Source organism: Helianthus annuus, chromosome 14 (genome assembly GCF_002127325.2).
Source record: "Helianthus annuus cultivar XRQ/B chromosome 14, HanXRQr2.0-SUNRISE, whole genome shotgun sequence".
NCBI lineage: Eukaryota > Viridiplantae > Streptophyta > Magnoliopsida > Asterales > Asteraceae > Helianthus > Helianthus annuus.
In genome coordinates this window covers 2,001,567-2,145,745 of record NC_035446.2, presented here as the reverse complement: position 1 = coordinate 2,145,745, position 144,179 = coordinate 2,001,567, and the positions used below count along the sequence as shown (strand labels likewise).

The window sequence follows — 144,179 nt, the reverse complement described above, 5'->3', positions numbered from 1 at the left end:
TCAGGCACTGAGATCTAGGGTTTATCTACGCTGCGTATTGGTCAATACGTAGCGTATAGGGTTAACCCAATACGCTGCGTATTGACCAATACGCAGCGTAGATAAACCCTAAATTTTGCTAGGGTTTGGTGTGCCAATAGGCACTTTAGTGTGCCAATAGGCACACTCTATAATTATGAATTGCTTCAAACACGTCAAATGTTTCACAACTGCTGCTACAAGTTTGTTTCTTGATTCTGGATTCAAAGTATTCGGATTGCTTATTGATTCCGGCTTGCTTGAATGCCTGTTGATGTTAAGGGGGATGGGGCAGCCTGGCGGGTACCTCCCCCTGTGTCGAAGCCACACGGTAACACTGCCACCACCCTTGCGGGTAGGCAGGTGGGTTACCCAGCATGGGTAGAGGAAGTCGCGCTAGAAGGTGTAAAAGTCTGAGAGTTAGGGTGTTTAAGGTGTGTTTGATTGGTAGCTGGAGTAAAAGAGTGGGGTCCATGGTTCTAGGATACCCCTCTTAATCGAGTTCACCCGCACTCAAAATAAATGAACTATTTACGAAATTGAATATTATACACCAGGTTCGTGTAACAGCCTAAATCGGGATTGAGTTTTTCGCTTGGATCGGCTTAGGTGGCATCGGGCGGGTGTTCAGATTTTGGGTTTTTGATAAAAGTAATACCCCTACCTGTTTATCATAAAGTTAACCAAAATCTTTAAGCAATTTTTATTTTCGAAAGTCAAATGTTACATATTTACTCTTGCCCATATGGTATCTGCTATAGTATAAACATGGAAGTCATCCCAAAAGATTGGTCAGCGAGCCCATTTGGTTTATAAACTATATATTTGTTACATATACAACTAATGTAGGACAAGTCTCATGCTTTGTAATGGTTTCACTCAGTTACATTCTGTTTGAAAAGAAAGTATCCTCTAGAGAAAATCATGGATCAGTTTTACATCATCTCCATATTTATCAAAGGCCTACAGTCATTGCCAGCTCACGATCCAAAATTCCAGCCATCGAGTTTATTTGTTTCCATCTAAAGTTCTCTTGTAAAGCCTATTTATTCAGTTCTTTTTTCTTGTAAAGAAATTCACAACAATAGATCAATACAAAAAACCAATTCCCTCTGAATATCATTGACAACATGGTATCAGAGCGGGTTCCTGATTCTTGAAACAATTGGCTCATCTACACTCTATCCCAAATAAAATCCCCAAAACCCAACTAAAACCAAAACCAAAATCAAAACCCAAAAGGTCAAAATCATCTCCATATCTATCAAAAGCCAACCTGTCGGAATCATCTGTCAAAAACCAACACACCACAAACCACCACCGCTGCAAGTTCTCTCGGTTCCCTCTCCACTACCGACAACTGTAGTTTTTTTTCCGGCACCGGCTAACCTCTGTTGTCGTATAAACCCAGAAATCCAGCCAACAATGACCGGCTCAGAACCAGTCCTCGCCGAAATCCAGGCCTCACCGGATCAACCAGCTCCGAAACAACCACCTTCCCTTGAACCCCGCGTGAACTCTTCAACCGGTCCGACGTAAACCTAATGCAACATTTCTGATAACAAGAATCCATCGAACAACCACCCGATAGATTGCATCTGGAAATTGGAATTCTTTGTTGGTTTGGTAGATAAAGAAGAAAGAAGGAATACCTTTTTCTTTTGCAGCAGAAAGAAGAAAAGAAAGATGGAAGACCCAAAGTTTTTCGATATATCAAAAAATGAACCCTAACCTGTTCTCATATATCAACCAGAACCCTATTTTTTCAAACACCAAACCACAACACCCCGTGAGTATTGGAAAAGCTAATATGGCAACAAATCATAGGAAAAATAATGAATCATGGATATTTGATTCTGGTGCCACTAACACCATGACATATGATCCTTTGGACATGTGTTCAATGACTAAACCTCAAAAATTCAAATTCATACCGCGAACAAAGGAACAATGCAAGTGAAAGGATGAGGAATTACCTTTATGTTCCATCTTTATCACACAAATTGCTCTCAATTAGCCATGTGACCAAAGAATTAAACTGCACGGTACTAATGCATCCTACCTTTTGCATCTTATAGGATATCAGGACGGTTGTGATTATTGGACATGGTACTGAGCGCCAAGGATTATACAACATGGATGAAGTAGCTCAACATGGTACTCTGATGTTGGCACATGGAACTGAAAACCGAGAAGCCTTGTTATGGCATAGACGGTTGGGACATCAATCCAATGGTTATTCACATTTTTTGCTTCCAAAACTCTTTCCTTTAAATGGTAACACAGACAGTGAAACTTGTTTTCTTGCCAAAAGCCATTGACAATCTTTCAAACCTTGCAATACAAAAGTTGACTTACCTTTTTCACTAATCCATTTTGATGTGTGGGGTCCTGCTCCTATTATAGGAGGGCAGGGTTTTCGTTTTTTCCTAATATTCGTGGATGATTGCACTTGCATGACATGGGTATATTTTTTGAAAACCAAAGCCGAAGTTTATAAGAAATTTACCACGTTTTATGCAATCATTCACACTCAATTCAAAAAGGGAATTCAAATCCTTCGATCTGATAATGTGGGGAATTTCTCAATACATCCATGAAACAATTCTTTAAAACTAAAGGATTAGTTCATCAAACCACTTGTTCTCATACCCCAGAACAAAATGGTGTTTCCGAAAGGAAAAACCGCATTCTTCTTGAGATGACTCGGGCTCTTCTAATTGAATCCCAGGTACCCACGTCATTCTGTCCGGAGGCAGTTGCAACCTCTGTGTATCTCTTAAATCGGCTCCCCAACAAAGCTCTTAAGTTTAAGACTCCATTAGATTGGCTGACCAAGTTTGCCAATGTTCCTCATTCTCTTACACTTGAATCACGAATCTTCGGATGCACAACAATTGTCCACATACCAAAAATCAATAGAAACAAACTCGGCCCGTGTGCTGAGAAATATGTATTTGTAGGCTACGGGATTGATCAAATGGGTTATCTGTGTTGTAATCCAAAAACTCGTCACATGTTCACTACAATGAACTGTGACTTTCTTGAAACACAATATTTTTGTAACACCCAACCTAGTGGTCAGGGTGAGAATGAATGTATAGACACTCTGAGTGGGCTAACTCATTTTCCATCATCCGAAGAAGTAACAACAGAAGACCATCACAGTACTTTGAATCAGTCACCTTCAAAAACAACAACACAATCTGCTGAGCACAGTACCACTGAAGAAACTTCATCCAACTTGATACCTGAGGTTAGAAGTACTGAGAACCCTGAATTCCTTATATCTTTTAACCATGAGATAATAGGGGAACACATAGAAACAACAACATAACATACAGAGCATGTTGAACATGTTGAATCAGTTGCAGCAACAGAACATACAGAGCATGTTGAGCATGTTGAACCAGTTGTAGCAAAGACAACTGGAAGATATGTTCTCCATCCAAGGGCAAATAGGGGAGTTCCTCCCAAGAGATACTCACCAGAAAAGGAGGATCCAAGGTCTAGATACCCCATGGCAAACATTGCCACTAGGAATTTGTCCAAGAAAGCTAAAGCATTCACCACTGCCTTGTGCTCTGAACAAACACCATCTACAACACAAGAAGCCTTGGAATCAAAAGAATGGAAAAAGGCCATGGAGACAGAAATGGAAGCACTCAAGAAAAATGACACATGGGAGAAATGTACTTTTCCACATGGAAAAAACCAGTGGGGTATCGTTGGGTCTTCTCTATCAAACACAAGCCTGGTGGAACTATTGAACGATATAAAGCATGGCTGGTAGCCAAGGGCTACACCCAAACATATGGGATTGATTATTCTAAAACATTCTCCCTGGTGGCCAAAATTGACACAATTAGGGTACTCTTATCGATTGCAACAAAGGATGGCTACTTCATCAGCTTGAAGTGAAGAATGTGTTCCTACATGGGGAACTTAAAGAAGAAGTCTATATGGAGGCACTGCTAGGATTCACCAAAAATTTCAAGGAACAAGAAGTTTGTCATCTTAAGAAGTCTCTCTATGCACACAATCAACCCCCTCGAACATGGTTTGGCAGGTTTACTCTGGCAATAAAGAAATATGGCTACAAATAAAGCAATTCTGATCACACTTTGTTTCTCAAACAAAAAAAATAGGATTGTGACTTGTTTAATCATATATGTTGATGATATGATTATTACAGGATATGACGTAGAAGAAATGGAGCAACTAAAACAAAATCTGTTTGCAGACTTTGAGAAGAAAGACTTAGGGAACTTGAAGTACTTTCTTGGGATTGAAGTTCTTAGATCAAAACAAGGAATATTTATCTGCCAGAGGAAGTACATCCTTGATCTCATTGCAGAGACCGGAATGATGGATTGTAAACCAATAGAAACCCCAATGATGGTAAACCATGGACTCTACATGGAGCCTGATGCAGAGTTAGCAAATAAAGAAAGATACTAACAATTAGTGGGGAAGTTAATCTATCTAACACATACTCGGCCAGACATAGCTTATGTTGTTGGGTCCTCAGCCAGTTCATGCACCAACCATAGGTTACAAACATGGAAGGAGTTCTTAGAATTATAAGATATCTCAAGAGCTCACCAAGTCATGGAGTGTTATTTAAATCGAACAGACACTTGGAGATCCAAGCCTATACTGATGCCGATTGGGCAAGGGATAGAGGAAATCGAAGATCAACATTAGGCTACTTCACCTTGGTTGGTGGAAACCTTGTTACATGGAGAAGAAAGAAACAGAAGGTGGTTTCTCTGTCGAGTGCTAAAGCTGAATTCAGGGGTATAGCTTGAGGAGTGGCTGAGATTCTATGGATTAAGAAGCTCTTAACTAAAATCGGGTTTCCTCCACAAAAGTCTAGCAGGGTGATGTGTGATAATAAAGCTGTAATCCAAATCTCCGAGAATCTGGTTCAACACGATCAAAAAAAAAAAAAAAACATGTGGAGGTGGATAGACACTTCATTAAAAAGAAGCTGGAAGAAGGGATTATTGAACTCCCATTTGTCAGATCAGAAGACTAGTTGGCAGATATTCTTACAAAAGCAGTTAATAAAAGAATCTTTAGTCACTGTCTTGACAAGTTGAGTTTTTGGAGATCTCACTACTCAACTCGAGGGGGAGTGTTAGAAAAGAAAGTATCCCCTAGAGAAAATCATGGATCAGTTTTACATCATCTCCATATTTAACAAAGGCCTACAGTCATTGCCAGCTCACAATCCAATCTGAGTTTTTTTCTCTATACCACCGCTTCAAGGACCACCAATCTGAATTTTTTTCTCTATACCTTTGTTATAGTCCAAAAAAGAAAGCTCATCTGAAAAGACTAGTATGGTGGGTGAGGGAACTCTTTTGGTCTGTAAACCCCACTTGTGTTGTCCATACAACCGACGTGGGACAGGTCAATACCATGCAAATGGAGTAAATAAGGATGAGAACGTCAAAATCACCATCGATGGTCAAGTAGTTTTGTAGTCAACCAAGTTCAGGTACTTAGGTTCATTTGTACATAGTGAAGGGGACATAGATAGTGATGTGGCCCACCGCATCCAGGTAGGAGATAGGCTGGTTGTGACAACTGTGATATATAATCATCGTATTATGTAAAACAATGTCCGTTATCAATAAAACAATATGCTTTGGTGTTATTATGTGTTTTTTTGGTGTTACTATATGTGCAATTGTGTTTATTAATTTTACAATTTGATTCGATACCAATTTCAAGCTTTAAATTACTTTCTGGAAGGTTATACGCAAACTGGTGCTTAAACGCAATCAGTTTAAAGCAACATACACTCCGGAACTGTGACGTAAGCCAAACATACCCTAAATATCCCTTACATAACTTAGAAATAAGTTTCGAAGGATTCAGTATGGCGAAAACATGTTTATTTGAACTAAAGAACTAATTACGACAAAACTGCGAAACGAACGTTGGTGACCGCCCGGATAATATTTAAATCCCACAAATATTCTATTATGATTAAAATCTTATTTTAATCAGGTTCGTGTTGAAAAATAAATTAAAACGCTTAAAAACGTTATTTTTCAAGTTTAAGCGCGTACCGTGTGTTCCTACGCGACACGGTGCTTATACTGCAAAACACAGGCAACGCAGCAAACCCAGGAATATGCTAGGAATATACCAGGAATATGCCAGGAATATACCAGGAATATGCCAGGAATATGCCAGGAATATACCAGGAATATGCAAGGAATATGCTAGGAATATACCAAGAATATGCCAGGAATATACCAGGAATATGCCAGGAATATGCCAGGAATATGCCAGGAATATACCAGGAATATGCCAGGAATATGCTAGGAATATACCAGGAATATGCCAGGAATATACCAGAAATATGCCAGGAATATGCTAGGAATATACCAGGAATATGTCAGGAATATGCCAGGAATATGCCAGGAATATGCTAGGAATATACCAGGAATATGCCAGGAATATGCTAGGAATATGCTATATGGAAGGTCTATAAATACCACCATACCATAACTCCATCATTCCACACTCAACACTACACTCCATCTCCTCCCTCCTTCCCCAAATCGGCAGCCATCAACCACCACCCTACCACCATCATTCGACCTTGTTCCATCCATTCTATTACCATACAAGGGTGCAAGGAGACACACAACGAAGCTTGGTGCGTTCGGAAGTCGAAGGACCGCTCTTGTTTTCTTTTATCCACCACTTTTCTACACTCGAACACCCCTAGCCTTGTGCTAGTAGTAAGTTCCTTAGATCTTCATCTTGTTCATGTTTTTATGTAGTTAATGATGTTAAAGATCAAAAAGAATGGAAATCCTAATGAACATAAACAAGTCTTGAAGTGTAACTAACTAAAGATAGAGTATGGTTAAAGTAGTTAAAATGATGAATGAAATATGATATTGCTTGATAAATCTGATGTAAATAAGTAATAATCTGTTGTAATTATTGTTTTGATCGCTAAACATGTTAACGAAATCAATCGAACGCACTTTATGATGATAAAAGACTGAAAACAACATGCTGATCTGCTTTTCCAGCCACCTTTAACTCGCTGTAACTCCATCGTAACTTAACAAAAACTTTATTTTCTTAAGTCTATAATGTGCTATTATAAAATACGGTTCTAATGACACCGGAATCGTAATTTTTGGACCCCGTTTACTATTTTTAAAGTGTTTTTCCGTAACAGCAGCTTAAGCTGAATTTTTTTGCTGAAAATGTGCGTCCTATTTTCAGTCATAACCTGGAATCTGTGTAGGATTAGATCATGAAACTTATACTGTAGATGGTCACTGTTGTCGCCGTGATCCTCCAACTGGAATTACGTCAATCGGACTTACGATTAATTTTTAGTAAATTATTTCGTAGACTGCAATCAGAAAGTAACAAATCTGATTGCAGTCCAGAAAATGAATTTTTATAAAATATTGGAAATGAACTAAACCCCGATATTTTCGCAAAATAATATTTGGTTCATGTAGGAGGTTCTGTAAAAATTTGGGAATTTTTGGAATAAGTTAACCATTTTATTTAAATGTCCGAAAACAGTCCAGTTTCATGTATATTAAAACAAAAGTGACATAAGTAGTAATTGCATGCCAAAGTGTGGGTTTTTGATTTTTAAAATCATTCTTATTTAATCTAGGGCGGATAAACAATTTGAGGGATTGTGTTAACATTTAAAAATGCACCCGAAGGTGAGTACATAGTTCCCCTATTTTACTGTTTTCAATTGTTTTGGGGTGATTCATATGTATCAAAACGATTTCGATGTTTTAACGATAGTTTCACAACGAGTAAGATGGTTTATATCAAACTAATAACGATTTCGATAATGTGAACGAGATTGTTGGTTGTAATTACATAACAAATGACATTCATTAATTTCGGCCAAACCGACCAGTATTAGGTTATGGTACCATAGGATCTGACAAATCCCGTTATCAGACCGGACCCATGGTTATGTGTGGGTTAGGTGGGTAACGACCGAATCTGATGATTGTTAACTTACCCATTGGTGGTTTGTTAATACGAGAACAAGTGGAACGATGAACGAGTCACAAAGGTTTGAATGTTGTTAACGAGACGACCAAAAGTAGTTTCACGATCTAAAACGAGAATGATTTAAATGACTAAAGCAGTGTTTAACGAATTAAACAATTTGGGAAAAACAATTGGAAGCGATGTCACACAAACGAGGTTTTCGGAACGATATAAACAATACGAGTTTTATTACGAGAATGATTTACGATTTGGTTTGCGAAAAACAAATGTTTTGGGTAAAGATCCATGGCTCGAGGTTTATAAATTATAGCCAAACTATTTTAATTCGGTTATTCATTTTACGATACAAACATTTTATAAAACAAGGTTTTCTAATGACAATTAATGAGGTTGCACAATTTATTCCAACGTATAAACGAGCCATGAATCTGACACTCTCATAAAACCTATGTACTCGCCAGCATTTCTTTGCTGACTTTGTTTTTACATATGTTTCAGGTGAAGTTGCTTAGTCTTGATTGCGAATAGGAAGCATGCTCACTTAGGACCGGACGAGGCCTTAGTGGTTTAATAATGATATTAGTCTATGTTTGATTTGCTTGTTTAACTTTAAAACCATGTTTAATATTTAATGAAATGAAACTCTTCGTATCCATGGTTTGAAACAATAATTCTGTTACAACACTCCCCGGCGTTTCCGCCACGATTTGTCGTTTTACGTGGTCGGGGTGTGACAGAAGAGTTGGTATCAGAGCCAATGGTTATAGAGAATTAGGTTATTAGTAAAAATTTCGACTTAGACTATAACTTTCTAGGACCCCAACGCAAGTTGAATTGCGTTTAGAATTTTAAAAACGAAATCGGAATCTGCTTCAAAAATTAATCGCCCGTTCTAGGATGATTGATTACTAGGTTTTGAACCCTCCCATTTTGATTCATTTTTGGCTTAGTGCCTTCTGAGTTTTCAAAATCTCGTCAAAGTTTGGGTCTAAATAATGTGAACACGTGCAAACTGGAAGAGTGAATGCCTGTACCCTGAGTTTTCTGTCTAAGGCTAGAGTGTTCGTACAAATCCACATAATCGGACCAGTCACTCTTACCTGGGAACTCTTGGGGTGAGTGTTCACTTATAGGCGAGCATGTCTTCGCGATACATTATTTCGATTCATTACTTTGATTAGTCACTGCGTGTTATTTGTTTGTTCGAGGTAACGAACAAATGATCGCCTTCCTTATATTTCGTCGATATTTTCAAAACCTCTTTTGTTTTTCCTAATCGTCGACCTCACACGTTTCCCATATTTCCTTGTTAGACGATGCCTCCTCGACGTGATGCACAACCTTTTACCGCTGAATAAATCGCAGCCCTTGTCTCTCAGCAAATGGCTGCTGTGCTCCCAGGCATTGTGACCCAAATCCACGAGCTGTACAACAACAATAACGATAACAATGCACAATGCACTTTCAAGAGTTTCAACTCTGCTAGGCCGCTAAAGTTTTCTGGGACACAAGGTGCGACTGCACTCCTCCAATGGTTCGAAAGTATCGAGAACACATTCAGACATGTGCAATGTCCGAATGGGCGTAAGGTTGAATTTGCATCAAGTGTGTTCGAGAAGCGTGCCCTTACTTGGTGGAACGGAGTGATGCGCGATAGGGGTGCCGAAGTAGCGTTGGCACAAACCTGGGAAGAGCTTCGAGCTCTCATGATGAGAGAGTTTTGTCCCCGTCACGAAATTCGAACTTTGGAACGAGAGTTTGACGATCTAAAACAAGATGGGGGAGAACACCGTGCGTATACGGATCGATTTGAGGAGCTCAGTCTTTTGTGTCCTACTATGGTTACCCCGTTGGAGAAAGCGATAGAGAGGTATATCGATGGGTTAACCGATTCCATACAAGACATTGTGACTGGTGTTAATCCTACTACTGTTCGCCAAGCGATCGAGTTAGCTGCTACCCTGACTGAGTCGCAAGTCAGGAAGCATAAACTTACCTGCAAAGGTGATAAGAAGAAGTCAACTGATTCTGCTAAAGACAAGGAAAAGGGTAAGGGTAAGAAGGGTGAGTCATCGAAGAAGTCGAGGAAGCGAAAGGGTGCTCAGAACTTTGCAGTAACTGCACAAACTGCTCAGAACCCTCAGAACCCAGCAGCTCAACCTCCTGCTAAGAAAGCATATGCTTGTACCGCACCCCATTGTGCTCGCTGCAACGGTCATCACGTTGCACAACAAGCTTGTAGGCAATGCACAACGTGTGGTAAGCTTGGGCATCTGGCCAACGTCTGTCGTTTTGGTCAGAATCAGATTGTTCAAAATCAAGCTCCAGTACAGGGGAATGCTGTTAGATTCCCACCGGGTTCGTGCTTCAATTGTGGAGAGTATGGTCATTTCCGCAACAACTGTCCGAGGTTGGCAAATACGAATGCAAATCCGAACGTGAATGTCAATGTCAATGCAAATGCGAATCCCGCTCGTGGACGAGTATTCAATCTGAATGCAAACGAGGCACGAGCTGACAACCTCGTCGTCAATGGTACGTTTCTTGTTAACAATCGACCTGCATCTATTCTTTTTGATTCTGGTGCCGATAGAAGTTTTGTTTCATTATCTTTTGAGCCTTTGCTTGCGATACCTAGAACTAAACTAAGGAAACCCTTAACTGTCGAAGTTGCTACTGGTAAACCTCTTGTTCTCGATTCTGTTATCCGTGATTTTCAGTTAAACCTTGATAACCATCTTTTTTCCATCGACCTCACACCGATGCAACTTGGTAGTTTCGATATTATCATGGGGATGGATTGGTTAACCAAACATCATGCTGAGGTGGTTTGTTTCGATAAGATAGTTCGTATTCCTCTTCCATCTGGTGATGTTCTGGAAGTTCGTGGCGAGAAACCATCAGGTGGTTTGAAGCTTATGTCGTGTACGAAGGCTCAAAGTTATTTGCGAAAAGGATATATCGCTTTCCTGGCACATATCACCGAGGAGAAAGGCAAGAGCAAGAGTATTCAGGATATTCCGATTGTTCGGGATTATCCAGAGGTGTTTCCTGATGAACTGCCTGGGTTGCCTCCAGTTCGTCAAGTCGAGTTTCATATTGACCTTGTACCCAATGCCAACCCGGTTGCGAAGGCGCCTTATCGTCTTGCACCATCGGAAATGCAAGAGTTATCAAAACAACTTCAAGAGTTGTCTGATAAAGGATTCATCCGTCCGAGCTTTTCACCTTGGGGAGCTCCTGTCCTCTTTGTGAGAAAGAAAGATGGATCTTTTCGAATGTGTATCAATTATCGTGAGCTTAATAAGCTTACCATCAAGAATCGATATCCCCTACCTAGAATTGATGATCTCTTCGACCAGCTGCAAGGTGCTTCATGTTTTTCCAAGATCGACTTACGTTCTGGGTATCATCAACTTCGTATTTTCGAAGAAGATATTCCCAAAACTGCTTTCCGTACAAGATATGGGCATTACGAGTTCACTGTCATGCCTTTTGGTTTGACGAATGCCCCAGCTATCTTCATGGACTTAATGAATAGGGTTTGTAAACCTTATTTAGATAAGTTCATCATTGTGTTCATCGACGATATTCTCATTTATTCAAAGTCTCGAGCCGATCATGAACGACACCTTCGTTTGACATTGGAACTCCTAAGGAAGGAACAACTTTTTGCTAAATTCTCCAAGTGTGAATTCTGGCTTAAGGAAGTTCAGTTCTTGGGTCATATTATCAATGAGAAGGGTATTCATGTAGATCCATCCAAGATTGCTGCAATTAAGGATTGGAATACACCAACGACACCAACAGAAGTTCGTTCTTTTCTTGGTCTTGCTGGTTATTATCGTGGATTCATTTCTAATTTCTCGAAGATCGCGGTTCCGCTCACTGCTTTGACTCAGAAAAATAAGCCTTTTGAGTGGGGACCTAAGCAAGAAGAAGCGTTCCAAACACTGAAACGAAAGCTCTGTGATGCTCCTGTTCTATCTCTGCCTGAGGGAAACGATGATTTTGTTGTCTATTGTGACGCGTCGAATCTAGGACTTGGTTGCGTTCTTATGCAACGTGGTAAAGTCATAGCTTATGCGTCTAGACAACTAAAAATTCACGAGAAGAACTATACGACTCATGATCTTGAGTTAGGAGCTGTAGTTTTTGCACTTAAAATCTGGAGACACTACCTCTATGGAACGAAGTGTGTGGTTTTCACAGACCACAAAAGTCTCCAGCATATTCTCAATCGGAAGGAGCTGAACATGAGGCAACGACGTTGGGTTGAACTCTTAAACGATTATGATTGCGAGATCCGCTACCACCCTGGTAAGGAGAATGTCGTAGCTGATGCGCTTAGTCGAAAGGAACGAGTCAAGCTTCATTCTGTTCAAACCCTATCTGATATTCGATCTCGCGTCCTTCAAACTCAACGATCTTGTGTGATCAAAGACTTATTGAAGTATGAGCTACCGCTCCAACTTGAGCTTAAACTCGAAAGGAAAGACGATGGTTTACTCTATTTTGAGAATCGTTTGTGGATTCCGAATCAGGACGATCTTCGCACCTTTGTAATGGATGAATCTCACAAGTCTCGATATTCTATCCATCCTGGTGCTGATAAAATGTACAAGGATCTTCGTACCCAGTATTGGTGGCCTGGTATGAAGAAAGATGTTGCCTTGTATGTATCGAAATGCCTAACTTGTCTCAAAGTCAAGGCGGAACATCAACGACCTTCTGGTTTGCTTGTACAACCAAAGATACCGGTTTGGAAATGGGAGAACATTGCAATGGATTTCATCACCAAGTTACCGCGTACGTCTAAAGGTCACGATGCTATTTGGGTCGTAGTTGATCGTTTGACAAAATCTGCTCACTTCTTACCAATCCGTGAGGATTTCTCTGCTGAAAAGCTTGCCAAGATCTATGTAGACGAGATTGTATCACGACATGGTGTTCCCTTGGATATCATTTCTGATCGTGATGCTCAATTTTCATCTCATTTTTGGAAGACCATGCAATCTGCTTTGGGAACCCAACTGAATCTAAGCACTGCTTATCATCCCCAAACAGATGGCCAATCTGAGAGGACGATTCAAACCTTGGAGGATATGCTTAGAGCATGCGTGATAGACTTTGGTGGTAATTGGGATTCTCAGTTACCATTGATCGAGTTCTCATACAATAATAGTTATCATGCTAGCATTAAGATGGCACCATTCGAAGCTCTCTACGGTCGAAAATGTCGTTCACCTGTCTGTTGGGATGAGACCGGTGAAGCTCAGCTTACTGGACCTGAGATCATTCTGGAAGCAACAGACAAAATCAAGAAAATTCGCGATAATCTTGTGACAGCTAGAAGCCGTCAAAAGAGTTTTGCGGATATGAAACGCAAGCCCGTAGAATTTCAAGTCGGAGACCGTGTCCTACTCAAGGTGTCACCTTGGAAGGGAGTGGTGAGATTTGGAAAGAAAGGAAAACTTGCACCACGATATGTTGGACCATTTAAGATTGTTGAAAGAATTGGAAAGGTTGCCTATCGACTAGAACTACCTCCAGAGCTTGGAAATGTTCATCCGACTTTTCACGTGTCCAATTTGCGAAAGTGTTTAGCTGATGCTGATCTTCACGTCCCTCTCGACGAGATTCAAATCGATGAAACGATGCACTTTGTCGAGAAACCTGTGGAGATAGTGGACCGTACATACAAACAGTTGAAAGGCAAACGGATTCATTTGGTCAAGGTTCGCTGGGAATCCAAACGTGGCCCCGAGTTTACTTGGGAACATAAGGACCAGATGAAGGAGAAATATCCGCATTTGTTTTCACAAGATTCCTCTAAGTAAAATTTCGGGACGAAATTTCCTAAAGTAGGGGAGACTGTGACAACTGTGATATATAATCATCGTATTATGTAAAACAATGTCCGTTATCAATAAAACAATATGCTTTGGTGTTATTATGTGTTTTTTTGGTGTTACTATATGTGCAATTGTGTTTATTAATTTTACAATTTGATTCGATACCAATTTCAAGCTTTAAATTACTTTCTGGAAGGTTATACGCAAACTGGTGCTTAAACGCAATCAGTTTAAAGCAACATACACTCCGGAACTGTGACGTAAGCCAAACATACCCTAAATATCCCTTACATAACTTAGAAATAAGTTTCGAAGGATTCGGTATGGCGAAAACATGTTTATTTGAACTAAAGAACTAATTACGACAAAACTGCGAAACGAACGTTGGTGACCGCCCGGATAATATTTAAATCCCACAAATATTCTATTATGATTAAAATCTTATTTTAATCAGGTTCGTGTTGAAAAATAAATTAAAACGCTTAAAAACGTTATTTTTCAAGTTTAAGCGCGTACCGTGTGTTCCTACGCGACACGGTGCTTATACTGCAAAACACAGGCAACGCAGCAAACCCAGGAATATGCTAGGAATATACCAGGAATATGCCAGGAATATACCAGGAATATGCCAGGAATATGCCAGGAATATACCAGGAATATGCCAGGAATATGCTAGGAATATACCAAGAATATGCCAGGAATATACCAGGAATATGCCAGGAATATACCAGGAATATGCCAGGAATATGCCAGGAATATACCAGGAATATGCCAGGAATATGCTAGGAATATACCAGGAATATGCCAGGAATATACCAGGAATATGCCAGGAATATGCTAGGAATATACCAGGAATATGTCAGGAATATGCCAGGAATATGACAGGAATATGCTAGGAATATACCAGGAATATGCCAGGAATATGCTAGGAATATGCTATATGGAAGGTCTATAATGTCACACCCCAACCGATGGCGGAATCATCGGGGCGCGGCACTGAGCGAAACAGATTGTTCAGAAGTTTCCACAACAACTATCATACAATTCAGTTATTTAACACGTCCCATACCGTGTCCCAAATAATAACAAGTTATCATAGAAATCAACTAAACAATATGGGAACTGTTCCGACAACTCAAATTCTTAATTATTACAAACCGGATTAAATGTTGTTTTAAGACTTCTAGACGACTAACTGTAAATCTTACTGACTACAGGTGCCAGTACAAGATCTACAGATAATTATGGCCCTGGAACAGGTACGTGGACACTGTCCTAAGGTCACAGGCTCCTAGAAGCTTATTATTGCCTCGCTTCCCTAGCACGCTAGTAGCTTAAACACCTGTCACATACGTTAAAATAAAAGTCAATACATATAATGTAAAGGTGAGTACACAAGTTTGATATAGCATATAGAGTTCGAATAGTTTACGCATAACCAAGCACGTACACAAGGGCAAACGATGCATGTAAATTATCGACATGGGACCATCGATACCAATGACTTCAAGTTGACTGTCCGAGACAGTTCGCAATACATGATTACCACCGTAATCCATGCAAGTAATTGTCCTTAGCAACCCCCGTGTGAACGGGCGCTGAGTCCAAACTATAGTACTACGTTGCTAAAGCAGGTAGATAGCACTCCACGTGTAAACATAATAAACAGCAATCATTTAGACAAGTAATACATGCAAGTAGGTTAGCGTTCAAATAGTTTGTGTTGTTTGTGAATTTGATAGATTACGTATGTAACACCCAAAAGTGCTGAAAGCAAAAAGGGATCGAGTATACTCACAGTGGTTGATTGTGGATTGAAGGGAGCACTGAGAATAGGTTAGCCTGAATAGTTCGATAACACAACGATGAGTAACGCGGAAAAGTAAACAATGTACTTGGATCGAGTAGGCCATTCGATCGGACAGCAGTTCGATCGAGTGGGCTGTTCGATTGGTTTGAAAGTCCGTTCGAACATCCATTCGATCGGCTGGCTGGCTCGATCGGCTGGTTCCTTCAAGTGGATTGTTTCTTCCTTTGATGTGAAGGATGTGTTTGTGTATGATGGTTTGTACTACCATTCAGGTTGGCCGATCGAACAGCTGTTCGATCGGTTAGCCCAACCGATCGGTTAGCACTTCAATGTTTTCAAATATGTCACTCGATCGGTTGGCATGCTCGATCGGATGACATTCCAATGTTTCGACAAGTCTAAGTGTTTTGAAAGTATAGTATCTCATGATTCGAGCAGTAATGATTACAATCGAGTGGCATAGTCGATCGAACAGTACCTCGTCAATACTATACCTTGTGAGTTTGGGGGACTAAGTGCTAGTCGATCGGTTAGCCTAGCCGATCGGCTGGCATAGTCGTTCGGTTGGGCTGTTCGATCGAACAGCCTAGCCGTTCGGCCAGCTTCTCGATTCGGTTAATCCTATCACCTAACACTTGGTTATTCCCGTTACATGTTGATGTTTTAGAGATATTTTGACTACGAGTTGAACCACAAAACTGAAGTCCCCATTTAGCCTACTGACTCGAGCAGGAATCACCCAAACTCGGTCAGAGACGGTTTGGAACCCAAGTTTAACGTTTAACCCGAAATCGGTATATCTCTCGGTAGAACCCGAATCTTGAACCATGTGTTTGTTTAGATTGATTTGTAAATCGGTTCAAGTCTCGTTTTCACCTTTTTGAGTGTAAAAGAGTTGAAAGATAGATGAAAACCCGTCTTTCAATCCTTTTCCACCGTGAAATGTTAAGATCTTTGGTAGATTTTAGGTTATTTATGTGGAAATCGGTTAGATCTAGCTTATCCATGGTTGAATGAAGTCAAGAACATGAAGTTCTTGATGAACACCAAGAACACCATGATGACATCACTCAAGAACACCTAGATCTTGGTGATTTCATGGATGAAATTCAGATTTTGAAAGATAGAAAGATGGAGAATCGATTAATGAACAAAAACGTACAAGGATTAGGGCGAAATACTTACCGGTTTGAGAGAAATCTGAGATTTAGTGAGAAGAAGAGGCTGGTCGGTCAGAGCTTTTCCAAAAGTGGAAAGCTTGACAAGGACAGCCCTATTTATAGGCTTCCAAAAGAGGAAAGGGCCAGCTGATCGAACAGCATCCCTGATCGAACAGCATCCCTGATCGAACAGCCTGTTCGATCGGCTAGCCTGTTCGATCAGGTTGCCCTGTTCGATCGGCTAGCCTGTTCGATCAGGTTGCCCTGTTCGATCGGCTAGCCTGTTCGATCAGGTTGCCCTGTTCGATCGGCTTGCCTGGTTTTGAGTGTTTCGCGACGATTTTTGATATTTCGACTTCGATGAACGATGATTTGAGAATGATAGAATTCCTAATCAAATTACTTTTAGTAGTAGTCGAGACTATATCTAACATACAAGCATCCTTACAACTATTTCGGGTTCGATTTCCTTTGAGTTTGATTCACCTTTGAGTCTTGATTGATTTGATTGATTCACCACACACTTTAACATAAAAGTAAACATGCACAAGTAACACATAAGGCACACACACACGTATAAAAAGTACTAAAATCCCCACACTTGAGTTTGATGATTGATTTGATTAGCTTGATTATTGATTGACTAGCTTTATTGCATTGTTACTTCCTATCATTCACAGTCGGTCGTTGATTCACAGTTCGACTATCGGTCGATTAGTTTGATTATACAACACTTACTCCAAATAATACGAAAATCAAAATAAAACTAAAATGAAATTAATCTTTATTAATCTTTAATTCCAATAACAGTCAACACTTGACTTTGACTTTGACTTTTGGGAAAACACGAGGTGTTACAGTCTCCCCTCCTTTAGGGAATTTCGTCCCGAAATTAGGCCGAGAACCGTACATCGCCGTGTGATTTTACCTATTTGATGCTTCAGATCTATCTGAATAACTGCGGGTACTTGGCCTTCATGTCACTTTCGAGTTCCCAAGTGAACTCCGCGCCTCGTTTGCCTTCCCATCGTACTTTTACAATAGGAATGCGAGAGCGTCTGAGTTGCTTGGTCTGTCGGTCCATGATTTCGACAGGCTTTTCCACGAAGTGTAGAGTCTCATTGACCTGAAGATCGTCAAGTGGTATTATTGCGTCGTGGTCGGCTACGCATTTCCGAAGGTTTGAAATATGGAAAGTCGGGTGGACATTGCTGAGTTCCTCCGGTAATTCGAGTTTGTAGGCAACTTTACCGATCCTTTCCAGAATCTTAAAAGGTCCAACAAATCGAGGCGCAAGTTTCCCTCTTTTGCCGAATCGGACTACTCCCTTCCAAGGTGATACCTTTAGGAGCGCGTAGTCGCCAACTGCAAATTCGCGGGGCCTGCGTCGTTTATCGGCGTACATCTTTTGTCTGTCCCGGGCCTTTACCAAGTTTTCCCTTATCTGGTGGATCTTGTCAGTCGTTTCTTGCAGAATCTCGGGCCCAGTCAATTGTGAATGACCGACCTCGTGCCATACAATAGGCGAGCGACATCTCCTACCATACAAGGCTTCGAAAGGTGCCATTTTGATGCTGGAGTGATAGCTATTATTGTACGAAAATTCGACCAATGGTAGGTGTTTGCTCCAACTACCACCAAAATCGATAACACACGCACGGAGCATGTCTTCAATAGTACGAATCGTTCTTTCCGTCTGCCCGTCGGTTTGCGGGTGGAATGCGGTACTCAAATTCAGCGTCGTACCAAGAGCTGCTTGAAAAGTTTCCCACAATCTCGATGTAAACCGAGCATCGCGATCAGAAATGATGTCTCGAGGCGTACCATGATTCTTAATGATCTCGTCGGTGTAGATTTGGGCTAGCTTGGCCACCTTATAGTCTTCTCGTATTGGCAGAAAGTGGGCTGATTTGGTTAGACGGTCGACTATAACCCAAATACTGTCGTGACCTGATGGCGTGGTCGGAAGCTTAGTTATGAAATCCATAGCTATGCTTTCCCACTTCCATACGGGTATCGGCGGTTGTTCGAGTAAGCCTGACGGTCTTTGGTGTTCAGCCTTGACTCTTGCACAAGTTAAACAGCTACCAACATATAGAGCAATATCCCTTTTCATCCCAGGCCACCAGTATTTGTAGCGAAGGTCCTGGTACATTTTGTCCGCACCGGGATGAATGGAATATCGGGATTTGTGGGCTTCGTTCATGATGATCTTTCTCAAATCTGTCCTCCTCGGAACCCAGATTCGGTCCAGATAATAGAATATCCCGTTGGCTTTGCTCACTAGCTGAGTTCCATCGTGATAGATTCGTTCTTTCTTCAACGTACGCTCGTTAAAGCAAGCGTGTTGTGCTTCGCGGATGAGAGCTTCGAGGTTATACTGAGCCTGGATGTTTCGAACACCTATCACGTAATTCTTTCTGCTGAGGGCGTCTGCAACTACATTCGCCTTGCCTGGGTGATAACGGATCTCACAGTCGTAATCGTTGAGAAGTTCTACCCATCGGCGTTGACGCATATTGAGTTCTCTCTGGTTAAAGATATGTTGTAGGCTCTTGTGATCGGTGAAGATCGTACACTTTGTACCGTAAAGGTAGTGTCGCCAAATCTTTAAGGCAAAGACAACTGCGCCTAGCTCGAGGTCATGGGTTGTATAGTTCTTCTCGTGGATTTTGAGCTGTCGAGATGCGTAAGCTATAACCTTGTCTCGTTGCATGAGAACACAGCCAAGTCCAAGGTTTGAAGCATCACAATAGACAACGAAGTCATCGCTTCCGTCCGGCAGTGTAAGAACTGGTGCATGGCACAGCATGTGTTTGAGGGTTTGGAAAGCAGTCTCCTGCGCGGTTCCCCACACAAAAGGCTTGTCTTTATGAGTAAGGGAGGTAAGCGGCACAGCAATCTTTGAGAATCCTTCGATGAATCGTCGGTAATAACCAGCTAATCCGAGAAAAGAGCGAACTTCTGACGGATTCTTTGGCGTAACCCATCCCTTGACTGCCTCAATCTTTGCAGGATCAACGTGTATACCCCGACTATTCACAATATGACCCAGAAATTGAACCTCCTCCAACCAGAACTCACACTTGGAGAATTTGGCGTAGAGTTGGTTTCCCTGAAGCAACTCGAGAACCAATCGCAAATGCTGCGCATGTTCGGCCCTCGATCTGGAATAGATCAGGACATCGTCGATAAATACAATGACGAAACGGTCTAAGAACGGTTTACACACGCGATTCATCAGATCCATAAAGACCGCGGGTGCGTTGGTCAAACCAAAAGGCATGACAACAAATTCGTAGTGGCCGTATCGGGTTCGAAAAGCGGTTTTGGGTATGTCTTCCTCTTGTATCCGCAACTGATGGTAGCCTGAACGTAGATCGATCTTGGAGAAGCACTGAACACCTTGTAATTGGTCAAACAGATCATCGATTCTAGGTAAGGGGTATCGGTTCTTGATGGTCAGCTTGTTCAATTCCCGGTAATCGATGCACATTCGGAACGACCCGTCCTTCTTTTTGACGAAAAGGACTGGTGCGCCCCATGGAGAAGTGCTCGGGCGAATGAAGCCTTTTTCAAGTAACTCTTGGAGTTGGTTTGAGAGTTCTCGCATCTCAGATGGAGCGAGTCTATACGGAGCTTTGGCTACTGGGTTGGCTCCTGGAATAAGGTCGATTCGAAAGTCGATATCACGACTTGGAGGTAATCCAGGAAGATCATCAGGGAACACCTGAGGAAATTCTCGGACAACAGGAACATCATTGACTTCAACTTTCTTTTTCTTGTCCGTCTCTGCTACAACAATGTTGGCCAAGAAGGCTCGATATTCCTTGCGGAGATATTTGCGAGCTTGAAGACAGGACATGAGCTTGAGATCTTTTGCAGTAGTTTCACCATAAACACATAGAATATCACCACTAGCTAGCACAAAACGAATCATCTTATCGGCACACACAACTTCAGCATGGTTTTCACGAAGAAAGTCCATGCCTACTATGACATCGAAACTTCCGAGCTGCATTGGAATGAGATTAATCGGGAATATGTGATTGTTGAGCTCGAGAGTACAATCACGGAGCACAGAATTGACAGCAATGGTTCTTCCGGTAGCGACTTCTACTTCGAAGGGTGACGAAAGATAAGAGCGCTTACGTCTAAGAAGTCTCTCAAATTCAAATGACACAAAGCAGTTATCGGCTCCAGTATCAAACAAACATGATGCATATATACCATTCACGAGGAACGTACCATTGACCACGTTGTTATCAGCTTGAGCCTGGCGTGCATTGATGTTGAAAGTTCTGGCGTGAGCGGCTTGTTGTTGAGGCTGTTGTTGTTGTTGCTGGGGTTGTTGAGCTTCTTGTTTCACCACCCTGTTCGGGCACCGGTTTGCGAAATGGTTAGGGTCACCACATGCAAAGCAGGTCCGAACATTGTTTGCCGGGGCCTGTGCAGCTTGAGGAGCTTGAGGAGCAGGTAGCAGGGCTTGGTTAACAGCAGCCTGGGCTTGCGTCTGACGAGGACCATAGCGGCAATTCGCAGTGAAATGCCCGTAAACGTTGCAGTGGACACAGAAACGGCAGGCCACACCCACCGGGTGATGATAAGAACATGTAGCACAGAGTGGGTGGGGGCCGGTGTATGCACGCTTCGCCGGCGGCGCATTTATCACTGGCGCAGTGCGCTGTGGTTGTTGCTGTTGTGGCGGTACTGACTGAAGAGGAGCAGCATTGGTTGCGGCGGCACAACCCTTGTTCTTCTTTCTTCTTCTCGAGGACTTGGAGGCTTGAGCAGTAGGGTTGTCGGTTGATGCGGTAGTAACTTGATGCAACGACTTGGATGGCTTATCCCAAACACCAGCCTTAACTCGCTTGTCGTTAATCTCGGCAGCGAGTAGGTAGGTTTCCTCGATTGATGCGGGTTTGGCGGCGAACACATAATCTGCAACACAATCCGGAAGAGCACGGATGTATTTCTTGATGGTCATCTCGGGAGTCTTGACCTGGTCTGGACAAATAATGCTCAGTTGTTTGAAACGGGCGGTGAGACCAGCGTTGTCGCCCTCCTTCTGCTTGATAGTCCAGAACTCATCCTCCAACTTTTGGCGTTCGTGGGGAGGACAGAACTCGTCCATCATGATCGCTTTCAATTCTTTCCACGTCAGCTCGTATGCAGCGTCGTTCCCGCGCTTGTTCCTTTCTGCGGTCCACCAGTCCAAAGCTCGCGACTGGAAGACACCGGTAGCATTGAGAGTACGGAGGTGATCTGGGCATCCGCTTTGACGAAGGGTGACTTCTACCGAGTCAAACCAATGAAACAGAGCCGTAGGGCCATCTTCACCGGTAAACTCTTTTGGCCCACAAGCCTTGAATTGTTTGAAGCTAAAAGTAGCTTTGTTGGAGTCTTTGGGCGTGAGGGTTCGGGATTCCTCAGATGACTTGCTTGCGTTCTCGAACACATCACTGACGGCTTTTGCCACAGACCTTGAGATGATCGCGGCGAGACGTCGATCTCTCTTTTCCTGACGGGTAAGAGGTTGACGAGGCCTTGATGACGACGACATGGTCTGCAATAGACATCGTCATAGGACTCAACACAACGAATTCTAATCTCGCACGTCTTAGTTTACTAAAGCTTAGAATCACGTCGCATCTCACGTCACGTAACACATATAATCACATACGCACATAATCATAGAAGCACATAAGCACAGAAGCAATTAAAGCACATAAGCAATTAAGCAAATAGAGCACTTAATTTCCTAAACACGTACGAAATTTTATCACAGAGGTAGTCAGAAAACAGAAACCTATAACCACAAGTCGAGTGTCGTTCATTTTGCGTATCGGATAGCATCACATTGTATCGTCTAACTTAGTCGTATAGCGTAGCATAGCACACTGGTTTCGTTTAGATCACATCAACAGGGATTTGAATCGAGATAGAATAGCAACAAAGGTGACGCAGATTGATAACAAATGGAGTAACCAACGAATCTTAAAACACGTAAACAGGTAAATCACATAAAATCAACGAAGCAACACTCAAAATCGGAAAATGGATTGTCTGCGGCTACTAGACTTTGACTAACCATGGCAATTTAACTATTCACAGTTGACTTGTCGTCACTTTCGACTCTAGGGGACATGTTTCTGCCTCGATTCTTGGGCATTATGCATGCGCATTCTAGGCCATACTCGTGAGTTCAGGTCATTGGAGTCCGTCAATTGCCTCGGCGAGATAAAATAAAGTCGGAATAACTGCCAAGGTTAGGGTTTCACCCCTAGCTTAGCAATTTCTTCCTTGTTTTAAGAAAATTTAGAGGAAAGTTTTCATCAAATTGCGGGTTTCAGCCCTGATTTGGTATAATTCTCCCCCGTTTGTTGTTTAGAAAATTGCACAAAATAATTGACAAAAATTTGTAATTTAGGCAGGAATTTGCGGGTTTCACTCCTAATCCCGTCCAATTACAAAATTCGGCTCGGAGTTCGGATGTAATGATAGAATAGAAGGAAACAACATAAAATAAGCACATAAACTTGGTCTCTTGGTTCCTTAGCTATAGTCTAGGTCTCTAAGACAGCGATCCGGACTAGATCGTGTCTAACCTAATTCCCTATAGTTATGGCTCTGATACCAATCTGTCACACCCCAACCGATGGCGGAATCATCGGGGCGCGGCACTGAGCGAAACAGATTGTTCAGAAGTTTCCACAACAACTATCATACAATTCAGTTATTTAACACGTCCCATACCGTGTCCCAAATAATAACAAGTTATCATAGAAATCAACTAAACAATATGGGAACTGTTCCGACAACTCAAATTCTTAATTATTACAAACCGGATTAAATGTTGTTTTAAGACTTCTAGACGACTAACTGTAAATCTTACTGACTACAGGTGCCAGTACAAGATCTACAGATAATTATGGCCCTGGAACAGGTACGTGGACACTGTCCTAAGGTCACAGGCTCCTAGAAGCTTATTATTGCCTCGCTTCCCTAGCACGCTAGTAGCTTAAACACCTGTCACATACGTTAAAATAAAAGTCAATACATATAATGTAAAGGTGAGTACACAAGTTTGATATAGCATATAGAGTTCGAATAGTTTACGCATAACCAAGCACGTACACAAGGGCAAACGATGCATGTAAATTATCGACATGGGACCATCGATACCAATGACTTCAAGTTGACTGTCCGAGACAGTTCGCAATACATGATTACCACCGTAATCCATGCAAGTAATTGTCCTTAGCAACCCCCGTGTGAACGGGCGCTGAGTCCAAACTATAGTACTACGTTGCTAAAGCAGGTAGATAGCACTCCACGTGTAAACATAATAAACAGCAATCATTTAGACAAGTAATACATGCAAGTAGGTTAGCGTTCAAATAGTTTGTGTTGTTTGTGAATTTGATAGATTACGTATGTAACACCCAAAAGTGCTGAAAGCAAAAAGGGATCGAGTATACTCACAGTGGTTGATTGTGGATTGAAGGGAGCACTGAGAATAGGTTAGCCTGAATAGTTCGATAACACAACGATGAGTAACGCGGAAAAGTAAACAATGTACTTGGATCGAGTAGGCCATTCGATCGGACAGCAGTTCGATCGAGTGGGCTGTTCGATTGGTTTGAAAGTCCGTTCGAACATCCATTCGATCGGCTGGCTGGCTCGATCGGCTGGTTCCTTCAAGTGGATTGTTTCTTCCTTTGATGTGAAGGATGTGTTTGTGTATGATGGTTTGTACTACCGTTCAGGTTGGCCGATCGAACAGCTGTTCGATCGGTTAGCCCAACCGATCGGTTAGCACTTCAATGTTTTCAAATATGTCACTCGATCGGTTGGCATGCTCGATCGGATGACATTCCAATGTTTCGACAAGTCTAAGTGTTTTGAAAGTATAGTATCTCATGATTCGAGCAGTAATGATTACAATCGAGTGGCATAGTCGATCGAACAGTACCTCGTCAATACTATACCTTGTGAGTTTGGGGGACTAAGTGCTAGTCGATCGGTTAGCCTAGCCGATCGGCTGGCATAGTCGTTCGGTTGGGCTGTTCGATCGAACAGCCTAGCCGTTCGGCCAGCTTCTCGATTCGGTTAATCCTATCACCTAACACTTGGTTATTCCCGTTACATGTTGATGTTTTAGAGATATTTTGACTACGAGTTGAACCACAAAACTGAAGTCCCCATTTAGCCTACTGACTCGAGCAGGAATCACCCAAACTCGGTCAGAGACGGTTTGGAACCCAAGTTTAACGTTTAACCCGAAATCGGTATATCTCTCGGTAGAACCCGAATCTTGAACCATGTGTTTGTTTAGATTGATTTGTAAATCGGTTCAAGTCTCGTTTTCACCTTTTTGAGTGTAAAAGAGTTGAAAGATAGATGAAAACCCGTCTTTCAATCCTTTTCCACCGTGAAATGTTAAGATCTTTGGTAGATTTTAGGTTATTTATGTGGAAATCGGTTAGATCTAGCTTATCCATGGTTGAATGAAGTCAAGAACATGAAGTTCTTGATGAACACCAAGAACACCATGATGACATCACTCAAGAACACCTAGATCTTGGTGATTTCATGGATGAAATTCAGATTTTGAAAGATAGAAAGATGGAGAATCGATTAATGAACAAAAACGTACAAGGATTAGGGCGAAATACTTACCGGTTTGAGAGAAATCTGAGATTTAGTGAGAAGAAGAGGCTGGTCGGTCAGAGCTTTTCCAAAAGTGGAAAGCTTGACAAGGACAGCCCTATTTATAGGCTTCCAAAAGAGGAAAGGGTCAGCTGATCGAACAGCATCCCTGATCGAACAGCATCCCTGATCGAACAGCCTGTTCGATCGGCTAGCCTGTTCGATCAGGTTGCCTGTTCGATCGGCTAGCCTGTTCGATCAGGTTGCCCTGTTCGATCGGCTAGCCTGTTCGATCAGGTTGCCCTGTTCGATCGGCTTGCCTGGTTTTGAGTGTTTCGCGACGATTTTTGATATTTCGACTTCGATGAACGATGATTTGAGAATGATAGAATTCCTAATCAAATTACTTTTAGTAGTAGTCGAGACTATATCTAACATACAAGCATCCTTACAACTATTTCGGGTTCGATTTCCTTTGAGTTTGATTCACCTTTGAGTCTTGATTGATTTGATTGATTCACCACACACTTTAACATAAAAGTAAACATGCACAAGTAACACATAAGGCACACACACACGTATAAAAAGTACTAAAATCCCCACACTTGAGTTTGATGATTGATTTGATTAGCTTGATTATTGATTGACTAGCTTTATTGCATTGTTACTTCCTATCATTCACAGTCGGTCGTTGATTCACAGTTCGACTATCGGTCGATTAGTTTGATTATACAACACTTACTCCAAATAATACGAAAATCAAAATAAAACTAAAATGAAATTAATCTTTATTAATCTTTAATTCCAATAACAGTCAACACTTGACTTTGACTTTGACTTTTGGGAAAACACGAGGTGTTACATATAAATACCACCATACCATAACTCCATCATTCCACACTCAACACTACACTCCATCTCCTCCCTCCTTCCCCAAATCGGCAGCCATCAACCACCACCCTACCACCATCATTCGACCTTGTTCCATCCATTCTATTACCATACAAGGGTGCAAGGAGACACACAACGAAGCTTGGTGCGTTCGGAAGTCGAAGGACCGCTCTTGTTTTCTTTTATCCACCACTTTTCTACACTCGAACACCCCTAGCCTTGTGCTAGTAGTAAGTTCCTTAGATCTTCATCTTGTTCATGTTTTTATGTAGTTAATGATGTTAAAGATCAAAAAGAATGGAAATCCTAATGAACATAAACAAGTCTTGAAGTGTAACTAACTAAAGATAGAGTATGGTTAAAGTAGTTAAAATGATGAATGAAATATGATATTGCTTGATAAATCTGATGTAAATAAGTAATAATCTGTTGTAATTATTGTTTTGATCGCTAAACATGTTAACGAAATCAATCGAACGCACTTTATGATGATAAAAGACTGAAAACAACATGCTGATCTGCTTTTCCAGCCACCTTTAACTCGCTGTAACTCCATCGTAACTTAACAAAAACTTTATTTTCTTAAGTCTATAATGTGCTATTATAAAATACGGTTCTAATGACACCGGAATCGTAATTTTTGGACCCCGTTTACTATTTTTAAAGTGTTTTTCCGTAACAGCAGCTTAAGCTGAATTTTTTTTGCTGAAAATGTGCGTCCTATTTTCAGTCATAACCTGGAATCTGTGTAGGATTAGATCATGAAACTTATACTGTAGATGGTCACTATTGTCGCCGTGATCCTCCAACTGGAATTACGTCAATCGGACTTACGATTAATTTTTAGTAAATTATTTCGTAGACTGCAATCAGAAAGTAACAAATCTGATTGCAGTCCAGAAAATGAATTTTTATAAAATATTGGAAATGAACTAAACCCCGATATTTTCGCAAAATAATATTTGGTTCATGTAGGAGGTTCTGTAAAAATTTGGGAATTTTTGGAATAAGTTAACCATTTTATTTAAATGTCCGAAAACAGTCCAGTTTCATGTATATTAAAACAGAAGTGACATAAGTAGTAATTGCATGCCAAAGTGTGGGTTTTTGATTTTTAAAATCATTCTTATTTAATCTAGGGCGGATAAACAATTTGAGGGATTGTGTTAACATTTAAAAACGCACCCGAAGGTGAGTACATAGTTCCCCTATTTTACTGTTTTCAATTGTTTTGGGGTGATTCATATGTATCAAAACGATTTCAATGTTTTAACGATAGTTTCACAACGAGTAAGATGGTTTATATCAAACTAATAACGATTTCGATAATGTGAACGAGATTGTTGGTTGTAATTACATAACAAATGACATTCATTAATTTCGGCCAAACCGACCAGTATTAGGTTATGGTACCATAGGATCCGACAAATCCCGTTATCAGACCGGACCCATGGTTATGTGTGGGTTAGGTGGGTAACGACCGAATCTGATGATTGTTAACTTACCCATTGGTGGTTTGTTAATACGAGAACAAGTGGAACGATGAACGAGTCACAAAGGTTTGAATGTTGTTAACGAGACGACCAAAAGTAGTTTCACGATCTAAAACGAGAATGATTTAAATGACTAAAGCAGTGTTTAACGAATTAAACAATTTGGGAAAAACAATTGGAAGCGATGTCACACAAACGAGGTTTTCGGAACGATATAAACAATACGAGTTTTATTACGAGAATGATTTACGATTTGGTTTGCGAAAAACAAATGTTTTGGGTAAAGATCCATGGCTCGAGGTTTATAAATTATAGCCAAACTATTTTAATTCGGTTATTCATTTTACGATACAAACATTTTATAAAACAAGGTTTTCTAATGACAATTAATGAGGTTGCACAATTTATTCCAACGTATAAACGAGCCATGAATCTGACACTCTCATAAAACCTATGTACTCGCCAGCATTTCTTTGCTGACTTTGTTTTTACATATGTTTCAGGTGAAGTTGCTTAGTCTTGATTGCGAATAGGAAGCATGCTCACTTAGGACCGGACGAGGCCTTAGTGGTTTAATAATGATATTAGTCTATGTTTGATTTGCTTGTTTAACTTTAAAACCATGTTTAATATTTAATGAAATGAAACTCTTCGTATCCATGGTTTGAAACAATAATTCTGTTACAACACTCCCCGGCGTTTCCGCCACGATTTGTCGTTTTACGTGGTCGGGGTGTGACACTGGTGTAGGTAGCCGGAGAGCAGTTTCAGGGATTTTATACCATAGGAGGTTCCAAGTAAATTAAAAGGTGAATTTCAGAGGGTTGCAATTAGACCAACTATGTTATACGAAATAGATTGTTAGGGACCTTAAGAAGACACACGCATGTAAGCTGGAGGTAGAAGAATTGAGGATGTTGAGGTGGATTTGCGGGCACATAATGTTGGACCAGATAAGAAATGAGGATTTTCAAGAGAGATTAGGGGTAGTTAGTATTTCAAATAAAATAAGGGAGGGTAAACTAAGATTGTTTGAACATGTGAAGAGGAGATAGTCTTACCGTCGAGGGGAGGAGGCGTAGAATGAGACCCAAATTGACTTAGGATGAGCGAATTAGGCATGATTTCCTCGAATTGCACCTCTTTAAGGAAATGGTGGATGATGAGACCTCGTGGAGGCATAAAATTAAGGTTAATGACTTTTAGGTGATGGTTCAGAGTTAACTTAGTTTTGGCTTAGACACTTTACTTTAACTATTATTTTTGTGGCATTTGCACAGTACCTTCATCTTGTCTTCGTGTCTTTATGATGCTTTATTAGCTCTATTATATTGTTCCACCGTATTCTTTTATTGTTACCTTGCTAATACTATATTTTAAGTTTAGCTATTTCATGTTTTCTACTGTTTGTAGATATGTTTCTAATATTCTTTTTCATGACAACGTAGCTTTGGTTTTGAAGCTGAGGATCTCTCTTAAAGCAACTTATCTATTCCTAGGGAAAGAGGTATGTCTTGTCTACATTTAATTCTCCACAGAACCTTCTAATAACTTTGCTATTGATGGAATTTACCGGGAATAATAGATTGGTTTACTATGCTTAAAACATGTTTCCTTACATCAAGTTTATATACTACTACACAAAACTACAAAAGAGCACATAAACTACATAGTAACTACCCAATAATACATATTGAATAGAATATAAATCGATGTATAAATAGCTGTAATATACCGCAACTAGTTATACGTTTAGAACAACGTGGCAAAGAATTGTTAATCGAGAGTATGATAACCCTATAGTCATAAGATTAACAATATTTAAAATAATTTAGAATGGTGAAATTAGGTTAGTCATATGAACTTTTAGAACATGGTTAAATTCAAGCAAACCACATACAAACAATGTACTAAATTAACTAAATGCTAATACAACCACAATTTACAATGTAGTAAGCTGACTAAGTTCATGCAAACCACATACCTGTCTCTACAATATACACATACCAGTCTATGATAATGTTTATCTAACATAATCCAACTCTTTCACGTATAGCAATCCAAGTCATAACCATTGTGGACAAAGTACACAAATTCTACAAAACACTCATTGATGGATGGTTAGTTCTAATACAATATGATCATATTCAACATACATACCAACATTTTGCGCAACTTCAAAAAAAAATAATAAAATAAAAAAATAAACCCTAATTTCATACAATCCACCAATCAACTCATAGTGGTGGTGGCGGGGGGGGGGGGGGAGGGTGGTTCCGTGCGCCGATGTGTATGACTATCTTGAGTGTCAAGACGAGAGTTGGTGGTTTTGGCTAGTGCTCAAGCGTTCAGAGGAAATCCAGTGGTGGTGCAATCTGTAGGTCCGTTTTTCTCGGAGGATCGATTACGAAACCTAATCCTTGTTTATCACAAACACAATCACCAGTGTGGAATCCCCGTGACGTTGCAAACTAAACAAAGTATAGCAAACACAAAGTAACCAAAAGATTCACAGTCTATTGATTAACAGGATGAGAACAGATTACAAAAACATACACACAATGTTTGACAATACTCTCAGTAGGTTATGCTCTCATGCTTCAAACAGAAGACAAGGTGTGGTATTTATACTGCAGCCCACCCACTACACTACGAAGAATGTAAAGGGCCAACGAAGAACCTAAGCCCACGAACAACCAGGTTCTTCCTCACTGTTGCCACGAAACACTATGTGACGAAGAAGGGGTTCTTCGTCACACACCATTAATGAAGAAGTATGTTCTTCGTGACAGATGACATCCCACGAAGAATAGGTTCTTCGTGGGGAGGCTGCAAATCAGTAAAGCTGCAAACTGTTAGACAGTTTGCAGCAACACATAAATACACACACACAAACACAACAGATAGACTAAATGCAACATGCATTAGTTCAAACTTACAACACAAAGAGACAAATGTCGTACCAAAGTTAGATAGGAGGATATCCGACTTGGTCGACTAGACGGAAATATACAGACTCAATAAACAAAAGACCGTACAAATACAATGTTAAATAAGAACAAGTTACAGACACAAAAATATGCACCAACAAACTCCCCTTTCTCTGTTACTTGGTCTTCGATCTTCGTTCTTCAACCTTCAGTGTTTCTCCAACCATGAACTGCCGGCGTGAATCTCGCGATAAAAACAAAAGCAAGCGATGCGCTGAAACCGTAACGCTTGATGCGCGTCCTTGTCCTCGTAAAAGATATCATGTCGGAATAACTTATTGATGTCAGTCGCAGACATATTCACTATCCACATTGGTTCTAGCATACGGAAATTCTCTTGATCGTCTTTGAACACAACAACGGCCTCGTGCGTATTAGAGTCGTAACACCACAACGCCATGTTTTCCAATAAATTCTGCTTCATCGGTATCAGAGGGATCTTGTCCATAACCTTCGCCGGCTGATAAACGAGCTTGTATCTTGCCGTGTTGGTTGACGGATCTAAGGTGAACTTTATCTGCTGATAAATTGGAAATTGAGGCTTGTACAACTTGTCTTTCTAGCCTGCCCTCCGATTCATCTTAATCTTGCGAGCAAACAACGTTGCTCCTTCAAAATTTGAACGATTAATCAGCTCCAGCTTTGTTAAGGCTGCAACATCATAAAATGGTAAGGATAGAATGCTCAGCAACGAACTAAAATACTGAATGTCGTGTTCACGTTTGATGGCCATGCAATGGATTTCTTTGACAAACATCCAGTAAAGTATCCTCCCGTGCAAATTTTCTTTCTCGTATTTCAAGTAATCGACTTGAGCTTCAGCTGGTGTAGGCTTTGTAACCTTGGACATGAACTGTTTTCTCCATTCTGTAAACGCATCAGGTGCGTTATCTGAAGCATCACAATTTTTCAAATGTTCGTCAATGTCGTCCACATTTTCCTTCAACCAATCTTCATTAAAGGGAATGAACTCTGTTCCGTCTTCTCGCACGTAAGTAGACTTGTTATGATCACCTTTAAAGACAATCTCTTTAATATTTTCTAAGTATGCTATTTCAGGTTCACTCGGAATATTATCAATAGCAGCATCATCAACTGTTTTCATTTCATTCAATGCTAGCAACTGCTCATTCGAGAGATCAGCAACAAAATCTCATTCATCCAGAACTTCTCCAGTTACAGGATGTACAGCCTGTAGAGCAAGGTCATCAGAGCTAGGAATAGAGGATGTACCAGCAAAGGAGCTTTCAACATAAGAACTGCTCTCTAGCTGTTGTATTTCTTCTACATTTCCACCGGAGGTTCCTTGTGTAGATTCAATCTGTGGAGGCTCGAAAACAACAATTTGAGTAGATGTAGTGGCTGGTGGTTGTTCAGATGTTGAAGAAGTGTCTGGGTTACCCGGATCTTCAGAATCATGATCACGTTTCTTCAAGGCTCCCTGTTGTTTGCATCGGTCAACCCACATAATGTTAACACGCTTTCTGACATTCTCGAAACCATCATTGATTCTCTTGACCCCATCTGTTATCTTGGTATTGCGAGAGTTGTACCACTCTTTCATATCATCATGCTTTGATTTAAGAGTTTCGGCCAACCTTTGAACCTCAATGCTTTTTTCTTTCAAACGGTTCATATCAATACCACGAGCATTGTGTGCAGCTCGCATTTGTTGTAATTGGCATTCCCTTTCTTCATCAGCAGCCTTCAAGCATGCATTCTCAGCCTTAAGTTGTTCAATCTCAGCTTGTTGGCGTGTAATCTCAGCTTGTTGACGCTCAACAGTGGAATTTAACGTATTTATCTCCAACCGTTGCTTGATCACGTCGCCTCTTGTAACATTTATCACGCCGATTGCCTTTCAATCTGACCTGCAGCAGCTTGCAATTGAGAAAACAAGAAATCTACCTTTTCATCTTGCTGCATTTAAGAGAATATCCTTTGTCTGCGTTCTGAACCATGCTGAGAAGTTTTTGCTCGAATAGAGGATGCTATTGTGCGAACAGGTTCTTGTGGTGTAACCGTTGGAGTTTCAGCAGCTGAAGTAACCACAGGAGTTGGTTCAGATGATCTTGGAGGAGACGATATAATAGCGGCAGCTTCATCGGCCGTGAGTCCAAAGTTCGGATTCATATCTGCTTCATGAACAGGCTCTGGTTGTGAAACGGTTGGCTGCACACAGGAAGCACCAATGTACTTCTTGTTCTTTTTCTTTCTACGAGCAGCAGTTTGTTTCCTCTTTAAACGTTTAGCTTCAGTATCCGAAGGAACATAATCAGCATCCTCCTCCTGTCTAATCTTCCTCACTTTTCTCACACCACGATCGTCGAGATAGAACTCATATCCTGGCTCCGGCCGATTATCATCAGACTCCGAATCCTCTGCATCACCTCCAACTGAACTAGCACCAGTTGTACCAGCAGCAGATGCACCAGCATCACCAATATCTCCACCATCACCACCTTCATCACTATCATCATCGCTTTCACTTTCAGTAGAATCACCAAAAATTTTAACCTTCTTGCGACCAAACTTATCTTCCATCATCTTTTTCAACTTCGGCTCTTCGTCGTCCGATTGGCTATCATTGTGACGCCATTTATCGTTTTCTGGAATGACGTAATCTTTCTTATCAAGAGCACCAATCAACTTCCTTGGCGGTGTGCTTTCTTTGTACCTATTTGCTGCAACACCCCTGAATATCTTTTGAGAATGCTCTATCATAGCATCTATCTTCAGAATATCTTTATCGGCTTTCGGAAGATTCGGATGTTGGACGTTCATTATTATCTGCAAGAACCTATGATACATCCAAAACTTGTTCCCTGTCGTACGACCACTAGTTCTCTTCAGATTCTCTTTCATGTTTGCATAAATATACTTGGAAATACTAAACGGTTTGTTTAGTACCAAGGCTACCATAAATCCAACTAGATCATTGCCTGCCATGTCGTAACCAGCACGTCTGTTGCTCAGACATTGAATAAGAACATGCAATAGAAACTTGTACCGCATCGGCAACCATGCCTTGTTGATCTGACCACTAAAGATGTCTTCGGTACATTTCATCCTAAGCAAACATCCGCGTGTGCACAAAATTGGAATGGAATACGGTGCGTTCGGATCATCTTGAAGTTCCAGTACGGTGTTTAGAATATCCGGAGAGACATCCACGTTCACTTGATTAACTTGCCCTTGAATAAGCTCATTTCCATCAACTTCAATCACGTTCGCTGAATTCCAAAATTCCTTAATATGAGACTTGTACACCGGTGTTGAAAAAGTAATGGCTTTGTTGATCCGAGATTCCCTTAGCCATAGAGTGATCTCCTTCAATTCAGTAATCTTTCCTTCAGGATCAAGATACGCGACCATGTTGTGACAGGGTTCTGACATAATTTGTTCTTCTGGTTTGTCTGTTTTCTTAGTCGCGGGTTTGCGTTTCTGTGCTTTCGGAGCCATTTTGTATACGAAAAACATCCACTGTAAGTCATAAGGACATAATACTTGCAAAGTACATATATCTATACATGTTCATGTATACTCTGAACAGTAAACATGCATATACATACATAGTGCGAAAGTGCACTACAATGAAAAACAAGAAAATTTTTCTAAGTGTTCGACCACGAAGAACTGACATTATGGCGAAGAACCTCCCTTATGGCGAAGAACCTGTTTTTCGTCGCCAATACCCACGAAGAACCATTGGTCAACCAAAGTCAATAGAAGTCAACGAAGAATGGTTATTCTTTGACCATATGGGTCTTTCGTCGAACAGGTTTTTCGTCATAGGCAGTTTTGATGAAAAAGGTTATTCGTCATTACAAGGGTTTTTTGTCAATTAGGGTTCTTCGACTTCACTGAAATTGTGGGTTTTTCGATACAGGTGTTTTTGTTGATATTCGTTGAATCAACGATTTAGAACAGAAAAACAAACACAACACTTTTAAACAAGCACAAAAAGAAGACCCTGAACCCAAAAGTTTAAATGACACAGTTTTGAACGAGAAACCATACCCAAATCTATCAAACCCAACAAAATCCAAATCCCCTATTTTTAATACCTAAAAATAAGAACCCAAAAGATGTACAAATCTACATATAATCCTCATCTTATCAGTTTTTGATGAAAAACAAAGAAATCAAACAGAAAGTTATATGAAAGAATCAAACATCAAGGGCCTCCGATGGTTTTTCAAACATTTCGATCAAAACAGAGAAGTCCTGAAGATTCGAAAGTTGTAAATGGTCCTTTTGTATACCTTGTTTTGATAAAAATCTCAGAGAAAATCAAAGGGTTTTGAGTCAGTGAAGAGTATGGGGGTGGCGTGTGGAAGAAGATGAACAGTTGGAGTGGGTTTGAAAAAAGTGGGATCAATAATGTACTGGGGGTTCCCTTTTATAAACCTGACCCCGACGAAGAACTTGTTGGGTCGACGAAGAACCTTAATGGGCTTAAAAAGTTAGCCCATAATGAAGGTCCATGAAGAACCCAGGTTCTTCGAGAAGACCTCGACGAAGAATGGTTCTTTGTCGTGAAAAAAGTTTTTCTTTGACCAAGACTGGTTCTTCGTTGACCAGAACTGGTTCTTCGTTGACTGGGAGGTTTTTCGTTGACCTGGAGGTTTTTCGTTGACCTGGTGGTTTTTCGCGGACTTGTTTTTCACATAAAATCACCAAGTCATTGAATTTTGAACAGATTGAACAAATTTTACTAATTTGAACAGATTTTCCTTTATGTTAAGTTTATCAAATGCAAAAGAATCTTTATTAAGTAGTGAAATAAAAAACAAGTTGGTTTCAGGCTTATCGGCAGAAAACATTCGAGTCTCAACTTCGGCTAATCAAAAGAACTTTACAAATTACACTAAAACTGAAATTTTAAATGCAGTAAACTAACCACAATCAATAATAAGCAGTAAAAGACTGTATAATGTCAAACATTTTGTGAGTTTCAAGGTAAAAGAATCATACCAGCTAATGGTCTTTGTCAACATGGTTTTTGTTTCGGTTTAAAGCTTTAGATAAGTATACTACCACAATTATCGATATTGTTGTCCACATAAGCTCAAACTGATCAGATGTAATCATAGTTAGGAGATACGATTTACGGTATGAATTAGACTTACAAGTCGATGTTTATCCACTCACGACACATTCTCGTATCAAGGCATGCACGAGAGTTCATCTTACCAGTGAGTATACTGCTTATCATCTGTTTGACCGTATAAAATGTGAGAAACTCACTTATTTTTTGGTTGAAAACAAGCCCTATGTGATAAAATCACTTATTGATGAGGAACTTGATTTTCAGATGAATGAGGGCACAGGAGCAAGTCCGTAAACAGGTTAGTACCAACGCACAGACAAAGAGACGAACTTGAATCCCGCAATAATGTTGTGATATATTATCACTTATTTTGGGGACATGTGATTGTTGATCACTTATTGAGGTCGTATGCAATATGTACACGTATGTATAGTATCATGGAAGATCTAAACTTCGTCTCCGTTATTTTTCGGTAAAAGATACAACCATGATACCCTGATGATAAGACAACATAAAGACCGCATATCTGAGAACCTGGGCAATCAATCAAACGAAATTTTGGTACTAAGACCATATGCCAATTAATGGTTCCCACCTGGACTTCTATCGATTTAAGATTTATATCACCCTGCACACTTTAAAAGGATTGTGAGCCTACCGATACATCTTATATAGAGCTGTTTAACATATTTTTCATTTTAAGTCCAGTTTAAAGAGGTTTAGACAGACCACTGATGTACTATCATTTTCTCTTTTTCTCGCCAGGAAACTCATTTTTGTTTGTCCAATATTTTTTTTGACATTTTTCGATGTTTTTGAATTTTCTAACTTTTTTCAAATTTGGATTTACTTCCCATAAAATCAACAAACTATGATAAATTTTAAAAACACAAAGGTATTTACAAAAAGGATTTCCCGATGTTGGTTAACTCATGTTTTACCTCAATGCCGTTTACCAAAATTAAGTTAATCAGAAATGATTTATCAAATTTTGGAAAAATGAGTTGGCACGCTGGTACTCGGTGCAGACCATGACAACATTGATGAGTTTCATATTGAAACAATCACGTGTGAGGTGATAATTGAGATCAACGTGTCTGGCCAAAGAGTGTTGTACGAGATGAAAATAATTCATAAAGCAGCTTAAATATCGACAAGTATAAGAGAGATTAGAAATTCAAAACCGTATCCTGCAACTGCTTCGTGCATTGCCAGGAATCTGAGTGCTCTCCCAAACTGGATATCCACCCGGTGTGGATTTCAAGGTCTATTTTTCAGCTACTTCAATTAACCGAGAAATCTCTTCACAGCAACAAGATCAGAAACCTCCGCATCCGGCTGGTCTTCCACATTGCACCAACGAAGGTCTTTGTCTTTCTCTTTAAGAAGTAGTGTGCGATTGTTCAATCCACGCCAAGGCATCCGCACACCCGGTTGGTTTATTCGACAAACACATTTTCTTCAATCACACCGTGAAGAAATGTATACTGCACATTCATCTTGTTGATTTTAAACTTCAGACGTGCTGCAGGTGCGTACATTTTAATTGAATCTATCCCAGGGACCCGATCAAAGCCATTAACAATCAAACTTTGAAATGATTTTCATTTTGTCGAAGCATTCAATTTCTTTCATCAGACATTCTTCTTTTCTTTTTCTCTCTCCATCAAAGGCAACAACTCCTAGATGTAACAATGTTTTGAAGCCGCATGTCGCCGATCTTGTGCATGGACGCTCCACTATCAACAATTCTAAGACTATCAATAGTTCCTCCTGGAACATCCTGCACACTCATTCAGAGATTAGTTGGAGAGGGGGACCCAAGCCTTCATAGACTTGGGTCGTCCGTCATCATCGAGGATTGTGACTTCGATTTCCTGATGATTCGGAATAGATTGAGCTCCCCCTAAAACAGTTACAGTTTTTGGTTTCCAAATTTGTTTCTGTTTTTCATTTTTAACATCTGATTTAACAGACTGTGTTTGGACAACCTCTGGTTTTAACGCCTTTTCAACTTCTTTTCATTGTTTCTTTTTCTGTTTCACTTCTCGTTGTTTAACAAATGAGGGACCTATTTTGGTGAAACAGATCTTTTATGGTAATTGTTACCACGGGAGGGATCAACTTTTGCCTTTCCCTTGGTGAGATATGGACAGTTCTTGACAATGTGTCCGTACTCACAACATTCAAAGCATGATCTCCGCTCAACAAACCTCGGAGTATCATAACTGTATGAGCTTGATGATGAACTTCGTGATCTTGAGGTACTTGGTCCTACATCACAACCGTTTGTGTGTTGTGTGTAGTTATTTTGACTATTTCTTTTCAAAATCCGTGTTGGATTTGTTTTCGAAAGTTTCAATTTTATCAGTCCCTCTTGATTTCACGAAGGTTACCTTCTGAACCTTTTTCTTGTAACGAGCTCCCTTTGTTTCCACCCTCGGTTGTGAAACCTTAGGCTTTTAAGCTCGTTGTTTCTTTTGTTTACCTTTAAAAGCGATAGGTTGTTGCTTTGTCGGTAATCTTTGATTTCCAAAATTGTCTTCTAACTTCAGGTTTTGGAATAGGATCACACTGAGTTACAGAAACTCTCGGAATCGCTTTTCCCAAAAACTTACTTGTAGAATCCTCGAAAACTTTATCAATCAAAGATTGATTGACATTTTTGATTGGGAAATCTTTATCTGAATATATTTTACTATCACCGACTAAAGTGTACAACACGTTATCACTTTTAACAGTAGACAGTGTCTCAGTGATAGGATCTATCTCTTGTCTAACATTAGAGTGCACAAAAAGAGTAGGAGGATCACAAAGAATATGATTCTCAATAGGAATGTCTACTCCTTTTCTATCATCAAGGGATGTATCCTCATCACTAACATTTGATTCATTATCTGACGAATCATAGTCCTCAACAGTTGGAGCACTTTGTTCCATAGATGTTGAATTTTCTTTTGTTTCAGATGAGCCCACTAAGGAACTGTCCGATTTGAACCCTAATCTTGTAGTTACTTCCTCATAATCAAGAGGTACACTTGGTTCAAACCGAGGCATTTCCTCCTCATCGGGCATTTTGTTATAGTTGTGTCTCAAAGGAGGTGGACACGACTTATACCCAACGCCTTTCACGTTCCCTTTCAGCTTTTGAACGTCTATGATGTGATCAATCACATATCAGGAGTTTGAGTAACTCTCCAATTTGAGCTTGATCGCATCATGCTCACACTTTGCCACGGCTAGCTCATTCTTTGTTTCCTCAATGATATTAATGTAGTTATTAATACCAATTTGTTTATTAAAAACAGTTTTTGTTAATTCGGAAACACTTTTCTTTAAAGTTTCAATTACTGATTTGAAATCTTTTTCATTACGAGCTAAGGCCATGTTTGCCTCTTTGCATTTTGGCAGTTCAATAACTAAACTCTGATTGTGACTATGAATCGTTTTAGATTCATGTTTTAATTTAGCACATTCATGTTTCATATCACCACAATCACTAGATATGCTAGGAGTTTCAGATTTTACCTGACTTGTAGAAGCTGCGACATTATCCGTATTGTCATTCTGGCAAGAGAAAGATCCATCTTCAGATAAGAACTTCTCCATGTCATTCGATGCAGCAACAGCTTTCTTGATCAAGTCAGATTTTTAACACTTTAACTCCTTAGCTTTGTAGGATCGTGATCTGACCTAAACGAGTCGTTCAGAGGTGTTCAACTTCGTTTCAGGTGCGGAATAACAAGAAACGGAGGTAGAAATAGCTGATTCTTCACTAAATATGCTGATTGTATTGATTTGACAACGTTTACACGCAGTTCTTCACACCGGCAGCACTTCGGTATGGAATACAAGGCTAAGATCTATGGTTTCGCTCAAATGAACCCCTATATATAGTTGCTGAGGTTTTGCTCCAAGTGACATGACCACATGAGCGAAACCCCATTAACCATATAAGCGAAACCCTAACCTATCCACATAAGCGAAACCCCTAGCAAATGTCCCTATGAGCGAAACCTGCTTCCTATACACATACACTTCCTATTTTCTCGTAAAAACGTGCCCTAATCTATACAATACAATGTAAGACTCGATACAAGACGAAGTTGACAGATGTAGTGCACCAACAGACTCCCCCTCAGATGTTGACGAGTCGACTATCGAGTCACGACAATACTGTGTCTTCACTTCTTCGGTCTTGATCAGTCTCTGGGCTTTTTTCTATCTCAATCTTCATCACAGACTCCTTTTTAACAATATCTGCTTGAATATCTTCAGACTCCCCCTCTCGATTTGCTGGCATTTCTTTGTTCTTCAGCAACATCTGCTTCAGGATCATTGTCTGGCTTTCATAGGTCCAATATTGATTCTTGGCTTTAGCTTTATGATGCGTGGTTGAAAACCGGTGTTCGTTGATGTTTAAGTTGATTTTTTTATTCGACTTTTAATCTGGAATAGCCTACTTTTAATTAGATTTGTGTTTTGCAGGTTTAATGAAGTTTAAGGAGCTTTTTGGGAGCTTTACGGATCACCGGGTCGGAAACCAAAGCACCAGAATGCGTCATGGATCAACCGGGAGAGTCGGGAGCGAAAAATGGAGGATTCACAAAGGAGAGCCCGTCGCCGACGGGGTCCAGACCGTCGGCGACGCCCCCCAGATAAACCCGTAGGCTCTTTTTCCCCGTAACCAGTCAATTAACCCGTCGGAGGCATTTGCGTTTTTGGGGACCCGTCGGCGACGGGGTCAGACCCGTCGGCGACGGGTGGTGGTTTTGCAGAACGCGAATTTTGATGAATTAAGGGTCAAGCTCGAATATTATTGGCTGGCTGGCATTGAATTCGGGGGTTACACACTTTGGGGAGTTTGAATCTTGATCTGGGAGCCAATAGACACCATCTCTTACACTCTCAATCACCTACCATTCCATCATCATCATCTCTACCACCACCAATCATCAAACCCTAGTTCATCGAATCACTCACCATTTTCCACCATCACCATCCATCACTAACCTTCATCATTCTCCATCCAAGCAAGCTTCAAGATGAATCCTTCCGCGTTCCAAACATCCGGTGATCAAGCTTCTTCAACCATGAGCAGCTAATCATCTCGGTTTCACCCCGGTGTAGGTAGTTGTTAATTCTAGGGTTTCGAATTGTTCTTGTTTTAACTTAGTGACAATTTGTATTTGATTTTTGAAACTCTTGATAATAGTGTTACATTTGTTGCGAATTCGTGAATTGTCGAGCGATGTTAAAAGTTATGACTTCACGAAACGGTGATATGTAATTGTGCATTATCATTGTTAGGATTTACTTGTGTTGATTACAGAGTGTCTTTTTGTCCGTTCTTCGGGGCGTTGATAGTTAGTAGCACCTAAGTCACGGTACACTAAATCCGTTAATCAAATGCAATTGAGTTGAAATTAGAACTTGTAGAAATCCTAGGTTAATAATTACCGAAACCGGGTGTGATTCCTTTTTATTATTATTGTCCTAAATATCAAAAATTCGTGCAATCGTTAAGTAGTAGTTGTCTTTCAGTAATCCAATTTCACATCTTTCAATTAAACGAAAACCCAAAAATATTTTAGCAAGCTTCATAATTGTGACAATTGTTTATAATTCATTCGAATCCATACACAAACCACATACTCTTCGTGGATCGACCCCTTACTACCACTAACACATTGTTAAGGGTAATTTGGGCTTATAAATATTATCTTTGACCGGAGCGCGACACTCCGATCAAATTTTGGCGCCGTTGCCGGGGAGTGCGTGCGCTTTGTGTTTGGATATTGTTTGAATTTTTGTGATTAACTGTTTAATTTGTTTAGCTTTCTTTTTGTACTTGTCTTTTTCCTTGTTACGCGGGGTATGTTACTTGTGCAGATTACAGGTAGTGCATGCGTACACGAAATTCCGGGAGGACTTCACCTTTAGTCTACGAACCGGAAATTGAAAGACTTGCAAGAAGGAACCTAGCAAGCCGGTTAGAAGCAACTCTTGCTTCTAATCAAACCAACCAAACACCACCACTCACACCGACCATTGAAACCGATTCAATGGCAAACCACAACTCCAACCAAGACTTTAACCAAAACCTCAATCCAAATCAATTCCAATCCCGAGGAACCTTTTATCCCGCCCAAAACACCCAACCTATACCCCAAGAACAACCGGGTGGTAACACCAACGCAAGACCACCTACTCCACCTTTCCGAAACCAAAATACCAACAACACCCAACGAACACCTCAACAACAAACCCTTCACCGACAAGCATCGTTACCTATCAACCTTGATGATCGGAATGTCAACTCCGATCGTAGAGGTAACCGTGATCGCGACAATCCCGCAAATGAAGACCCGTTTTTCAACATCGACGATTTAAGGAATGCAATCCCCGATGATGAACCCTATAGTGTTCCCGGTTATCAATCGCCGGAACACGTAAGCATTCATACGGAAAATTCGGACGATGGGGGGGTATTACGATGATCGGGCTAATGATGATGAAGATTGGGGTTATGTGAATAGGGGAAACGTCTACAATGCTAGAAGGTATGACGATGAGGAATTTGGTTACCAAAACGCCAATTATGTTGGGGAAGATGAATACGGTTACGGAGGTGGAAGAAACGATGGTTATGGGAACAACCGTCAACCACAAAACAATAACCAAAGGAACCGGAATGATGGGTTTTACAACAACAATAACAACAACAACAATGTAAACCCTAACCGGATTCCTCGTTTTGTGGGAGGTGGTAACCCAAGGGATAATGTAACAACCCGCACCTTCGTGCGTTGTTACTACTCGATACACTCGTTACGCCTAGCACCGGAGGTTCGGATCATAATGTAATCATACCAATTATATCGCTAAATCGAAGTATAATCGAATAATTACGCATATTCTATCGCTATTACAAACCTATTTTGCATAACACTCACGATGATGTCGAATATGGGCCTAAACTACCCTTCTCGATGAGCGTGAGGTGTCAAAATGTGAGTAATCAACGCTAACGAGGACTATCGGGTGAGTACTATGACTCTAACCGTCATGACGATGATGGCAATATGAGTAAGTGGTGCCCCGATAATCATTGTGGCACATCACATCGAAGAACGCACTGTGAGTATACTTGACCCCTTTTATCGAATTTTGGGTGTAACATACGTTCCATAACAACCGAACTTATCAAACGAAGGATTCAATTTGACAATTTATCACTTGCGAATAACTGTTTGCATAGATATACGTGATGCTAGTTGCATGTATGCTAGGACTTATACTCGTGACGTCCCACCAACAACTAGTATAGTACTATTCCACCCGACGGGGTCTAGTTATGCCAGAGTCGAGCATCGAGGACTTAGCTGGTAGTATCAGTTTTGTGAGTATATATGTCGTGTATTACGTTTATGCATGTGGAAATTCGCAGCACTTTTAATCTATCATACTACACATATCAAACCTGTATACTCGCCAATACTTTTGTATTGACAAAGTTTTAACGTATGTTGCAGGTTTAGCCGAAGTTTACATCAAATCAAGCTAGGAAGTCTAGAAACGCATCTAAAATCTAGGTTGTCGGATTTGAATTGTTCGAGAGGACAAGAAATCCGTGATAACTTACGTGATTGTATTGTTTGTTAGTATGGGATGACAAATGTAATAAATATTATCGCAATATAGTTGTTATGGATTCTCTTGAGCAATCTGATTCGCCTAGTGCCGCGCCCCGATGATTCCGCCATCGGTTGGGGTGTGACAGATTGGTATCAGAGCCATAACTATAGGGAATTAGGCAAAGTTTGAGACTCGACCTAGTCCGGGTCGATGTCTTAGAAAATTGACCTAGTCTATAGTCTAAGTACCCACAGGCCGACTCTTACGAACTCGTTAGGGTTTGTTTGGGCCAACATGCTACTCTCGATCGAATTTGTTGAAAATTACAACTATTGTGTGAACACCGCATACTATAGCTTCACACAAAGAGCCTTTCCTAAGGCTAGAATATTACTTAGCCTTTCCTAAGGCCGCCATAATACACATGTTTTCAAAACTACTCGTACAATAAAACCGAGTGATCTAGTCGAGACCAGGTGTGAAAACCAAGAACTCTCGATAAGGTCGCTCACTCAGCGTATCTTCCTAGCACGAGAACTCTTCGTCAAGCCAGGAGTGACATCCGCATCTCGACAAAAGGTCTCCATTTCAAAATTCTAGTGGAACTCTCGAATTTAATTCGATGAGCGCCACCACCAATGGGAACGAAGTTGTTAAGCCAGGGGTGAAACCCATACCTTAATCAACTGTTCCACTCTATAAAATGGTTTACAAAAGCTCTCACCAAGGACACGACCATAACAACGACTCAGGCTGCGCGAAGACTAGAGAGACGAATGTTAGGAGCTGCATCCCAGTGGAAGCGTGAGTCCTCTAGGTCAACGCGTATGCCCGAACCTGTTGGTTATAGTCGGGTTACTTGGGTAGTCAACGCCTAAACACCCAAGGCATTCCATCTAAATTTTACGTGTATGGTTTACGTCTATGAGTTTTCAAATTTAAGCTTTACGATTTACCGATTTCTCGATTTATCGAATTTACGAACCTCGATTTACAAAGCGCACAACTTGCACAGCCATAGCAATCTAAAACAAAGACCGAATGATCGCAACGAAACAAACGCTTAAGTACTCGAATTCGCTTACGCTATTTCTCTTATCGCGTCCTCACGAATTCTGAACCAATATCTATGTGTAACCTACAGCTATACCTATACGTACTATATACAAAACGAATCAATTATGTGAGAGTTTAGGAACCTAGAATTTTCCTATGTGGCTCCTATGTGTTTAATTAAATTCTATACCAAGTTTTGATCGAATCGAATCGCATCAAAAGTTCAGAAATCATTATGATCGAATCTCATTCCGAATCCTTCTGTCTAGATGCCTTCCAACAACTCGATCTCGAGACGAGTAGCTAGGAGAAGAGCCCAGCGACGCGCCGATAAGAGGATTGCCTCAATTGTGACCAAAGAAGTGGTCAAGCTCATTCCTCAAATTGTCGCGCAAGTGCACTCTCAAAGCCACTCTCGAGCCCCGGAAGACGTCAAGACGGAATCTGCATTCCTCTACAAACACTTCAAAGCCTGTGATCCGATGCCTTTCACGGGTGAAGGAGATGTTTCTCAATTACTCCAATGGTTCGATGCCATCGAGGTTACCCTTCGTCAGAGTGGGTGCCCCGAGGACCTTCAAACTACTTGCGCCACCGGAGTATTTCAATCACGAGCACTCGATTGGTGGACCGCCGAACGCAACAAACGTGGGATCTCCGCAGCTTACGCCCTCTCATGGGGCGAGCTGAAGGAACTCATGAAGGAAGAATATTGTCCTCCTCACGAAGTCCAGAAGCTAGAGAACGAATTTTGGGAAATCAAGCAAACCGAAGGTGACAATGCGAGCTATACAGCAAGGTTCAAACAGCTTAGCTTAATCTGCCCAAGTCAAGTCGACACTCCGAAGAAAGCTATCGCGAAGTATATTCGTGGCTTACCAGAGTGTGTGGGTGATTTTGTCGAAGCTGCAAAACCTACTACCATCGAAGAAGCCTACCGACTAGCCGCAGAGATCAACAGCAAACGAGTCGTGGACGGGTTCTCTTTCAAGAAGCCTGTCACACGAGCTCATCAAGCAATCTTCATCAACTCATCCGACGATTCCCTTGGAGAATCGGTCGATGGTTCATCTGACAACTCCTCGGAGGGTTCTTCCAAGGATTGCTCCGACAATGTTTCCGTCAAATCATCAGGCAAATCCGAGGACGACACTGCATCAACTCGAGAAGCCCAACCGAGCCGCAAACGAAAGACCGTGAGCCCAGACTCTTCAACAACTGGACTGCCGCAACCCAAACCTCTCCGATCAGTTCCAGTTCAGTCTAAGCGTGCTTACAATGGATCTCATCCCCTGTGTTTCACATGCACGTATCATCATCCGCTAGAAGCAAAATGTCGCTATTGCGCAAATTGCAATTGGTATGGGCATTATACGTCGCAGTGCCGTACCGGACCGTAACCTGGAAGGAAGTCATCAGCAACCGCCGTCTCCGCAAGTATCCACAACAACGTTATTTTGATCCTAATGTTGTTGTAATAATACGACTTATCGCTATCATTTCTGCAACTTATCTCATATATCATCGTGTGTGGATTCTATTTCTCTTACAATCGAGCACTATCTAGACGCTAGCACTATGTACTATATTATGTATTTTATCCCTATAACACTCTTAGAACGAGGTACGGTATACGTGCAAGGGACAACTAATCACGGGTGCACACGGGATTATCTTGGTCAGTGCACGGAGATCGTAGTGAAGTTCTAATGGTGCCATAACGTTTAAAAGCACGGTCAAGGCCGTGTCAACAAAGTGTGACACCAAAGCACGGGGCATAAGTAGTAGGGGTGACGCGGGGGTACGCTTTACCATACTACCGAAACTTCGTGAAGAAAGTGCCATGTGGAGTTGGACGTTATTAGACCTATTATACTATTATGGTTAATTTGACACTCTACCATCAATCACAAGGCGTAACAAAACTAAACCGCATCACTGCGAGGCTTCTCGTAAGTCCGCGTACACAAATTGCCACATCGATGAACTTAGGTAAGTTCACCCCGAAGAGCAATTGGAGCAACGCGAGACTGGTCGTAAAGTCTAGAACGTAACTTAATCGCAGTTTTGCCGGATCAATCTCGCAATCAAATCATTCGATAAGTGGCTCGAAATCGCAATCGCATCATGTGTTGTCTAGAAATCTCTAACGCTAGTTATTGTTGATTGTGTGAACTTCTATCAGCTGGTGTGGATCGTCTATTGTGGATTCGCTAGACGAGTATCGAGAATCACTCGCCGCCTTCCACTCTTAACGCGCCTCGCACCTAATCCTTCAACTCGATACTATCATCTTGGCTCGCTATCACTTATCGATGCATGCATTCTACGTGTCATGTGGCACGCAAGACCTCACTTCACGAGACAAAACTAATAAGGTTGAAACATAGTGATGTTTTGACCATATTAGTTGACTTTTGTGGAAAAAGGCCGTGTGAGCTAGCATTAGTACTAATTGTGGTGTAATCAGTTCAACCAGTCGCCTATCACTCGCAACGCAACAATCGCCTTTTATCAATCTGTTGGAATCTATTGCCTATCGACATTCGAATGTTACTTGGAAGTCATCGTCGGTCGTGTAATGTTAGGGAACATGACATCGCTTCACAGGATAAAACTAATATGGAAACATGGTGTTTGTCATATTAGCAAGTTTTGTGGAAACGTGCCATGCGAACTTGTGTGGAATCAAATCGAAATCTCATTTACTCGAATCAAAATCGTGTCCTTCGCCGTCCAACCAAGCATACCATATCAGCGTTGTGCGACCGGACTACTCGCACCCGTTGCCTACGCTTGGTTTGCATCCAACTTATTTCTATTCAAAACTCGGTCTAGCACCTCATCGCTAGGATCAAGGGAATCGAAATTCTATCTGTGTCTTATCGGCACACATGACACTGCCTCATGAAACAGAGTTAATATGGGTAAAGCATGGTGGATACGCCGCTGGTACTTCCTATATATAAGTGTTTTAATCATATTAACGAACTTTTGTGGGAAGGTGCCACGTGGGGCCCGATGTAAATTATATTTCCATAATATTAAGGAAGACCTATTTTTATAAAATTTTTATTAAAACCGTTGGACAAGTGAAATTCCTTACGACATGGAGAAAACATTGAATCAGTTTGGCTCCGTGCCCAATGAAAAATTTCATAAGTCCAGTTCTTTTCCTTAAAAACCTTTGCAATGACCGATAGGAATCTTCCCGAGAACGAGGGTTCGACAGTCGAGTTCAGCTCAAACCCACGTTGTAGGAAAGTTTTCTTAAAACTTATTTTGCCACCTGATTCTTTTAAAATGTAAAACTCAAAACCTGTTATCAAATAACAAAACCCTCCACATAGCGCTGGTGTGGACATCAAAACGGTCGACACCGCGCCATGAGGAGATTTTTCTTAATTAACTTCGGAAATTAATCGAGTATTGGTAAGTTTAAAACGCTATAAAATTGCTTTTTGTATGTGTTATCACTTCTAAGTAATCGAATCGTATGCTCTCTCTATTTTCACTCGCCAAATCGTAATCGATCGCTCGTTATCTAGACGCTAATAATCTCTACTCTCAATCGCATCAACCCTTACGACCCTACTATTGGATTAATTTCGGGACGAAATTTCCTAAAGGAGGGGATACTGTAACAACCCGCACCTTCGTGCGTTGTTACTACTCGATACACTCGTTACGCCTAGCACCGGAGGTTCGGATCATAATGTAATCATACCAATTATATCGCTAAATCGAAGTATAATCGAATAATTACGCATATTCTATCGCTATTACAAACCTATTTTGCATAACACTCACGATGATGTCGAATATGGGCCTAAACTACCCTTCTCGATGAGCGTGAGGTGTCAAAATGTGAGTAATCAACGCTAACGAGGACTATCGGGTGAGTACTATGACTCTAACCGTCATGACGATGATGGCAATATGAGTAAGTGGTGCCCCGGTAATCATTGTGGCACATCACATCGAAGAACGCACTGTGAGTATACTTGACCCCTTTTATCGAATTTTGGGTGTAACATACGTTCCATAACAACCGAACTTATCAAACGAAGGATTCAATTTGACAATTTATCACTTGCGAATAACTGTTTGCATAGATATACGTGATGCTAGTTGCATGTATGCTAGGACTTATACTCGTGACGTCCCACCAACAACTAGTAGAGTACTATTCCACCCGACGGGGTCTAGTTATGCCAGAGTCGAGCATCGAGGACTTAGCTGGTAGTATCAGTTTTGTGAGTATATATGTCGTGTATTACGTTTATGCATGTGGAAATTCGCAGCACTTTTAATCTATCATACTACACATATCAAACCTGTATACTCGCCAATACTTTTGTATTGACAAAGTTTTAACGTATGTTGCAGGTTTAGCCGAAGTTTACATCAAATCAAGCTAGGAAGTCTAGAAACGCATCTAAAATCTAGGTTGTCGGATTTGAATTGTTCGAGAGGACAAGAAATCCGTGATAACTTACGTGATTGTATTGTTTGTTAGTATGGGATGACAAATGTAATAAATATTATCGCAATATAGTTGTTATGGATTCTCTTGAGCAATCTGATTCGCCTAGTGCCGCGCCCCGATGATTCCGCCATCGGTTGGGGTGTGACAGATAATCGAAGGGGGGATCAAAGAGGTGAGAGAAGGGATAATCGAAGACTGGTCGATCAAGAAGTTAATGGGCCACAACGTCGTCAACAACCTCCACGGGGAGTAAATGACCGTTTCCGACCGATAGTGACCGAGAATAATTCTCCGATAGTATGCGAAAGGAGGATGTTTGATTGTAAGCCGCATTACATCAACATACTTCCTCATTTCAACGGGAGGTCCAATGATGAGCCGTACACGCATTTAACGGAGTTTTCTTCCATTTGTGATACTATTGGAGGGCATAATTTCGCACTAGAGGAAGTGAAGCTTCGGTTATTTCAATTTTCGTTGAAAGACAAGGCAAAACAGTGGTTCCTTACACTTCCGGCCAATAGTATTCGAACTTGGGAACAAATGCAACAAGCGTTTTTGGACGAATACTATTCTATGGCAAAGACCGACGATGCTAGAGATGAAATTCGGTCGTTTCGTCAACTTTCGAGTGAGCCTCTACATGAAGCATTTACCCGATTCAAAGAGCTAATGAGGAGATGCCCACATCACCAAATAGAAAAATAGGAGTTGGTGAAATGCTTTGTACGGGGTTTGGATGATGCAACTTGGAATCGTCTCGAGACAACAAGCAATGGTACACTCTTGAGCAATCATGAAGATGATGATTGGGAATTCTTGGAAAGGATGAGCAAACGATCCAAAGAAAAAGAATCGGCCGATAGAGCGAAAAGACATCCAGTTTCCCGGTCACTTCCCGATCTCGATTCCAAAGACCGGATTTCCACTTTAGAACGGGAAATAGCCCAATTGAAAGAGAAGAAGGAGGTAAATGCGGTTCAGTTTGCGGTTTGTGAAGAATGTGGGGATATTGGACATGCGACCGAGCAATGTTCAATGGGGTCGAGTGGTTACACCGAAGAAGTCAATCAAGTGTATGGAGATAGAAAACAATATGACATGAACTCCAACACTTACCATCCGGGTTTGAGAAATCACCCCAATTTCCGGTATGGCAATGCTTCAAATCAAATGAACCCGAATTTCCAATCGGGTAATCAAGGAGGAAGTGGGTCATCATACCAAAACCGTCAAGGTGGTAACCAAGGAGGTTACCAACGAAATTACAACCAAGGGTATCAAGGTGGGTACCAAAAGAGTTACAATAACCAAGGCGGTAACGGAAGCGGGTCAAATAACCAAACCGGTGGTGACGACTTGAGTGCCAAGATGGATGCTTTGCTAAACATGCAAAAGGAGACTCACAGTGACGTTAAAGAGATAAAGAAGGCAAACGAGATCCGAGACAAAGCACACGAGGCATTGGCGAAACAAGTGGGTCAACTAGCGGAAGAAGTGGCCCAAATAAAGGGAGGCATGGGGAAGCTTCCAAGTGACACCACCATGAACCCTAAGCATCAAGGGTCGAGTTCGAGGAACACACGTGAGGTACCAATTAATAAAATTACTTTACGTAGTGGTCGTGTTGTCGATAGTGGTGTCGAAACACCACCACCCCAATTGTTGAAGGGGTGGTGGAAGATGCGAGTGAAGATGAGCGTGAGGATGGTCAAACGGGTCAAATAAAAATGACTTGAAAAAGAAAAACAACCCACCCGTTGGGACCATCCCCGTCCCTAAGGCTAAGGAAAAGGGTGTGGAGGCTAATACCGCCCCTTATCCCGAAGCATTGAAGGGACCGACGAAAAAGGTTGTAAACAAAAGAGGTCCACAACAAGAAGAGTTGTTGGAAATTTTCAAACAAGTAAAAATCAATTTACCTCTTTTGGATGCAATTAAACAAGTACCGTCGTATCCTAAGTACTTGAAAGATTTGTGTACCCAAAAACGCACTCACAAATTTCCAAAAAAATTAGATTTAACCAAAAACGTGAGTTCGATTCTTTCGGGTGCACTTCCACCTAAGCTTCAAGATCCGGGTGCGCCCATCATTTCAATTCAAGTGGGTGATTTTAAAATCAACCGGGCACTTCTAGATCTTGGTGCTAGTGTAAGCATTCTACCGGGTAGTTTATATGACCAATACGAGTTTGGTCCACTTCAATCGTCAAACACCACCGTGGTGTTAGCCGATTTGACACCTAAACTACCCCGTGGAATTGTTTCGGATGTGATAGTGAAAATCGAGGATTTTTACTATCCGGTGGACTTTCTTGTACTTGATTATGTGGCCAAGGACCCAACCAAACAACCTACGGTGATTTTGGGTCGACCGTTCTTAGCAACTGCAAATGCTCAAATTGATTGCAGAACGGGAACGGTTGACATGACATTTGGAAACCGGAGGTTGAGGTTGCATGTTTTTTCCGGACTTATGAGCCCTCCAGTTGATGATGAATGCTTTATGGCAGACATTGTTGACACGTGTATACCTCTTTGCGACACAGTCGTTTATGGGGAAAATACAATGGAGGATTGTTATATGTTTGACAGGTCACAGGTGGAGGTGGAGCAAAGCATGGACGAGGAAGTGAGGAGTTTAGAGGTGCTTGCGGTTAGAGAAGGAAAACCGACATGGACGCACCAAGTTGAAAGCTTACCGGAGAGCATTGATACTAAATTGAAGCCGTCTTTAGTGGAGCCTCCGGAAGTGGAGTTGAAAGCATTGCCGAAGCATCTCAAGTATGCTTATGTTGGAGAGGGCAACACTCTCCCGGTTATCATTGCATCAAATTTAACCAGAGAGCAAGAGAAAAAGTTGATGGAAGTGTTGGTCACCAATCGGGCGGCGATTGGATGGACCATTGCGGATTTGAAGGGTATTAGTCCCTCGGTGGTGATGCACAAAACCATCACGGAAGAGAATGTGACTCCCGTTCGAGATGCACAAAGGCGGTTAAATCCGAACATGCGGGAGGTCGTGAAGAAAGAGGTGTTGAAGTGGCTTGATACGGGTATCATTTACCCGATCTCGGATAGCCAATGGGTGAGCCCAACACAGACGGTTCCCAAGAAAGCCGGTATACAAGTCGTCAAAAATGACGCAGGTGAAGAGGTAGCTACCCGGCCGGTAACCGGGTGGCGAATTTGTATTGATTATAGGAAGTTGAATACCGCAACTTCCAAAGATCATTTTCCTTTACCTTTTATTGATCAAATAGTTGAGAAATTATCGGGGCAAAAATTTTATTGCTTCCTAGATGGTTATTCCGGTTATAACCAAATTGCCATCCATCCGGAAGATCAAGCAAAGACTACATTTACATGTCCCTACGGTACCTTCGCATTTAGGCGGATGCCGTTTGGATTATGTAATGCTCCCGCCACCTTCCAAAGGTGCATGATGAGTATCTTCTCCGATATGGTGGGAAAGTCTTTGGAAATCTTCATGGATGATTTCTCAATTTTTGGATCATCGTTTGAGACTTGTTTGGACCAACTAGATAAAGTATTAAAAAGATGTGTTGAAACTAGTTTGGTCCTATGTTGGGAAAAGAGCCATTTTATGGTTCAAGAGGGAATTGTGTTGGGGCACGTGGTTTCAAGTCGTGGGATAGAGGTTGATCGTGCTAAGGTACAAGTCATATCTACTTTACCTTATCCCACGACTGTTAAAGGTGTTAGGTCGTTTTTAGGTCATGCGGGGTTTTATCGGCGGTTTATTAAGGGTTTTAGTGATATAACGAAGCCTTTATGTAATTTGTTGTTGAAAGACCAACCGTTTGATTTTAATGAAAATTGCCAAAATGCTTTTAACAATTTAGAAGAGAAGTTAGTGGAGGCCCCAATCTTGCAATCGCCAAATTCGTCTTTACCTTTTGAGATTATGTGCGATGCAAGTGATTATGCGGTGGGGGTCGTGTTGGGACAACGGGTTGACAAGAAACCCGTTGCCATATACTACGCAAGTAAGACTCTTTCGGATGCACAATTGAACTACACAACCACCGAAAAAGAGCTACTTGCGGTGGTATATGCATTGGATAAATTTCGGTCTTATATATGGGGTAGTAAAGTGATTATTTACTCTGATCACACTGCAGTTAGGTACCTCATGGAGAAGAAAGATGCGAAGCCGAGATTGATCCGATGGGTGTTGTTGCTCCAAGAGTTTGATTTGGAGATACGGGACAAGAAAGGCATTGAGAATGTGGTAGCGGACCACTTGTCCCGGTTGATGGTGGAAGATGATCCGAAAGCCTTTGAGATCAATGAGTCTTTCCCAGATGAGCATATAATGAAATTAGATAAATTGCCATGGTATGCTAACATTGTCAATTATCTTGTTACAGGTGACATGCCGGCACATTGGGATAGACGGAAAAGGCAACACTTCATGTCTCAAATCAAATACTATCGGTTGGAAGAACCGCATTTGTGGAAGGAGTGTGCGGATCAAGTTATACGGAGATGTATTGATGACGAAGAGATTCCGAGCGTGCTGCAACATCTACACTCGTTTGCATGTGGTGGTCACTTTAGTGGTCACAAAACGGGTCATAAAGTGTTGAATAGTGGCCTTTATTGTCCTACTATTTTCAAAGATGCAAACGAGTTTGCCAGAAATTGCATAGAGTGTCAAAAGTTAGGGGGTATCTCAAAAAGGGATGAGATGCCCATGCAACCAATCCTTGTAGTCGATGTTTTCGATGTATGGGGTATTGATTTCATGGGCCCATTCCCCAATTCCTATGGCAATTTGTATATCTTGGTGGCCGTTGATTATGTGTCAAAATGGGTCGAAGCAATAGCCACCAAGACAAACGACCATTCCGTAGTATGCAACTTTGTCCAAACCAATATTTTCTCAAGGTTTGGGATTCCTCGTGTCATCATAAGTGATGGAGGATCTCATTTTAAAAATTTTCGGTTTGGCAAACTCTTAAAACGGTTTGGTGTTGACCATAGGATTGCTACTCCCTATCACCCGCAAACAAGCGGGCAAGTTGAGGTGTCAAATAGGCAAATCAAACAGATTTTGCAAAAGACCGTGCGGGCGGACCGTAAAGATTGGTCAATTAAATTGAACGATGCTTTATGGGCCTACCGAACGGCGCATAAGACACCCATAGGCACTACACCTTACCGGTTGGTCTACGGTAAAAATTGCCATTTACCGGTTGAACTTGTGCACAAATCGTTATGGGTTATTAAAGAGGTTAATGTGCAATATGATGATGCAGGTAAGGAACGGAAGCTCAAGTTGTGTGAATTGGAGGAGCTAAGGGAGACGACATATGAATACGCATCTCAATACAAGGACGGAATGAAGAGAGCGCATGATGCCAAGTTGAGGAACAAAGAATTTGAAGTGGGTCAAAAGGTGTGGCTCTACAATTCAAAGCTCAAATTCTTTCCCGGAAAGCTCCGAAGCAAATGGATGGGACCCTATGTTGTCACCCGGGTCGGACAATTGGGTGATGTTACTATTGAGGACCCAAAGGACGGGGTACGGCAAACGGTAAATGGTCATCGACTAAAACCGTTTCTTGAGGGTAACGAGAAAGAGGATGCAAACAAGGAATCGGTAAGCTTCGTGGCAAGTTTCCCGGTTTATGAGGTCGAATGAAAAGGACCGGTAACACTTTGTGTAAAGTTATGTATATTTGTTTAATTGTTTGGGGGTTTCGAGGATTATCGTTTTCAATTCCTACTAATCCTTCTTGATTGTGTGAAGTCCAGACATTACGAACGGGTCATGAAGATACAAGGTATGTTTTTAGACTTGTTTATGTGTATTGAGGACAATACACGAATTTTTGGGGGGTGGTAGGGACATTAACGATTTCCGTTTTGAAAAATTTTAATTTATAAAAATTCAAAAAAAAAACATTTAATGATTTTTAGGATTTTTCAGTGTACATAGTTCCTTTATTAAAACCTCATATTTTTCCTCATATTTTCAAAAAAAATATATATATATATATAACAACCCGTCGGCGACGGGGTGGTGACCGTCGGCGACGGCTTCAAAATATAGCCCGTCGCCCCTCATTTCCCGTATCCAGATCCTTAAGCCGTCGGAGCCAAGCCACATTTCCCTTACCCGTCGGCGACGGGGTGGGACCCGTCGGCGACGGGTCACCATTTTGTTTCCGACGCAGGTTCGTTCCAACACGTTTAAAAACGATTTAAAACCCTTTTTCACCTAACCAAACATCACCCAAACTCACTATTGACCACAAATTCGGTCTCACATCATCCCACCTCAGTTTTTACCACAAAAATCCCTGCTTACTCTCTCACCTAACTCATTCTCTCTATTCATCTTCTCCATTACCATTCAAGAACCCTAAAACCTTCAACCTCTCATAACTTTCTCAATTCTCCACCAAATCCACTGATTTTTGGGTCCATCTTGGGTGATTTTTCAAGACGAACAAAACCCCCAACACGGTTTTCATCAATTCTTGCTATTGTGCGAGATTTCTGGGCGTGTTCTTTAGGGTTTTTGAAAGGGTGTTCATCAAGTTGCTTATTTGCCATCTTTTCTTAGTTCTTCTTGTTTAACAACAACAAAGGTATGGATTCTTCTTAAATTTATGCTTGATTATCATATGTTAGTGTTTTTCTTCCGAAATTTTAAACTTTTTTGTTTAAGAGTAGGTTGTTTAGACAATGTATGTTGTGCTAGCATGATTTTGAGTAAGATTAGTTGTTTTTAATGGAATTTGAGTATGTCATAACCATAGTGAAGCGATTACACTGTTATGAACATGATTGAACATGAAGGTGATGTTGAATTTTGTTGAAATTATAAGAGATTGTAAGATTAACAAGAAAATTAATGAGAGTATGATAAAGTGAGCGACTTTGGAAGTTTAAAGAGGCGATTCTACATTCACTTGTTAATTAAAATGTCAACATCACACCTCATGTTCAAAGTTTGGGAGTTAATGAAGGTTGAATTTATATTGATGTTGCTTGTTTGTGATTGTAGTTATGGCGGGAAGCAAGAGACAAAAGACTACAGGCCAAGCTTCATCATCCGGGGTTGGTTCTTCTTCCGGTTTAATACCGAAGAAGTGGGAGCAACTAAGCTCCGTGGAGGAGAATGATCCGAGGTTGTACAGGCAGGATTGGGAGTGGGCGAAGTTCAGGGATAGCCAAAGTGCTAAAATATGGGATGACGAGAAGAACAAACCGTTGTCCCATTATCAAGACAGGAAGTTAGAGGCTAAGTTGTGGAAGTGGAAGATGGTGAACGGTGTGAATACCTTAGTGCCAACAAGGGTAATATGTGAAAGGGTGGTGAACGTGGAAGAATTTCGTAACATCGGGATTGTGCAAATGTTTGAGCGTTTAGGATGGGAAAGCGTTCTTGATTGGTGTGAAGATAATACTTCCAGGATTTACTTGTCGGAAGTATGTGAATGGTTATCTACCTTGAAGCTCTTGAACAAGAATGAATCTCCTTCACAGTGGAAGTTGGTGGGGAAGACTACTCGAGGGAATATGACGATGTCATTCGAGACCATGAATCGTATTGCTCGTTTCGACTCTTTGGGAGTACAAGCTTATGATTACCCATCCATCGAGCAGTTTTTGGATAATCATTTGAACAACAACGATTTCGAGCAACTGTTAGATATTATCTTACCGACCCACCAAGGAGGAGAAATGAAACGAAAGCAAATGTCGCTTGAAGGAAAGATTCTTCAAGGGATCTCGGTTGAGAACATTTTGGCAAGGTTTGGTGATCGTGGGGGAGTGAGAGTAAGTGACTGTAGGGTGGTGCATGCCTTACTGTATGGGACCCCAACACTGTCGTGGAGACATATAGTGATGATGAACACATGGGCTACCAGGGAGTCGTCCCAGAGGCGGTTTATTCCATATGCACGCCTCATTAGCGCCATGATTGTGTAACAAAATTGTTTATGGGTTTCTAAGCCGGTGGAGGAGTTTAATTTGGGGTACATGCGGAAGAATTGGAAGATAGAAGTCAAGTTCTCGGGAAATAAGTACGTTGTGACCGATGATTTGGGGAACAAGTATGAGATCCGTACTTCTGGGGCACCACCAGTGCAGGAAGAAGATGAGGAAATGGGGGAAGAAGAGGAGGAAGTTGAACCCTCCGGTGCACAAAGACCAAGGCAACGATATATGCGGCCACATAGGGAGATTAACGCAGAGGTGGCAGGTTTTGTGACTAGGAGACGGGTGCCCTCCTACAAAAATTTTGATCGGGGGCAGCAGGAGATATATGACAATGTCTCCGCGTGCATAGGTGAAGGACGGGAATACAGTCAAAGAAGAGAAGCTTGGGAAGGGTCGCATGGATCCGCAATGCAAGAATATTGGGCGGCTCAAGAAGCCCAACGTGAAAGAATGAACAAGTTTATGGAAGAGCAAGAACTGTTCCAAGCCATGCAAAGATCACACATGGAACAGTTGGCAAAGATGCAGGAGGATGAGGCAGCCCGAAGACGGGCATGGGAAGAAGCAGAGGCAGCGCGTCGACAGGAAGAAGAACAATTGAACCGACGCCGGTGGAGTGCCCTGTACGTCTCTCAACAAATGGCGATGAATAACGCTAAAGTGCTGCATGATCAGGAGCGGCACCAAAGAGACTACCAAGCCGGCCTCCCATACACCGAGCACTCGGGGTGGACAAATTACCCCGATCTTCCCTACCCGCAAGGCCCATCCGACCCGACTCCACATTGGCCTGAAGCGGTAGGGTCTAGCTTCATTCCGATCCCGTACCAACCGCCACCTCAAGGGGAGCAAAGCCCCCTAGATAACTATAGGGAGATGTTCGAAGCCCTCACTGGTTATCCATACCAACCCAACCCGCCAATGGATCCAAACTTGCGATATCAGCGGTAGAGGTATGGTATGTTTTATGTTGTTGTTGTTGTATACTTTGTTTCGTTATTTCTTTTTGTTTTTATTTAATTTATGTCTAGTTAAATGAACTTTGTGGGTGTGTTCCCTATATAACCCTCACGAGACCTCTCGTCCTCCCAAGCTATTGGGGGGTTTAAAAGGGCTTGTTGCATAAGCTAAATGCAACCGTGATTCCTACGAAAGTGAGTTAGGTTTATTGTTGTTGTAAAATATTTTCCACAGAAAATCAAAGTAAAATAATGCATGACTTGGTAATATGTTCATAAAAAGGGTAGAACTAAGTAACTAACAAATTTTGATGGTTGTGAGAAGCATACTTCTACACAAGGATTAGAATTTGTAAGTATGACGGGTTCCGGGACAACCATTTTTATGAAGAGACGAAGGATATGAGCATCAAGCGATAAAAATCAGGTGCATGTGTTTCTTTTTACTTTGATTGATAGTTTAGAATAAGTGGATTGTAAGGTGTATTTTAATTTCCGGGGTGAAAAGTTGGGAAGGTTAGTCGTGTCACATCCCTTGTGCAGTGCTAAAACTCTAGTTCTTACACATTGAGGACAATATGTACTTCAAGTGTGGGGATGGGGAAGTAGTAGAAATTTTTCGATTTTGACCCGTTCATTTAAACACTACACATTGAGGACAATGTTTGCCTCAAGTGTGGGGATGGGGGAAAATTTCAAAATTTTTTTCAAAAATGTCTTGTTTTCAAAGCGGTCTTAAAAGCACGAGTAACCAAGTCAACGAGGGATGTCACAACCCATTTGGTCTTTTGTCATGGTCAAGTTCAAATTAATAAGCATAACGGGTATTTAGCGGGTGGTTATTTGGGAATAATTCGCCTAAGGAGCTAGTAATGTATGCATATCACATATCATACCCTTATACGTGAGGTTTGAGCCACTTATATATCATAGATTCACATTTACATATTTCTTTGTTGAGTGGACCGTTAGTCGCGTATTGTAGAACTTGCAACTTTTGATACGTTTGAGACTATAGACCAAATACAAGCACGAGAATGATTAAGGCATTAGGTAAACCTTTTTCTCTTTAAACCATTTTTATATCCTTACCCGAACAAACTCCTTAGTTGCCCATTTTGAGCCTAAACCTTTCGTTTGACCACCCTATAGCCCATAAACCTTAACCCTTTTCGTTTTAAACCCGTGTGATGAAAATTCGATTGTAGGAGCTTAAGTTTGTATAGTTGTTATGATTCGTTCGAAAAAAAAAATAAAATAAAAGGGTGAAAGATTATTGCCATAGTTGATGTTTATATTTAGTTTTGTTTAATTTAGTGGTTTGTAATAAATATCGAACTTTCATCACCATAGCCACTTTAAAATGTCCTATTCCCTACCCTTAGCCTAGCCCCGTTACAACCCTTCAAAGACCTTTTGACTTGTGCTTAGTACTTGTGTTCGATAGTGGAGAATGATTGAGTTGCAAGCCTATGCGGGTGCGTGTTCTAATCGGTTTTGAGCGATTAATTGTTGAAATGCTAATACATTATACATATTAGCAAATTTTAAGCCGAGTGGAGAGCACATTGTGAGGGATATGTATGATTTATTAGTTTTACAGGCGGGTTAATCTTGGATAACCATCATTATAAGTGATTATTCACTTTACCGGTAAATATGTGGAGATGGTAAAGATTTTGAACTTTTGCATGACAACTGACCTTAACCTTTGTCTCGGGAATGGGATTTGTATTCGTTGTTTGACTCACGTGAAAGTGAAAAGAAGATTTGCTTGAGGGCAAGCAAAAGACAAGTGTGGGGATGTGATGCGTGGTTGAAAACCGGTGTTCGTTGATGTTTAAGTTGATGTTTTTATTCGACTTTTAATCTGGAATAGCCTACTTTTAATTAGATTTGTGTTTTGCAGGTTTAATGAAGTTTAAGGAGCTTTTCAGGAGCTTTACGGATCACCGGGTCGGAAACCAAAGCACCAGAATGCGTCATGGATCAACCGGGAGAGTCGGGAGCGAAAAATGGAGGATTCACAAAGGAGAGCCCGTCGCCGACGGGGTCCAGACCGTCGGCGACGCCCCCCAGATAAACCCGTAGGCTCTTTTTCCCCGTAACCAGTCAATTAACCCGTCGGAGGCATTTGCGTTTTTGGGGACCCGTCGGCGACGGGGTCAGACCCGTCGGCGACGGGTGGTGGTTTTGCAGAACGCGAATTTTGATGAATTAAGGGTCAAGCTCGAATATTATTGGCTGGCTGGCATTGAATTCGGGGGTTACACACTTTGGGGAGTTTGAATCTTGATCTGGGAGCCAATAGACACCATCTCTTACACTCTCAATCACCTACCATTCCATCATCATCATCTCTACAACCACCAATCATCAAACCCTAGTTCATCGAATCACTCACCATTTTCCACCATCACCATCCATCACTAACCTTCATCATTCTCCATCCAAGCAAGCTTCAAGATGAATCCTTCCGCGTTCCAAACATCCGGTGATCAAGCTTCTTCAACCATGAGCGGCTAATCATCTCGGTTTCACCCCGGTGTAGGTAGTTGTTAATTCTAGGGTTTCGAATTGTTCTTGTTTTAACTTAGTGACAATTTGTATTTGATTTTTGAAACTCTTGATAATAGTGTTACATTTGTTGCGAATTCGTGAATTGTCGAGCGATGTTAAAAGTTATGACTTCACGAAACGGTGATATGTAATTGTGCATTATCATTGTTAGGATTTACTTGTGTTGATTACAGAGTGTCTTTTTGTCCGTTCTTCGGGGCGTTGATAGTTAGTAGCACCTAAGTCACGGTACACTAAATCCGTTAATCAAATGCAATTGAGTTGAAACTAGAACTTGTAGAAATCCTAGGTTAATAATTACCGAAACCGGGTGTGATTCCTTTTTATTATTATTGTCCTAAATATCAAAAATTCGTGCAATCGTTAAGTAGTAGTTGTCAAGTAAGTAATTCAATTTCAGTAATCCAATTTCACATCTTTCAATTAAACGAAAACCCAAAAATATTTTAGCAAGCTTCATAATTGTGACAATTGTTTATAATTCATTCGAATCCATACACAAACCACATACTCTTCGTGGATCGACCCCTTACTACCACTAACACATTGTTAAGGGTAATTTGGGCTTATGAATATTATCTTTGACCGGAGCACGACACTCCGATCACTTTATCCACAGAATCTGGAACCTGGATCAATCTCCATTCACAACAATTAATTTCCAGGATCGAAACTTGGCTTTCTTTAATCAGAGTCCTCAGGTATTGTAACTGGCTCTTTATCTTTAGGTCCAAGATCGAAACCTGGCTATTCCTACACATTCTTAACCCAGAAATAAATTTTCTAAAATTTAACAATTTGAATGCAAATTTTCTAAAATTTAACAATTTGAATGCACCAACACTCTGAAATAAACAGATGACTCTCTATGATAAACATATGCACAAACAACAACTCTCCCTCAAATCACAAACACATGATGAACCACTTGTTGATTTAAAAACATATTTTGACAATTAAGACACACTCCACCTCACAACAATGTCATCATGTTTAGCACTTGAGATTTTGAAAATCAGCTTTCCAACATCAGTTGTCGAAAATCTTTTTGACTTTTTTAAAAGTTTATGCTAAAACACACTCAAAATCTTTTTGGATTATTCTGAAAGAAAGTAAATGACACCACTTGTAAAGACAAAGACTGATATCAATTGTAAAAACAACAAGATGCAGAAATGAAATATTTACAAATAATATTTTTTGTGAGTTTGTGCAAGAGGATCATATCAGTTTATGAGACATGTCACTAACACCGTTAAGCTGCATTACATTTTAAGTTTTAAACAATTCACCTAGATTGTCAGTATGTTTGTCCACTTAAATTTTCACACAAATTTCAATTGCTTCGAGATACGAATTAATGTTTTAAGCACTTAAACTTATTCGTGTGTCCTACTTCTTGAATATACTCCCGTATCCAGATCCCAATATTCAGTCTTACAGGTGAGTATACGACAGATGATATCTGTTCAGGGGTTAGGTGCGAGGGCCGTGAGAGCTCAGGTCGATACTTCCATATACGTAAAGAGATGACGGCTTCGACTTTTGGTGTGTCCCCTTTAGAGGATCTTTTGATTACAACAGCAGCGACTATCAATTTTATTGTTTCATCAGCTTGCTGAGGGCGAAGCTATGTTTCAAGCTTTTGCGGAAAGCATTATCCGGGGACTGGGTCAGTACTTCCATACAGCAGAAGTCCCGGGATAATACCCCAGATATCACTGAGCATAAAGACCTAGTATCTCAGAATAAGGGACCTTTCAAACAAGATTTCAGGGGTTATCTATATATCCAAGAAGTTGTTAACCCACAGAACAAGAAAGTTTGAAATTTTTATATTTATATCTCGTCACAATTTACTAAATGTATAAAAATCTACTGGCACATCCTCAGTGAGATTGTTTATCACATTCTAATCTTTCCAATTCTTTAGCATGTTCTGACAGTCTACTGATGTACTATCATTTCCTCTTTTCACAACAAAACTCGTTTTTGGATTTTATCATGTTTTTTGTATTTTTCAAATTTTCTAATGTTTTTGGATTTTCTGAAATTTTCTACTCCCCCTAAAATGCAAACACATTAAAGAGAAATTTGAAAAACAATCTAAACTCTTGTCCCACTTGAAAAACTAAACTGTAAAACAAACTGTACAAAACTTGACAACTGACATCGGATTGCATCAATTCGCCATCCACTAGGCTTAAACAATCAGAACTCCCCCTTTCACAAACCATTTACTCATTTAGATCTCAAAACACTTAAGTTTGTTTTAATCAAAATGATTTTTCCGGAAAATGAATTTGTGTTAACCTTTTGAAGGTTTACCATTTGTAAATTACGGGGATATGGTTCATCATTTTGTCAGTTTTGTACATCACTCGTTCTTGATCTGTAAACTCAGATAACTCTTTTAAAACCTGTAAATCTGTTCGAGGCAAGACGTATTTTTTTAGAATGCATTCCCATGATCTAAGATGGTTTGCCTGAACCCAGTTCTCGAATCTGTCTTTCCACCCGTAATATTCTTCGATACTCATCAATTTCGGGGGCTTTTGGGTGGTTCTTGTCTCGTTTTCTAAACTCATAGCTTGAGCAATAGCAGCTGGACCAGACGGTGTTGCAAACGCGTTATAGAACTCGGTATCCATGATGACTTATCATGTTTTTCAAGATCAGTGACAAATAAGCGAAATTAGGTGATTTGTGCACTAAGAGCGAAATTCCAGATGTCTGTAAAAGCGAAATAGTGTTCTGGATGACCTTAAGAACGAAATCCCAAACAATGTCACAAGAGCGAAACCTTAATGATCTTAAAAGCGAAACCCCTAAGATCAAATGAGCGAAACCCTAATTTGAACTTGGAGCGAAACCTGTGTTCACAAAAGCGAAATTACAAGGTAACTTTGAGCGAAACCCCTCAATATGTGACACAAAAGCGAAACCAGGATGTCAAATCAGCGAAACCCCTTCCTAATGTTCGTATGAGCGAAACCTAATCCGAAGGTAATTTGATCCATTTTTAGTCAGTATTTAGGTCCGAAACTTTCCAGGGTTTGTTAATGTCCAATTATCTGTGATTTGTGAAATTTTGAGCGAATTTTGACCGATAAAACTTTCTAAAATGATGAAAGAAGGTGTAGAAGTAAGAAATCTCGATAAATTCCAGCTAATCTCTGTAGAACTCCTCCTCCTTAGCTCTGATACCACTTGTAGGATCGTGATCTGACCCAAACGATTCGTTCAGAGGTGTTCAACTTCGTTAAAGGTGTGAAATAACAAGAAACGGAGGTAGAAATAGCTGATTCTTCACTAAATATGTTGATTGTATTGATTTGACAACGTTTACACGCAGTTCTTCACACCGACAGCACTTCGGTATGGAATACAAGGCTAAGATCTATGGTTTCGCTCAAATGAACCCCTATATATAGTTGCTGAGGTTTCGCTCCAAGTGACATGACCACATGAGCGAAACCCCATTGACCATATAAGCGAAACCCTAACCTATCCACATAAGCGAAACCCCTAGCAAATGTCCCTATGAGCGAAACCTGCTTCCTATACACATACACTTCCTATTTTCTCGTAAAAACGTGCCCTAATCTATACAATACAATGTAAGACTCGATACAAGACGAAGTCGACAGATGTAGTGCACCAACAAGCTTCTTTTAACAAACTATCAACATCAGAATCCATTTCCTCCTTCACATCCGATTCTGAATTCTAACCTCCCACACTCAAGCTTTCTTCATCCGAACTGCCACTATAACCCGAACTATCATCACTTTCAGAAAACTCTTCTTTGAGCACATGTTTGATGTGATTGATAATCTTGGCATAACATGTAGTTCCTCCTCTTCCTTGATCACCATCTCCAAACTGTACAGACCAGTCACACCCTTCATCAGCTTGAACGACTAATGCCCGATTGGTGTTTGAAGGCCCAGACTGGTTTTGGTTGGTTGTGTTGTTCACAGCTATTATCCCTTTTTCATGGTTACTTTGATTTGTGTTGGAAGTACTTGTCTGATTTCGAAAGGGATTTTGGTTGCCTTGTCTGCTCGGTCGAGTGCACTCATGCTTGAAGTGGCCCTTTTCGCCGCAATTAAAGCACGTAACTGCATCCTTGTCGAAACCGTACTTTGTATCTTTTTTTCTTTACAAGGTAGTTCTCCCAGTTCGGTTCATATAATCCTTAGCCCTTCGAACAGCACTCGCAAACGCCCACTTAATGTCCATTAACTCCATTTCATTACGGTCTATCTGTTGATAATCTTCATTGGTCAAATTAATGTTTCCAATTTGACATGCGACCAGTCCGCAATAGGCACTGACCATTGTATTGATAAGTTCCATATGTTCCTTCGCAACTTCTATACTGACTTTGAAAGGTTTGAAGTATCAACTCTGGCGGTGTTGGGGTTTTGGGGTTGAAAGTTGTTACTGTAACATGCTTGCTGTGGTTGGGCTTGAGGTTGAGGTGTAGCAACTGGTGGTGGCGAAAGATAGGCACTTGGATCAAATTGAGATTGAGTTGTGGAAACTTGAGGTTGAGGTTGGGGTTTAGGGAACCAGGCACTCGGATCGAATTGAGGTTGTGTTGTGGAAACTTGAGGTTGAGGTTGGGGTTTAGGAAACCAGGCACTCGGATCGAATTGAGGTTGTGAATGAACTTGAGGTTGTGCAACAAGTTGTGGTGGTGGGAGATAGGCATTTGGATCGAAAACCTGAGGAGCTCACTGGGGAAATGGGCTTGTATTGGATATAAAAGCCGTTTGTAGTCTTGGTTGCTGACTAGAACTAGTTGCAAGATTAATCCCTCCAAAGTACATTTCCGGATTTTGAGGAACTGTGATGCGTTTAGCCTTCCGGATTTCTTCTTTATTCTTGTTTTCCAACTTCTGAACGAATTCATAGATACTATTGTATCTAAAACACCCGTATTCTTTAACAATTCAATGAATGGACTCCACTTTGGGGGTAGAGCATCGGCAACCTTGCAACCATTTCCTATTGAGTTGCAACAACGTTATAAGAAAACATTTCGTTTTCCATGAATAGAAATGCTTCAAATTCCTTTTTCAACAAATCATGGCGTGTCTTCCTTGTAGCCGCATTTCCTTCTCCTCTTGTTACCAAGACGTCCCATAAAGCTTCTGTGTTTGTACAATAAGCGAATTGATGATAAATGACTTTGTGGAGTGCTTGCGTAAGGATAGCAAAAGCCTTCTTTTCCAGATCATATGCCTTTTTGTCACTTTCCAACATATTTGCCAAGGTCGTTGGATTTGATCCTGCTTCTTCAAGAGCTGTGTTATATGGCGTAGTGAAACACGTCCATAGCTCGGTGTTTTGCCCTAGAACATAAGTGTGAAATCGACCTTTCCAAGATGGATAGTCGTTCATATGATTTAGCTTTGGCGGGCGATTGTTGCTACCCGTTTCACTTTCACATAATAACAAATTCTAAATGCTTTGATTTTGATTTGCTACGCATGCCCATTGACTTGCAGTAATTGTTTGTTCTGGCATCATATTTTTCATCCAAGCCGCTGCAGAGGTCGGATCTTGAGCTGAGCTTGGGCCACTGCTCCAATCCCGTGGACTAGTACTCAAATTTGATGTATGAATGAGAATACCTAGTCACAAACTTGAAATGAAACTGTTAAGTAACTTTAACAAAGCTTCTGTTAAAAATTTCATAAGTGACACCCACGAAGAACTAGGTTCTTCGCGAAAGACCAGGTTAGACGAAGAATGGTTTTTCGTCAAAAACAATTACTACGAAGAACAGGTTCTTCGTCGATAACACCTTTACGAAAAACTGGGTTTTTCGTCGAAGACAATTTGACGAAAGACCAGGTTGTTCATTGCAGGGTTCTTCGTTGACAATTAGAAACAAACACAGAGAGTTGTTGAGATATTTTCAAAAAGGAAATGTTATCCTTGTCCTAACACAGACACCCTCGTTCAACCTAACAACATGCCCTGACTTACCAACCCATCATTGTGTACCAATTTTCAACAATTATAGTTTAATTAAATTCAAGAACAACTTTGAAGATATGAAGAACTCCTTGAAGATATGAAGTTTTCGGCCAAACTGTTCACCGGAGAAATTTTCTGAAACACGAGATTTGCTTAAACTTTCAATAAAAACCCAATTTTATCATGTGAACATGAAATATAACAAGGTTTTTGATAAAACTTATAGCAAATAACAAGATCTTGACTGATTTTTAAAAACTTTTTCCAGAAAATTATGAATGTCAAATGAGCACAGTTTTCTGAAAAACACAATAAACAACTTGATAAAACACAACTATGTTTGGTTTTAAACAAGGATAAGAGCCAATGCTCTGATACCACTTGTAGGTCCGTTTTTCTCGGAGGATCGATTACGAAACCTAATCCTTGTTTATCACAAACACAACCACGAGTGCGGAATCCCTGTGACGATGCAAACCAAACAAAGTATAGCAAACACAAAGTAACCAAAAGATTCACAATCTATTGATTAATAGGATGAGAACAGATTACAAACACATACACACAATGTTTGATAATACTCTCGGTAGGTTATGCTCTCATGCTTCACACATAAGACAAGATGTGGTATTTATACTGCAGCCCACCCACTACACTACGAAGAATGTAAAGGGCCGATGAAGAACCTAAGCCCACGAACAACCAGGTTCTTCGTCACTGTTGCCACGAAACACTATGTGACGAAGAAAGGGTTCTTCGTCACACACCATTAATGACGAAGTATATTCTTCGTGACAGATGACATCCCATGAAGAATAGGTTCTTCGTGGGGAGGCTGCAAATCAGTAAAGCTGCAAACTGTTAGACAGTTTGCAGCAACACATAAATACACACACACACAAACACAACAGATAGACTAAATGCAACATGCATTAGTTCAAACTTACAACACAAAGAGACAAATGTTGTACCAAAGTTAGATAGGAGGATATCCGACTTCGTCGACTAGACAGAAACATACAGACTCGATAAACAAAAGACCGTACAAATACAACGTTAAATAAGAACAAGTTACAGACACAAAAATATGCACCAACACAATCGGAGTGGGTTGATAGTGGTGCTACAATCGGAGTGAGTCGATATTGGTGCGGCTAGTAATCAAGTGGCAGACTGTGACAAACGGTAGTGACTAGGTTGTGACTAAGAGTACCGAGAAGGAGAATTATATTGTAAGTAGTTGTGGTCTTATTTTGAGAAAAAAAAACACTTTGAATTTTCAATGGAAAGTTCGTTAGTGATTTCCTCAATGGTGCGTCTTCCATATTTTCCTTTATGTAATAACAAGTCAATTTGGTGTTAAACACATCGTGTGATTAATTGTACACTTTTGTTATGGGCGATGTGTTAGTGTGTTATTTTATTTATAGAAAGCCACTTAAGTTTATAATAAGTGATATGACGAAGATGTTAGAATTAGTTATAGTCTTTTTCTTCCACTCGAACATGTGAATAAACTTGGGCAACAATCATGCAACTGTATTCATTTTATAAACATAAGTGTATGGTTATATATATACATATATATATATATACACACACACACACACATAGTGGGAAGTTCATTTGAGAAGAAATGTTTAGTTGAAAATAAAAGGAACAAAACCAATCAATAGGGTTGGTTTATTTGCAAAGGGTACTAAAGTGATTTGAGCTTATCATATTTAATGTTCTCATATCCTATGAGTTTGCTGGAAGCAGCCTCTCTATTCCTACGTGTAGAGGTAAGGTTGTCTACATATAAGTTTGCTATTTCATATTTTGATTAATTTTCATTCATGATAAAGTACAAAAATAGTACAATTAAAAAAAGAAAGAAAACATTGTTGGATTACATTTGTAAAACCCTTGATCTTAAACGTTACGAGTCATGTCCCCAAATTTTCCCAAACAGCCCGAACAACACTGTAACCTAATGTACATAAAAACACCAATGTACGCTTGGTAAACGTTTACCCAGAGGGACAACAACTATACAATATACTACACTAAATAAATGTTATTATATCAATAACTTTTATACTGTAAATCAAAACTCTTTGAGTCACATAATCATTTTCGCTGAGTCATGTAATAACATATACTGAGTCACATAATATTTGCTAAGTCACATAATCACATTCGGTGCATCTTAGAATCAAAAGGTCAGTGAGTCATACTTAAGGTATAAACAATATGAATCCATCTATATAATTTAACATCACATAATTTCAACAATAGCCATATTACACAATATCAAATTTAAATTTCTGATTACGAGGTAATAGGACCTAAATCCATGCACGTAACTTGTTATAGAATCCAAACCTTAAATTCGAAGTCACCAAGTACTCTAAGGTCCTCTTGAAGATAACAACCTAATGGTAAGTTTGTTCTAACATAAGTGTCGTGAATCATGATAATTTTTATATTCTGGACATTCTAATTCGTGGTCGGTTTTGTGAACAAAATAGTCAAATTTGAATAAATACCAATGACAACGAAATCACTTCTCAAATGTTTATAACTTACCAATGTGGGGCAACCCACTTGGTAGAAGCATATGCCTGAACTTAAATAAGTTAATTTTTTTATAACTATATTAATTACATTAGGTCTGTAATTTTTTGGTAAAATACACTTTAAATGTGACAATTAATTAACATTTAATAACATACATTTTATGGTTTCGAAAGTCAAGTTATTAGAAATTTAGTACCAATCCTCGCTGTAAAGAACGTGTTGATTTTCAAACGAAATGTAAACTCAGTCTAGACTTCTGGTTTACCTATGTTTTTGTGCCAATCCTCGCTTTAAAGAATGGGTTAATTTTCAAATTCAGAGGGACTGAGAGGAGTATTGCCAATCCTCGCTTTAAAGGTAGCGTTCGTTTTATGGAATGGAATGGAATTAGGAAGTTTTTCTTTGTAAAATTGATCTTGGTTGGGGGAGGGAGGAATTTGAAATCCCATGAATTTCTTTAATCAACGAAATTTGTGACTATTTCAACATTCCATTCCATTCCTTCGTTAGAGTGAAGGATTTCTAAGGAATGTTGAAATAGTCACAAATTTCATTGATTAAAGAAATTCATGGGATTTCAAATTCCTCCCTCCCCCAACCAAGATCAATTTTATAAAGAAAAACTTCCTAATTCCATTCCATGAAACGAACGCTAGTTAATGCAGTTAAATCCGTTGATTGGTATATCTAATTTTCTTCTTTATTCTCATTTATCTAAATTTCTTATCTTATTTTTTTAAACTGGCAAACTGCATTTATATTCCACACCCAAAAATCGTTACAACATTGTCTTTGCTTAGTAAGCTACTAAGCCAACCACCCAAAAAAACTTTATCCTCACCAAAACATATTACAACAAAACAAAAAGAAACTTAAAATTCAGCTTAAACTCAGTTTCAGAGCTTTAATTGCACCCATTTACTCCCGTCCATGTTACTCCGTTTTGCTCGGTTTTTATTCCAAAGGAACGTCGACGCCTGCATTTCCCCGAAAATCATATCTATATTTATCCATTTACCACTGAAAATGCTCTCGTTCCTTACTTTCCATATGCCCCAACATGTCACCAACACAATTGTTTGTATATATTTTTTATTTGTTTCCACAATCGCTGCACTTTTGTGGAATTCCAGCAGCTCCTTCATTGAGAATGCATAAATTTGTTGAATCTTGCACCATCTACTAACCTTGTGCCACAAACCGCAGCCACATAATAGCCCAAAAATAAGTGATCCACGTCTTCCTCTTTCTACCCACATAATTTACAAATCGGTAGACCTTGGAGCATACCTCATTTTTTCAGCCCCACCGATGTTGATAATCTATCTTGTATGCCCCGCCAACCAAATATATTCACTTTTTTTGGTACCCATTTGTCCTATTTGAACGGATAGAATTGGGTTGCGAACCGATTTAGCGTAGCTCGGGTTGTTGAAACTGAAAAATCCCCAACTTTTGCAATTGCCCATACCCACTTATCGGTTCGGTCTCACAGGCTTATTGTTTGCACCAGTTGCTCCAATTGTTGTAATTGTTGTAGTTGACTGTTCATGCTCGGATTCTGCCTCCATTCCCATTGAGTTAACCTTTCTTCAACATTTGTTCTTTTATATTTTTCTAGACTGAAAAGATCACGAAACATATCCTTTAAAGGACCATCCCCAATCCAACCAAAACCTTATTTCTTTCCCGTTCCTCACCTCACCCTTTATCAATGTGTTCCCATTTAGACTATAATTTTCAAGCTCTTTTCCCATTTTTACAATATTGTTCCAAGTACTCAAAATGCCTTCCTTGACAGGTAGATATGACGTTGATTGCGAATGTTGGTGTATTGCCATAATTGTTCTCCTCCATAGTGTTTCTTTTTGGTGTTTAAATCACCACCACCATTTTAGTAGTAGGCTCATGTTCATATCTTTTAGTGACCCCCTTTTCCATAGGTCCGATAACCTTTTCCCAACACACCCATGCCATTTTTTACTTTTCGTCATCCCCCCCCCCAAAAAAAAAAAAAATCTTCTTATTGCCTCCAAGGTGTCCAAGACACCTTGTGGCGCTTTGAACAAAGAAAAGAAATACAGGAGAGGCTATCTAGTGTTGCTTTTAACAGAGTTAATCTCCCACCCGGCGAAAGCATCTTAGATTTCCATATGTATAATCTAGGTTTGAAAACATCCACAACTTCTTTCCAATTTCGAATCTGTTTCATGTTTGCCCCCACAAGTATCCCAAGATATTTACATGGAAATTTTTCCCCTTTATAGTTAATCAATGATGCCATTTGGTTGACCGTATTTTCACCCAATCCAATACCAAAAAGGTTCGATTTTTTATGATTGATTTTTAGCCCCGATATATAGTAAAAACATCTCGTCAACCGGATTATATTCCTGATTGAATTTTCCTCCCAATCCCCCATAAAAACCACATCCTCCCCAAACATCAAGTGCGAGATGATTGGGCGGTTTGGTAACGAAATTCCTTTAATTTTTTCTAAACTCATAGCTTTGGTCATGAAACCCGTTAGTGCTTCCATTACAATAATAAAAATAAAAGGTGATAACGGGTCACCTTGGCGTACTCCCCTAAAGCATTGAAATTCTAATGACAATGACCCATTTATTAGAACTGATGCTCTCGAGGATACCAATATGCCCCTTACCCATTTTCTCCATAGCCATGGAAAATGCATTTGTTCCAATACCCAGTCTATTATAAAATCCCAATTAATTGTATCGTAAGCCTTTTAAATATCAATTTTCAAAACGAACATTTTCTTTTTAACTTTTTTTCCCATAACATTACTTCATTCAAAATAATGGTCTGTCCAAAATGTTCCGGTTTTCAAGGAAACCGGATTGGCATTCGGATACAACCGACCCCACCACCCATTTTAGTCTATTGGCCAATACCTTTGAGATGATCTTAGATATGCAGCCAATAAGACTAATTGGTCTAAAATATTAAAAAAAATATGATCCGTACCTTTAGGGATTAGCGCCAAGAAAGATGACCCGCGGCCTCGGTTGATGATTCCATCTTTATGAAAAGTGTCCATGATCTTCTTTATATCCTCCTTGAACAACTCCCAACAATGTTTTAGCAAGCCAAATTTAAAGCCATCTGGTCTAGGCGTTTTGTCACTATCACAATCCCACACCACCTTCTTGATTTCATTTAGTGTAAATGGTCCCACCAAACCTTCAGCTTCTTCATTTGTGAGTCTTTTCATGTTTGGGATAACAAAATTTGTCGTAGGCTCGCAAAAATTGTAAGCAAAAAACTTTCGGGCTTCCATTTTTATTCTCTTCGGGTCCGTTATCCATTCGTTATTTATATTCACCCCTTTCAACCTCTTATCAATGTTATTTTTATTTTTAAGTCCGTGAAAGATGGCCGAGTTTTCATCACCCCCAAGTGCCCATTTTGCCTTAGATTTTTGTTTTAAATCACTTGCTTTTTTAACAAAATATCTTGCAATTGTTTTTTACTATCAACCCACACATGTTTTCAAGGTCAGTTAATAATCTTTGGTCTGTGTGAAGTATTCTTGACATGTGAAGAGGGTCTTGGTGGTCCATCTGTTATCCCGACAGGTGGCAACGAGGTGCCCGACTGAAGATGTTCTTCAAGAGAAGTCTCATGGTCAAAAAGTTGGAGCAGATCAAAGTGTTCAGATGCAAATTTCACTAGATCTTGAGTTTCAACCTGTTAATGGAATCAATCAGAACGAGCCTAAAGAAAGAGTGTGTGCGTGCGTGTGTGTGAACTCCATAACTTTCATTTCTAGTTGTTAACTCCCCTCATTAATTCTATCTTGTTCAGTGCACAACCAAGATCTAATTCCTTTTTTTATATTTTTTCAGTTTATCCGCGAATACAAGATCCGGAGGTCCCACCAAATCCGATTATTGTATTGCAAGATTTACCACCCCATCCAGACCCTCCCGACCAATCCAAGAATTATAAAAACGAAAAGGAATGTGGCCAAAATTGCGTACCAACGTAGATAATATGATAGGGCAATGATCCGAACCGCATCTAGGGTGTGCCATTACTGACGTGTCTGGCCACCGGTTCCAAAACGAGGGCGATACCAAAAATCTATCTAGCTTGCTGAGTTTGTCACCCGAATCCGAGACCCTTGTGAATTTTCTACCGCCCATACAAGATTCTGTTAGACCGTTATCTTCAATAAGTTCGTTAAAAGCCTCTGCACATCCTGGTACAAAGTCTGAATTGAACCGTTCATCTGGATTCCGTACTGAATTGAAATCACCCAGTATTACCCACAAATCTTCCATAGACCCCAACTGCTCCGATGTCACACCCCGATATTTCCACGTATTAACGGTGGGCCCGGTGGGGAGTATCGCGATGTAGTTGATATCATCATAGTCAAACAACACAATTTAAATGCACAGCGGAAGCAAAAGATAATTATATTACAACCGAATGAGAATATCAAAGTATTACAAACGGTATGTAAAGGGATCCACAGGCGGATCAAAATAAAAGAAAACTGTTCAACAGACTTTAGGCATCTAGAACTTGCAAGATTCCCTATTAACGCCCTGAGCTCCCAACCAATTACGTACAGTACCTGTCACTTAACCTTTTTGGAAAATACGTCAGTTTTCACTGGTAAATACAATTTAACTGACTCATTTTGAAAACGTTTAGAAAATTGATTTGAATGCACAAGGCACAAAATATTTTATAACTTGGGATAATTTTATTAATAAAAATCTTGTATCCGATTTACATGTTTGTCCAACATATAGGGCCGGTGATAATACAAGCCGGTCAAAATTAATAGACACACCACAAATATAATCTCACAAGAAGATATCCTTACGAGTGAGTATATGCTTTACATAAGCAACAGGAGGTGTTATGCCTACACCTTGTGCTTACGTTGTGGCCATTCACTTTTTAAATGAGCCAAGGATATCCAGGACACGGTCATTAACCCCCAATGTTATTTGTTATCAAGCAATACAGATTAAAACGGGATTATGCAATTTAATCATCTCCGATTAAAAGGTTTCTACACCCGACCAAGCGGTATTTTTATAATACCGTATCCCAAGCCCGTATAAGGGAAAATAAGTTAAACGTATTTACCTGAGCTAAATATAAATTCAATCCCAGCCGTATATCAAATCAGCAAGCACAACTACTTCTACTAGAGCTCTTAATATGGAACGAAGGTTTTTAATAACCTATTAGATTCCTAACGGGTCTTTAATTAAGCCTAAGCTTAGACCGGTTAGTTTTTTTTTAAAGGAGGATACGGTTCAAAACGCATGATTAAGCGCAGACCGGATTAGAATGTGATTTAGACCCGACAAGTTTGGAGACTTGTATAATATGGGTAAACTAAACACATTCTGGATTTTGAAGTGAAAATGATAAGGTTTGACCCGTTTCGGTTATTTTATGCAAAATAGTTACGTAAACCGATCCGAACGCGAAACACGCGTAACGAGTAACCATAAGAGTCATGAACAAGTTTCCTAAGTTAATATGCCTTAAACATGTTGTGATATCAGAATGATACCTTCCATTATGCCCCAAATGGTTTTAGACCCAATTTATGCCTCATAAGGGCATTTTGGTCATTTTAAAGGGTGAAAAAGGGTTTAAATAATAACCTGAGTTACAGGTCTGATTAAATCAGTAAATATACTTAATTTACTAAGTTATAACAGTAGGGTGTTAATCCTATGTGAAATTTATCGATCTTAATCATTCTAGACACCACAGGGGCGTTTTGGTAATTTCACATATGCTTAAAAGGTCAAAACTGGAATTCTGATCTTAAGATATTCTCCTACTGTTTAAAATATAAAATTTTACTGAATACATCAGTAGGTTTCAACCTCATATGCTTAAATAGGTTCTAGCATATACTTATGCGTTAAAAACACTTAAAAAGGCGATTTGGAGCCATTTCCGGGTTTTATATAGAAAGCTGATATTTTTAAAATTCCAGAAGGCTCAAAATAATTTATTTAACATATTAGATCAGTAGAAAAAGGTTTGGGGTCAATCGGATTTATAAAACTCATTTTATAGCCCAAAAGGGCAAAACCGGCATTAGCCGAATTAAGCTTAGAACACTAAGTTATGCTCAGCCTAAAATTAAATAAAAATTTCTAAAAATCCCAAAATATTATTTTAATACATTAGGTACAAAGTTTTGTATAAAAATTTGGGTTTAGATAGGCTATATGCAATTTACGTTATTTAATTACTAAAGAAGCTTCTAATTACGCTATTGAGCATAACTCCTAATCTAGACCTCAAACTGATGTCAAATTTTATGGACAAGTTTATAACAGTAGTGAAGGTTTCTATCCTCTCACATTTTCAAAAATATCGTTTTAAGGTCAAAGGGCATAACGGTCAACAATTCGGCATATAACGGAAATTTGCAATGAATAGGATAACTAAGGATTCAGGTTGTATAACCTCAGAGGGTTACACTAACCTATAACATGATCCTAAAGAAATCCTAAGGCATATCTAAATAAGTCTAATTCGGGTCAGAACTGAAAGTCAAAGCAAAAGTCAACTTTTGCGACTTTCGGTTCCGAACCGAGCCTATACTTAGAATTGTCGGGTTGAATCATGCTTAGGCATGTTCAACTAATATTTACCAAGTTATTAAAGTGACAAAACTGATTTTATAGCTTCTATATTATTAGTTATGAATTTTATTTAAACTAACCCGTTTGACTTTCATTTGACACGACAATTAAACTAAGTAAACGTGGTAATTAGGAGGTGCCCTTTTGAGGGTTAATTACCTACCTAATTACGGTCACGTAGCCATGTTCGTTGCGAACCATAGCTCAAGCGTTTAAAAGTCAAAGAGTTTATCGAAACGCTTGACTTTCCGGTTATAACCGCTAAAATAATTAAACTAAGCACGAAAGGACACTTACAAAGGGTCCAAGCAAGGAGGTTTGATCCTATATTCTCAGGTATGAAGAGCAAAGTCTCCAACTTAGAGAATTCAAGGATCAAGTGTGAGTTGGGAGTGAAATGAGTGGGGGTATTTATAGTTTTCGTACAACCGTTAAGATCGTTTATCGAAAACCGAGCTTCAATCTCAACCATCCATGTGGGCACATGTCACGGCCCCCGACCCGGTTTGACCCGTTTCAGGAGCCGCGGGACAGGAATCCCGTGGTATTTAATTTAAGCGACAGCGGAAGTCTTTTTAAAACAGGATCTTTTAATCATTTAAACTGCCCGTTTCATAACTTAGGGATAAATTCCCGTAATTTACAATAATATGATTTCTCAGGGAAATCTTTATTTTCAAAACATGTTCATTTATTTATTTACATTGAGCCACTTTTCTAAGCTGGGAGTGCTCCACGGCACTTTTCTTTGCTCATACCATATCACCTGAAACATGTTTGAAAAAGGTTTTGTCAGCGGGGAAATACTGAGTGAATCATTCAGTTTACTGAAAACGACACATTTGTTATAATCTACAGTATTAAGGGGAATTACAATGTTTCTGATATCAAACCAACTACCCACAGTATTTGTCACTCGACCATCCATTGGCTAGCCCATTTGTCCAATGGTGTCTGTGACTGTGGTCAGATCACCCCTTGGCCACCCGTTTGTCCAAGTGTGACGGGAAATAAGTAATGTATACAAAACCCCACATACCGGCTGTAATTTGGTGATTACATAGACTTAATCCCTGTAATTATAACTTTGAAAATAACTTGGAGTTTTGTAAAACAGTTGACTCACAAACTGTGAGAAAAGAGTTTATAAAAGAGGAATGACTCACATTGCAGATTTACGAGCAGAGTATAAGCTTTACTGATTAGCCTTTTAACCTAATTTAAATAACAATGCACACACAAACGGGATTAGTAACTAATTCAGCAGTTACGTCAATTCACGAGATTAAACCCTCACAACTATTATCAAGTGCGATACTTAACAATTCAATGGATTCACAACGAATGACAGAGCATTATCCGAATTCGAACAGCACTCAAACATTCAAGTTGAAATCACAATGAATAACAAAGTACAAGCTCAATTTGAGCAGCACTCGGACAATCGTTGGATAGTTATAATCGATCGGACGTTGAATCGTAATAGCGATCGAGTTATTACCCTGATTGCGGCAGCACCTCATGATCGTGTGTGTTTAATTGTAATATAACAGTGATATCTCGACGTACAGACAGCAACTTTACGTCGTTTCAACTCCCCTGTGCAAGTCCCAAGGTCGGCTATTTATAGCCAAAATTTGGCCTTGCTTACGGACCGTAAGCCTGATCCCTTACGGTCCGTAAGGGATACCTATAGGTCCTAGACTTGCCATGCACGGGAGTAGCTTGCATGAATCAATAGAATTGGCCAATCAGCTTTAAGCAACGTAATTTTTTAGATAATTATCAACTAGGGTTTGCCCCCCTCGAGTTTTAGGGGCCCTGATCCTGATTCCGATCATTCTGAAAATTTTAGGGCTAGTGCAGAATTATTTGGGTGTCTCAATTAGGGTTTTCTTATTGACTAATTATTGTCCTAACTATTGATTTTAGTGGCAGTTGTTACATCCTCCCCACCTTGAGAAAAATCTCGTCCTCGAGATTTACTGAAATAGATGAGGGTACTTTCGCTTCATCTCTGATTCCAGTTCCCAAGTGTACTCTGGTCCTCTCCTGGATTCCCATTTGACTTTTACTAGCACTAGTCGTCTGTGTTTGAGAAACTTGATTTTCTGGTCTTCTATTTGTAATGGTTTCTCTACGAATTTCAGCTTTTCATTTACCTCTATATCTTGAAGAGGTACTACCAGGGATTCGTCTGATAAACATTTCTTGAGATTGGATACATGAAACACATCATGTATTCCAGCTAATTCTTCTGGTAGTTGTAAACGATAAGCTACTGGTCCTATTTGTTGGATTACTGGGAATGGTCCAACATATCTGGGACTCAGTTTTCCTTTCTTACCGAATCGTACTACTCCTTTCCAAGGAGATACTTTTAATAGTACTTTGTCTCCGACTTGGAATTCTAACGGTTTGCGGCGATTGTCTGCATAGCTCTTCTGACGATCTCTAGCAGTCTTCAGTCTTTCCTTGATTTGTGATATCTTGTCGGTAGTTTCTTGCACAATCTCTGGTCCTGATAATTGACTTTCTCCTATTTCTGCCCAACATACGGGAGTTCTGCACTTGCGTCCATACAGTGCTTCGAATGGAGCAGCTTCGATGCTCGAATGATAACTATTGTTATAGGAGAATTCAATTAATGGTAAATGGCTATCCCAATTACCACCAAAGTCAATTACACATGCTCGGAGCATGTCTTCCAGGGTTTGTATTGTCCTTTCACTTTGTCCGTCCGTTTGAGGATGATATGTGGTACTTAAATTAAGTCGAGTTCCCATTGCTTCTTGGAAACTTGTCCAGAAACGGGAAGTAAAACGACTATCTCTATCCGATACAATGGAGAGTGGGACTCCATGTAAGGATACTACTTCATCTACATACAACTTGGCTAACCTTTCCATGCTAAAGGTTTCCTTTATTGGTAGAAAATGAGCTGATTTGGTTAATCGGTCCACAATTACCCAAATAGCATCATTACCTTTTCTGGTTTTGGATAACTTAGTAACAAAATCCATTGTTATGAGTTCCCATTTCCATACAGGCATTTCTAACTGTTGTAGTAGTCCTGAAGGTTTCTGATGTTCGGCTTTAACATGTGAACAGGTTAGACACTTGGATACGTATTCGGCTATATCCTTTTTCATTGCTATCCACCAAAAATTATTTCTTAAATCCTGGTACATCTTATTATTTCCTGGATGTACAGTATACCTAGATTTATGAGATTCTTCTAAAATCTTATTTCTTAATTCTCCTTGCTTAGGTACCCAAATTCATTTTTTTGTGGAATCTCCAAATTCCATCTTTTCCTTGTTCTAATTCCTTTAGGTAACCTTTCATTCCTTCGGCATCGTCCTTGATTGCCGTTCCCTGAATCTTCTTTAATTGTTCCATTAAATCTAATTGTAGATTTAATCTAAGAGCACGGACTCGCTTTTGCTTTTCATGATACTTACGACTTAAGGCGTCTGCGACTACGTTTGCCTTTCCTTCGTGATATTGAATATCACAGTCGTAATCACTTAGGATTTCCATCCACCTTCTTTGCCTCATGTTTAGCTCTTTTTGCCCAAATATATACCTTAAACTCTTATGATCTGTATAGATAGTAAACTTACTTCCGTACAGATAATGTCTCCAAATCTTAAGGGCAAAAATTATGGCTCCTAATTCTAGGTCATGAGTCGTATAATTTTCTTCGTGCTTTTTCAATTGCCTAGAGGCATACGCAATCACCTTTTTGCGTTGCATCAACACACATCCATATCCTAATTTTGAAGCATCACAGTATACTTCAAAATCATTGGTTCCTTCGGGTAAAGCTAAAATTGGAGCATTTGTCAATTTGTGCTTTAGAATCCTAAAAGCTTCCTCTTGTCTAGATCCCCATTCAAACTTAACGGCTTTACAGGTTAGCTTAGTTAAAGGTACAGCTATCCTAGAGAAATCTTTAATAAATCGTCTATAATATCCAGCTAAGCCTAGAAAACTTCTAACTTCCATAGCCGTTCGTGGAGCTTTCCAATTCGTGATTGCTTCTATTTTAGCAGGATCTACGTGAATTCCTTCGTGATTCACCATATGACCTAAAAATTGCACTTCTTGTAGCCAGAATTCGCACTTCGAGAATTTGGCATAAAGCTTTTCTTTTCTTAACAAGGTTAAGAGTGCATGCAAGTGCTCACAATGTTCCTCCTGACTTTTGGAATACATGAGTATATCGTCAATGAACACGATTACAAATTTATCCAAGTATGGTTTACAGATCCTATTCATCATGTCCATAAATGCAGCTGGAGCATTTGTTAATCCAAAGAGCATGACTGTAAACTCATAATGACCATACCAAGTTCTGAAAGCAGTTTTAGGTATGTCCTCTTCTTGTACTTTCAATTGGTGATATCCAGATCTTAAATCTATCTTAGAGAAATACCTAGCTCCTTATAATTGATCAAAAAGATCATCAATCCTAGGTAATGGGTATCGATTCTTAATTGTAACCTTATTCAATTCCGTATAATCGATACACATTCTCATTGATCCATCTTTCTTTTTCACAAACAACACTGGCGCACCCCAAGGGGACGAACTAGGTTGTATAAATCCTTTGCTTAGTAATTCATCTAATTGCTTTTCCAATTCTAGCATTTCAGTAGGTGCTAATCGATAAGGTGTCTTAGCTATTGGTGCAGTACCTGGAATTAAATGAATTCTAAACTCTACTTCCCTATCAGGTGGTAACCCAGGTAATTCTTCTGGAAAAACATCTGGGTATTCTGAAACTATAGGGATGTCCTGGAGTTCCTTACTTTTAGTGTTAATGATTACAGAAATCATATACACCATTCCTTGTTTCCTTGAATAACTAGCCAATTTCATTATTGAAATGAATTTCAGTGGCTTTCGAGGTTTGTCTCCTGTAATTAGAATTACTTCTCCTGTGGGGGTACGGATTTCTACGGAATTACCAATCCATTCCTAATACCACATCGAATCCGGCTAAATTCATAGGTAACAGGTTTGCAGAAAACTTATGACCTAACAATTCTATCTTTACTTCTTGCAAAACCTTATCTATGTTGACAGAATTTCCATCTGTCGTTTCAACAGTATAAACCTGCCTAAGGGTAGTTAGATGTAAGTTAAGAGCTTGACAGAATGTCGTATTAATGAAACTTTGGTTTGCACCAGAATCAAATAATACTTTTGCATAGACGTTATGCACTAAGAACGTACCCGCTATCACGTCTGGAATGAGTTCGGCTTCTTGAGTGGTCAACTGGAATGCTCACGCATTTTTCTTAGTAGTTCCTTCAGTCGTTTTAGCTCTACTGTCTGCTGTTTTAGCTAACCTAGGACATTCAGACTGGAAGTGTCCCGTTTCTCTGCAGTTATAACAAACTTTTGTTTTCCTTCTGCAGTCTTCTTCCCGATGTCCTTTCGCCTTGCAGAAGTTGCAAAATATATTACACTGTCCATAGTGTTTCTTCTTGCAATTTCTGCAGAAAGGAGGTGACGAGAATTGCCCTGTTCCCCTCTTTTTGAACTTATTGTTACTATTACCCATGCGAAATCCTTGGGTAATCTTCTGAGCCAATTCCTTCTTGCGATCTTCCTCTCTGGTGCGGACTAGTTCATCGGTTAAGGTATTAGCTAATTCTACAGCATCGTCAATCGTGCGTGGCCTCGCAGCTTTAACGATGTTACGGATTTCTCCAATTAATCCCCAAATATAACGGGAAATAAGTACCGGTTCTGGCGAAGCCAGGGAAGGTACCACTCTCGCATATTCGAAGAATGTCGAAGTATATCCTCGACAGTCTACACCTAACATACGATGACTTAGGAACTTGTTTTCCATTTGTTCCTTCTCGTATTCGGGACAGAATTTTCTTTCGACAAGACTCTTAAATTCTTCCCAATTCATCGCATAGGCCACCCTTCTTCCTTTTGCTTGTAACACCGTGTTCCACCATTCTAGCGCCCATTCTTTGAACAAGTTTGATGCATACATCACTTGATCTTCTTCAGCACATTTACTTATTGCAATTACTGCCTCGGTTTTCTCTAACCAACGCAGTGTTGCAGTTGCCCCTTCATTACCTGCAAATTATGCGGGTTTACAGGCAAGAATTTCTTTGTAAGTGCAACCAGGCGTTGCAGCTTTCATTCTCTTAGGGAGTGGGGCCCGTTGCGGATCATGATCGTCATGATTGCCGCCTCCATTTATGCTGTTACTGTCGTTATCTTCCATAATATGTTTACTAGGAATTAATTGTGGTTCGGCAGGTTTCTGAACAGCAGCCACGATTTCTGGAATAGCATTGGCTATCCCTTGAGCAATAAAGTGTTCAATATCTTGTCTAGTTATATATTGATCTTCCTGATTTTGCTCAGACTGATTTATTTCATTAACTGGTTCACTATTAGCGTTTTCCATCTGCTAATTAATGTTAATAGAAATTATTAGTGCCTAGTTATTGATAACAAAATCACAGATAAACACATAGATCAGTATAACATGCAAGCATAGCCAAAATTGTCGATGCCTCGACTTCTGTTTTGTTTTATATATTATACCTGCTTCAATACACACTTTTATCTTACATTGTTTTATTGCCCATTTTACAAAGTCAGTTTTACTATTTTAGTTATAATACAAACAAACTTCTCCAAACCCCTCCTATCTTTTGGTTTACTGGCAGTTTCAGTAACGACGCTCCCTCTCGTCGTACTTCCAAGAGATTTGCTCCCCCATTTCCCGGATCCTATTCCCGGTGCCTATCAGTTCTTCACCAAACTGACGTAGTGCAGCTAAATTTTCATAGCTCATTGGCGGATTAGGGATAGGTTCTGGATCAAACTGTGGAAGAAAACTATAGGGACTATTAACTATATTTTGGAATTGCCAGTCATTGGTCCACCATTCCTCCATTTGGCCTAATGGTCGGGTGTGAACTAGTGGGTCTGGAATAGCTGGTCCTAGGTTTATTGGGAATTGGGCTGTAGCAGGATAAGAGAAGAGATTATCGTTGATAGGCTCTAAAACATCACAATTAGCCAGTAGGCGGTCTATTTCGTCCTGGAATGTGATTTCCTCAGACTGTTTAGAGCTTTCTCCGATCTCTATTCCCTTTTGCTTTAGGTCTACCCCTATTTCTGCTGGTTTGAAACTTTCTCCGGTTTCTATTTCTTTTCCCTTGCTCACACTCACCGGGTTTTCTATTTTAGGGATTCTCCTAGGTTTCCTTCGGCGCACCTTTCGCCACCCTACATATCTTCTCTTCTTTTTAGGTTTTGCTTTTTTCAGCGGTGGAGCTTGGAATTCTAGCGGTTCCTCTATGTCAGCAATGTAACCAGTGAAGTTGTGGGAGACTTCAATTGGCACAGGATAGAGGTTGAGGTTCTGAAATGCTTCCGACATCTCATTCATGCTGTACGGCATATATGCAAAATATACAAAAATGTTAAGTTAAAACTTTGGAACAAAGCTTAACAAATAAACATTTTTATTGCATACTAGTTTGTACAACATAACAGCAAACAGAACACACTCAGATTTATTTATTTATTTACTAGGAAGTAAATATTTCTAGATTTAAAGCTTAAAGATTTGCATTTTCTGCCACAGTAGCGAGCAGATACAGATTTGCCCATTTTTCATCTAAGTTATTTTCCCTTGGTGGATTATTACTAATTTCCTGAATTTCTGGGTTAAACCTCACTCTCTTGGTTCGAGGTTTCTTTTTCTCTTGACCTTTTCTAAGGATTGAATTCCTTCTCTCCGGTGTAAGTGGGTTTTCATAATTTGCCTTACGGACAAAGATTCCTTCTTCTAAATTGGTGGGAGATTTGGAGGAAGAGGTTCCCTGTTCTTTAGGTGTACTATCTAATTTGCGGTAGATAGCAGAAATCTTTTGTTTACCCATACTGTAATTTTAACAATTAATCAGTTAATAAGCATATATTCACAGAATGACAAACAAACATTTTCCTAATTAAAATAGTGAGCTTAATCAGTAAGCTTAAAACAGTGGCTCTGATACCACATTTTCCTGTCACGGCCCCCGACCTGGTTTGACCCGTTTCAGGAGCCGCGGGACAGGAATCCCGTGGTATTTAATTTAAGCGACAGCGGAAGTCTTTTTAAAACAGGATCTTTTAATCATTTAAACTGCCCGTTTCATAACTTAGGGATAAATTCCCGTAATTTACAATAATATGATTTCTCAGGGAAATCTTTATTTTCAAAACATGTTCATTTATTTATTTACATTGAGCCACTTTTCTAAGCTGGGAGTGCTCCACGGCACTTTTCTTTGCTCATACCATATCACCTGAAACATGTTTGAAAAAGGTTTTGTCAGCGGGGAAATACTGAGTGAATCATTCAGTTTACTGAAAACGACACATTTGTTATAATCTACAGTATTAAGGGGAATTACAATGTTTCTGATATCAAACCAACTACCCACAGTATTTGTCACTCGACCATCCATTGGCTAGCCCATTTGTCCAATGGTGTCTGTGACTGTGGTCAGATCACCCCTTGGCCACCCGTTTGTCCAAGTGTGACGGGAAATAAGTAATGTATACAAAACCCCACATACCGGCTGTAATTTGGTGATTACATAGACTTAATCCCTGTAATTATAACTTTGAAAATAACTTGGAGTTTTGTAAAACAGTTGACTCACAAACTGTGAGAAAAGAGTTTATAAAAGAGGAATGACTCACATTGCAGATTTACGAGCAGAGTATAAGCTTTACTGATTAGCCTTTTAACCTAATTTAAATAACAATGCACACACAAACGGGATTAGTAACTAATTCAGCAGTTACGTCAATTCACGAGATTAAACCCTCACAACTATTATCAAGTGCGATACTTAACAATTCAATGGATTCACAACGAATGACAGAGCATTATCCGAATTCGAACAGCACTCAAACATTCAAGTTGAAATCACAATGAATAACAAAGTACAAGCTCAATTTGAGCAGCACTCGGACAATCGTTGGATAGTTATAATCGATCGGACGTTGAATCGTAATAGCGATCGAGTTATTACCCTGATTGCGGCAGCACCTCATGATCGTGTGTGTTTAATTGTAATATAACAGTGATATCTCGACGTACAGACAGCAACTTTACGTCGTTTCAACTCCCCTGTGCAAGTCCCAAGGTCGGCTATTTATAGCCAAAATTTGGCCTTGCTTACGGACCGTAAGCCTGATCCCTTACGGTCCGTAAGGGATACCTATAGGTCCTAGACTTGCCATGCACGGGAGTAGCTTGCATGAATCAATAGAATTGGCCAATCAGCTTGCATGTATCCAGATCTTAAATCTATCTTAGAGAAATACCTAGCTCCTTGTAATTGATCAAAAAGATCATCAATCCTTGGTAATGGGTATCGATTCTTAATTGTAACCTTATTCAATTCCCTATAATCGATACACATTCTCATTGATCCATCTTTCTTTTTCACAAACAACACTGGCGCACCCCAAGGGGACGAACTAGGTTGTATAAATCCTTTGCTTAGTAATTCATCTAATTGCTTTTCCAATTCTAGCATTTCAGTAGGTGCTAATCGATAAGGTGTCTTAGCTATTGGTGCAGTACCTGGAATTAAATGAATTCTAAACTCTACTTCCCTATCAGGTGGTAACCCAGGTAATTCTTCTGGAAAAACATCTGGGTATTCTGAAACTATAGGGATGTCCTGGAGTTCCTTACTTTTAGTGTTAATGATTACAGAAATCATATACACCATTCCTTGTTTCCTTGAATAACTAGCCAATTTCATTATTGAAATGAATTTCAGTGGCTTTCGAGGTTTGTCTCCTGTAATTAGAATTACTTCTCCTGTGGGGGTACGGATTTCTACGGAATTCTTATCACACAGGATTCGAGCATGGTTGGCTATTAACCAATCCATTCCTAATACCACATCGAATCCGGCTAAATTCATAGGTAACAGGTTTGCAGAAAACTTATGACCTAACAATTCTATCTTTACTTCTTGCAAAACCTTATCTATGTTGACAGAATTTCCATCTGCCGTTTCAACAGTATAAACCTGCCTAAGGGTAGTTAGAGGTAAGTTAAGAGCTTGACAGAATGCCGTATTAATGAAACTTTGGTTTGCACCAGAATCAAATAATACTTTTGCATAGACGTTATGCACTAAGAACGTACCCGCTATCACGTCTGGAATGAGTTCGGCTTCTTGAGTGGTCAACTGGAATGCTCGCGCATTTTTATTAGTAGTTCCTTCAGTCGTTTTAGCTCTACTATCTGCTGTTTTAGCTAACCTAGGACATTCAGACTGGAAGTGTCCCGTTTCTCTGCAGTTATAACAAACTTTTGTTTTCCTTCTGCAGTCTTCTTCCCGATGTCCTTTCGCCTTGCAGAAGTTGCAAAATATATTACACTGTCCATAGTGTTTCTTCTTGCAATTTCTGCCGAAAGGAGGTGACGAGAATTGCCCTGTTCCCCTCTTTTTGAACTTATTGTTACTATTACCCATGCGAAATCCTTGGGTAATCTTCTGAGCCAATTCCTTCTTGCGATCTTCCTCTCTGGTGCGGACTAGTTCATCGGTTAAGGTATTAGCTAATTCTACAGCATCGTCAATCGTGCGTGGCCTCGCAGCTTTAACGATGTTACGGATTTCTCCAATTAATCCCCAAATATAACGGGAAATAAGTACCGGTTCTGGCGAAGCCAGGGAAGGTACCACTCTCGCATATTCGAAGAATGTCGAAGTATATCCTCGACAGTCTACACCTAACATACGATGACTTAGGAACTTGTTTTCCATTTGTTCCTTCTCATATTCGGGACAGAATTTTCTTTCGACAAGACTCTTAAATTCTTCCCAATTCATCGCATAGGCCACCCTTCTTCCTTTTGCTTGTAACACCGTGTTCCACCATTCTAGCGCCCATTCTTTGAACAAGTTTGATGCATACATCACTTAATCTTCTTCAGCACATTTACTTATTGCAATTACTGCCTTGGTTTTCTCTAACCAACGCAGTGTTGCAGTTGCCCCTTCATTACCTGCAAATTCTGCGGGTTTACAGGCAAGAATTTCTTTGTAAGTGCAACCAGGCGTTGCAGCTTTCATTATCTTAGGGAGTGGGGCCCGTTGCGGATCATGATCGTCATGATTACCGCCTCCATTTATGCTGTTACTGCCGTTATCTTCCAGAATATGTTTACTAGGAATTAATTGTGGTTCGGCAGGTTTCTGAACAACAGCCACGATTTCTGGAATAGCATTGGCTATCCCTTGAGCAATAAAGTGTTCAATATCTTGTCTAGTTATATATTGATCTTCCTGATTTTGCTCAGACTGATTTATTTCATTAACTGGTTCACTATTAGCGTTTTCCATCTGCTAATTAATGTTAATAGAAATTATTAGTGCCTAATTATTGATAACAAAATCACAGATAAACACATAGATCAGTATAACATGCAAGCATAGCCAAAATTGTCGATGCCTCGACTTCTATTTTGTTTTATATATTATACCTGCTTCAATACACACTTTTATCTTACATTGTTTTATTGCCCATTTTACAAAGTCAGTTTTACTATTTTAGTTATAATACAAACAAACTTCTCCAAACCCCTCCTATCTTTAGGTTTACTGGCAGTTTCAGTAACGACGCTCCCTCTCGTCGTACTTCCAAGAGATTTGCTCCCCCATTTCCCGGATCCTATTCCCGGTGCCTATCAGTTCTTCACCAAACTGACGTAGTGCAGCTAAATTTTCATAGCTCATTGGCGGATTAGGGATAGGTTCTGGATCAAACTGTGGAAGAAAACTATAGGGACTATTAACTATATTTTGGAATTGCCAGTCATTGGTCCACCATTCCTCCATTTGGCCTAATGGTCGGGTGTGAACTAGTGGGTCTGGAATAGCTGGTCCTAGGTTTACTGGGAATTGGGCTGTAGCAGGATAAGAGAAGAGATTATCGTTGATAGGCTCTAAAACATCACAATTAGCCAGTAGGCGGTCTATTTCGTCCTGGAATGTGATTTCCTCAGACTGTTTAGAGCTTTCTCCGATCTCTATTCCCTTTTGCTTTAGGTCTACCCCTATTTCTGCTGGTTTGAAACTTTCTCCGGTTTCTATTTCTTTTCCCTTGCTCACACTCACCGGGTTTTCTATTTTAGGGATTCTCCTAGGTTTCCTTCGGCGCACCTTTCGCCACCCTACATATCTTCTCTTCTTTTTAGGTTTTGCTTTTTCCAGCGGTGGAGCTTGGAATTCTAGCGGTTCCTCTATGTCAGCAATGTAACCAGTGAAGTTGTGGGAGACTTCAATTGGCACAGGATAGAGGTTGAGGTTCTGAAATGCTTCCGACATCTCATTCATGCTGTACGGCATATATGCAAAATATACAAAAATGTTAAGTTAAAACTTTGGAACAAAGCTTAACAAATAAACATTTTTATTGCATACTAGTTTGTACAACATAACAGCAAACAGAACACACTCAGATTTATTTATTTATTTACTAGGAAGTAAATATTTCTAGATTTAAAGCTTAAAGATTTGCATTTTCTTCCACAGTAGCGAGCAGATACAGATTTGCCCATTTTTCATCTAAGTTATTTTCCCTTGGTGGATTATTAATAATTAACTGAATTTCTGGGTTAAACCTCACTCTCTTGGTTCGGGGTTTCTTTTTCTCTTGACCTTTTCTAAGGATTGAATTCCTTCTCTTCGGTGTAAGTGGGTTTTCATAATTTGCCTTACGGACAAAGATTCCTTCTTCTAAATTGGTGGGAGATTTGGAGGAAGAGGTTCCCTGTTCTTTAGGTGTACTATCTAATTTGCGGTAGATAGCAGAAATCTTTTGTTTACCCATACTGTAATTTTAACAATTAATCAGTTAATAAGCATATATTCACAGAATGACAAACAAACATTTTCCTAATTAAAATAGTGAGCTTAATCAGTAAGCTTAAAACAGTGGCTCTGATACCACCTTTTCCTGTCACGGCCCCCGACCTGGTTTGACCCGTTTCAGGAGCCGCGGGACAGGAATCCCGTGGTATTTAATTTAAGCGACAGCGGAAGTCTTTTTAAAACAGGATCTTTTAATCATTTAAACTGCCCGTTTCATAACTTAGGGATAAATTCCCGTAATTTACAATAATATGATTTCTCAGGGAAATCTTTATTTTCAAAACATGTTCATTTATTTATTTACATTGAGCCACTTTTCTAAGCTGGGAGTGCTCCACGGCACTTTTCTTTGCTCATACCATATCACCTGAAACATGTTTGAAAAAGGTTTTGTCAGCGGGGAAATACTGAGTGAATCATTCAGTTTACTGAAAACGACACATTTGTTATAATCTACAGTATTAAGGGGAATTACAATGTTTCTGATATCAAACCAACTACCCACAGTATTTGTCACTCGACCATCCATTGGCTAGCCCATTTGTCCAATGGTGTCTGTGACTGTGGTCAGATCACCCCTTGGTCACCCGTTTGTCCAAGTGTGACGGGAAATAAGTAATGTATACAAAACCCCACATACCGGCTGTAATTTGGTGATTACGTAGACTTAATCCATGTAATTATAACTTTGAAAATAACTTGGATTTTTGTAAAACAGTTGACTCACAAACTGTGAGAAAAGAGTTTATAAAAGAGGAATGACTCACATTGCAGATTTACGAGCAGAGTATAAGCTTTACTGATTAGCCTTTTAACCAAATTAAAATAACAATGCACACACAAACGGGATTAGTAACTAATTCAGCAGTTACGTCAATTCACGAGATTAAACCCTCACAACTATTATCAAGTGCGATACTTAACAATTCAATGGATTCACAACGAATGACAGAGCATAGTCCGAATTCGAACAGCACTCAAACATTTAAGTTGAAATCGCAATGAATAACAAAGTACAAGCTCAATTTGAGCAGCACTCGGACAATCGTTGGATAGTTATAATCGATCGGACGTTGAATCGTAATAGCGATCGAGTTATTACCCTGATTGCGGCAGCACCTCGTGATCATGTGTGTTTAATTGTAATATAACAGTGATATCTCGACGTACAGACAGCAACTTTACGTCGTTTCAACTCCCCTGTGCAAGTCCCAAGGTCGGCTATTTATAGCCAAAATTTGGCCTTGCTTACGGACCGTAAGCCTGATCCCTTACGGTCCGTAAGGGATACCTATAGGTCCTAGACTTGCCATGCACGGGAGTAGCTTGCATGAATCAATAGAATTGGCCAATCAGCTTTAAGCAACGTAATTTTTTAGATAATTATCAACTAGGGTTTGCCCCCCTCGAGTTTTAGGGGCCCTGATCCTGATTCCGATCATTCTGAAAATTTTAGGGCTAGTGCAGAATTATTTGGGTGTCTCAATTAGGGTTTTCTTATTGACTAATTATTGTCCTAACTATTGATTTTAGTGGCAGTTGTTACAGCACATGGTTTACAAATACAAGGGGTACTTGAAAACCATCAAAATTGGCCCATAGATTGATCAAAAACAATTTGCAAGAGCTGGAATGAGCTGGAAATAGCTGGAAACAGATTTTGCTGGTCTGGGGATGCCTTACGGACCGTAAGCAAAGGTCCATACGGACCGTAAGGACCTTGCAGGTCAGCAACTTTCAAAAATGGCAAAACAGGCCCCTCCACCCCCAAACTTGGTTTTTGATGCATTTTTTGACACGTTTAAGCCCCTTTAACCTCATTTCAAAGCTCTAAAATGAAGTTAAAGTATAGGGAACTTAAAATATGTTCAAAAACATCTCGGATGCCGGTTCGTTTGGTCGTACGGTCCCGTTGTTCGACTAATTACGACGAAACACGGACGGACGCTAAAAACGATCCAAATTACGCGACGAATGGAATTTTATCAAGCCAAACACTAAAATAAAATATTTTAGTGCTTACATAAATTTTTGGATGTCCGGGGATATTCAGAATGTGAGATATGCGCGAAAATGCAAACTTGTGCACTTTTTGACACTTTTAGTCCCTGCATGACTTAAAAGTTTATTTTTGCGCACCAAACACCTCTAAGCCTATATCTAAGCTATGTAAAGGATAAATAGGGTATGTTTAAATCATGGTCATATTCCAGAAGGTCCGATACAATACGAATCGATAGACTTTTGCAGTTTGACGCAAATAGCCCCTTTTATGCGCGAACTTGCGCATATCATCGTTTAATAGTATCGAAGCCTTATCCAACCCATATTAAACATTCTTAGGAGTATTATTAAATATTACAATGCTTCGGGTTTTCTCAAAGGTCATTCAGAGGTATAATTAAACATATTGACACTTTTAGTCCTTCTAACTTGCAAAGTTGCGCGTAACGTCACTTAAAGGCATAAAATCCTTGGACGGCCAACGATTGGCATTCCCGAGAGTATAATTAAATATCATGAAGCTCTCGGGTTGTTAAATGGTCACTCAGAGGTAAGAATTAACATGTTGACGCTTTTAACCCTTTATTGCGCAAACTTTCAATTAAATCCGCAAACGGCTATACTTGATTAACAAGTGGCTCATTTGTGAATATAAAACCGTAAAAGGTTATTTAGAACTTATTTTGGGTATGGTAATACTTCCAGTTCTTTTATAATTAATGTTTTTCGATTTTTCGAAAAAATTAGTTCCTTTAATTCAAGGTTTAACTTTATTAGGGTTTATTACACGTGTCAATACATCATTGGACGTGATTTTACGAGGTGTTACATCCTCACCCCCTTAAAAGAAATCTCGACCTCGAGATTTGCCAATGTAATGGAAGTACTTTCTGTCTTGTATTGGACTTAATCTTCATAGTATATTTGGGGCCTCTCCAAGCACCCAAGTTGACCTCTATAATAGGTACATGTATCCTTTGAGAGCATTCTTACCCTACCGATCCTTGATCGATACGGGTTCTTATCATATCATAAAGTTTCATTAATCTGTCTATCATTACGCGATAATGTGTTTCGACTTATTGGCGAAACCTAACTTTAAATCATCAGTGTGGGTCGCATTGCGAGCTCCACTAGGCTCCTACATAGATTTTAGCTTATAGGCTATTGACCTCTGTTGCATTCGATTTCCAAATGCTCCTATATATCCAGGACTTAACTTACCCTGAGAAATTTAAAATTTAGCACACCCTTCTAAGGGTGATACCTTCGATTGAACCTTATTCCTTATTAAGGACTTAAGAAGGTTGCAACTTTTATCAATCCTAAATTTTCTGCCGATTACTGGCAACTTTAAGATATTATGAATTCGAATGATCTTATTTGTTGTTTCCAATGCAACTTTCAGATCCTGATAATTGGACTTACCACTCTATTGTTCTAACAATAGATGCTTAACATTCCATCTATACAAGGTCTCCAAAGGAGCAACCTTGATACTTATATAACAACTATTATAGAAAAGCTTATTTTAAGGTGAGTTGGTTATTCCAACCACTTAAAACCAATCTTAAGGAATAGCTAATCATTACAGCTAGTCGAACAAATCGACTATTCTGGGCAGCTAATGGCGATTCTTAATTGTTGCCTAATTAGGGTTGTGGTAATCAATGCATAAGCAAAATGAACCGTCTTTCTTAATCAACTATATCAAATCCTCAGAATGTCGAGTTAGGCTATGCGAATCCTCTATTTTAAAACTTACTTAATCAGGGTTTCGATTCTTCCAATGATGATACCAGTTATCATGGAGGTTTCCCAATAAAGCAGCCCTAAGCGGGATGTGGATCTTAACTCTACTTGCCTCTAAGGAGGTAAACAGGGTAATCTTTGGAGAAGATATTCAAAACACATGGAGATTACATAGATTTTCCATATCTCAGGCTCCAGTTCATCCATTATTGCTTGCGTCAAATAAGTGACACATTTATGTTACAAGTCCACGAATTCCTTAATCGGGAACATTTTCTTGGACAATTCCATTCTGGATATCTTCTTTGAATACCATTAGTTGACTTTTAGTACCATATGATTATTGGAATATCTTTGTGGTTCCATGCATTAAACTCCATATTGATCAGGCATGGAAGCAATCTATGGAACGTATTAAGATACACTAACCTTCACATGGCACTTTTTGTCATACCACTTGGTATTCGAAATCAATAGGGATCAAAGAGATATCAATTACATATGAATGCACTTTATCTGGAGAGAGGGTACATTAGAATTTCACGACTGGAGATTTCTGACAGGAACAGAAGAAATGGTTCCTATGATTTTGTTTGTAAGTTTTACCTTACACTTAGTATCTAGGATTCTCAAGAGAGATTTTAAAAGTTTTCTACACTTAAGGTTTATGAAGGATTTGGAGCAAGTAGCATTTAGCTCTTGGATCTTTTTCACTGACTCCTTCACAGCTTTTCCAACAGCTGCGTCTATCATAGTTAGAAGAATATCCTTGTCAATTTTGAGGTTCTCAATTGTAACATCATTAGCATGCGTCGTATTATCAATGGCGCGATTGACTGTTGTCTTATCCGCGTTTGTCATACTCAAGTTTTGGTTCTTATTACCAAACGAATCGATTTCCTAATTGCAGTCCAACAGTTGCTATTCATCACCCTGATGGCCTTAGCATATACTAACCATGGCATCATTAAACCATGCAGGCCAATATAGCACTAACATTCTTAATGAACGTTATTATTTAAAAGAATATGCATCAATATTACTTAGCCTAGGTCATAAAAGACCATCAATGGCATTTAAGGTTTGGACCTAGTCCATCACCCTTTTTGACAGAGGATCAAAATGTCACATCTGTCTTGAGCATATTGATGATTTTGGTTAGCTTGAAAGCTTGACATAGGGATGTTTGATAAGAGTGATTCCTAGTATAAAATATCTATCTAAGATTGTTGAAGCAGTCTCTAGAGTATCATCGGCCAATTCCACTTTGCGCTATATGCCTAAGGTCCTTCTAGGCAGATACAACCGCTTACAACATTTATTGTCCATAATAGACTTATCTGTGTTGGTATCAAATAAATTTCTACATAAACTCTTGATAAGGAAAGGTACCTGCTATATCGTCGTCATTCTGCACCAACTCCTAAGCATTCCTCTGGAAGAATCACGCGCTTGTTTCCCTAGCCCCTCCATGCTTCTTTATAAGTTTTGGGCAGTTGGTTTTGATGTGTCCTTCCTCGTTACAGTTGTAACATGTCGCGTTCTTCAACTCCTTGCAATCTAAAGTCTTGTGACCCTTGGTCTTGCAAATTCCACACAGTTTAGCACTTGGGTCAATTGTACATTTTCCAGAATGTTGATTTCTGCAGTTACTGCATTTGGGTTTGTCATTAGATTGACTCGAATTTTTCCTAAACTCGGAATCCTTCTTGCTCTTAAAACTTCCCTTTTTCTTCCTGTCAGATTGCTGAGAGTTTTCCTCCTCTCTTTCCCTTTTTCCCTCGCCAGACGCCTTAATAGACTTATTTCTGATTGCATCTAAGGTGAGAGATAAGGATAAGTCCACCGCGGACCTATATGTGGTAGGCCTAGATGCTTTAACATTCCCCTTTATCTCTGGTGCTAGGCCTCCAATAAAACGCGCTATGCGTTTAGGTTCAGGGGTGACTAAATACGGAACTAGGCGGGACATAGTGTTAAAACTTGTCACATATGCCTGACAATCCGAATTCTTCATGACCAAAGTCAAGAAGTCCGATTCTATCCTTTCTACCTCATGCTGAGGACAATAGTTTTCCTTGATCAATGCCTCAAATTGATCCCAAGATAAGTTATAAAGTAGGGTCTTTCCCGTGGCTTGGAGCAATGATCTCCACCATGCCAACGCTTCTCCTTTGAATGATTGTGAAACAAATTTCACAACATCCTGTTCTGCACAACCGCTGATGTCAACAACAGTGTCCATCTCATCGAGCCATGTCATACAATCGATGGCTCCTTTCTCTCCTGTAAAGTCTCTGGGCTTGCAGGAGACAAAATATTTATATGAGCAGGTCTTAACTAGTGCCTCTTGATGAAGCACAACCTTTCTAGACGGAACACTCTTCTGATTTGATGAGTGATGAACATCGTCCTCCCTTGACTCATGTGTTTTAGAAGGGGGCTTACTACGAGCCACAGATAGAGTCTTAGAGTATGTATCCCTTGATTCATTATTTTGTCTGTCAAGAGCTCGAGTAACAGCATCATCTATTAATGCATGTAGTTCTGCACCAGTTATATTAATTCTGGTAGTATCATTGTTCTCCTTCGGGTGGCTGCTAACCTCATCTGATCCAGCCATGTAGCTTGATTGCTACATAATTATCGACAATGATTTATTCAAAGGTTATTATGGAATTACCATTTTTGATGATTCATTAACCATGGTAATATGAACCATATGGGTTAATTTGTTAATTCTATTTAATTAGTATTTTCATTATAATTTATCCTAGTTATAAAACATTAAGGATATTAAAGTGGCACAAAAGGCCTAATCACAAAGATAGTTTTGAATTTATAAGCCATGATCGTATGGGACCGAGGCATTTAGGGTTTGAACATAGTTGGTTACTTTTCTTTGACAGAGAGTCAAAGACTACAACTGTCTTTTGTCTTTTAGGACAATAGATATAGCCCGTAGGCATTTCCCTTCTAAGGGATGTTTATGGTATGATCATCTTTTCAGATGCTATTAGTCGAGATCGTATGGATCCTACCGACTATTATGCTTGGACACAGTCCAACATCTTTAGACAGGGGTCAAAGACCACCACTGTCGTTGTCTTATCGAACAACAAGTTTAGCCCGTAGGCACTTCATCACTAATGGATGTTTATAATATAATCATCTTATAGGATGATATAAGCCATGATTTCTGGATCATTAGGCTAGATCAGGAAATTTGAAGAATTCCAATATAGGAATGATTATTGTGATTTTCTCGAATCACTTTTGCCAGGAGTGCTAACACGTTCTTAGGTGTTAACAAGGATCCGAATCTCTTTTAAACAGGTTTTTCCATCTTAGCCAAGTCTTTAATGACATTCAAGCTAGGTCATACCCTTTAAGATTCTCTTTAATATTTAACGCAGAACAATCCTAAATTAAGATGTTAATAAGGATCTGAATCTGATTGAGGAACTACCATCTTGGCCCTGTCTTTACATGACACGTGGCTAGGTCTTGTCCTTTTTAGATTTTTGCCATTTTATTATAATGGTAAATTTTTATAAAAGGAATGTTATTTTCATTTATTTCATATTTCATGTTTTAGCATGAAAATTTAAAGTTAATCATTTCACTATATAAAATTAGAGTACAGATCTGCCCTAAACGGGACTTGAAAAGAATGATGTTGTCCTTGAAGGGACTGAAAGATAAATATGTCCTTATAAGGATTATTAAAGAAACGATCTTTAGCAAAAGAAGTTTTCTTCTTCACTTTATTTCTGAATGTTTTCTCCCTGGATGCATGTTTCATTCTAGCCGCGGTACGAAGCTCAGCATTTCTAGGCTCCAGTTGTAGAGAATTTCCAATACGGCTTCTTCGCTTGGCGACATATTCAGAATATATATAAAATTGGAAGCAATAGATTTCCTAATAAGGATAAGGGTATTCCTATGTTAAGTCTAGACTCAGAAGGTCAAGGAATGTGCTACTGTGTCATTGAGACTAAACACAAAAGGCTAGTGTTTAATTCACTCAATGTTGGCTCTGATACCAACCTGTCACACCCCGATATTTCCACATATTAACGGTGGGCCCGGTGGGGAGTATCGCGACATAGTTGATATCATCATAGTCAAACAACATAATTTAAATGCACAGCGGAAGCAAAAGATAATTATATTACAACCGAATGAGAATATCAAAGTATTACAAACGGTATGTAAAGGGATCCACAGGCGGATCAAAATAAAAGAAAACTGTTCAACAGACTTTAGGCATCTAGAACTTGCAAGATTCCCTATTAACGCCCTGAGCTCCCAGCCAATTATGTACAGTACCTGTCACTTAACCTTTTTGGAAAATACGTCAGTTTTCACTGGTAAATACAATTTAACTGACTCATTTTGAAAACGTTTAGAAAATTGATTTGAATGCACAAGGCACAAAATATTTTATAACTTGGGATAATTTTATTAATAAAAATCTTGTATCCGATTTACATGTTTGTCCAACATATAGGGCCGGTGATAATACAAGCCGGTCAAAATTAATAGACACACCACAAATATAATCTCACAAGAAGATATCCTTACGAGTGAGTATATGCTTTACATAAGCAACAGGAGGTGTTATGCCTACACCTTGTGCTTACATTGTGGCCATTCACTTTTTAAATGAGCCAAGGATATCCAGGACACGGTCATTAACCCCCAATGTTATTTGTTATCAAGCAATACAGATTAAAACGGGATTATGCAATTTAATCATCTCCGATTAAAAGGTTTCTACACCCGACCAAGCGGTATTTTTATAATACCGTATCCCAAACCCGTATAAGGGAAAATAAGTTAAACGTATTTACCTGAGCTAAATATAAATTCAATCCCAGCCGTATATCAAATCAGCAAGCACAAGTACTTCTACTGGGGCTCTTAATCTGGAACGAAGGTTTTTAATAACCTATTAGATTCCTAACGGGTCTTTAATTAAGCCTAAGCTTAGACCGGTTAGTTTTTTTTTTAAAGGAGGGTACGGTTCAAAACGCATGATTAAGCGCAGACCGGATTAGAATGTGATTTAGACCCGAAAAGTTTGGAGACTTGTATAATATGGGTAAACTAAAAACATTCTGGATTTTGAAGTGAAAATGATAAGGTTTGACCCGTTTCGGTTATTTTATGCAAACTAGTTACATAAACCGATCCGAACGCGAAACACGCGTAACGAGTAACCATAAGAGTCATGAACAAGTTTCCTAAGTTAATATGCCTTAAACATGTTGTGATATCAGAATGATACCTTCCATTATGCCCCAAATGGTTTTAGACCCAATTTATGCCTCATAAGGGCATTTTGTCATTTTAAAGGGTGAAAAAGGGTTTAAATAATAACCTGAGTTACAGGTCTGATTAAATCAGTAAATATACTTAATTTGCTAAGTTATAACAGTAGGGTATTAATCCTATGTGAAATTTATCAATCTTAATCATTCTAGACACTGTAGGGGCGTTTTGGTAATTTCACATATGCTTAAAAGGTCAAAACTGGAATTCTGATCTTAAGATATTCTCCTACTGTTTAAAATATAAAATTTTACTGAATACATCAGTAGGTTTCAACCTCATATGCTTAAATAGGTTCTAGCATATACTTATGCGTTAAAAACACTTAAAAAGGCGATTTGGAGCCATTTCCGGGTTTTATATAGAAAGCTGATATTTTTAAAATTCCAGAAGGCTCAAAATAATTTATTTAACATATTAGATCAGTAGAAAAAGGTTTGGGGTCAATCGGATTTATAAAACTCATTTTATAGCCCAAAAGGGCAAAACCGGCATTAGCCGAATTAAGCTTAGAACACTAAGTTATGCTCAGCCTAAAATTAAATAAAAATTTCTAAAAATCTCAAAATATTATTTTAATACATTAGGTACAAAGTTTTGTATAAAAATTTGGGTTTAGATAGGCTATATGCAATTTACGTTATTTAATTACTAAAGAAGCTTCTAATTACGCTATTGAGCATAACTCCTAATCTAGACCTCAAACTGATGTCAAATTTTATGGACAAGTTTATAATTCAGTAGTGAAGGTTTCTATCCTCTCACATTTTCAAAAATATCGTTTTAAGGTCAAAGGGCATAACGGTCAACAATTCGGCATATAACGGAAATTTGCAATGAATAGGATAACTAAGGATTCAGGTTGTATAACCTCAGAGGGTTACACTAACCTATAACATGATCCTAAAGAAATCCTAAGGCATATCTAAATAAGTCTAATTCGGGTCAGAACTGAAAGTCAAAGCAAAAGTCAACTTTTGCGACTTTCGGTTCCGAACCGAGCCTATACTTAGAATTGTCGGGTTGAATCATGCTTAGGCATGTTCAACTAATATTTACCAAGTTATTAAAGTGGCAAAACTGATTTTATAGCTTCTATATTATTAGTTATGAATTTTATTTAAACTAACCCGTTTGACTTTCATTTGACCCGACAATTAAACTAAGTAAACGTGGTAATTAGGAGGTGCCCTTTTGAGGGTTAATTACCTACCTAATTACGGTCACGTAGCCATGTTCGTTGCGAACCATAGCTCAACCGTTTAAAAGTCAAAGAGTTTATCGAAACGCTTGACTTTCCGGTTATAACCGCTAAAATAATTAAACTAAGCACGAAAGGACACTTACAAAGGGTCCAAGCAAGGAGGTTTGATCCTATATTCTCAGGTATGAAGAGCAAAGTCTCCAACTTAGAGAATTCAAGGATCAAGTGTGAGTTGGGAGTAAAATGAGTGGGGGTATTTATAGTTTTCGTACAACCGTTAAGATCGTTTATCGAAAACCGAGCTTCAATCTCAACCATCCATGTGGGCACATGGTTTACAAATACAAGGGGCACTTGAAAACCATCAAAATTGGCCCATAGATTGATCAAAAACCATTTGCAAGAGCTGGAATGAGCTGGAAATAGCTGGAAACAGATTTTGCTGGTCTGGGGATGCCTTACGGACCGTAAGCAAAGGTCCATACGGACCGTAAGGACCTTGCAGGTCAGCAACTTTCAAAAATGGCAAAACAGGCCCCTCCACCCCCAAACTTGGTTTTTGATGCATTTTTTGACACGTTTAAGCCCTGTTAACCTCATTTCAAAGCTCTAAAATGAAGTTAAAGTATAGGGAACTTAAAATATGTTCAAAAACATCTCGGATGCCGGTTCGTTTGGTCGTACGGTCCCGTTGTTCGACTAATTACGACGAAACACGGACGGACGCTAAAAACGATCCAAATTACGCGACGAATGGAATTTTATCAAGCCAAACACTAAAATAAAATATTTTAGTGCTTACATAAATTTTTGGATGTCCGGGGATATTCAGAATGTGAGATATGCGCGAAAATGCAAACTTGTGCACTTTTTGACACTTTTAGTCCCTGCATGACTTAAAAGTTTATTTTTGCGCACCAAACACCTCTAAGCCTATATCTAAGCTATATAAAGGATAAATAGGGTATGTTTAACTCATGGTCATATTCCAGAAGGTCCGATACAATACGAATCGATAGACTTTTGCAGTTTGACGCAAATAGCCCCTTTTATGCGCGAACTTGCGCATATCATCGTTTAATAGTATCGAAGCCTTATCCAACCCATATTAAACATTCTTAGGAGTATTATTAAATATTACAATGCTTCGGGTTTGCTAAAAGGTCATTCAGAGGTATAATTAAACATATTGACACTTTTAGTCCTTCTAACTTGCAAAGTTGCGCGTAACGTCACTTAAAGGCATAAAATCCTTGGACGGCCAACGATTGGCATTCCCGAGAGTATATTTAAATATCATGAAGCTCTCGGGTTGTTAAAAGGTCACTCAGAGGTAAGAATTAACATGTTGACTGTCACACCCCCAAAATCCCACCTGCGGAGTACTACCGCTTGGAGGCGTGACTGACCAGGATCCAGCCACCAATCATACTGAACAAGCATATAAATGATTATAAAAGTTTAACCAATACGATTGGTGTTCCAAAACAAACAAGTTAAGTTGCAAGCGGAAGCATAAGTTTAAAGTTATAACATAAGTTCCAAAAGTTTCAAGTTTAACATAGTCTTGTAGCAATCCCTGTCCCACAACGATCCTCCTCCATGCAAGCTCCAGTTGAGTACCTAGGGTCCTGCAAAGCATGTAGTAACGAGTCAACAACTAGTTGAGTGAGTTCACGGGTGGGCGTTTGTTTTAGTTATTCCGAAATCAGTTTCCTTTAACTGGCATCCTGCCGTGGGGGTTACCCCATAGTTTAAAAACGTGACATGTTCGTTCCCAGTTACTCCGGCACTCCAGCCGTGGGGGCTACCCCATGTAGTTATCAGGCATTTCGGCCGTGGGGGCTACCCCATGCGTACACTAGACTCGTTACCATATCGACTGCTGACTGTAGTCATGTTTATGTGCCCTGAAAACATCAATGTCTATCATCATTGACGTGCCCCAGATCCATTAGTTCACGCCCGTCCTCTGCGGCACGGTGTGAGGCTTGTCATACCTAAATAGCGCTATCTAACTAATGACCCGCTCGCCATTGGCCCGGCGATTAGTCGATACAAAAAGGAGGGACTTCGTGATAGAGTTTTGGTCTAGTACGTTTATCCGTCCATCCGGACGAGGAATTACATTCCTGAACCACTGACGTCCTACCCAAGGTAGACGAGGAATCCACGTTCCTTAACCCCGTTCCCAACCCAGGGAATCCCATGCTTTGTAGAGGGTGTGAACTCACCTTGGTTTGCTCGGCAGTTAATCACAAAAAGTCAATCAAGTCGCAAGTAGTCAATAACGTCCTAACACGGAGATCACGTATAATCAGATTCAAACCAAGTAGTGCACAAATGTTCAACACGTTTGGCAAGCACGTTTAGCAGTAACAGTATTCTAATTCAACAGTAGCACATACGGTTCACAGGTTCAGCCCAACTACTTAGGCCCAAACACGTAAAAGCAGTTAACACAGAAGCCCATCAGTCTGGCCCATGAACTAAGGCCCAAAAAGTGTGGTCTCGAGTCGCAACCGGACTCGCAAGCATGGTCTCGAGTCATGCTGTGTGTTGATCATGGATGGTTGCGAGTCGCAACCGGTGTCGCAACCATGGTTTCGGTTCGTCATGCTGAGGTCTCGAGTCGCAACGGGACTCGTAACCTGCGGTCTCGGCTTGTCCTGTTATGGTTGCGAGTCGCAACCGCGTGGTCTCGAGTCATCACGCTGTGGTTGCGAGTCGCAACCAGGTGATTGCGAGTCGGTATGCTGTCATTTCCACGTTCAGGTGCTGATGCAGATAGTCAGATTAATGGTACAATATAATCAGGCCCAAATCCGGAAATAACCAATAGAATCCCACTAACATATTTCCTAATCAGGTTATTGGTCAAAGTGGATCAAAATCACAAGGGTTTTCAATCTTCAACTATCATTCAAAGTGTTCTTCATACATTCAAGGCATATTCATCACATATTCAACCTTATTCTAACACATTTTGCATCAATCATAAGCATAATCATGGTTAACAATCCCATTTATCTAACATAACACCCTAGGCTCGGTTCTATACTAGGCCGAATATATGACATATGTAACTCGGTTTCATGTTCATCAACATAAATAGTTCAACCTCATTCAAACACAAAACACCAAAATCCATCATGCTATATATATATATCCGAAATCAAGACCCTTTAGCCGATTAACAACATAATGCACATTAGAACATCATACACATCAAGAATCATCATGTAGATCCTAACACTAAGCATCATCTCATGCATACATCCATTCAAGCACAAACACAACAATTACAAGTCAAACATCATGGATACTAACCGGTTTGGTGAGGTGTGTGTGAAGCTTCTAGCCGATTCGAGTGTGAGCCGATCCAAACTTCAAAGGTCCGAAAATGATGAAGTGTGTTTGTGTTCTTAGGTTTAAGTGAGAGAGAAGTAGGAGAGTGTGTGTGTAATGTTCAACAAATGGCAATAACTAACTAAGGTATGGTATATATAGTCAAGTTCCAAGAGTGTGCACCCTTAGTGGGTTTCGAGTGGGGGTTACGGCCCAAATGGCCCAACCGGCCAAAGGCCCAAACCGATTACTATTCACTCGAGACCTCATGGTCTCGAGTCGGGTTCCTTGTTGTTTCGTGTCGGGTTCTCGGTTCACATATAACACGTACACATATATATACAATACACACGTAACAAAGCACTTATCACATAAAAAAAAGTTCACGTTATCATTTTAACTAGTCACATAACGTACAAGCAAGTTACAACGAAAGGTTCTAGATTTCGAGTTGTCACATCATCCCCAAGTTGAAAGAAATTTCGTCCCGAAATTTGATGGCACTCACTGAGGAAGCTAGTCAAGTTGTAAAGTTTTCCCGGTTATCCTGGGGTGTCACATCCACCCCCCGTTGGTCTGGAATTTCGTCCCGAAATTCCGTAGCTTCAGCCTCAGTAGCGTTTGTACTGTTCTCAAACAGTTGGGGATACTTTTGTTTCATCCGATCTTCGCGCTCCCAGGTAAACTCTGGGCCGCGACGTGAGTTCCAACGAACTCGAACAAGAGGTATTCTAGTGTTCTTGAGGACCTTAACATCCCGGTCCGTGATCTCGACAGGTTCTTCGACGAATTTCAACTGTTCGTCGATCGTAAGTTCCTTCAGAGGAACTACGTGCGTCTCATCTGACAGACACTTCTTCAGATTCGACACATGGAAAACGTTGTGAACTGCACCGAGTTCTGCTGGTAATTTCAGTCTGTAGGCCACCTTGCCTATTTTCTCAAGGATTTCAAAAGGTCCAACGTATCGTGGGTTAAGTTTGCCTCGTTTACCAAAACGAACAACACCCTTCCAGGGTGAAACCTTGAGTAATACCCGCTCCCCAACCTGGAGCTCAAGTGGTTTCCTGCCCTTATCGGCGTAGGCCTTTTGACGGTCACGAGCGGCCGCCATGCGTTGTCGTATTTGAGCAATCCGCTCAGTAGTGTCTACCACATGTTCTGGACCAGTGATTTGACTATCTCCCACCTCTGCCCAACAGAGAGGTGACCGGCATTTACGTCCGTACAATGCCTCAAACGGAGCAGCTTTAATGCTGGTGTGGTAGCTGTTATTATACGAAAATTCCACAAGTGGCAGATGCTTTTCCCAGCTGTTGCCAAAGTCGATTACACAAGCGCGAAGCATGTCTTCTAATGTCTGAATAGTTCGCTCGGACTGCCCGTCCGTCTGTGGGTGATACGCTGTGCTCATATCAAGACGTGAGCCAAAAGACCTGTGCATTGCCTGCCACAGTTCCGAAGTAAAACGTGCATCTCGATCAGAGATGATAGAAGTGGGCACCCCGTGCCTCGAAACAACTTCCTTGAGGTATATTTCCGCTAGAGTGGAGAACTTATCCGTTTCCTTGATTGCCAAAAAGTGTGCGGATTTTGTGAGTCGATCCACGATCACCCAGATAGTATCGTTTCCGCGCTGTGATCTAGGTAGGCCAGTAACGAAATCCATGGAAATTTGCTCCCATTTCCATTGTGGTATCTCTGGTTGCTGAAGTAGGCCTGAAGGTTTCTGATATTCCGTCTTGACTCGCGCACAAGTCAAACACTTGCTGACATAAGTTGCTATGTGGGCCTTCATGCTAGGCCACCAATACGTAGTTTTAATATCGTGGTACATCTTGTCCGAACCAGGGTGTACCGAGTAGCGAGATTTGTGCGCTTCATCCATCACAAGTTCTCGTAAGTCGCCATAGTGCGGGACCCAAATGCGTCCTGTTACGTAATAAGCACCGTCTTCCTTCTGTTCTAAACGTTGCCTTGACCCGCGTAGAGCTTCTGCTCTAACGTTCTCTGGTTTCAGTGCTTCTATCTGAGCAGCCCGTATCTGCGAAGGTAGACTAGAATGGATCGTGAGTTGTAAAGCTCTTACGCGCTTAGGCGTAGTGTCCTTCCGACTCAGGGCGTCTGCCACAACATTGGCCTTGCCCGGGTGATACCTGATAGAGCACTCGTAGTCATTCAGCAGTTCGACCCATCGTCGCTGCCTCATATTCAGTTCCTTCTGCTTGAATATATGTTCTAGGCTCCTGTGGTCGGTGTAGATGGCGCACTTGGTTCCATACAGGTAATGCCGCCATAATTTAAGTGCGAAAACAACAGCTCCCAGCTCTAAATCATGCGTCGTGTAGTTCTTCTCGTGAACTTTGAGTTGTCGTGAGGCGTAGGCTATGACCTTATCTCGTTGCATCAATACACAACCAAGACCTTGAATTGATGCATCACAGTAAACCACAAAATCATCTGTGCCCTCTGGCAGTGAAAGGATAGGTGCACTACAAAGTCTATCCTTTAGATGCTGAAAAGCTAACTCTTGTGCATTTCCCCAATGATAAACAACGCCTTTCTGCGTTAGTAGGGTGAGAGGTTGCGCGATCTTAGAAAAATCCTTAATGAATCTCCTGTAGTAACCTGCCAATCCCAAAAATTGGCGAATTTCCTTTGGTGTGCGGGGCGCAGGCCAGTTCTTAATAGATTCCACCTTGGATGGATCTACGTGAATCCCATCCTTGTTCACCACATGCCCTAGGAAATGGACTTCACGAAGCCAGAAGTCGCATTTCGAGAATTTCGCGTAAAGTTGTTCCTTCCGAAGGAGTTCCAAAATAAGTCGTAGATGCTGTTCGTGCTCTTCTTTGCTCTTAGAATAGATCAGGATGTCGTCGATGAAGACTATAACAAACTTGTCCAGGTACGGCTTGCACACTCGATTCATCAAATCCATAAAAACTGCCGGTGCGTTCGTCAGCCCAAACGGCATGACCAAAAACTCATAGTGCCCATATCGAGTTCTAAAAGCCGTCTTAGAGACATCCTCTTCTCGAACTCTCAACTGGTGATATCCCGATCTCAGATCGATCTTTGAATAGTAGCTCGACCCCTGCAACTGGTCGAACAAGTCGTCAATGCGCGGTAGAGGATAACGATTCTTCACAGTCACCTTGTTGAGTTCGCGATAGTCGATACACATTCTGAAGGTACCGTCCTTTTTCTTTACAAATAGTACTGGAGCTCCCCAAGGCGATGAGCTAGGACGAATAAAACCCTTATCCAAGAGTTCTTGTAGTTGCGTGGAGAGTTCTTCCAACTCTGATGGCGCTAAACGATAAGGTGCACGGGCTACAGGCGCAGCTCCAGGAGCTAAATCAATCTGAAACTCGACTTGGCGATGGGGCGGAAGACCAGGTAATTCCTCGGGGAATACCTCAGGATAGTCGCGTACAACGGGAAAATCTTCTAGCTTCTTCTCTTTCTCTGTGGTATCAGTAACTAGAGCCAAAATCGCAGTGTGGCCCTTGCGTAAGCATTTCTGGGCTTTAAGAAGAGAGATGATGTTCTCGACAGCACTTCTCTTGTCGCCACGAATCATGAGAGGTTCACTTCCGAAACCAGGAATACGAACGATCTTCTCGTTACAAAGAATCTCTGCTCGGTGTTGGGATAACCAATCCATCCCAATGACAACGTCGAAACTACCCAAGACAATAGGAATAAGATCAATGGAGAAGGTCTGGTTAGCGAGATTAAGCTGGCAACCCTTGACTACGTGTGAGGCTTCCAAACTCTTACCATTAGCTAGCTCTACAGTGTGCTTGTCGCTCAGGGGTGTAGGAATACGCTTAAGCATCTTACTAATTTCTAGTGACACATAGCTAGTATCGGCACCCGAATCAAATAAGACTGTAACATAAAAGTCGTCGAGAAGGAACTTACCCGTCACCACGTTGGGATCATTCCTTGCTTCACCTTGACCAATCACGAATACTCGTCCTCTTGCACCATTGTTGTTGTTGTTCCCATTGTTACCATTCCCCTGATTGTTGTTGTTGTTCTGGTTCAGTTGGGGACAATCCTTCTTAAAATGACCTTCAGCTCCACACTGAAAGCACCCTTTGTTGTTACCCTGCTGCTGTCGCTGGTTCTGCTGAGGTTGCTGACGATTCTGACTGGCGGGGTATGCGCTCCTGCAATCCTTTGCAACATGACCAGGCTTGTTGCATCGATGACAGTTGCCCCTGGTGCATGGCCCACTGTGATGTAAGTTGCAACGATTGCATTTGGGGTGATTTCCTTTGTACCCACCATGACTTTGACCACCGGACGATTGCTGACTGGGGCTCTTGTGATCATCTGTCTTTCTCTGCTGAGACTGAGTTTGCACCGAAGTTGAACCCCTGCTTGAAGTTCCATCCCATTTCCGTTTATCCCCACTAGAAGCACCAGAAGTAGTTGCAGCACCTATACGCTTCGGTAACTTGTTCTGCTCCACCGCTTGGTCAGTGAGACGGTGAGCCAACTGTACAACCTGCTGGATAGTAGTCAAGTTCGCTGAAGTCACATGACTTTGGATTTCCGGCACCAAGCCCTTGAGATAGAGTTCAATTCGTTTATACGGAGGATCCACCATTGTAGGACACAACAAAGCAAGCTCATGCGATCTCTTAGTGTAGGCCTCAATCTCTGACCCCGACATCTTAAGATTGTAGAACTCATCTTCCAGTTTGTGAATGTCGTCACGACTGCAGTATTCCTCCCTGATCATTTCCTTGAAAGTTTCCCATGGGGTGGCGTTGGCAGCAACCAACCCTAACATCTGTACTTGAGCATTCCACCACGTGAGGGCCAAACCCTCGAGCGTACCAGTAGCATACTTCACCCTGCGCGCTTCAGGGCATTCGCACATTTCGAACACAGACTCCAGTTTCTCAAACCAGTGTAGGAGACCTACTGCTCCTTCAGTGCCGCTAAAAGTAGTGGGTCGACAGTCCATAAAGGTCTTAAAAGTGCACACCGGTGCCTGAGCATACTGACCTAAGGTAGGTGAAAGAAAAGACAGAGTTTAACACAAAGGTTGGTTCACGAGAGTAGGATCCAAATGACCCTAGAACAATTTCGGACTGCAGGATATACCTCCCGCGTTTGCAGCTGCAAGCGCTGCGGCAACTCGCTCGTTGATCAAAGCCGTCAACTGGGCTTGTGTCATGTTTACGCGTCCAGACATGGTTCTTCATAATAAGAGTAATACGTGTGAGAGAGGTTCGCGAAAGCACGATAGTAGGACAGAGTAAGCACGCACGTGTTCAAACAATAGTAGTTATACTAATCAAGCATACCATGAGCAATGTACTACGTAACTAACAAGTAGGCAATATACATACATCATATTACCTAGAACGTCGAGCCTTGCATGAGGAGCGAAGTGTCGTTGTGGACCGTTGAGTATTAAACCGGTTATAGTCTGGTTTTAACAAAAACGTTTCTCCTTTATTAAAACCAAGTTCACTATAACCAATGGCTCTGATACCAATCTGTCACACCCCCAAAATCCCACCTGCGGAGTACTACCGCTTGGAGGCGTGACTGACCAGGATCCAGCCACCAATCATACTGAACAAGCATATAAATGATTATAAAAGTTTAACCAATACGATTGGTGTTCCAAAACAAACAAGTTAAGTTGCAAGCGGAAGCATAAGTTTAAAGTTATAACATAAGTTCCAAAAGTTTCAAGTTTAACATAGTCTTGTAGCAATCCCTGTCCCACAACGATCCTCCTCCATGCAAGCTCCAGTTGAGTACCTAGGGTCCTGCAAAGCATGTAGTAACGAGTCAACAACTAGTTGAGTGAGTTCACGGGTGGGCGTTTGTTTTAGTTATTCCGAAATCAGTTTCCTTTAACTGGCATCCTGCCGTGGGGGTTACCCCATAGTTTAAAAACGTGACATGTTCGTTCCCAGTTACTCCGGCACTCCAGCCGTGGGGGCTACCCCATGTAGTTATCAGGCATTTCGGCCGTGGGGGCTACCCCATGCGTACACTAGACTCGTTACCATATCGACTGCTGACTGTAGTCATGTTTATGTGCCCTGAAAACATCAATGTCTATCATCATTGACGTGCCCCAGATCCATTAGTTCACGCCCGTCCTCTGCGGCACGGTGTGAGGCTTGTCAGACCTAAATAGCGCTATCTAACTAATGACCCGCTCGCCATTGGCCCGGCGATTAGTCGATACAAAAAGGAGGGACTTCGTGATAGAGTTTTGGTCTAGTACGTTTATCCGTCCATCCGGACGAGGAATTACATTCCTGAACCACTGACGTCCTACCCAAGGTAGACGAGGAATCCACGTTCCTTAACCCCGTTCCCAACCCAGGGAATCCCATGCTTTGTAGAGGGTGTGAACTCACCTTGGTTTGCTCGGCAGTTAATCACAAAAAGTCAATCAAGTCGCAAGTAGTCAATAACGTCCTAACACGGAGATCACGTATAATCAGATTCAAACCAAGTAGTGCACAAATGTTCAACACGTTTGGCAAGCACGTTTAGCAGTAACAGTATTCTAATTCAACAGTAGCACATACGGTTCACAGGTTCAGCCCAACTACTTAGGCCCAAACACGTAAAAGCAGTTAACACAGAAGCCCATCAGTCTGGCCCATGAACTAAGGCCCAAAAAGTGTGGTCTCGAGTCGCAACCGGACTCGCAAGCATGGTCTCGAGTCATGCTGTGTGTTGATCATGGATGGTTGCGAGTCGCAACCGGTGTCGCAACCATGGTTTCGGTTCGTCATGCTGAGGTCTCGAGTCGCAACGGGACTCGTAACCTGCGGTCTCGGCTTGTCCTGTTATGGTTGCGAGTCGCAACCGCGTGGTCTCGAGTCATCACGCTGTGGTTGCGAGTCGCAACCAGGTGATTGCGAGTCGGTATGCTGTCATTTCCACGTTCAGGTGCTGATGCAGATAGTCAGATTAATGGTACAATATAATCAGGCCCAAATCCGGAAATAACCAATAGAATCCCACTAACATATTTCCTAATCAGGTTATTGGTCAAAGTGGATCAAAATCACAAGGGTTTTCAATCTTCAACTATCATTCAAAGTGTTCTTCATACATTCAAGGCATATTCATCACATATTCAACCTTATTCTAACACATTTTGCATCAATCATAAGCATAATCATGGTTAACAATCCCATTTATCTAACATAACACCCTAGGCTCGGTTCTATACTAGGCCGAATATATGACATATGTAACTCGGTTTCATGTTCATCAACATAAATAGTTCAACCTCATTCAAACACAAAACACCAAAATCCATCATGCTATATATATATATCCGAAATCAAGACCCTTTAGCCGATTAACAACATAATGCACATTAGAACATCATACACATCAAGAATCATCATGTAGATCCTAACACTAAGCATCATCTCATGCATACATCCATTCAAGCACAAACACAACAATTACAAGTCAAACATCATGGATACTAACCGGTTTGGTGAGGTGTGTGTGAAGCTTCTAGCCGATTCGAGTGTGAGCCGATCCAAACTTCAAAGGTCCGAAAATGATGAAGTGTGTTTGTGTTCTTAGGTTTAAGTGAGAGAGAAGTAGGAGAGTGTGTGTGTAATGTTCAACAAATGGCAATAACTAACTAAGGTATGGTATATATAGTCAAGTTCCAAGAGTGTGCACCCTTAGTGGGTTTCGAGTGGGGGTTACGGCCCAAATGGCCCAACCGGCCAAAGGCCCAAACCGATTACTATTCACTCGAGACCTCATGGTCTCGAGTCGGGTTCCTTGTTGTTTCGTGTCGGGTTCTCGGTTCACATATAACACGTACACATATATATACAATACACACGTAACAAAGCACTTATCACATAAAAAAAAGTTCACGTTATCATTTTAACTAGTCACATAACGTACAAGCAAGTTACAACGAAAGGTTCTAGATTTCGAGTTGTCACATTGACGCTTTTAACCCTTTATTGCGCAAACTTTCAATTAAATCCGCAAACGGCTATACTTGATTAACAAGTGGCTCATTTGTGAATATAAAACCATAAAAGGTTATTTAGAACTTATTTTGGGTATGGTAATACTTCCAGTTCTTTTATAATTAATGTTTTTCGATTTTTCGAAAAAATTAGTTCCTTTAATTCAAGGTTTGACTTTATTAGGGTTTATTACACGTGTCAATACATCATTGGACGTGATTTTACGAGGTGTTACATCCGAGATAGCCCTTCATAATTGTTTTTTTATTCAGATTTTGCGGTGCATAGACATTTATAAAGTGAATTACCTCGGCCCCTTGGAGTTTCCCGGTAATTACTATGAAGTTTTGTTGATGGTATGTACCTGTTCTGGTGAAAAACTTGGGATCCCATATACACATTAAGCTGCCCAAGCGTCCATCTGAGTTTACCCTGTCACTTTCTACTACACCTCTTCCCCATATCCTCCTAATCGTTCGCTCTCTCTTATTAAATCCCCCAATGCGATTATTTTATGATCCTCATTCACCCCTCTGATGTTTACAGAGACTATTTTCATTGGATTACCTTTTGTTCCCCTTTTTCTTGAATTGTCTTTGCCATATTTTCTGCAATTCCTGAAATAATTATACCAACTGCCTCTCCCATCCCAATTGTATCACTGACCTCGTTATTGTTAAATGATTGTCTAGCAGAGAAAATATTGGCGTTTGGTAACCTTGAGCTTTGTCGTTCCTGTGTCATTCTCCGTACACCTGACTTGATGTTCTTCCTCATTTGTTATCTCCTCAACCAACGATCCCATCTCTGGTCTGTTCGGTGAAGAAAAATTCAATGACTCTGTGACCACACGTCTGTTTGCCCATGATACCCGCTGGTTTCTGATCCCTCGGCATGCTCCCTCTTGATTTGGCCGGACATAAGATTTCTTATTTGCGGAAATATGAAACAGCGGTGGAAATTTAAGATTAGGTCTAGGCGGTGACTTATTTAGATCAAGGTCAACTGTGAAGTCCACCTCCCTCCTGCGTTTTCTACTTGAACATGGCCACCCCCATCAGCGACTTTTCGATATTGTATTCTGGCCGATCACTGTCACCGGAAAATTCTGCATGCTGTTCATCATCGCCTAAAATCTCTCCTTCTTCTATTTCTGACTCCACCTCCATTACTCCACTGGTATTACCGTTCACAATCTCCGGCGTCTCTTCGTCGACATCAATCACCTTCTGAACGTCATTTTCACTGTCCAACCACACCATCCCCTCGGTTTTTTTAGTACGAAGTCAGGAGCCCAGTCCGTCTCTGATTCCGTGATCCAGACTGGAAATTTGTCCTTCCTCCACTGTACTTCCAACTTTTCGGACACTTTCCAACCATCCTTGAAAAGCACTGCAACTACTTCTCGGGCAAGATTACCGTCTTTTATGGTGGCAGCCGATTCATGAACTATAGTTCCGAATTGTTCCGCAATTTTATTAAACACTTCCTTGTCCCAGAGATGAATCGGAACCCCGATTATTTTTAACCATGCAATCCTTTCGTACTGGAACCTCTGTCCCTCCCATACTTCGATTGATGAGAACCAGTCGAACTCTTTCACCTTAAATGGGATAATCCGGTTTTAAGAATGAGACAATTACAACAATCATGTAATTGTATAAAGTTTATGTACATCAGTATGATGGCACATATAGTCTTGCTTATTTTGTTTTGTTTTTTTTTTAATTATACTGATTAAATAGTTTGAGAGTATTCTGCATAAATAAACTTTCATTTTTGTTTAAAAACAACTTGAATTCGTAGAAAGTAGTACCAGGCATTTGATAAGTTTCTTTTCGCAGAACCTAAGCCATTTGATGATATCGAATTGCCTATTTGGGTGTTGTTGTCATATGTAATACTTCTGAACAACTTTTAGTGTGTGTTTTTGTTGATATATTTGCTTGATTTGTTGGTCTCAGGACAATGGAGATTGCATCTCAAATTATTGGTCCCGTTGTGAACATTTTGACTGGTCATATCACGAAACACGTAGAACATGTCACTTCCTCAGCAAAACGTGTTGCGGACATGATATGCAAAATGGAGGTTTTGAAAGGTAAAAGCAAAGATGTCAATGAGCACAAGGAAAGAAACAAGAGAAATAATAAAGAGATACCTGCTCGTGTAGAGGGTTGGTTGAGAGATGTTGAAAATGTCAAAGATGAAGTTCAAAGCATTTCAAGTGACGTCAATATTGGATGTTTAAATATAAAAAAGAGGCACCGAGCAGGAAGAAACGCCTTCAAGACTATTGAGAAGATTGAGTGTCTTATTAATGAAGAAGAAAAAATTAGTTGGAGTGATGCCATTATACCTCTTGGAAGAGTCGATTCCAAACCATCACCATCATGTGAAGTTACTCAAAATGACTTCCAATCAAGAGATAAGGCATTTAAGGATGCGTTGAAGTACCTTCAACAAGATGACACGAATAGTCAAGTAGTAGCCTTGTGCGGAATGGGTGGGGTTGGCAAGACCACCATGATGGAACAACTCAAAAAGGTTGCACATGATAATAAGATGTTTAATTGGATTCTGAAGTCAGTTGTGGGGCAAAATCTCAACATGCTTTCTGTTCAGAATGATATAGCAACATACTTAGAGGATTGTAATCTGCCTAAAGCTTCAAAATCGGTAAGAGCGGATTATCTTTGTGAAAAATTTAAAAACTTGTCACAAGATAATAAAAAGGTTCTAATTATATTAGATGATGTGTGGGAGAAGATTGAGCTCAAAGATATTGGATTAACAAGTCCATTGCCAAAGGGAGTCAAGGTGTTGCTTACGTCGCGGAAAGATAATATTTGCAAACAAATTGCAGTTGTTGCTAATTCAGATCTTCAAGTAGTCAAAGTAGATGTCTTGGAGGAGGCAGAAGCACATAATTTTTTTTCGGGTATTACAGGAGTCTTAGAAGAACATGATCCGGACAAGTATCACATTGGATTTGTTATTGTCAAAAAATGTGGTTATTTACCACTGGCCATCAAACTTATTGCATTAACCCTTAAATCTGAAGAAATATCTGTATGGAGAAGTAGACTTAACTGCTTGAATAATCATGATCTTGATAAAAATGTGCAAGAAATTATCAAGATAAGCTACGAGTATATAGAAGAAGATGAGTGTAAAGCGATTTTTCTGCATTGTGGTCTGTTTCCAGAGGATGCTAATATATCAATAGAGGATCTCACGAGACATGCATGGGGCCTGAAGCTGTTAAAAATGTTTCTACTTTAAGATATGCTAGAGACAAGACAAAAACATGTGTAAAGAAGCTCATCCATGCAAATTTGTTGATCAATGGTGATCATGTTGGATGTGTTAAAATGCATGATCTTGTTCTTGCTTTTGTGGTAGGTAGAGTTTCTAATGGTGATCCCGCCTGGATTATTAATCATGGCTACGTGTTCAAATGGGGTAGAGATGAAATGAGTGAGTCTTACCAAAAAATGTCATTAACATGCAGGGGTCTATATGAGTTTCCTAGAGAATTCAAGTATCCAAACGTGGATCTTTTACTACTTATGAATGGGGATGAGTCGGTAAGGTTTCCGGAAAACTTTTATGAGAATACGGAACATCTTCAAGTCATAGCATACTATGAAATGTCGTATCCATTGCTTCCAAGGTCCCTTAAATGCTCTACAAACCTAAAAGCACTTTGTCTCCATAATTGCAAATTGATGTTTAATGAGTGCTCCTTCATTGGAGATCTTGTGAATTTGGAAGTGTTGAGCTTTGCGCATTGTGCAATCCGCAAGTTACCGGCTACCATAGCGAATCTGAGAAAGCTAAAACTACTAGATTTGACAGGATGTGTTGACCTTCATATTGATGATGGTGTCTTCATAAACTTAAAACGTCTTGAAGAGCTTTATATGAGAGTTTCTGAAGGGAAAGCTGTTAGATTCACAAATGACAATATTGAAGAACTGAGGATGCTTTCAAGCCAACTTTGTGCATTGGAGGTCGAGTACGTTGAGAAAAACACCTGGCCAAAAAATTTTTCCTTTAAGAAACTTGACAAGTTCAAGATATCTATAGGATGTCTATTGGAAGAAGAAGAGTATGATGAAAAATGTTGTTTTGAAAAAACATTGAAGCTTGTGACTGAGTGTAGCAGCCAACTTGAGGCTTGCAAAATTAATGATATGTTCAGAAAAACAGAGCATCTTCATTTACAAGTAAATGATATGATTGGTCTTGAAGATATTTCAATCAGTCCATATGGTCAACGCTCATGTTGCTCTTTAATAGAGCTTGAGATTTCTAATTGTGTAAAGTTGATATACCTCTTCCCAACGTCGGTGGCAAGTGGTTTGAAGAAACTTGAACGCCTCAGAGTTTGGTCATGCTCTGTTTTGAAAGCGCTGGTAAAAGATGATGGAAGGGAGATTCATAGTGCAGGTGAGATGATTAAATTCGAGAAGCTAAAGTTTTTGTCTTTGAGTGGCCTACCAAAACTGGAAATATTGTTCAGCATTGAGAATGTAGTTGATCTACCACAACTCGTTAAATTGGAAGTTGACGAGCTTCCCAACTTCACTAGCATTTATCCTGACAAGAACAATGGTTGTGCACTCTTGAATAGTCAGGTAATATTTTACAAATAATGTAATTGTAAGTGTTATTGTTCCCAATATTTTAATTAATTGAATATATATTGTTTGGATGGAGCTACTTTTGCAGGTTAGAATTTCAAAGTTGGAGGAACTGAGTATAAAATCTATGAAGAATTTGAAGCAGATATGGGGTGTTTCTAGTGGGGAGGATGATAATAATAATAATATGTCAACGTTGAGAAAGATTAGGGTGCAGGGGTGTGATAGTCTTGTGAATCTGTTTCCAACTAATCCAATGCGATTACTGGACCATTTAGAACCATCTAGAAGAACTTGAAGTTAGAGGATGTAGGTCCATTGAAGTGCTATTCAACATAGACCTAGAATGTGTTGGCCAAGTTGAACTACTTACCAACACCACTTTGAGAAGCATTCGCGTGGTTAGATCTGAAAACGTAAGAGAGGTGTGGAGGATAAAAGGTGGTGAAAATAACTACTCTAGTAAACTCACATGTGCCTTTGAAGCTCTTAAATGGATAGACATTTTTAATTGTAAAAGGTTTAGAAACATATTCACACCAACCAACACCAACTGCAAATTTCATATGCCAGCACTAACAACAATGAGAATTGAGTACCCAAGAACCATACACTCTCAAGGGAAGAGAGAGATGATATTAGAAGGAATTAAAGTGTTTACACAACTGTCGTTGTTGTCGCAGGTTTCTTCAAGGGAAGAGAGAGATGATAGTATTTCTACTGTTGCGTTCCCATCCAATCTCATACACTCTTTCCATAACCTTCAACAACTTTCTATGGAGAGCTATGATAGTGTGGATGGGGTGTTTGAGATAGAGAGTAGTCCTGCAGGTGGTAGAGAATTCGTAACAACTACAAATAATCAAAAACCACTGCTACCCAATCTCCAATACTTACATTTACAGGGTATGCATAGCATTAGTCGCGTGTGGAAGTGCAGCAACTGGAAAACAATCTTAATTCTTCAAAATCAATCCTCATTCCAAAACCTCACGACCATACTAATATGGGATTGCAAAAGGATTAAATACCTGTTTTCACCTCTCATGGCAAAACTTCTTTTGAACCTAAAGGAAATTGATATATTTAGGTGTGAAGGTATGGAAGAAGTTGTTTCAGACAGAGATGATAAAGATGAAGAAATGGCTACTTCATATACAACAACCACTTTCTTTCCTCATCTTCATTCTCTCTCTCTTGCAACGCTGGAAAATCTAAAGCGTATTGGTGGTGGTGTTGGTGCCAAGTCTTCAACTGGTATCACCACTCATGATCAGTTTGAGGTATTTTTCTACATGTTATGATGACTAAATTTTCTCACTTATCTGTGCTTTTGTTTTCAATTATAATTTCAAAGATTATACATGTTATTATGGCTAAATTTTCTCACTTATCTGTGCTTTTTTTTTCAATTATAATCTCAAAGAAAAATTTTAAGAGTTAGTTTATAAGATGCATGTTTTAATTTAGTAAATAGAGTTTTTCTTTTTCATATGTTAATATCCTTGAATTTTTAAATAAATTTAGTATCCATTCCACATTAATTTGTGCCCCATCTCATTGAAAATTTTAATACATTAAAAAAATAGATTTTTTTTCTGTAAATTTGGCTCATCTTTTTCAAGTAAATCATATCCATGAATGCAAGTGGATAATTGTAGCATAATGAAATAATTTCTGAGTTCGAACGATATTAATTTAGGATTATGAGTTGGATATATATGTTTATTTGTACTTCCAACTATATGAAATTCTCATTTCGGTTATCAGCAATATAACTGTGTAAAACTGATTTCACTAAATTCAAAAAAAAAAAATAATAATAATAATAATAATAATAATAATAATAATAATATAAGGTTGGGTTATTGATAAGTTATATATATATTGTGAATTTATTGTTGGAAATCCGAATTAACATCATGATGAATAACCGGATTACCAATATCATTTGCAGCGGAAGAATTTGAATGGAAAACTGACATATTGTATTGAATGTCAAGTAGCAAATGAATATCGAAATTGCAGAGAAAATATGAAGTATTGAAAGGACAATTATGTTACATACAAATTGTCTTGGTGACCGGAATAGTTCCCGGCAAATCAGTATTTAAACTTACAATTTGGCGGTTAAATTTAAGCGGGTAACTTCCTTGACGGTTTAATAAACCCGCTTATCATTTTGATCCGCATATCATCCTATCTACATAAAAGAGTATTCTAAATACATATCATAAACATATAGGTTCGAATAATAGTAAACATAACTAAAGTTTAATAATAAACATTTCTAACATTTATACAGTCGTGCTATTACCAGATTGCTTTTCCTTGAAATTTTAATACTAAATTTTTTTCTGGTAAATTTTGCTCATCTTTTCCAAGTAAAATCATATCCATGAATGCAAGTGGAAAATTGTGGCATTTCTGAATTCGAACAATATTAATTTAGGATTATGAGTTGGATATATATGTTATATGTACTTCCAACAATATGAAAAAAAAAAAAAAAAAAAAAAACAATATTGCTTGTCATATGTAGAGATTGTAATAGGGGTTTGGGTAATCCGAATCTCATACACGGTTATAAAAGTGTGTCCTATACCCAACCTAAAACCCCGCGGCTCTATGATTGGGTAGACAAGTATACGTCATTGGGTAAGTGGGTAATTGGGTCGGGTAAACATGTATATCACCAAATCCCGTACCTATGGAAAAATAAAAAATAATCCCTTACACGGCCCCTTACCATTTACCCTGGTCAGGTTTAGAGTTGGCTCGTTTCCATTAAGCTTGTTTCCAAATTATATTGAGTCTTATGGTATTAAAATTCTTATTTAATTAAATTGTCTCACTAAAATGATATTTGATGACGAGAGCCCGGGTGGTTGTCGTTTGTGAGTTAAACATATCTTGAATTAATTTTCTAATGTGTGGAACCATATATGTGTCTACAACCGTAGGCGGAGGATAATGGAGGCATGGGGCGCCTCGACCTCCGTCGAGTTTTCACGCGTAGTGTTAATTTTTACTGAAAATTTATTTTTTGTAGTGTAAAATATTTGATTTTTAAGAGTCCACTTGTCATTAGGTGATCTACATGTGTTTGCCTAAACCACTTGCTTTGCTAATTGTATTATTGTATTTACTGCAATCTTCTCATGTTATTTATTAATTGTATAATTTTAATTAACAATTATTGTATTTACTGCAGTCTTCTCATGTTACAACAATTGTTCCTTGGTCTTTATGCCAATACTCTGAAGATATTCTTATAGATGAATGTGATTCGTTAATGGAGGTATTTGAAACTCAATGGATCAAAAACAACATTGGTGGTGGTATTACTAGTACTAGCATTGATGAAGGACAGAGTGATACCCATAATACATTACTGGTCATTCCAGGCCTAGAAAATATTAATTATGTGCCTCGATTGGTTAACCTAAAGAAGTTGGTAATCAAATCTTGTAACCTTTTGAAGCATGTATTCACGTTTTCCACACTTGGAAGCCTTAAACAACTCGAAGAGTTGATGATAAACACGTGCAAGGCAATGGAAGTAATTGTGAAGAAAGAAAATGAAGAGCAAAGAAATGTTGTGGACTTTCCTCGTCTGAAGTCCCTTGAACTAAAAGATCTACCAAATCTTAAGGGTTTCTTCTTGGGGATGAATGACTTCCAATGGCCATCACTGGAAAAAGTTATGATTGATTATTGCCCAAAAATGAGTGTGTTCACATCAGGTCAGTCAACAGCTAAGAAGCTCGAGTACATGCATACAAGCTTAGGCAAATATAGTCTTGAATGTGGCCTTAACTTTCCCGTGACTGAACTTCATCAGGTATGTTTATTATATATTCGTTGTGTGTTTCAATTTTCACGTGACAAGAATTTTTATTATATATTCCTTGTCTGTTTTAATCTCCCCACGTGTATTTTTCTATATTATTTCTTTATTCAGTCTGGTCGAGCATAAGATCTGCCACTGACGGTGGATATATATAAATACCCTCCATCAATTTTTTAAAGTCTATAATTAATTAAATTCACAGATACATTTATATATAACTATAAATTTTTAGTATTAAATATTTTATAATTGGCATTGCAGTGGCCTTTTCATAATTTGATTGAATTACATATGGAAGGGAAGAGTGATGTTAAATATGTTATTCCCTCCAATGAGTTGCTACACCTGAAAAAGCTGGTAAGGATTAAAGTAAATCGTTGTCCTGATTTAGAGGAGGTGTTTGAAGTAGAAGAAGCCATGGAAGAGGGATTGGGATTGGAGTTACTTTTCAGGGAAGAAGAAGCAATGAAAGGGATAAATAGTGGTTTAGTTAAATCCCAAACTGTTGTTGAAATTCCAAACTTAATGCATGTGGAATTGCAAAATCGGTTGAGTCTCAAGTATATATCAAGGAGCAATCATCATGGGATATTACTGAAGTTTTCAAACCTAACAACACTCTCTATTCATCATTGTGAAAGTTTAGAACATGTGTTTACTAGTTCCATGCTTGGTAGTCTACAACAACTTCAAGACCTACATATAAGTGACTGTCCAAACATGGAGGTAATTGTGAGGGTAGAAGGAGAAGAAGAAGAAGAAGAAATTGAATGTGAAGCTGAAGTGAAGTGAAGAGTCTCAAGTATATATCAAGGAGCAACCATCATGGGAAATTACTGAAGTTTTCAAACCTAACAACACTGTCTATTCATGGCTGTAAAAGTTTAGAACATGTGTTTTCTAGTTCCATGGTTGGTAGTCTACAACAACTTCAACACCTACATATAAGTGACTGTCGAAAAATGAAGGTAATTATCAAGGTAGAACAATCTGAATGTGATGTCACAGTGAAAGAGATTGAATGTCTAAAGTCCATGAGACTTGAGAAACTTGAAGCTCTTGAGGGATTTTGCTTAGGGGAGGATAACTTTTCATTGCCATTATTAGAAACTTTGGAAATCAAGGAATGTCCCAAAATAACTATTTTTAGCAAGGGACAGGTGGCTACTCCAACACTAAACGTAATTGATACAAGTTTTGGGAGGTGTTACATAAGAGAAGACATCAACCACTTTATAAAAACCAAACGAGACGAGGTAACTTGAGGCTGCTTCCTTCTTGCAACATTATTAAAATACCAAATCACTCTGAACTTTTATATAAATTATTTGTTTTCTGCAGGGATTAAGATTTTAACTGGTAGAAGATTCTCGGGAGGATAAATGGGAATAATGTTATGTAAGCATTTAAGGTAAGCTCTACATGTACATACAAGAGTTTCTGCCCGGCCTTTAATTCTTGTTAATTGATGCCTTGGATTACATGTTAAGACATTGATGTCTTCCTTCTTTCAGTTACTGTTGTTCTTGTTAATTGTCAGTTTTATTCCTGAAAGTTTTCATGTGTGAATGTATATGTTTATATTAGTTATTAAACTTGATTGAGTAATATTTCAGTATTTTGTTCTCTTTCTCTCTAACCCCAAAACTTTGTTTAATTTTCTGCAACTAAGCATTTAAAAGGTGAATAATTTCTCTACCATCAGCTAAGCTTTGATATTTTGATCATGTTTTCTTTATGCCAAATTGCCAATTGATGGGAATGAAAAGCCAAGGAAAAGCAGAGGCAGTAAATCTGAATTTTGTGTAATGTATATTTTTTTAATATTAATTAAAGACGAAGGTGGTATCCATAAACATGACACTAGTATGTTGAGCATTCACATTCTATCCACCAAATCTTGAGAGATGGGTTTTTAAATTATAAAAAGTGGTTTAAGTGGTTGTGAGTGGAGGGGAGAGAAAATGTTACTGTTCATCTGTATATTTGGGGGGACACTGTTCACCCTGTATAATTTTTTAATATATTTTGAAAGTGGTTGTGAGTAGAGGAGAGAGAAAATGTAATATATATTGAAAAGGAGAGAGAAAAAGTATTTGTTTTTAGTGGAAATATATTGATATAGGAGTTGTTTTTTAGTGGAATGTATGTATATTTTTAGTGGATTGGATACAATAGATTACACAGTAAAGCATGCTAAGCAAGACTATGGTATTAGGTTAGAAATAAGGGATAACTTAATCTACAAACTGTTATTATTATTTTTTCTTAAAATCTGATTCACTAGATAGTCATCATTGTTGAATATATTTTTAGTTTTGGTTTGTAGTGACGTGAGGGGAAGTTAATCCTAAAAACCAAAATTCATTCTTTTACACAAAAGCTTTCTATCAGCTAAGAAATTGAGCAAAATGCATACCTGAAATATGAATTCAAGTTTGTAAGTTGTTCGAAATCATCTATGGGATTTTCAGTTCAACTCATTTGGATTGTTTTATAAGTACCTCAAACCATAAGTAAGCGTCAACGTTTATAGAGGATTGATAGAAATCCTGATTTCTATATTTTGACGGAATTGTCAATTTCCCACCCGTTTGACCCGTTAAGCTTTTTGTCCCTTTTATCTTTGAAATGGCATTCCAAACTATTTGAACACAGTCTAAACTTAATTTGGTGATAACTTTCATATAAAGATTAAGATCTAATTATATGGCAAAAGATCAAATACAAATAATCTTAACATACTAAACATACAAATTAAAGGAAAACCCAAAAAGACAAGGTGGCATTTTGTAATTACCACCAACTATCAAAGTTAGATCCAAAAATACCTAAAAAAACACAAATTTTTTTTTAACATTTTTTATTAAAAAATCGCTACATTTCCTTAGAAAAAAAAAATTTTTTTTTTTTGGCTGCTACTAAAAGTAGCGATTTTTTAATAAAAAATGTTAAAAAAATAAAATAAAATAAAATAATTTGTGTTTTTTTTTTAGGTTTTTGGGGGGTGGGGGGTAGGTTTTTTTTAGGTTTTTGGGGTGGGGGGGGGGGTTTAGGTTTTTTTTGGGGGTGGGGGAGTGGTTAGGTTTTTTTAGGTATATTTGTAGAGTAACTTTGATAGTTATTGATAATTACAAAAATGCCACCTTGTCTTTTTGAGTTTTCCTTCAATTTGTATGTTTAGTATGTTAAAATTATTTGTACAAGAACTTACCCCTAATTATATATGTATATCATATCACTAAAATGAATTATGTATGCCAAACCAACCTTGGTTCTAATCCTTTTACCATCCAAATCCAAACTATTGGTCATAATCAATGTAAAGTCATTCAGACATTTCATCAAACAGTTGACATGCATAAACTTTTTACTTATCTGGAACTGATCATGCAAACAAGTTGAAATTGGCTGTGTATAAATAATACAGATAAAGAAATTGAGCAGAAGGCATACCTTAATAGAACTTTGAATACAAAAAGGGATGAAATGAGCACGGATGTGCTGTAAATTGGTTCTTGCAAAGATGACACACAAACTTAAAAATGAACAAAATATTAATCAGATTCCAGACTGCTCATATTTTCTTTTCACTGCTCGTCTTCCTCGACATTTTCCTTCTCGAGAGATGAGTTTTTTTCATGAGTAGATGTCCGTTTACATAAACTGAACTGTGGTCACTTTGTTGTAGAGCCACCTAAAACGGATGGAAAATTAGTAAATAATTTTGTATCCCCGCATAAAATTACAGATGACATTTTACTGAAGCTGGATGTTAAGAGTGACCTATAAGACCAAAAGAACAAAATCTTACTCCAGGCTTCTTATAAAATATTCATCTTTATCCAGTTAACATCCAAACAATAATATTTTTAAGTCAACTGAGAGTAAAGTAACTAGTTGATAAGTTGAAAGAAAGCAATTCAGTATGGAGGATAACTAGAGAGGACCCAACTGGTTATGGTTGTGAGAGTAAACTAAGAATTAATTATAACCTTAATCGGTTTTGGCTTATGTTAATTTGTTTTTTTTTTTTTTACTAGAGGTGGCGAATTCAGCCCATTTAGTTATAAAAAAGTCTCTTCAAGCTATGTTATATCTCTTACGGGTCAAATCGGAAACAAAAAAATGCTATCTAAAATGGTAATCAGTCAAATGGGTTGGAAGTTGTCTATAGTGTATTTTCAACACATAAAACCTCCATAATAAATTTTTCAAAGAGTTACATTATTATTAAAAAATTAAATTTCTAATCTTGACAAATTAACTAATTTATATTCAAAATACGAAAACTTTAAACAAACAGCGTTCTGGCAACCGGTTAATTCCGGTTTGTTTCAACTCGTATCAAAAGTTGACCTATTTAACCAGTTATCCACTTTCCGACCTTTAGTCAGTGGCATCAAGTGTTCTTTCTCTTTCTTCTTCGACCACTCGACAACTATTCTTACAGAAAGGCTCAATAGTCCTCAAGATTTCACTAGTTAGTTTCTCATGTATATTATTCTTTCAGTGTAACTTGTCTAAATTTATTTTATACCAAAGAGAAGGAAGTACCATTGTCATGATAATCTAGCTCCACTTTTGTAGCAGCCGAACGGTGTTTTAACTAAGCTAAGCAAGGAAGTGTTTACACGGGAAGCACCCATTGAATGTTTCGCACTTGCTAACTCCAGCCATCCCTGAACATCATATCATTAGAAACACATGATTTTGTTCATTTTTATACACAAACAAACACATGGCAATTCCCTAAAAGAAACGTATGCAAATAAGGTGAACATATATAACCATACCGGAGACTGCAGCGGGCCTGTTCTCTGTTTTGGGCCGTTTCAACAAAGGGGCGGTCGTTGGGCTGGTAGCCGAGCGGTCGGGCCGGGCGTTCACAGCGGTGATATTTTCCGGTGTCGAAAAACGAAAAGTCTGGTCGATTAAAAGTTGCAGCAGCAACTTAATTGAAGAAGATGAAGTGTTTGTTATTATATTAATATAACCATTATGCATTGCATTGGGAAAATATTGAAAAAGCAACAAGTAAGTTCAGATATATATCATGTTTCCCAATAAAACTAGTTACCGCCTGTTACTTTTGAACATATGTAATTTAATTTTTCTTTTCTATTTTGCCTACTAATATAAAGATATAAAATAATAATCATGATTTTTTAATGAAATTCAACATTGAAACTTCTGCTTACAAGTTTATCAAAAATTTTAAGGAGCATCAAAGGCTAATTGATCTCTATATTTTATATATATTTTTATATAATTTACAACGTAATCCAGGTCTTAAATCCGGTCGAACCGGTCCGACCTTTGACCCAGTAAGGCGACTGGTCGACCTCCGGTCCTGAAAACATTGCATACCCCTACTTGAGTACAAGGAAGAAAACCCAATCAGTTGGGTCGAGTAGCAGCCCAAACCCGAGGATCCGGAGGCCCAATCGAAAAGGATCTGAAACCCAATCAGTTGGGTATTTGACGGGTAACCCACGTGACCCATATGCACCAAAAACAGATCTGAAATTAAACCCTAGTTCTATTTGCTAGCACAACCTAAACAGTTCAAAATTAAAAATCGAAAAGGATAATATAATATCTAAATACAACAATTTTATGATAACTGACAAGGAATCATGATAAAGTAACTGAAATTGTAAAAATCCCAAACTATTTCCAAAAAAAAAAAAAAATCAAGTTTTAATAACACAATCACGTAGATCATACGACAAACTGAAAGAAAGAAAAAAGTATAGAGTATTGGAGAAAGAAAGTTTATGGATCCAGTGTTGAATTCGTGGCGAAGTGTGGAAGTTAAGGTTTGAATGAGGATGAGATAATCATCCAGAGAATCAAGAAAAATCAATGTCTGATCTTCAGGTGTTGTTGTTGATTTGAGATTAGAAATTTGAGCTCCCTATTCATCTTCCATGCCGGCAAATCATTGAAGTTGGCAAAGAGTTCACAAAACGAAATATATATTGATGTATTGAAACAGCTGAAGTGTAGGTGATAAGTCGCTCTTCTTCTTGGTGGATTTGTGGGTCGGAGACAAGACAACCCCTTACGAGACCAATTTCCTAGTTTGTACCAGTTAGCAAAGTTCAAAAGAGCAAAGGTTAGTGAATGTTACTCGATAATTAATGGGGCGAAGGTTTGGGATTGGATATGGTTGAGAATTCCATGTAGTGATATTGAAAAAGAGGAGATGAATCAGTTAAAAAACATATTATTGCAGCCAAGTATTTTGTATAAAGAGGACCATTGGGTGTGGAAAGATGATGAGAATGAAGGGTATACATTAAAGAAAGTTCGACAGCATTTAGCAAGAATTAGATTTAAACGCTCCGGCAAGTGACTTTGTGTGGAATAATTGGGCGACGAAAAGAACTAATATGTTTGTGTGAGAGCGATTGAAGACAGAATTCCGACTGCAAAAGCTCTTTCTGTTCGGGGAGTAGGTTTGCCTTCTATAACGTGCAGACTTTTGCGGTGGAGCGGACGAAGGGGCTGACCATCTTTTGTTGACATGCGGATTCGCTGCGGCAGCTTGGAAAGTAGGCTTATGCAATTTGTTTATGCACTATATGGACCATCTGGAAAGTATGGAATGAAAAAATTTTGAGAAGCATAACGGGTGAAATGAAATAAGAGATAAAGGAAACGACTTTTTCTTGGCTGAATCAAAGATCAAAATAAAGATGCCACCATGGGAGGATTGGTGCTGCAGTAGTTTTAATGTTTTATAACAAGTTCCTGTTTGTTTTTAAAAGTTGTCACTGTTTTTCCCCTAGTATCTTGCTGGGTTGTATTCCTTTGATTTTGTTTGTCAATAAGATCCATAAGGTCATGGGGTATACTCTAACATTTTGGATGTTAACGCTGATATGGCATGTTAACCAAGATTACAAACCACTCCTTCCTTGTGTTAAAGGGCATTATATGTTGTATGTTAACATGTTAACCGGATGTTAAGAGACAGAATTAATTATTTTTTATTTTTTAAACCAAAAACCACTAAAAAATAGGGTTAGATGGAGTTCAAATGGATTAAACCATTTCCTTGTAGTGAGGTAAAATAAAATGAGGAAAAAGGTTGATGTGGCATTTAGATGGAGTTAAGATGGGTTAAAGTATACCCAAAGGCCTAAGATCCGTTTTGCCATTCAAAAAAATTTGTAAAACAAACTACCACAGTATTTATTTCTAAAAGGAAATTGTATTTATTTTATGGGAAAATGCTATATAAATGTAACCAAGTTTGTCAGTTGTTCCAATTAAGTCATCTAAACTTTTTTTGTCTCTTTAAATAACTAAACTTAAATTTAGTGTTTTATTAGTGTGTAATTACCAGGTCAACAGGTTACCACTTTTTTTTATTATTTTCTTTTAGTGCTTATGTGCATATTATATATATGTTAAGTAGATTTTATAAAATCAAAACATAATGTATACCTCCCAACCACCATGAACTCTTCAAACTTTCGATCGACCATACCATGGACAACGTACACCTTAAACCTACGAATTCCTCCCAACCCACATGAATTGCCCAATGAAACTATTATTAACTTTCATTCATAAACTATAAAAATAAAGTAATGTCTTTATTGTATGAATAAAAAATGAAATTAACATCAAAGAGGGCTTTGTTGGACCTCTTTACTTTTCCAGATCCGGTGAACATCTTGTTCGTCATGAGAACAAAGAAGTTCTTTTATGAACCCAAAAAATCGCTCCGGTGATGGAAAATCTCGCCGTCATATCCAGGACGTTTCTACCTCTTTTTTCCCTTCTCATAACTCCTCGTGTGTGTCTCGTCAATCTCCGGTGACGACAAAAAATCTTGACGTCATCTCCAGTAAACTCTTGTGTGTCGTTTCATACTTTCAATTGATGTTACGAATGATGTAATTTTTGTATTTGATTGGGGAAACTAATGTTTTAAAATAATAAAAAAAAAACATTTTTTCTATGAAACCTGACATATTATCAATGGTGACCTGGTAACCTGATAATTGCATAGTATTTAAACAACAAATGAAACTTTAGTGACTTTAGGGAAACAAAAAAAGTTTCAGTGACTTAATTGGAACAATTGGTAAACTTGGTTACATTTATATAAAGTTACCCTGGCATCAAATCAAATATTGTTTAATCAATTATTTTTTTAGTTCCACTACGTTATGTTCCCGAGTTTTATTAAAGAAGAGAAAAGAAATAATTTGAAAGGTGATGAAACACCGATTAACACCAAGGTTAACCGATGGGGTTATTTCTTCTATGGGTTCAACCTCTTCCTTGACTCGTAACGATGGCTTGAATCCTGCAAAACAGCAAGCCCTTAGTCTCGTTAAAAGGGGGAGATGGGGGTTTTCCCTCTTAACCAGGCTCCGGCGTGAGAATAAGTATTGTTCTGAGAGAATAAAGCAGTGTGTGTATATTGTGAATGAAGAGGGGGAGATGGGGGTTTTCCCTCGTAGCAGTCTCACGGACATGCCTTGTTTAGATCTTTGTAGTCGACACACATTCTCCAGCTGCCATTTGGTTTCTTTACCATCACTGGGCTTGCCACCCATGTTTGGTATCTGACTTCTCTAATGATGCCTGCATTCAGCAATTCCAGTACTTGCTCTTTCATGGCGTCGTGCTTTATATCGCCCAGGTGGCGCTTGGTGTGTACCACTGGCTTTGCGTCCTCTGAGACGTTTAAACGGTGTTCTGCTATGTGCCGTGGAACACCAACCATGTCAGCTGGTGTCCAGGCAAACACGTCCATGTTCTCGTGTAATAACTTCTTGAGTGCTGCGCGTGTTAAATCGGACATCGCAGGTCCTAGGGTAACTGTTTGCTCTGGGTGAGCACTGTTCAACACCCATTTTTCTGCCTCTGCTCGTGGCGCTGGTTTACTTGCTTTCACAGGTGTCACGGCCCCCGACCCGGTTTGACCCGTTTCGGGAGCCGCGGGACAGAAAATCCCGTGGTATTTATTTTTATAGCGGAAGTCTTAACAGGATCGTTTTAAACTTGAAAATTTTGCCCGAGTATTATTTATTTACATTTAGGATCAACCCCGTAGATATCATAATTTCATTATTTTACAAACATGTTTATTTATTTTATTTGAGCCACCACTTCAAGCTTGATAGTGCTCCGTAGCACGTGTACTTAATTTAATAGGTCACCTGAAACATGTTGTAAAAAGGTTTTGTCAGCGGGGAAATACTGAGTGAATCATTCATTTTGATAAAAATGACACATAGTTATAAATTACAGCATAAGAGCGATTACTATGGCAGTATCTTAATTAATATCTGGTCTTGCCACCCATGTGACGATGGTCATACCACTATTGGGTCCAGTCACCCAATTAGTGACGTTTTGTCACTGTTAGGTCTTATTAGCCTAACCCATGTTAGGGCTTATTGCCTAACCGTGAGAAATTAGTAATGTGCACAATACCCCACTAACCAGCGGTTAAGATAACCACGACTTAATCCCTGTAATTATAACACTTTGAAAATACTTTGAGGTATTGTAAAACAGTTTGATAAAAAGAAAATGACTCACATTGCAGATTTATCGGGCAAGGTATAAGCCTACTGATTAGCCTTGATTTAACCTAATTTAATAATAATGCACACACACAATAGGTTAGTAACTAATTCAGCAGTTACGTCAATTCACGAGATTAAACCTTCACAGCGATTAATCAGTGCAATTACTCGATAATTCAATCGGATTCACAACGAATAACAGAGCATAGTCCGAATTCGAACAGCACTCTAATATTCAAGTCGAAATCACGACGAATAATCAAAGTACAAGCTCAATTGAGCAGCACCTGGACTATCGTTGGATAGTTATAATCGATCGGACGTTGAATCGTAATAGCGATCGAGTTATACCCTGATTGTGGCAGCACTTCGTGAATCGTGTGTGTTTTTGTAGTAAATAGTGTATAACTTCGTCTACGAAGTGAATTTCTTCGTCGAATTAACACCAAAATGCAAGTTCCAGACCCCTCTATTTATACCCAAAATTTGACCCTGTCGCGTAGCACGAGGGGTATCACTATAGGCGTCGCGCTACGCGAGTGGTAACCTATGTTACGCGAAATTTGTCCCTGTAGCGTAGCGCGAGGGGTACCCCCATGGGCGTCGCGCTACGCGAGTGGTCACCTATTTTCTATAGGTAGCTTCGTGTCTAAGTAGCTTAGCTGAGTTGATAAAATTGTAAAATTCAAAACGGTCAGCAAGTTATTTAGATAATCGTAACTAAGGTTTTGCCCCCCCTGAGTTTTAGGGGCCCTGATCCTGATTCTGATTGTTCTGGAAATTTTAGGGTTTGCGTAGAATCACTTGGATGTCTCAATTAGGGTTTTCTTAATAGCTAATTACCATCCTAATTATGGATTTTAGTGACAGTTGTTACATCCTCCCCACCTTTAAGAAAAATCTCGTCCTCGAGATTTACTGAAATAGATGAGGGTGATTTCTCTTCATCTTTGATTCCAGTTCCCAAGTGTACTCTGGTCCTCTCCTGGATTCTTATTTGACTTTTACTAGCATTAGTCGTTTGTGTTTGAGACTTAATCTTCCGATCTTCTATTTGTAGGGGTTTCTCTATGAACTTAAACTTCTTGTTTACCTCTACATCTTGAAGAGGTACGACCAGGGATTTGTTTTGCTAGACTTTTCTTGAGATTGAATACATGGAACATATTATGTATTCCAACTAGGTCTTCTGGTAGTTATGGGTGATAAGCAACTAGTCCTATCCGTTGGACTACTGGAAATGGTCCTATGTATTTTGGACTTAACTTCCTTTCTTACTGAATTTATAAATTCCTTTCCAAGAAAATACTTTCATTTTGTCTCCAACTCGAACTTCGACGGCTATAATTCTTCTAACCGTCTTCAGTCTTTCTTCGTGATACTGAATATCACAGGTGTAGTTACTGAGGATTTCCTTTTCCTCATGTTTAATTTTTGTTGCTCCAATATATATCTTAAATTCTTATGACCCATATGGATAGAAAACTTACTTAGATAATGTTTCCTAATCTTAAGAGTAACTTGTGGTTTCTAATTTTTAAGCTTACAAGGGGTAAGGCTTTCTTCGTGCTTTTGCAATTGCCTTGATGCATACACAATTACCTTTTTGTGTTGCATTACCATACACCCAATTTCTAGTTTTGAAGTATCACCGTATACCTTTAAAATCTTCTGTTCTTTCTGGTAAGGCTAGGATTGGAATATTTGTTAATTTATGCTAGAGGCTTCTTTTTGTTTAAGTTCTTATTTAGAATTAACTGTTTTAGCTTAGTTAAGGATATATCTATTTAAGTGAATTCCTTAATAAACTGCCTATAGTATCTGGCTAAATTTACAAGATTCCTAATTTCCATTTAAGGATTGCGAAATCTTCCATTTTAGTGATTTGCTGCTATCTTAGCAGGATCTAAGTAAATACCTTCATGATTCATCATGTGACCTTACGTAGTTTATTTCCTGTAATCATAAATACTTCTCCGGCGGGTGCCTGGATTTTCTATAAAGTTCTTATTACGGAGAATTCGAGCAGGGTTGGTTACTACTCAATCTATTTTTAACACACCTCAAACTCGGCTAATTTTAAAGGAATTAGATTGGCGAAAAAATTCTATGACCTGAGAGTTCTATATTTTCCTTTTTGCCTATTTTGACTGTAAAGATTTGCCTAAGTTTGATTAATGATAGGTTAGGAGTTTTGACAGAATGAAGTATTTATAAAACCTTGGTTTGCACCAGAGTCAAATAATACTCGTACCCACTAGGATGTCAGGAATGAGTTCAGCTTCCTGAGTAGTTAATTGAAAAGCTCTTGCGTTTTTCTTGGTAGTCCCTTCTGCAGGTTTCGTCTTTTCGTTTGCTGAATTGCCTAATTTCGGGCAGCTTGTTCTGAAGTGTCCGGGTTCTCCGCAATTGTAGCAAGTGATTGCCTTCTTTTTCCTGCAATCCTCTTCTCGATGTCCTGGAATTTTGCAAAAATTGCAGCATCCTTTGCATTTTCCAAAATGCTTTCCTTTGCAGATATCGCAAAATGGAATAGTGGAAAATCGCCCGTTTTCTCTTTTCTTAAAATTGTTACTATTACCTATATGAAATTCTTGGGAAATTTTCTGGGCTAAATCCTTCCTCCTATTTTCTTCCCGTGTGCGTACCACTCCGTCAGTTAGAGTGTTAGCTAATTCTACCGCATCGTCAATTGTGCGAGGTCTCGCAGCTTTGACAATGTCACGAATCTCACTAATCAAACCCCAGATATAGCGAGAGATAAGTACCGGTTCCGGCGAAGCCAGAGTAGGTACAATTCTGGCATACTCAAAGAATTTTGAAGTATACCCTCGGCAATCTACATCTACCATTCGGTGACTTAAAAACTTATTTGCCATTTGCTCTTTTTCATATTCGGGACAGAATTTCCTTTCTATTAATCGCTTAAATTCTTCCCACCCCATGGCATAGGCTACGTCACTTCCTTTGGCTTGTAACACTGTATTCCACCATTCTAACGCTTCTTCCTTGAAAAGGTGTGAAGCGTACATAACCTTATCTTCCTCAACACATTTACTTATTCTGATTACTGCCTCGGTTTTCTCTAACCAGCGCAGTGCCGCAGTTGCCCCTTCATTGCCTGCGAACTCTACGGGTTTACAGGCAAGAAACTCCTTATAAGTGCAACCAGGCGTTGCAGCTTTCCTTTTCTTAGGGAGCGGAGCTTGTCGCGGTTCTTTATCATGATTAACATGATCATTGCCTCCGTTTACGCTATTACTGAAATTATCTTCAGAAATACGTTTGCTAGGAATAATTTGCTGTGGTTCTACGGGATTTTTAACAGCAGTGACAATTGCTGGAATAGCGTTGGCTATCCCCTGAGCAATCATTGTTGGAATAGTATTGGCTATCCCTTGAGAAACGATATTTTCTATATCCTGCCTAGTCATATATTGAACCCCTGATTGTTGCTCGGATTGACTATCCTCGTTAACTGGTTCGTTATTAGCGTTTTCCATTGGACAACTAATTGTATATATATATATATGATTGTATTAGTATCAAATAAATAACAAGTATACACAAAATTATTATATAGTTTTATATAGCCAAACTATTGATTTCTCGAAATAATAATATGCCTTACAAAATTTTATTTGTAAAAATTTTACAGACTGATTTTGACTATTATTATTACACAATCCTTGTTCCATAAGTCTCCTATTCTTTGGTAAATGATATTCTAATAACAGTGTTTCCTCTTAGGAGATTTATTCCTCAATTTCTTAGATCTTATTCCCAGTATACATTAATTCTTAGTCAAAGTGGCGGAGTCTAGCTATATTCTTGTTACTTATTGGTGGATTTTGGTTCTGGATTGAACTGAGGAAAAAGCTTATAGGGATTGTTCTGTAGCTGTATTTCCTGAGTCAACCATTCGTCTATTTTGAAAGGTTGCGAGTGTACTGAAAGGTTTGGAATAGCTGGTTCTAAGTTCATTGATAGTTGTGTTTCATTAATAGTCTTGATAATACTATAGTCTGTTATTGTAAGATCTATTTCTTCTTGAGATGGTAACCCCTTAATTTGCCTAGAACTTTCTTCAATTTTCGGTTTCTTAGGCTCGAAAGGTATAACATTAAATTCTATAGGTTCCTCCATATCTGGTATATATCTATTAAAATCTCTGGAAACTTCTACTCTTACTGGATAGAGATTTAACTTCTTAAGGGTATCAGACAAATCATTCATGCTGTTTTTGCATAATACACACAATTATTATGTCAGAATTTATAACAAATTTTGATAGAAATATGTGTTTAACTACCAGAACAATTAGAATTTTAAAGTACCCTAAGTTTTATTTATAAGTTTATATATATACTGAATAAGACTTCTAGACTTGTAAAGGCACTAAAATTTTAGTCTAATTTATTTATTAATTGCTAAACATATAAAATCTATTCGATACTATATGCAATTAATCAGATAATAAAGCACATAATCACAAAATAGCAATTTAATAAAATTAAGTATTTTCTAAATACTTAATAGGCTTAAATCAGTGGCTTGATCAGTGGCTCTGATACCACCTTTTTCTGTCACGGCCCCCGACCCGGTTTGACCCGTTTCGGGAGCCGCGGGACAGAAAATCCCGTGGTATTTATTTTTATAGCGGAAGTCTTAACAGGATCGTTTTAAACTTGAAAATTTTGCCCGAGTATTATTTATTTACATTTAGGATCAACCCCGTAAATATCATAATTTCATTATTTTACAAACATGTTTATTTATTTTATTTGAGCCACCACTTCAAGCTTGATAGTGCTCCGTAGCACGTGTACTTAATTTAATAGGTCACCTGAAACATGTTGTAAAAAGGTTTTGTCAGCGGGGAAATACTGAGTGAATCATTCATTTTGATAAAAATGACACATAGTTATAAATTACAGCATAAGAGCGATTACTATGGCAGTATCTTAATTAATATCTGGTCTTGCCACCCGTGTGACGATGGTCATACCACTATTGGGTCCAGTCACCCAATTAGTGACGTTTTGTCACTGTTAGGTCTTATTAGCCTAACCCATGTTAGGGCTTATTGCCTAACCGTGAGAAATTAGTAATGTGCACAATACCCCACTAACCAGCGGTTAAGATAACCACGACTTAATCCCTGTAATTATAACACTTTGAAAATACTTTGAGGTATTGTAAAACAGTTTGATAAAAAGAAAACGACTCACATTGCAGATTTATCGGGCAAGGTATAAGCCTACTGATTAGCCTTGATTTAACCTAATTTAATAATAATGCACACACACAATAGGTTAGTAACTAATTCAGCAGTTACGTCAATTCACGAGATTAAACCTTCACAGCGATTAATCAGTGAAATTACTCGATAATTCAATCGGATTCACAACGAATAACAGAGCATAGTCCGAATTCGAACAGCACTCTAATATTCAAGTCGAAATCACGACGAATAATCAAAGTACAAGCTCAATTGAGCAGCACCTGGACTATCGTTGGATAGTTATAATCGATCGGACGTTGAATCGTAATAGCGATCGAGTTATACCCTGATTGTGGCAGCACTTCGTGAATCGTGTGTGTTTTTGTAGTAAATAGTGTATAACTTCGTCTACGAAGTGAATTTCTTCGTCGAATTAACACCAAAATGCAAGTGCCAGACCCCTCTATTTATACCCAAAATTTGACCCTGTCGCGTAGCGCGAGGGGTATCACTATAGGCGTCGCGCTACGCGAGTGGTAACCTATGTTACGCGAAATTTGTCCCTGTAGCGTAGCGCGAGGGGTACCCCCATGGGCGTCGCGCTACGCGAGTGGTCACCTATTTTCTATAGGTAGCTTCGTGTCTAAGTAGCTTAGCTGAGTTGATAAAATTGTAAAATTCAAAACGGTCAGCAAGTTATTTAGATAATCGTAACTAAGGTTTTGCCCCCCCTGAGTTTTAGGGGCCCTGATCCTGATTCTGATTGTTCTGGAAATTTTAGGGTTTGCGTAGAATCACTTGGATGTCTCAATTAGGGTTTTCTTAATAGCTAATTACCATCCTAATTATGGATTTTAGTGACAGTTGTTACAACAGGCCTCACCTCGTCTGTTGCTAGAACTTCCTTGCTCGCGTATATCAGTGCGATGCCTGTTTCTGTTGGGAATCCAACGGCTGAATGTGGTGCAGAGCAAATCATACTGAAGTCTCCTTGGGATTCTCTTCCTAGGAGGATGTCGTGTCTTGAGTGTGCGGGTAGCACCATGAACGTGACCTCTTCTGTTCTTGAATTTCTTCCATCCTAAAGTAACATCGGGAATGATATCTGTCCCGAGGGAAAGACGGCTTCGTTGCAGAAACCAGTTAGTGGGTAGTCAACTGGTTCCAAGCGCGCCTTGTCCTCCTGATCTAATTGATTGAAGCATTGATCATATATGATATCCGCGGTGTTCCCCGCATCGATGAAGATGTAGTCTGTCTGGTAGTGACCAATCACACCTGGAATAACTATCGGTTGCTTTTCCCTTGGGCCTCCTCTAACAACTGGGAAAATGACTTGCTTCTCGCGCCATGAATCATCTTGTGCGCGCTTGTTGTAGTTCTTCCTTGGTCTTCGTGGACCTCCCTGAACCATGTGGGTTTCCAACTTCCTGAGCTTTTTGTTATCTGGTCCTTCTTCTCGTCTTTGGATTTGGCGGTAGTCGCGCTTTCCGCCTTTGACCAGGTGAGTGAGCTTTCCATCTCTCAGGGCCCTTTCGATTTCTTGCTTCAGGCTAAAACAGTCATCGGTTTGGTGACCCGTGTCTTTATGGAATTCACAGTAGAGATTGGGATCTTGACCCCTTTTGTTGCGCATCTGCAGGGGTGGTTTGAATTGGTGATTTTCAGTGGCCAAGACCTCTGAAGTGGTCTTTGTCAATGGGGTCCACTGCTTCTCTCTGTTTTCTCTTTTTACTTCTTTTCGGTGGGCTATCTGATTGATTGTGTGCCTCGCATCTTCTCTTGGTGGGCTTCTTTCTCTGTGACTGGAAGTCTTCCATGACTGGCCTCTGCCTTTTCTACCGTGTCGGTCATTAGAGTTATGTGCGCGTTGACGGTGGTCGTCGCCGGTCAACTGTTTGTCTATCTGCGCTATTGTTTTGGCGGCCTCAATGAAGGTTTCCCAATCTTTGGGTCCTCCGTCTCTTCCTTTCACGCGCTTGATTAGATCATCACACTTGACTGCCCTCATGAAGTGCGCGCGCATCATCTTTTCACCCACGTCTCCAATCTCCAGACGTTCCTTGTTATATCTTGTGATAAAATCTTCCACGCTTCCGTGGTCTCGGCGCCATATGTTCAGACAATCTGTTGGGTCTCTGGTGTGTCTCCGCTGCTGAGAGAAGTGTGCCAGGAACTTCTCTCTGAAGTCGACCCATGATTTAATTTTTCCTGCTGGTAAGCTGTCGAACCAGACGCGCGCTGCGCCCACGAACGTTTGTGCGAACAGATGACACCAAGTTGGTAGGTTCCACCCACCTGTTGCTCCTGCGCCTTTGAAAACCTGGAGGTGGTCATCTGGATCTGTCAGGCCATTGTATTTGCCAACGTTGTGCGGCAGCTTGGTTTTGTCTATAGCGGCTGTGGCAATCTCCCTGATGAATTTTGAATATTCAGCCATGTCGTCTGGACGGTAGCTTAAGGTATAATCATGCTCTGCCTTTGGGTTGTACCCTGCGCGCTTGGCGGGTTTGTATGATGCGTGTTCCAGATGTAACCTGCTGAACACTGTGCTTTCCTTGTACGTTGGGTCTTCCACTTCGTCTTCCCACTCATTGTTCATATTGCGCGCGCCCAGGCGGCTTTGAATCGGCTTTCGTTGTAAGTTGGAGTGCTGCACATAGTTGCTTTCTGTTTCACCATAAGTGTCGCGCGTGTCGTGCGCGCTGGGCTTTCTAACCTTTGTTGCAGGTCCTTTTTCTGGGCGTAGAGTCCACGCATTGACCTGCTGAGTCGTATGTGTACTCAGAGACCGTTGTGGTGGAGTAGCGAACGCCGATTGGTTAGCTTGTGCTTGGAGCAGGGCTTGTTGCGCGCTCAGTTGTGTGTAAACCATGTTTATAGATGCCATTTGCTCGGCGTACCAGGAAGCCAGAGTTTTTCCTTCGGGTAGCCCTAATAGTGCAGAGAAATTTAGTTGTGCCTGTTCCGATGGAGCTGAGGGGCCAGTTCCATGGTTTGATGTGTGCACCGGCGGAGGTGTTTGAACCAGCCCGGATGGGGGTATTTGCTGGACTACCCCAAGTGGAGGTTGGAAAGTGGCTCCGTTTGTGGTCTGGGTGATTATCCTGGTGGGTGTTTGGAAAATGGGTCCAGTTGTGGTTTGGCTAGCAACCCTGGATGCACTTCCGAAAGTGCTAGGAAAATCGTTGTTTGTTTGCCCTTCCTGGATGATTTCGTTCCTCTGACCCCTTTGGACGTGTGCTGAGTCCGAAACGAGTTCAAAGGAAGAAACTTCTCCATCTACATGATGTGAAGGGTTTTGCTCAGCCATTTTTACGAGTGTTTCTTGAAAAGAAAAGAGATGAGATTGGTTTTGCAAAAAAGCGGATGGCGCCAATAATGAAACACCGATTAACACCAAGGTTAACCGATGGGGTTATTTCTTCTATGGGTTCAACCTCTTCCTTGACTCGTAACGGTGGCTTGAATCCTGCAAAACAGCAAGCCGTTAGTCTCGTTAAGAGGGGGAGATGGGGGTTTTCCCTCTTAACCAGGCTCCGGCGTGAGAATAAGTACTGTTCTGAGAGAATAAAGCAGTGTGTGTATATTGTGAATGAAGAGAGTAAAGATCCTGAACCTGAATGACCAAGGGTCCTATTTATAGCCGGAGGGTGAAGACGGGAGGAGCAGCTGTGCCAGCTGTGGGCGCGTGCCAGCTGTCCGACCAAGGGGAATATCCTCTTGGTCTGCTCTGTCACGGCAGGTGTAGTGATACACGTGGCGTTCTTACATTTGCCCATGCTGGAAACCTTGTACCGGTGTTGTCAGCTCTGTCCCCTGATTTGCCGCAGGCCTATGTGGCGTTCTGCGAGTGGTGACACGTGTTGTCCTTTTTGTCTGGTAGAGCATATTTGGTGCCACTTGCATATCTTCCAGAAGCTTCTGGATTGCTTTGTTGATGTGGTCGCCATGTATGCTCAAAAAGTGGTGTGGTCCCTGCCATGTAGGCAGGGAATTGGGACCATACCTCTTCAAAAGGAAATAATTTTTAGTTGTAACCCTGAGAGTTTTTTGGCCTAAAATTCATTCTTCCAATTTCGAAGGAAATGGAGTGAAGAGAAATGGAGGGAATCCTTTCTTTTCTCTCCTTAATTTAACTCGGGAACAAAGCGTAGAGTATTTTCGGTATAAATACATTATTTTGACAAAATCCAGGCTTTCGATGAGTATTTGGACGTATTTTCACATGTATATATATATTTTGAGCGGAAAATATATGTTACCGAAATATTGTAAAATATATATATAATTTCAAACTAATTATGAAAATATATATATTCGGACCGATCACAAAAATATAATATTTCTAAGTCGTCGTAAGAATATATTTTTCTTATCCAATCTAGTCTTGTGTATCCACCACACATCCACCTCAACATCCTCATCTCTGCAACCTCCATCTTGCGTGCCTGTGCCTTTTTGATGACCCAACACTCTGTTTCATACAACATAGCAGGGTTGCGGTTAGACCTACTATGTTGTATGGAACAAAGTGTTGGACCATCAAAAAGGCACATGCGCGCAAGATGGAGATTGCAAAGATGAGGATACTGAGGTGGATATGTGGATACACAAGACTAGATCGGATAAGAAATGAGGTTTTTAGGGAAAGGGTAGGAGTAGCTAGTATATTGGATAAGATTAAAGAAGAGAGATTGAGATGGTTTGGGCATGTGAAGAGAAGGCAGACTACAACACCAGTTACAGCAGTGGAAAACTTCATTGTGGAGGGGAGAAAAGTAGAGGCAGGCATAAATTAACTTGGGAGGAGCGGATTAGACATGATTTGATATAGTTGCATCTCTCTGAGGACGTGATCCATGATAGGGATTCGTGGAGACATAGGATAAAGGTAAAGGACTATTAAGGGATGACATATAGGTAGCCTAGTTTTTGGTTAAGGGGGGATTTAACATATGATTGTCTTTAGATAACATGTGCATTGGTTGTTTTATAATGCTATAAATGTTTATGTAGTATATGCCCACTCCTGTTGCTATTTGGTAGTTTTATTTCACTATGGTACCCGTCTTTTCTGCTTGTATCACGTTTGTTTGTTCGTATGCTTTTGTTTTTGAGCCGTGGGTCTTTCTGGAAGCAGCCTCTCTACCCCTAAGGGATAGAGGTAAGGTTTGCCTACATCTCACCCTCCCCTGACCCTACCACTAGCTCTGCTATTGGTGGGATATACGGGGTATGGTACGGTTGTTGTTGTTGTTGTTGTTGCTGGTGGTGTTGTTGTTGTCGTCCAGAAAATATACAAAATATACGTGTCTATGTATACCCTAACACGCACCCCATGAAAAAGATTTCTGGGTCCGTCACTAACTAGAGATGCCAACAATTAGTTTTTAAGCACTTAATAAAAAAGATGCCCCACACTAAACAGATCATGTGTGCATACTGCATAGTGATAGCATCCTAGCAGTTGGTGAACTCATTTTAAGTTTTGTATTGAAATGGTTAAAATGTGCATTGTGAATTAAAGCTTTGTATAAAAAGGTGGGATGATGAGAGGTTTTGTGATGTGGCACTCAAAGGTTTAACACTTATTTGGAAATTGCACCGAAAGCTAGGTGTTGAGAGTCTTCTTTAAGCCTTTTTTTATTTTAAACATATCTTAACAAATTTTAATATGTTGTACAGTAAAGTAACGTATGTGACAAAAATAATTGTTTTAGTAACCTTATAATTTTGTTTAACTTTGACTCTTATTTGCTTGCAGTTTCCAAAATCAATATTGTTTCTTGGTCCTTATGCCAGTATTCTAGAGAGATATGTATACAAAGTTGTGATGCATAGTCAAGTGTGATTCCGTCTTATGTAGTTGGACAAATGCAAAACCTTCAAGTGTTGGAAGTAAAATCTTGTGAATCAGTGGAGGAGGTATTTGAAGAAGGAACTTGTGGCACAAATAGTATAGCTATAACACGGGTCATTCCTAAACTAGAACTGTCAAACCTAAAGAAGCTGAAAATCATAGATTGTCAATGTCACCTTTTGCAACATGTATTCACATTTTCCACACTTGAAAGCCTCCAAAAACTCGGAGAGTTAACGATCAGGGAATGGGAGGCAATGAAAATGATTGTGAAGGAAGATAATGGAGACCAAACATCCACATCAAAGGTTGTTAAGTTACCTAATCTTAAGTTCCTTGAACTATTTAGACTGTGTAACAAGTAGGATAGTAAGAACTGATATTAGAAAATTAGACAATGGAGGGAAGTTTGGGGAATTTTATTACTGTAAGAAAGGGATGGGAAACAGAGGAATAGATGGGAAAGAGAAAAGCACAATGCTCATACAATTCACATAATTAATTAAATAATTCTACTCTTCTTTTATAGCCCTCAAGAGCTTGGTGGATCTGAGTTTGTTAAGAGTTTGTTGGATCTGGTGCTGAGGTGTCTTTCCATGCATAACCTTGCATTCTTCTAGAAGGTTGCCTGACTTGTTGGCTTCTCCGTAGGTGTGCTGACCCGGTATCCATAACAGTACCATCCCCATCAAGAGTCACCTTGTCCGCAAGGTGGAATTCTGGAAATTTAAGACGCAGTAAGCAATCGTCTTCCCAGGTAGCTTCTATAGAAGGAAGGCCATCCCACTGAACCAAACTCTGGGCCACTGTTTGACCTGAACGAATAATGGTACGATGATCCAGGATTTGTTGAGGCAATAGCAGCATAGTGGTGGTAGAATCAACCAAGTGTAAAGGAGTGACTTGTTGTGTTGGTTGACCAAGACATTTGCGAAGCAAAGAAACATGGAAGACAGGATGAATACGGGCTGTTTGATGTAAATCAAGCTTATAAGCGACAGGGCCAATCTTTTGTACCACCTGAAACGGTCCAAAGTAACGGCGACCCAGTTTGTGGTGTCGTTGCAAGCGAATGGAACCTTGACGATAAGGCTGCAGTTTGACATAAGCCCAATCCCCCTCGGAAAATTAAAAATCCCGGCGATGTTTATCCGCATTCAGTTTCATACGTGTCTGAGCTTTTGCGAGGTTTATTTTGAGTATGGCAAGAATATTATCACGATCCAATAACTGTTGTTCCAGAGCTGCATTAGTTGTAGCATCCCGAATGTAACGGTGTATAGTGGGCGGTTTTCGGCCATAGACAATCTCGAAAGGCGTCATTTGAGCCGATGCCTGATAAGCAGTATTATACCAAAACTCAGCCCAAGGAAGATATTGCACCCATTGTTGAGGGTTATCCATAACATAAGCCCGTAAATTGTCACGGCCCCCGACCCGGTTTGACCCGTTTCGGGAGCCGCGGGACAGAAAATCCCGTGGTATTTATTTTTATAGCGGAAGTCTTAACAGGATCGTTTTAAACTTGAAAATTTTGCCCGAGTATTATTTATTTACATTTAGGATCAACCCCGTAAATATCATAATTTCATTATTTTACAAACATGTTTATTTATTTTATTTGAGCTACCACTTCAAGCTTGATAGTGCTCCGTAGCACGTGTACTTAATTTAATAGGTCACCTGAAACATGTTGTAAAAAGGTTTTGTCAGCGGGGAAATACTGAGTGAATCATTCATTTTGATAAAAATGACACATAGTTATAAATTACAGCATAAGAGCGATTACTATGGCAGTATCTTAATTAATATCTGGTCTTGCCACCCGTGTGACGATGGTCATATCACTATTGGGTCCAGTCACCCAATTAGTGACGTTTTGTCACTGTTAGGTCTTATTAGCCTAACCCATGTTAGGGCTTATTGCCTAACCGTGAGAAATTAGTAATGTGCACAATACCCCACTAACCAGCGGTTAAGATAACCACGACTTAATCCCTGTAATTATAACACTTTGAAAATACTTTGAGGTATTGTAAAACAGTTTGATAAAAAGAAAATGACTCACATTGCAGATTTATCGGGCAAGGTATAAGCCTACTGATTAGCCTTGATTTAACCTAATTTAATAATAATGCACACACACAATAGGTTAGTAACTAATTCAGCAGTTACGTCAATTCACGAGATTAAACCTTCACAGCGATTAATCAGTGCAATTACTCGATAATTCAATCGGATTCACAACGAATAACAGAGCATAGTCCGAATTCGAACAGCACTCTAATATTCAAGTCGAAATCACGACGAATAATCAAAGTACAAGCTCAATTGAGCAGCACCTGGACTATCGTTGGATAGTTATAATCGATCGGACGTTGAATCGTAATAGCGATCGAGTTATACCCTGATTGTGGCAGCACTTCGTGAATCGTGTGTGTTTTTGTAGTAAATAGTGTATAACTTCGTCTACGAAGTGAATTTCTTCGTCGAATTAACACCAAAATGCAAGTGCCAGACCCCTCTATTTATACCCAAAATTTGACCCTGTCGCGTAGCGCGAGGGGTATCACTATAGGCGTCGCGCTACGTGAGTGGTAACCTATGTTACGCGAAATTTGTCCCTGTCGCGTAGCGCGAGGGGTACCCTCATGGGCGTCGCGCTACGCGAGTGGTAACCTATTTTCTATAGGTAGCTTCGTGTCTAAGTAGCTTAGCTGAGTTGATAAAACTGTGAAATTCAAAACGGTCAGCAAGTTATTTAGATAATCGTAACTAGGGTTTTGCCCCCCCTGAGTTTTAGGGGCCCTGATCCTGATTCTGATTGTTCTGGGAATTTTAGGGTTTGCGTAGAATCACTTGGGTGTCTCAATTAGGGTTTTCTTAATAGCTAATTACCATCCTAATTATGGATTTTAGTGACAGTTGTTACATAAATACATCTCGAGACATTTGTTGAGAGTTTCCGATTGACCATCAGATTGAGGGTGATAAGCGGTACTAAAAGAGAGGGTAGTGCCCTGAAGACGGTGTAATTCTTGCCAAAGGTTGTCATAAATCTGGCATCGCGGTCAGTCACGATGTTTGTGGGTATGCCATGGAGGCGCACAAACTCATTGATGAAAGCCGAAGCAACGGTCAAGCTTGAGAAGTTTGTAGGGAGACCAATGAAGTGACCGTACTTGGACAGCCGGTCAACAACTACCATGATAACTGTTTTGCCTTGTGAAGACGGTAAGCAAGTAATGAAATCCATGGCTATCTCATCAAAAATCAACTTGGGAATTGATAGAGGTTGTAGCAAACCTGCTGGCGACAAGGGTAGGGATTTGGTTTGCTGACATACCTGACACTCAGCAATAAATTGAGAGACAGCAGCTCGCATTCGGGGCCAATAAAAATTCGAGCTTAACCGGTGAAAAGTACGGTTAACACCTGCATGTCCTCCTACCATCGAGGCATGAAACTCCAATAGTAACTGAGAACGGAGGTTAGATGTGGCCGGCACAAATAAACGATTATTGTAAAACAGCAATCCATCTCGAAGCTGAAATGGAGCTGATGATGGCGCATTAGTAAGCTGGTGAATGATAGTTTGAGCCTCGGAATCAGATAGATTGGCGCGGTGGATGTCTTTAAGCAAGGATGGCTCTTGAGACGATAAAGCCAATAATTGAGAGTCCGGCATGCGAGACAAGGCGTCGGCGGCCGTATTCAGCTTCCCCGGTCGATATAAAATATCGAAATCAAAACCCAATAACTTGCCCAACCATTTTTGTTGTTCAGGCGTTTGGATTACTTGATGTTGCAAATTCTTTAGTGATTGTTGATCTGTCAAAATGGTGAATTTATTGCCCAGTAAGTATTGCCTCCATTTGCTGATAGCTTGAGTTATTGCATACATCTCCCGGTGATATGTAGACGCTTGTTGCATCCGAGGGCATAATTTCTTGCTGTAATAAGCCAAGGGATGTTTGTCTTGTGAGAGGATTGCACCAATACCCACCCCTGATGCATCAGTCTCTATGAAGAATGGTTTAGAAAAATCCGGAAGACGTAACACCGGTGTAGAACCCAAAAGCTGTTTTAATGTAGTAAAAGCTGAATGGGTTGTCTCATTCCAAGTAAAAGCATCTTTGCATAACAAGTCAGTTAAGGGACCGGCAATAGTTGCATAGTGACGGATAAAACGCCTATAATAGCCGGTGAGGCCTAAGAAGGCACGAACGTCCTTAACCGAAGATGGAGTTGGCCATTGCAAGATAGCATCAATCTTAGAAGGATCCACCGATACACCTTGAGCAGAGATAATATGGCCTAAATAAGCCACTTGAGATTGGCCAAACACACACTTTGACATTTTGGCAACCAAGTGGTGATCACGAAGTAGCTGTAAGGTTAATGCCAAGTGTTGCAAATGATCCGACCACGATGGGCTATACACAAGGATATCATCGAAAAATACCAAAATAAACTTACGAAGATGTGGCCGAAAGACATCATTCATCAAGCGCTGAAATGTAGAAGGGGCGTTCGTCAATCCGAACGGCATGACC

The 144,179-nt window shown here is 39.7% G+C and overlaps 3 protein-coding genes and 1 long non-coding RNA gene across 6 annotated transcripts in view; 2 read left to right on the top strand and 2 right to left on the bottom strand.

The window, feature by feature from the left end:
• The first annotated feature begins 29,355 nt into the window (after positions 1-29,355).
• Positions 29,356-113,916, top strand: LOC118486345 (probable disease resistance protein At1g62630). Of its 3 annotated transcripts, none has more exons than XR_004878612.1 (3): positions 29,356-29,417; positions 35,997-36,098; positions 36,218-36,643. XR_004878612.1 is itself a non-coding variant. In XM_035982731.1 (2 exons), exon 2 carries the CDS (start codon positions 112,443-112,445, stop codon positions 113,757-113,759), a length of 1,317 nt encoding a protein of 438 aa, XP_035838624.1. In that variant the 5' UTR covers positions 29,357-29,417; positions 112,439-112,442; the 3' UTR covers positions 113,760-113,916. The 3 variants fall into 3 exon arrangements, 1 of the variants encoding a protein (XP_035838624.1); XR_004878611.1 differs by having other exon boundaries at positions 35,997-36,137; XM_035982731.1 differs by lacking the exons at positions 35,997-36,098; positions 36,218-36,643 and adding an exon at positions 112,439-113,916 and having other exon boundaries at positions 29,357-29,417.
• Positions 113,849-119,768, top strand: LOC110906344. The gene is made up of 5 exons (XM_022151492.2): positions 113,849-115,117; positions 115,212-115,355; positions 115,402-116,406; positions 118,338-118,967; positions 119,238-119,768. The coding sequence occupies exons 1-5, from the start codon at positions 113,849-113,851 to the stop codon at positions 119,766-119,768; spliced, it is 3,579 nt and encodes a 1,192-aa protein (XP_022007184.2).
• A 2,473-nt stretch (positions 119,769-122,241) lies between these two features.
• LOC110905246 lies at positions 122,242-125,022 on the bottom strand. The gene is made up of 3 exons (XR_002572975.2): positions 123,773-125,022; positions 123,534-123,658; positions 122,242-122,673 (listed from the first exon to the last, which is right to left on the bottom strand). It is a non-coding gene; the product is annotated as an uncharacterized LOC110905246 (long non-coding RNA).
• Positions 125,023-140,181: 15,159 nt separating this feature from the next.
• The window catches only part of LOC110906345, a 6,069-nt gene continuing 2,071 nt past the window's right edge, over positions 140,182-144,179 (bottom strand). The window contains exons 2-4 of the mRNA XM_022151493.1: positions 142,970-144,179; positions 140,793-140,958; positions 140,182-140,591 (exon numbers count right to left, since the gene is read on the bottom strand). The exon at positions 142,970-144,179 is cut by the window's right edge and continues 923 nt beyond it. Of these exons, the coding sequence (XP_022007185.1) occupies positions 140,182-140,591; positions 140,793-140,958; positions 142,970-144,179 (1,786 nt within the window). The remainder of the gene's footprint in view (positions 140,592-140,792; positions 140,959-142,969) is intronic.

Bases quoted from the DNA above. Each gene is read 5' to 3' on its own strand.
- LOC118486345 (XM_035982731.1), top strand. From the start codon at position 112,443: ATGGAGATTGCATCTCAAATTATTGGTCCCGTTGTGAACATTTTGACT.
- LOC110906344 (XM_022151492.2), top strand. From the start codon at position 113,849: ATGCATGATCTTGTTCTTGCTTTTGTGGTAGGTAGAGTTTCTAATGGT. The intron at 115,118-115,211 runs GTAATATTTTAC...CTACTTTTGCAG, and splicing joins GTGCACTCTTGAATAGTCAG to GTTAGAATTTCAAAGTTGGA. The intron at 118,968-119,237 runs GTATGTTTATTA...TTGGCATTGCAG, and splicing joins CCGTGACTGAACTTCATCAG to TGGCCTTTTCATAATTTGAT.